This window comes from Monodelphis domestica, chromosome 8 (genome assembly GCF_027887165.1).
Source record: "Monodelphis domestica isolate mMonDom1 chromosome 8, mMonDom1.pri, whole genome shotgun sequence".
NCBI classification, from domain to species: Eukaryota; Metazoa; Chordata; class Mammalia; order Didelphimorphia; family Didelphidae; genus Monodelphis; species Monodelphis domestica.
Genome location: NC_077234.1, coordinates 64,955,413 through 65,097,310, shown reverse-complemented (window position 1 = coordinate 65,097,310; position 141,898 = coordinate 64,955,413). Strand labels below are relative to the sequence as shown.

The following is a 141,898-nucleotide window of genomic DNA, read 5'->3' as shown; positions in this document are numbered from 1 at the left end:
CCATCCACATAATTGACCATATCAACAAGCAAACCAACAAAAATCACATGATTATTTCAATAGATGCAGAAAAAGCCTTTGACAAAATACAACACTCATTCCTATTGAAAACACTAGAAAGCATAGGAAAAGAAGGTCCTTTCCTAAAAATAATAAACAGTATACATCTAAAACCATCAGCAAACATCATCTGCAATGGGAATAAACTAGAAGCCTTCCCAATAAGATCAGGAGTCAAACAAGGATGCCCATTATCACCTCTATTGTTTAACATTGTACTAGAAACACTAGCAGTAGCAATTAGAGAAGAAAAAGAAATTGAAGGTATTAAAATAGGCAATGAGGAGACCAAGCTATCACTCTTTGCAGATGACATGATGGTCTACTTAAAGAATCCTAGAGAATCAACCAAAAAGCTAGTGGAAATAATCAACAACTTTAGCAAAGTTGCAGGATACAAAAATAAACCTGCATAAGTCATTAGAATTTCTATATATCTCTAACCCATTTCAGAAGCAAGAATTAGAAAGAGATATACCTTTTAAAATCACCATAGACAATACAAAATACTTAGGAATCTATCTGCCAAGAAAAACACAGGAACTATATGAACACAACTACAAAACACTCTCCACACAATTAAAACTAGATCTAAACAATTAGAAAAGCATCAATTGCTCATGGGTAGGATAAGCTAACATAATAAAAATTACAATCCTACCCAAATTAATTTATTATTTAGTACCATACCCATTGAACTACCAAAAAACTTTTTTTACTGAAATTAGAAAAAAAAACAAACAAACATAGCAAAGTTCATTTGGGAGAACAAAAGATCAAGGATATCCAGGGAAATAATGCAAAAAAAAATGTGAAGGAAGGTGGCCTAGCACTGTCAGACCTCAAACTATACTATAAAGCAGTGGTTATCAAAACAATATGGTACTGGCTAAGAGACAGAAAGAAGGATCAGTGGAATAGATTTGGGGTAAGTGACCTCAGCCAGACAGTCTATGATGAGCCCAAAGATCCCAGCTTCTGTGACAAAAATCCACTATTTGATAAAAACTGCCAGGAAAATTGGAAGACAGTATGGGAGAGATTAGGTTTGGATCAACATCTCACACCCAACACCAAGATAAACTCAGGATGGGTGAATGACTTGAAAATAAAGAAGGAAACTATAAGTAAATTAGGTGAACACGGAATAGTATACTTGTCAGATCTTTGGGAAAGGAAATATTTTAAGACCAAGCAAGAGTTAGAAAAAAAATCACAAAATGTAAAATAAATAATTTTGACTACATCAAATTAAAAAAGGTTTTGTACAAACAAAACCAATGTAACTAAAATCAGAAGGGAAGCAACAAATGGGGAAACAATCTTCATAACAAAAACCTCTGACAGGTCTAATTACTCAAATTTATAAAGAGCTAAATCAATTGTACAAAATATCAAGCCATTCTCCAATTGATAAATGGGCAAGGGACATGAATAGGAAATTTTCTAGATAAAGAAATCAAAACTATTAATAAGTACATGAAAAAGTGTTCTAAATCTCTTTAATCAGAGAGATGCAAGTCAAAACAACTCCGAGGTATCACCTCACACCAGCAGATTGGCTAACATGACAGTGAAGGAAAGTAATGAGTGCTGGAGGGGATGTGGCAAAGTTGGGACATTAATGCATTGCTGGTGGAGTTGTGAACTGACCCAACCATTATGGAGGGCAATTTGGAACTATGCCTAAACTATCGCCAAAGGGCAATAAAGGACTGTCTGTCCTTTGATCCAGCCATAGCACTGCTGGGTTTGTACCCCAAAGAAATAATAAGGAAAAAGACCTGTACAAGAATATTCATAGCTGTGCTCTTTGTGGTGGCAAAAAATTGGAAAATGAGGGGATGCCCTTCAATTGGGGAATGTCTGACGAAATTATAGTATCTGTTGGTGATGGAATACTATTGTGCTCAAAGGAATAATGAACTGGAGGAATTCCATGGGAACTGGAACAATCTCCAGGAAGTGATGCAGAGTGAGAGGAGCAGAACCAGGAAAACATTGTATACAGAGACTGATACACTGTGGTACAATCAAATGTAATGGACTTCTCCATTAATGGTAATGCAGAGATCCAGAACAACTTGGAGAAATTTACAAGAAAAACCACTATCCACATTCAGAAGAAAAATTGTGGGAGCAGAAACTGTGAATGTCAAAAACTCTGTAAAAGTTTTGGCCAAACTGTAAGGATAAATTTTAATGTTTTGACTTAAAATCAAAAATAAGGGCTCTTGGGGCATTCCCAAAATATGAAAAATACCCAAGTCAGCTGGGATTTATGGAGATTTTAATTAATATAAATGAAGGAATTAAGGGAAGGAGAGAGAGAGACAGAGAGAGAGAGAGAGAGAGAGAGAGAGAGAGAGAGAGAGAGAGAGAGAGAGAGAGAGAGAGAATAGCCAAACAGTAGAAAAAGGGCCTAGGCCAAAATGACCTAGGCCTGAGCCTAAGGGAGAGTGAGTCAGTCTTTATCACTCACCACAAGATCGTCTCCAAGCAAGCTCCAGTCCTCACTTCAACTCCAAACTCCAATCACTAACTCCAACTAACTGACTTCCAATCCAAAAAACTGCATTACCTGAACTGACTTCTCCTTTTAAAGAAATTTTCTCTTGTGTCACCTCCCCTAAATGTTCATGTCTACCAATCACAGTAGACACTTTTTCCCAGGACTGCCCATTCTTAGTTCTCATCTTCTTTGGTTCTCACCTTCTCTGGTTAGATTAAATCCTCTGAGTACTTAACACCTCTTTTGCTAAGCTTGCCTTTTGTAAGTTGCTTGACTTTTTAGTGATTAATTTTACCTTTATAGGTACTGAGCACCCTTTTGTATATGATGTAAAAATAGCCCTAGCTTAAGGTTCTAGCTTTACTATAAGTATGAGTTAGGGACTTTTCATTGTTCAATCAGGAGTTTTCAACTTTATCTTCCCCTAAGGCACTGTCTGAGTAGGGCGGAGTAATTTTAAAAGTTCTCAATACATTCCTGATCAAGTACCTACATTGTTACAAGAGGGGAATAGCTTAACCAAATCTTCTAAAGTACAGTCTGAGTAAATTTTAAGATTCACAAAACACAGAAGAATAACAACTGCTTGATTACATGGATCGAGGGGATATGGCTAGGGATGCAGACTCTAAATGATCATCTAGTGCAAACATACACAACATGGAAATAGGTTCTGATCAAAGACATATGTAAAACCCCTTGGAATTGCATGTCAGCTAAGGGAAGGGGTTGGGGAAGGGGAGTGAGGGAAAGAATATGATTCTTGTAACCAAGGAATAATGTTCTAATTTGACTAAATAAAATTTTTTAAAAAAAGAAAGAAACTCCTCTTCCTACCCCTGGCAGAGAAAACTGCAAGTCCAGTCATCTTACTCCTTCTCTTAGACCCCTCCATAGACCAGGCAATGAGTTGTCCACAGCCACTTCTGGACTCTCTATCTGCCAATATCACTATCCATCTTCTCCTTCTTCAAAGTTCTCTTCATATGTTTATATCATCTTTTTTTATAAACTACATCTGGGTCTGTATAACCTCAGAGAATTCATCAAATTTCCCTTTTCCTCAATTTTCTTATCCAGAAAAATAGAGGTTAGACTAGCTAGCTGGTCTCTGAGGTCGCTACGGTAAATCTTGAAATTTCTCAGACTTGTGAATGTTAAAAATTTCCACATTGGGGAATCCTCCATTGGAACAAATTCCCTACTGGGAACATTCCCCATTCGGACAGTGAGAACTCTACTTGGATCAGAAATGGGAGGACGTCTACTCCACCCGTACTTAAGACTGCTTTAGGGGAGAAAACTCCTTGCTAAATAATGAGGGTACTTGGGCCCATACTTATAGTAAGGCAAAAAGTTCTTTAAGCCATGCCTATTTTTAGAATTAATATAATGGGATGCTAAGTACCTATTAAAGGTCAGGCAACTTGTAAACTTGCCAGGAGCAAAGAGGTGAAAACTTATTCAGAAGTTTTTTCTGGTACAAACTTACCAAAGGGATTAGTGGACCCAGCAGTGTTTTTAGAATGGCCTGTCCTTTGGAAAACATCTACTGTGATTGGTAGATGTAAGGACTTAGGGGAGGTGACATAGGAGAAAACCCCCTATATAAGAAAAAGCAGAATCTCTTATGAGGATCGCTTGAAAAAGATTCCTTTTGAAGATTCTCTGGAGAAGGGAAGCTCTTGGAGGACAATCTCTAAGGAGGTCTCGCTGGAGCTCCTCTGAGGGGACTCTGTCCCTCTGGAGGCTCTTGAGAGAGGCCCTTTGAAACAGTCTCTGGCTGGAAGGCTCTTTGAGGAGGACTCTGGCTGGAACTTTCTCTGAGGAGACTCTGTCACTAGAATCTTTGCTTAGACAGACCTTGTGGTGAGTGATAAAAGACTGACTGACTGATCTCTCTCTCTTAAGACTCAGGTCTAGGCCATGTTGGCTTACGGCCCTTCATACTTATTTCCTTTTTCTCTCTTTCTCTCTTTTCTTTAATTCCTCATTGTATTATTAATTAAATTCTCTATAAAACCGAGTTGACTTGGGTATATTCATAATTGGGAATATTTCCCTGGCGACCACCTTATATTTGATTTAAAACCAAGACACTGTAGTGAAACATATTTTCTGCGGTCACAAATTTACTCACCCACTCTTATATCTACTACAATTTAAGTCTTCCACTATTTTACTCACTACAGTTTACAACCTCAACCATTTTAACTCTTTTAATCACCATATTGTATGACCATAACTATTTTAATTATAACACTACCAACTCAGTCTGTAAATCTATGAAATGACACAAAGACCATTCAAGACTTAATAAAAGAACTTTATTTAATGATGTCAGGGAAAGAATATTGTGATGGCACTACACTGATTCAGTTGGTGGCATTTTCTCTGCCTTGAAGTCAGCAACACTACCACAATGACAAAAGTCTGAATGAGAAGCCTCTGACTTCTCATGTACTTCCTTTTGTATTTAGACCACCAAGAAACCACATCAATGGTTCAAACCTTAGTCCTCTGGAAAAATTAACTGTCAAGGTTTATTTCAATACCTTTTTTTTTTAACCCTTACCTTTTGTCTTAGAATCAATATTGTGAATTGGTTCCAAGGCAGAAGAGTAGTAAGGGCTAGGCAATAGGGTCACACAGGTAGGAAGATTTCAATACCTTTTAAGGAAAAATGAGCCTAGTTTGCACTGCAAAGGACCTAGGGAAAAGCTAGTCCAGCCTATATGACAGAGACCCTAGTGAATAATATTCCTACTAAATGTCTACATCTAGATCTGTGCTACCAAAATATACCAACCTCCAGGTCAGTCTCCCCTCATTCTCAGTACCTGACTCACAGTTATCTTCTATTTTCTGAGCTCAAACTGAAGTCTTCAATCTTGAACATCATTGGTTTTAACTGATGTGAGATATATCTTCACTCCTCTCTACTCCACAAGATTGATCATCCTATAGACCCCACTCTTAACAGTGTCTCTTCCAAGATCTTTAACTGTGAAATCCCTCTTTCTGATCCTATCTTTCCAGAGTCTGACTCATTCCTTCTAAACTTGTGTTTCATTCTCTAGTCTCCCTACCTTTCTCCCTCTTTTCCAGTCCTATATTGCTGCTCTGACCTCCTTTTCGGCTTTTAAAGTCTTGACATACGTTCATCCATTTTCTCCTTCTTTGTTCATCTTAAAGGAAAAGGTAGCCATTCTACTTGTCAAAACCAAATTTCCTACTTGTACCTTTATTCCCATCCCCTCTCATTTCTGCTAAAAGCTTTTCCTGGTGACCATTCATTTCCTTTCATTCCTTTTCGGTCTTTTTTCTACCAGCTGCTCTCTTGTTGCCTACAAATATCCCCCATTCTTAAAAAACAAAACAAAACCCTTAATCTGGCCATGCCATACTCTTGAACTATCATGGTATAGCTCTCTTCTTTTTCATGACCAAGCTCCTAGAAATATTAGTCTCCTATCATTGCCTCCATTTCCTCATCATCCAATCATTTCTCAACCTGTTAGGTTCAGCCTTTATTTTCATCAGGATAAAGCATTGGAATAAGGTTTTATGGATTAAAATCCCAATGAGCTCTTGGATCCTACATAATTTCAGCTCATTGTGTTACTACAAAGATAAAGTCTAGTGTCAAATCTCACTTGTAAAAATCCGCCTTATCCCTTTTATCAATATTTATGCATATTATTCTTGTAAATTTTTTCTGAAGATCAGAAATCCTAATGGGGGCCAATAGTTATTGAAAGTCCATCAATACTTTTTTCTGGTAATAATAAAGTTGATTAATTCTTCCAAGAGTTTATATCCTCTCTAGAATAATTTAGTGGATTCAAAATAGCTTTCACAATGAGGCAGATGAAAGAGTTAGCAAACTATTTCAGCCAGCAAAAATTTTATCTGTTGGCCAAACAGAAAGATATGAAAGCTGCTTTCAAAGCATAAAGGGAGAGAATGATAAATGATTGCTAGAATATCATCTCTCACAATACTGAAAAACAATTGAAGGGAAAATAAAGCTGTGAAGAGTTGCAGTGAGTCAACTAAGTCAAATTATCTCCAGAACATTTATTAAAGGAACTGGCAGGAAGATAACAAATACACATGAAAAGGAACACATCTTCTAGTATATCTATAGTGGCCTATGCATTGATTCTCTTCATATTTTATTGTAAATATTTCTGTAGCATGGTCCTAGGAACAGACTGAGCATTTTCTAAGAAACAGCCTAGCTAATCCTGAAGAGGCGCATCATCTTTATTTTAGTGACTTTGGGGGGGTATGGCAATCCATGAAACAGAGAAATGTTAAGTGATTTTTAGTCCTGTGCCACCCCTTCCACTTTTGGAAGAGTGATGAGAAAGGGGAAGAGGTTCCTAGGAAGTACTACATTTTTAAGTCATAAACAATTGTTAGTTTGACAGTTGGTACCCTAAATGTGAGACCAATGAGTGGATGCATTGTAGAAGTAACTGAATTATATTAATCTTCACACTTTTGCTATAAACAAAATCAGAAGAAAAAGGAAAATTGTAGTTCAATGGAAAGATATCTCACAAGTACCATAATAATTTCATCCAGAAACTAAATCAGTATAAGTTAATTGCTACAGCAAGGATACCAAAGAAACCCAGCACTTTAGTAAGCAAACATTTGACAATTTTTACCAAATAGTGAATTCTTATAGACCAATATTTTAGACTATTTACCAAGATAAGATCAAAATGAATACATGACCTAGACATAAAGGGAGATATCATAAGTAAATCAAAAGAACAAGGAATTTATTACCTATCAGATTTATGGATGGAAGAGTTTATGAATAAACCAAAATTAGAAAGCATTATGAGTTGTAAAATGGATACTTTTAATTACATTAAATTTTAAAAGTCTTGTAGAAGTAAAATCAATGTAGCCAGGATTAGAAGGAAAACCGAAAATTGAGGAGTGGGGAAAGATTACAGACAGTTTCTCAGAAAGAGATCTCATGTCTCAAATGTATAGAGAACTTTGTCAAATGTATAAGAATATGAGTGAGGGGCAGTAGGAGGCTCAGTGGATTGAGAATCAGACCTAGAGATGAGAAGTCCTGGGTTCAAATACTTCCTAGCTATGTGAACCTGGGCGAGTCACTTAAACCCTATTGCCTAGCCCTTAACACTTTTCCTACCAATACAAAGTATTGATTCTAAAACAGACAGTAAGGATTAAAAAAAAGAAGATGAGCCATTCTCCAATTGATAAGTGACCAATAGATGTTAACTAATAGTTTTTGGATGAAGAAATCAAAGCTATATATAAACCATAGGGAAAAAATGTCCCAATTCATTATTGATTAGAGGAGTGTAAAACAAAACAACTCTGAGATACCATCTCATACCTATCAGATTAGTTAAAACAATAAAAGAGCAAAATGACAGATGTTGGTGGGGATGTAGAAAAATGGAGACATGTAAACTGTTGGTGAAACTATGAATTGGTCTAAACTAATTTGGAGAGCAATTTGGAACTATGCCCAAAGAGTTCTAAAACTCTGTATACCTTTTGTCATGGCAAAAGTACTATTGGGTTTGTTTCCTAAGGTGATCGGGGAAAAAGGAAAAGAACCTGTTTATTCTAAAATATTTATAACAGTTTTCTTTGTGGTGTCAAAGAACTGGAAATTAAGGGATACCCATCAATTCAGAGATAGTTAGACAAGTTGTGGCATATGATTGTGATAGAATACTACTGCACCTTAAGAAATGACAAGCAGCTTATTTTTTAAAAACATGGAAAGACCAGCATGGAATTATGAAGAGTGAAATGAGCAGAATCAAGAGAACATTATATACAGCAACAGAAATTCTGTTTGAAGAATAAGTTGTATATGTTCTCCACCAGAGAAACAACTGATAAATAGAAACAACAACAGTTATGTACAGTCAAATGATGCCTTCTCTAGTGTGGGGAGGGGAGGGAGGAAGGGAAACAACTGGGAACTTTAATGGAACAAATAAATTTAAATTAAAAAAAACTAGGGCTGAAACCCAGACCTGTCACTTACTACCCTGTGTGGCCTTCAGAAAGTCATGCCACCTCTAAAGCATCAGTTTCCTTGTCTACAAAATGAAAGTGTTTGATCCTTCCAACTCAAAAACTCTAACATCCTTCTGGAGTGTTTCCTGTTGTATTCAGGAGTTTTTCTTTAGGGCAAATTCTAAAGCCATCAAAAGAATTGGATCAGACTTTCATCTTCCAGGTCTGAAGGCTACCCAATGGCATGTTTTACCCACCAAGCATAGATAAATGACTTATTCCTTCCCTACTTTAAAAGTTTCAATGGCTATCTCTTGTCTTAAGGATAAAATATACATGTCTGTTTGACATTTAAAACACTCCAAAATCTGGCTTCACTCATACATTCTAAACTGATTTTATATTCTCCCTCCTCATGCATTCCATGTCCCAATCAAACCAACTTTATTTTGGAGTTCCACATAAAAGCACTTACAGGCTATGCCATACATTTTGGCATTTATATTCTATCTTCTGCCTCCATATCTTTGCAAAGACTATTTATTACCTGGAATACTTTCATCTCTACCTCTTGGAATTCCTAGCTCCTTTCAAGGATCAGGCTGAGTTCCATCTCCTGGAAGAGTTCTTTTCTGATCTCTTCAGATGTTAAGTACTCACAATACGCCAGTCCCTTGGCTAAGCACTGGGGTTATAAGGAAAGGTTTAAAAAATAGTCTTTGCTCTCAAGAAGTTCAAGGTGATATATATAGCTTATGCTCTTCCACTTGCACTAAGTTGGGTCCCCAGAGCTCAGCTACTATGTCTATTATGGGGAAAATTTATTAGCAGAGACACCAAAAAATAAAACAAAGTTTCCAAGTCAAAAAGAAATAAGTTATTGAGAGGGCAGTCTCACAATAAAGCCAGACTCTGGTCAAGACCAAAGACCTCGAGCATTATGAGTATCCTCCTTGTATACCCCAAAAAATGTCACTCTAAGTGCATTAATGGTTTGACAGGAAAATCAAGACATAGAAAAATTATAACAGATAGGAATAGAATAATATGTGTGCTTTAAATAGGGATAAAGTAAAAATACATATATATTGCTAAATCAGCAAAAAAAAAAGGAAACAGACACAGAATTGTCATGATTTTTCCCAACAGATTTGAATTGGGTGTAACTGGTATAATAATAATAATCACATAAAATTCATCTGACTCATGTTAACCTTTCTTAATGAAAAATAATCATAAAGGAAGATACGGGGATTTCACAGTCACACTATGCCCTAGGATTAGCCCAGACTGATCATGGAATGTATTTCAAATGCTATATAGCTAACAACTCTCCACAATATGCTTCCTCCATGATAATTAGCTGATATCAATCAGTCATCCAGATTGTAGTGGTAAGTTGGTTCAAAACATCCTCCAAAAGTCTGTGACACACTCCTCACCAGTACTCACAGAGTCTAGGGTAAAGTGGGCTCAAGCTTAGAAAGGGTAATTTAAAGGGGTAATTAATATCTACAGGAATTCCTTTTGCTGAAATCCTCAAAATGTCCATCTTAGGTTTTTCATAGACCTTCTACTGTACTTTTTGTAGACTGAAACTCTTAATGGAGACAATTCCATCAGCCATTGTGTCCTGGGAATGATAGGATGCCAATAAAAAAAAGCAAATCCTCCTGTCCTCTGAAGATCTTCATGAAATAAGAGGGGGAGGGGGCAGAAGTTCTGAGTATGCACCAACTTGAGCCATATAGAATAAATGGAAAGCCCATGAATTCTGATGGACACAAGAAAGAACAAGTGAAAAAAATTTTATGATACCATGTGTTAATTAACATCTGTAAGAGTTCCTGAAAATGTCTAGTAGATTGTGTTTATGTTCAATGTTAAGTTTTTAGTGAAATATTTCATTTAAGAAATAGGCTGCCTGAGTAATTGATTCATATCTGCAAAGGTTTCACAATCCTGTTTCTTCTTTTTTCCATCATTTTTCTCCTTGACAACCTTCAACATCACTATCAAACTCATTTTATTAGTTGAAAAACTAAAGGTGAAAAGATACAGCTGGGCTAACCCAGTCTGACACACCAAGCCAGAATTATGATCTGAGTCTTCCCAAATCAAACTCCCATTTCATCCTAAGACAACTGATCCATCCTGCTTCGACTAGATCCCCTAAAACCACTGTTATTCAGGATCAAGGTTTCCAATTCATCAGATATACTGATTTCTTTCCCCACTCCAACCCCCTGCCCCCCCAAAAAAAAACCTTCTTACATCCGAAAAGAGAGAAAACAGCCTCTCAGCCTAAATCATTTACTATGCCATTAGCAAGTAAGGTCCACAAGACTTTTAGAGAAGTTTTCAGAGGAAAAAATTGGGAGTCTTACTATTTTAAAACTATAGAGGACTGGTCCTTTTTCTCTCTTTTTTTCCTCCCAAAATGACAAGCCTAACTCAGACCTAGAAACAGTTCAAAAATATTGTTAGTAGATTTAATTACTGTAGTGTGGATCATAGAGAATATTCTTCTCTCCCACTCCTAATGAGGCACCATTTTCCATTTTAAAAAGGCTGAAAAGAACTTGCTTTGAATTTGCTGGAGGCATACAACGTCACAGGTGAAGTATTTTATCTGAAACAAGAAAATCTTGAATAAAAATGTTTCTTGTTCCTGGTTCAGCCAGATAAAGCTGGATCAGAAAAGCCAGCACAATAGGGATTACCTGATATGAAAACTTGATATAGAGCAGGAGGTAAAGCCTTGACCAAGAACTCTTAACCCTTTTTGTGTTATATTCCCCTTTAGCAATCTGGTGAAGTCTATGGACCTCTTCTCAGAACCATATCTTTTTTTTTAAAGTCATAATTGAAGGAAATATCACATTTCAGTTAGAGGTTAGTGAAAATAACTATTCCTCCCCTTCTAAGTTCACAAACCCCCTGAAATCTATCCACAGATCCCTAAGAGATCTATGAACCCCAGATTAAGGACCACTGCTCCAGAGCCAAAATGAAGGCCCAATAAATAGGTCTCTATATTCACTCAAATGAGATGCTTGAAGTTCTTATTAAAAATACAAAAAATAGGGTGCAGGATGGCATCCAATAAGCAATCCTCCGGTTTTGAGGGTGTGTTCATTTATAATCTACACGTCAGTCACTTACAGTTTGAACCATTTTCTGGAAGAGACTTCTTAAAACTAAATTTCCCTTCTTTCCTAAAAGACTTTGCTCAAATAAAACCAGAGTATTGCTTTAACCATTGGTCCCTTTCCTTTTTTTATTTCTCTCCAGTGATGTGTTTGTTTCTTCTTTTAGAAAGGTGATCAGAGGCCGTACTCACCAAGGAGAAGGTGATCTATAGAAATTCTCCCTTTCATTCTGGGTCCTGTTATCTGATTGGATTACCAATTGTACCAAATAAATGCAACAGCTAAATAAGCAAGTATTTGCTTTACTTAAGTGAACTGGTGTCTTGCTTGAGGCTTCAAATTGAGAATTATTTTATGATGGGGCCAGATGGACATATCCATTTGGATCTTCTGTCAAGTCCCTCTGTTGTGCAGAGGATGGGAAGGATTAACAGTTGCCAGCTGTTATGCAAGGTCAGTATGAACACTGGAACCAGGGAATCCAGTGAGTGAGGGGGAGCCCAAACACCAGAACCAAGGAACTGGCAGGAACCAATGGCAAAAAAAGCTGGCAGTTAGGTTGACCAAAATACAGATGGAATAAGTTTGCAAGGCAGCAGCTGGAAAACAGGAAACCAAATAGGAATGCAGAAAGCTCCTGGCAATCAAGAAAAAAGTGGGTATGTGCTATGTTGTATGTGCTATGGCTTTCTTTTGGCAATAGTTTAGGATCTTCTGAAAATTTTTCACATTGCATATAGCATGCAGTGAACAGAACTGTGCAAGGTAAGAGAGATACAAAGAAATCAAGTCCTTGTCCTTTAGGAGTTTACCAAATGACACATATATGATTATAATCAAAGGTAGAATGGGGAAAAATATTCTGATAGGATCTGACTGCCCCTACGATAAAATACAAATTCCTTTGTTTGGCTTCTAAAGCCCTTCACAATCTGGCTTCAATTCACCTTTCCAGTTTTGTTGCACATCATTTTCCATCAAAAACTCAACTCCAGCAAACTAACCAGCTTGCTGCTTGATTCTAAACTTAATGATAAAGGTTATAAACAAAAAGTTTACCATCTGTTACATATTATCAGAACAGCACCTGTTACCATGTTAGAAAATTAGTTATAAATGGGTCCCAGAACTGGTAAGTGTTGATCAGGAGTGAACATGCGGAAAAAGTAAAGAACCTAGAGGAAGGCAAGCCTCAATGGAGCCAAAAGGAAGATAAAGGAAGACCAAAAAAAGGAATAGGAAGGCTCTGAAAGAAGTAAGATGACTTAGAACCAAAAATACACTTCATTTACTTCCCCAAGTTGCCTAGGACTAGCATTATTCTGCAGTAAAGTCTAGACTGCCCAACACGTAGAAGATTGAGCATTGGTCTGAGAATCAGGAAGCTAGTTCTGGTTTTGTTACCAATATACTTCATGGCTTGAGTCAAGTTACTCTCCACATCTCTGTTTCCTGTAAAATGAAATTAGACAATACTTTGGACAAAGCAAGTAAATTGTGGTGAAACTGATTATTTGTAAAATCCCCTTTAGTACAAGCATTCTATATTCTAAAAAAAGTGTTGAGCTAGATATCTCAAGCACCCAACTTGAATGGATCTCTCTCTAGATAGATAGATAGATAGATAGATAGATAGATAGATAGATAGATAGATAGATAGATAGATAGATATAGATATATACATATAGATAGATATATATATTAACCTTCACCATTTGTCTTAGAATCAGTACTGTGGATTGTTTCCAAGGCAGAAGAGTCATAAGGGCTAAGCAGTTGGATGACGTGGCTTGCCCAGAGTCATAAAGCTAAGAAGTGTCCAAACCCTTCTGGCTAAAAGCCTGGCTCTCAATCCACTGAGCCACCTAGATACCCCCTGAAGAGATTTTTAATCTCATTGTTGTGAACATTTCCTTCAGCAATGCAAATTGCAACCCACCAAGGATTGCCTGCCCATCCTGGGTGACTCTTGTCAATATGTGGCACAGATGAAAGATCACTGATTCTAGAATCAGAGGTTGTGGGTCCAAATCCTGCCTTTGATGCTTATGCCCTTGGGTAAAAGTTTCCTCATTTGTAAAATGAAAACTTTGGACTAGCTAGCCCCAGAGATCTCTTCCAGTTTTAGATCCATGATCTTCACATAAATTCACCAAAAGGAATCCATCTTGAATGCTTCCAGCCTTTTTTGTCTTCTAACATAGAGAGGATATCAGTGGTATATGATGACTATCCATTGTTTATCCTTCCATCATTCCATATGTCCAGTCTATTTTTTTTCTCACTCATACATTTCTTTGATGATAGCCTTCACTCCAGTCCTTCTTTGTTTGCTTATGCCTACTATGTGCCTTTACATAGCCTTTGGGTTGCTAGTATTCAATTCTCCTAAAATATTCTATGGTTAACAAATCAAAAACACAAATTGATTGAGAAATTTGATACAGGACACTGTAAGAGGAGAAATGAAAGGGAGTCTCTCTGAACTCCTCTCTTACTAATGGAGAGAGGCAAACAGGGTTTGACTCACTGGATGGATGTGTTTCTCCAGTGAGAGGTTAAAGGGAAATATGAAGGAAAGGGATGTGGGGGAAACTAAAGGGTTGAGGCAACATGGCAGTATCTCTCCCTTCCTCAAGGTTAGCTGATCTATGAGCTTTAGATTACTTTAGAGAGAGACAGAAGGAATCTACCTCTCTTCCCAAGGATACTCCACAAACTATATCCTTGAGTCTTGAATGTGGGCTCAACTACTGGGAAAGAAATTGTATCCCAGACAGTCCTTTCAAGCATAAGGGTTTTGTTGTTAAACTCTTCCTTCTAGAGTATGGTGACAAGCCAGATCTTTGCTTGTCACCGATGAAACAGGATTCACTCTTGATCTAGTTCACAATTTACCCAACCTCTATCTTGTCATAAAAACCCCGACCACTCTTAAATCTGACATAAATTAGAAGATTTATTTGATGGGGAATGGAAGGGTCAGAGGGATAAGGCAGAAGGATGGAGGGTGAGGAAATGCCCTAATAACTATGTTCTACAGTAGTTGGAATTCAAGAGGTCCTTTGGGCCAGAGACTTCTGTGCCTCCAGCCTTTTCCCAACAGTTTCTTATATCTCTACATTACAATAACTTAGACCTAAATCTCTATAATCTATCCAAAGAAAGGCAAAGGGGGAGACCCAAAGGGAGAGGGCAGATTGGCTCTGGCCAAAGAGTCAAACTGAACTCCCCCTCAGTCTTGGGTAGCTGCAGTCAAGTCAAGGAGGTTGTGAAGATTTCTGGGTAAAAACAGGTCCTTAGCAAGTGGGAAATCAGGTTCTTTCTCCTTCCTGTGGTTTCAGATATCCTCTGACCCTCAGGAAAAAGTTCCTTTCAGTTTCTTTCCAAAGCTGAAAGTGATCAGTTGGTCATAATCCTCTGGGCTCTCAGTTCTTTTTTTCCCAGAATCCTCTTGCTCCCTCTCCACTGCTCCTCAGCCACCTGCTCCCACCAGGCTTGATCTTCATCCCATGGTAGGATTCTATATAGGGTCTCTTTTTCTTCCTTTACAACATTCAGTATCTCAGTGAAAAAACTTCTTATCCACCCATCTTACCGTGTTGCCCAGCCAGGCTTATAGCCCCTTTAATTCATTCAAACCACCTGTGATATCATCCTGGCATTAGACCAGATCAGCTCTCAGGATTCCAAATCCAGCAATCTCTTTCTTACCTTCCTTCTCTCTGCCTGATCCTATATATCTGAGCCTGTACAATTCTCTTTGCCAGGTTCTAACATAACCTATTCTGCAAAGGCATGACTAAAGAATCTATACTTCTTCCCAGCTGTTTGTATGGCAAACTTCCTTCACCCATTTTTCATCTACCCACTCACCACCCGACTCATCTAATTATTTTCTTGCTGACAGGTATTTATGCCAAAGAAAAGCAGCTGACTTCATCAGCTCCATTTCATTCCCACAAGCACCCATGATAATAGAAATATGTTGAGGTGAGTTCTGGGCTGGAAATCAGGAGAACTGGACTGTAGCCACTAGCTTGCAATGTTACCTTGGGCAAATAACTTTACTTCCATGGGTCTCATTTTATTCTTCTGAAACAGGAGAGGAGCTAAATAGTCATAGAACGGTTCTACCATTTTATGATTCCTCTTGGAAATCAGTCCATGCTTGGAAATGTTCATTTTGGCTTGCTTTTTCTAAATTTAAGAGATAAATAAAAGAGAACTCAATCCATCTTTCTTTCTCTCTTTTTTAAATTTATTTTTTAACCCTTACCTTCCATCTTGGAGTCAATACTATGAATTCGTTCTAAGACCGAAGAGTGATAATGACTACGCAATGGGGGTTAAATGACTTGCCCAGGGTCACACAGGTGGGAAGTGTCTGAGGCCAGATTTGAACCTAGGACCTCCCGTCTCTAGGCCTAGCTCTCAATCCACTAAGCTACCCAGCTGTTCCCCAACTCTCTTTTTTAAAACAGTTGAAAATATATTTATTTATAAATTTATAATTTATATTTAGGCTTAGATCTACATATGACAAGCTTCTCTAAGTTGTTAGCCCCAATTTCTCACACTCTTCTTTATAAAATGCCACCAGACAATTCCTGAAACCCACAAAAACACATTACAATCATGCCATTTTTTTAAAAAACAAAAATACTCTTAAATTCCAAGTGTTTTGGGGCTGTTAATAAAAATCAAACCCATGTGAAAAGGACCAAGATTTGCATCCAATGAAAACAATCAAAAGAAAATGTGATAGTCTCTGAAGGCAACTCCAAAACAGAAATCTATGCTGGGTGTTAAGCAATGGCAGCATCATGGGAATAACCTTAGTTTCTCAAGGTGACTACTTTGAAGAAAGCAAAATATTTTGTACATAATATAAATTCACAGTTTCATATAAAAATCCCATTTCTGTTCTTAGTATGTAGAAATGTTTTTTTGATGTTTATCAAAGTCAAAATAACAAAAAGTAAAAATAATTAGCACCCCACCTATCCTTTTTAGATTCCTTTTTGTTTTCTATCACCCATTAGAATCCATACTTCTTGAAAGCAGGGGCTGTCCTTCTTTCTGCTTGTATGAATGTTACCAGTGTATGACACAGCGCATGATACATAATAATTGTTCATTCTTTTGAGTTGTATTTGAATCTTCATGACCCCGTTTAGGGTTTTCTTGGCAAAGATCCTGGAGGGCTTTTCCATTTCCTTCTCCAGCTCCTTTTGTTGACTTTATGCTCTGATGAGACAGCTAGATTATTCAGGGAATAGACTATAGGGTTTGAAGTCAGGAAAGCCTGAATCCAAATTCTGCTTCAGATATTTATTAGCTGTATAATCTCAGACAAGTTGCTTAACATCTATCAGCCTCAATTTCCTCACTGCAGAATAAGGTGTTTGGACTAGATGGACCTCTATGGCTTCCTCCAGCTCTAGGTCTATGATGCTATGAAATATTGCCTCTCAACTGAATGTAAACATAGTTATAAGTTGTAGTGTAAGTTCTAGCTATAGTTATAAGTTCCTCTGAGTTCTGTTCTAACCATTCTGTTAATGAGTACTATGGTTCTTTTTGTTTACCATTTCTTTTAGCTAGAAATAAATCCCTTCCCTATATTCAATTAATTAATCAACCAATAGAAATTTATTATGCCCCTACTTTCACTGTGCTAGGTGCTGAGGATACGAATACAGTGAATCAATCTTTACTTGAAATAAATTTATATTTTAATGGAGAAGACAACAAAAACATATATAGTATATACAGAATAATTGTAATTTTTCAAAAAGTAGTCAAATACAAAATAGTTTTATAGGGAAGACACTAGCAATTGAGGGAATGATCAAGAAAAGATTCATGGAGAAGGTGGTTCTTGAACTACATCTTAAAGAAAAAGAGGAATTTTATGAGGAAGAGATAGAGGGAGAATGCATTCCAGAATGGGAGAAGGAAAGAATGGAATATTCCCCCTGAATGACCTCCAACTTGTAATACTCCTAAAAATATAAGCTCCTACTAGAACATTTACTTTTTTTAGTCAGGCAGTTGACAAAGTGGAGAGAGTATGCACAGAAACAGGGCACTATAATAGAAAATGCTTGGCATTGTGCCTATACAATGCCTCTTTTTTTCAGTCTTAGAAGTAACTTTTTTAAGACAGAAGGGTAAGGGATTGTAACTTGCCCAGGAATGTCTAAGACCAGATTTGAACTTGGGTCCTTCTGACTCCATACCTGATGCTCTTATCTATTGTGCCACCTAGCTGCCCCATAGATTATTAATAAATATGCTTTTTAACTGACTTAAAATAAATAAATGTGGCCAAGGCTCCGATGCCCTGTCTCTTCTTTTGATGTTCTTGGAAAACCATACCATCCTGGAAGATGTCACCGGCAGTGAAACTCGATCTCATCACTATCCTCTATCTCCCTAATTGTGGGGTAGGACCATGAACTCCAAAGCTCCCCCTTAAGGAGGGGGCTCAGCTCTGAATCTCTCATTTCTCACTTGGCTGTATTACTTTGGGACTTTTCTGCTTCTGTTGCATTGAACAAGAGTTATATCTGAAGTACCACAATCTAACCTCAGATCAGGAGTTGAATCTGAGCTTTGTTATTTGGAACTGTACCCCAAAAGTCACTTATAGATACCTTTTGGTATATCTCCATTAGGTCTATTACCAAAGAGAGCTAAGGAAAATACCCATGTGTATGAAAAACGTATAGCAGCTCTTTTTATTATAGCAAAGATCTGAAAATGAGGGGAGCAGCTATGGACTGGGAACAATTTTTGGCATGTGAATGTAATGAAATATTACTATATCATCAAAAATGATAGAAGGGATCGTCTCAGAGAAATCTGAGATTGTATGACTTAATGCAAAGAATGAAGTGAGCAGAATCAGGAGAATGATTTCTATAACAAATCCAAAATGAAAAGCAACTTTGAAAGACATAAGAACTTAATGGAATGGGCCAACCATGACTCCAGAGCACCCAAAATGAAGCATACTACCCATTCTCCTGACAGAGAAAGGATGAACTTGAGGTGCAGAATGAGATAGACATTTTTGGATACTACCAATATGAGAATGTATTTTGTTTGATTACGTTTGTATTTCAAAGGTTTTGTTTTGCTTTGTTTTTTCCAGTGTAACAAGAGAGGTGGAAGATAGAAAGGGCCAATAATAGGATTGCTAATTAAAAAGGAAAAGGGAGAAATTGCAACATTTTTAAATGCACTAGGAAGGTCAGATAGAAAAAGAAACTGGAATTATAGCATTGAAAAATATATGTTGGATTTATTATAGTCTTAAAAGGAAAAGCAAATAGTACAAAACAAGAAACCCAGTTTGGGGCATGATCTTTTGTTGTTGTTCTTACTTCACAAGCTCAAAACTGACTATATCACTACCAACACAATAAACTCCAATGACATTCATTTTAAAGCCCTTTACACTCTTTCTGCAACTGTTCTGGCTTCACTAGGCATACTTCCCCTCCCACACTTTGTGATATTGGCAAACTTTTCTCCTATTTCTCACACATACACAACACTCCATCTCATCTCTGTGCCTTCAAAGTGACCATCTTCCATGCCTGGAATGCATTCCCTTCTCACACCCACCTCATAAGATTACCTTTCTTTCAAGATGGAGCTCAAGTACCACCTCTTACACAAAACTCTTGATTTGCCTAACTGCTAGTATTCTTTCTCTCAATGTTTACTTTAGCTATATAAATCTATATTTAACTTTGTATCTACCTACACTTATATTTTCTAATTTATTCTGGACATGCTGATAAATGTCCTTGTCTAGTCTTTCCCTCTTCCCATTAGAATTTAAGCTCCTTGTGAATAGGACTCTTTTATTCCTTTTTTTTTTATTTATTTGTGTCTCCAGTGTCTGGTACAGGGGCTAGCATAGAATGGGCACTTAATACTTGTTGACTGATTATGTATGGAACTGTTCATTTTATTTGGTGTATTTCTATTCAGAATTTTAAAATTATCAAACTTAGCAAAATATGAGCTCTCCTGCTTGCCACCTATTTGGTTTGGGGCAAATCATTTAAATTCTATTGCCTCAGTTTCCTTAAATGTAAAATAAGGTTGGAATAAAGGCTCCTCAGAGGCCCCTTAGAGCACTTGAAGTATGGCCCTAGATCTTAAGAACTTTGTATTTGTCTGCAACTCTGGACAGAGGCTAAAGACCAAAGAAACCACCTCATTTTTTTTCTACATCAAAAAATTTATCATCCTAAACAAGGTATAAAAAATAATTCTATTCCAGGGGTAATGATTCAAATACACGTGGTGATGATGAAATATCAGATTGTCCTACGTGTGGAAAAACTGGCCCGGAAGGGAAAGGCTTAGGGAGCTAAACCAATAAGTCATCAATCTTACCCATCCACAAAGGGTCTCTTTCATGAGCAAGTACTGTTCTGATTTAAAGGTCATCATCACATAATCTTCACCATCCTTTATGAAGGACACATGAATCATTCACATAAAATCCATGGTTATTTTTGGTGGCCTAGTATTGATCCTGATGATAAAGAGAATATAGTACACGCCAGAAAGACAAAGAGGAAAGAAGGAGGGCGAGAGAAAGGAGAGGGAGAGGGAGAGGGAGAGGGGGAAGGGAGAGGGGAGGGGGAGGGGAGAGGGAAAGGGAGAGGGAGAAGGAGAGGGAGAGGGAGAGGGAGAGGGAGAGGGAGAGGGAGAGGGAGAGGGAGAGGGAGAGGGAGAGGGAGAGGGAGAAGGAGAGGGAGAGGGAGAGGGAGAGGGAGAGGGAGAGGGAGAGGGAGAGGGAGGAGGGGAGAGGAGAGGAGAGGAGAGGAGAGGAGAGGAGAGGAGAGGAGAGGAGAGGAGAGGAGAGGAGAGTAGAGGAGAGGAGAGGAGAGGAGAGGAGAGGAGAGGACAGGAGAGGAGAGGAGAGGAGAGGAGAGGAGAGGAGAGGAGAGGAGAGGAGAGGAGAGGAGAGGAGAGGAGAGGAGAGGAGAGGAGAGGAGAGGAGAGGAGAGGAGAGGAGAGGAGAGGACAGGACAGGACAGGACAGGACAGGACAGGACAGGACAGAACAGGACAGGACAGGACAGAACAGGACAGGACAGGACAGGACAGGACAGGACAGGACAGGACAGGACAGGACAGGACAGGACAGGAGAGAAGTTTCAAATGTTCTAATTTCCTTCTCACACCCCTACTGAAATGATCTACAATACCTCTTTTCCACAAACAGGATATCTGGTGCCATTTTTATCTGGTCAGTATCTATACCTTCTGCTGAGTTAAAGTAATCTGTGGGCAGGAATCTTATCCAAACTCTTCCTCTCATGTCATGTAATGAATGCTCGAGCAAATTAGTCAGGCTGAAAGGAGGATTGGTTTCAACAACTAAGAATGCCCAGAAGGGGGTTATTTCTGCAAAGGGATCAATGAGACTTGAAGAGTCTCTTACCTGTCAATACAGGAACAGAGATCTAGAGCTAAAAGGGATGTCAGAAATCAATCATATTACAACATATCCATTTTATTTACTTATTTTTTTAAAAAAATAATAACTCTTACCTTCCGTCTTGGAGTCAATACTGTACATTGGCTCCAAGGCAGCAGAGTGGTAAGGGCTAGGCAATGGGGGTCAAGTGACTTGCCCAGGGTCACACAGCTGGGAAGTGTCTGAGGCCAGATTTGAACCCAGGACCTCCCATCTCTAGGCCTGGCTCTCAATCCACTGAGATACCCAGCTGTCCCCCACAACACATCCATTTTAAAGATGACAAGACATTATGCATTTACTAATAAAAAAAAGGAAAAAATTCAAAAACAGTTCTTGCTCCCAAAGACCTCACAGTCTAATAGAGAAGACAACATCAAACAACTAGGTACAAATGATACATACATTATATATATATATATATATATATATATATATATATATATATATATAAGGTTCAATTGAAAATAACCAAAGAAGAAAGGCAACAGTTAAGTAGTCAAAGGATATGAACTGCTCTGAAAAGAACTATAAAATATTCACCACCACATGAAAGAACATTTTAAATCAGAGGTGTCAAACATGCTGCCCAACAGAAGAGGCTGAATCAGATTAAAATATAATCAGGAAATACAAAATAAATAAAAATGCAACATTAGATAGATAGGTGCTAACATGTGACTTTCTGAGTCAACACGTGGTCTGCAGAGATCCTTATGTACAGGTCAGTGACTCGTTTCTATTTCATACCAATACTCTACATTTCTAATAGAGAAATGCACATTAAAACAACAGAAATTTCATCACATATCCTATGAATTGATAAAGATGACAAAAAAAAGCAATAGCAAGTATTGGAGGTGTTGTGGAATGGCAAGTAAACTAATAGTTGATGAAGCTGTTAAATATTATAACCTTTTTGGAAAGTAATTTGGAATTATGCAAATAAAGTAACTAAAAAGTCCATATGCTCTGAATTTGACTGTTACCATGATTATGCCCCAAAGAAGCCATCAATAAGGAAGTTCCCATCTACATCAAAATATTTATTACAGCACTTTTTGTAATAGCAAAGAATTAGAAACAAGTTGGTGCTCATAAATTAAATATTACTGCACTGTAAGAAATGTAAGAAACATGGAACAAACTTCATGAACTGTTGGAAAGTGAAGTAAGCAGAACCAAGAAAAGAATATATACAACAATATAAATGTAAAGAACAACCATATTAAAAAATCAAAAGTCAAGGAAACAAAATTATAAAGATTAGACATGACTCCACTGAAGAAAGATGAGAAGGCATCCTCAATACACCCTTTCACAGAGGTGGGAGGGTCACAGGAATTTCCTATTCTATGTTTTCAGATTTTTTTCAATGTAGCAACCAATTGTTCTTTTTTCCCCCATCTTTAAAAAAATGCCACTTCTTATATCTCTTTGGGAAAGGAAGAGGTAGACTACTGGTGGTGATGGTATAGAAACTGAAAACATCAATAAAAACTTGTTCTAAAGAGAGAGATAAGGAGACACTATGCCAAAATTTGGAATCTTGGCAGAAACCTGAAGGAAACCAAGAGGTATAGGAAAGAATTCAGGCATGAAGGCACAGATATAACTGGTGTCGGAGGGGGGATATGAATACAGGTTCTCTAATTCTGGAGCTTCTGTATATTCTTTCCATTGTACTGCAAAAGAATCAGTGTTGCTAAAAAATATTTGTCTGCGCCATCTTCATATAAACTTAGCTGGCATAAACATAACACAAATTAATAATCACTTGGTAGGTAATTTGATTAAAAAAGAAAACTATTTTATCAGTATCAAAAAAGAAAAAAACATCAATGGGTACCTTATTAGTGCAGGGCACAAGCAAGCCTATATTGGAATTGCTTCTCTGAATATACCTTTAATTCATTTTTACAAGTCAGATTTTGCTGAGAAAAGGAGGTAGAATAAGAGATATCTGCTATCATGATGGACATATTGAGGTATGTGGCATACAAGGTCCAAGAGCAGATACACAACTGGGAAATGGCTAGACAAGGTGTGACATATGATTGTGATGGAATACTATAATGCTATAAGAAATGACAAGCAGGATGATTTCAGAAAAATCTGGAAAGATTATATGAACTGCTGCAAAGTGAGCAGAACCAAAACATTATATACAGTGACAGCAATATTTTTTGATGAACTGTCAATGTCTCAGTCATGCAGTGACTCAAGACAATCCCAAAGACTCAGAATGAAATATGCCATCTTCCCTCTGAGAAAAAACTGGTGGGAGTCTGAATGTAAACTGAAACATATTATATTTAACTTTCTATTTCTTTAAAAAAAATTCTTTTTTCATTTGAGATCTCTTCCACAAAATGACTAAGGGGAGAATATTTTACATGACTGTACATGTAAAATCTATATCAGATTGCTTACTGTCTCAGGAAGGAGAGAGGGATGAGAACATTTGGAAAAAAGAACACTAAAAATTGTTTTTACAAAATATTTTTAAAAGAAGAGCAGATATGCTACCTTTAGGTGACTTGACAACAGAATCATCTGTAAGACTGCAGCACTTTTGTTTTTACTCACAAGAACAAGGAAGGGAAAGAGGCAAAAGTTGTCTTTCCATTTCCCTTGCTTAAGTAGAATCATTGCGTAACACAGACAAGATTAGCAAAATGAAGCCCCTTTGACTGGTCAAAAGATTATGCTGGCTGAGAGATTAATCAAATCTCATTTCTCTTCCCACTTGACAATCCTTTAAATATTTGAAGAGTGCTATCTTGTTCCCCTAAAGTCGTCTCTCTTCCAGACTAAACAAAGTCTTTCCATCTTTCCTTATATGACATAGCTCTTGACTCTTCCCAATTCTGGTCATCTTCTTTGAGCCTGCTCTGGTTTGTCTGTGTGCCTCTTAAAGACAATCCATGAAATCAAACTCAGCATTCCAACCATGGTATTGTAGCCTTCTCAGTTCTCATGCTAAACACTTTCTTGGTTTCATAGTGATTTAACACAACATTTTTAATTATGAGGGCAGGGATTATTGTCTTTTCATCTTGCTTTGCATTCAAGGGAAATTTAATATTTTTTGTTCATTAAACTCAGTACCTACCTTCTCTGTGAAGTATTCCCTAATCGTTTCCATTTCTAATAAGGCTCCTCTCCTCAATTACACTGTATTATACTTATCTACATGTTTGTATTTCTCATAGCACCTTGCTCACAAAAGGTATTTAATAAATGTTTACTATTACTTCTCCGGCTCCCCCTTCTCTCTTTCCTCCTATCTCTCTTCTTTCTCTCTCCGTGCTGCAGTGTTTTCTCAAGTAGTTTGTCAATAATGACTTTTATACCCTATCCCTTGCTTGCTCTTGTTCCTGACATAAGGGGATCCTACTACACTTCTTTGCACCTAATATATCCCCCCCAAATACCAGTAAGACTCAATAAGTAACTTTATCTAAGGGAGAAAAGGTAAGACTAAATAGATAATACTCCCCAAGAATCAGGAAGGCTGTGATGAGGTTTCTGATAAAGGACTTAGAGGGAGGCCATCTTTGCAAAATTTCATCTTTATTTTCTGTAGCTAGTAAAGCCTGGAGAGTGATTTTTTAAAACTATAAAAACTGGACAGCGACTGCTCCAAGAATACCAGGTGATCAGAACAAGCAAAATCTCAGCTTGATATGTTGAAACATGTAAGAATCAGTAAGCATTTCTAGTGCTAATGTGTATAATGTTATAAATGGTATTAATTTGGGGAGGAAAACTCAAAATGTATTAAATCACCTTACCTATCATGTTTTCTCTATATCAGTTGTAACAGTTAAAATTTAGGGGAGACTGAAGCAGGTAGAAATTAGTTTCTCTCTGCAAGGAGTATTATATTTTATGAGGTTTATTAAAGGTTGAGAATTTAAGAATATACAAGTAAGAAAAAACACGTGCCTAGGCCAGAGGCCTAGACAAGACCTCACCTACATTATGGAAAGAGCCACATCTGCCCCAAAACGGAAGTCCAAAAAAGAGAGAGAGAGCCCGCCTACGGGGAAGACCCTTTAAATAAAATTTTGTTCTCGTCCCAGGTGAGAATTCAGTGAGATTAGAGGGCATTCTGGGAGCTAGCAAGGACTCCTGGGGAATGGAGTCCAGAGTGGAAATCTCAATTTTACATAGGAATTTATGTAATAAACTCATGCACATGTCTACTAAGGCAAACCAAAAAAAAAAGTTTTTAGTGTTAGTAAATTCCTTTAGAAGTTATTCCATCCAAAATTTCCTAAAGACACCCACATAGCAGGCAGACTCATCTCCCAGGAAAACTGACCATGATTGTCCCTTCATCACTTCAATATGAGTGAACATAGACCTCCAGACTAACACTGTCTAGGTACTAAGGAAAATACTTGATGCAAATTAGCATGCAGAAAAATCCTAAGATGTTGGAAAATTGAGACCGACAATTAGAAAATATTGACTCACTGGAGACTTTCCTAGCCTTGAGTATGCGGATGTCTCATTCCCATAGACATGAATGCTCTGTGCATCCCAAGAGTTGACACTACAGTCAGCAGCAAGAATTGATTGGAGTCCCAGAGTATGTGTGCATTCGGGAAGCTGATTCAATTATTTTCTCATATCTCTTACAGGAGGTCATAGACAGCCACTCAAATTGAGTTCAAAAATGTGTTACAGAAAACATTAAATTAATAAGTTAGTAACTAGTTCATTTGAGTAGATAGATATAGGTTGGACTAGATGGCACTCAGCTAACCCTTCTAACTCTGAAGTTTATGGTTTTCGTGAAAATACAAACTGGGATATTTTAATTTATTTACATTTCTGACTGCCAAAATTTTATTAGAACAATTTCATCCTAGGTGCTGCTGAAGATTTTAGTTTTTGTTTTAAATGCCAGGTAGTTGTGTTTTTGTCATCACTGTTATTACCCCAATGTCAAGCCTAAATAAGAAAAACAAGACAAGCGATGTGTAGACGTCTTACATGTGTGTATGTGTATGTGCATAAATATGCATCTATACATACACATATTACATACCTATAGTTGTCTAATTAATATATTTACATTATTTTGACATACTACAAATTCATAATAAAAAACAAACTATGTAGTTAGAAAAAAGTATTATTTTAGTCCAAGGTAAGCAGTACATTTGTAATATTTTTGTACAAAATAGTTGCTGACTTGTTCTTTGTGAATGCTAGCAAAAATATAGCATAGGTCATTTCTCAAAAATATTTTAAAATTATTTCTTTACTGGTAAAAATCAATGTACAAACAAATATGAAGTCTACTGAATGATGGTGGTTTTAAATGCTAGTCAAAAGAATCCATGCACAGACAACAATATAGATATGCATCCGTTACAAACATACTACAGATTTTAAGTCTTTAGGTATCCAAGAAGTTTTGCACACCATCCATTTAAGTTATTTGGCATGAGACTCTGGCACAGAAAAGAACCACATCCAGTTGAAGTTTTGCAGATTTATGCCGTGCAGCATCAGTGGGTTGTCAAGTAGATTTTTCAGCTAAAATGCAGGTTTGCTCATGTATTCTTCCATTGTCTGAAAGAGAAAATGAAATTTAAAAAAAAAAATCACAACTTCCAGTTTCATATGCACCGTGCAAAAAAAAAAGCAACTTTCTATTTTTAAAAATGATGCATTCTCTTCAAATAAAGAGATGCCAGTTAGAATACAGGTAGATGGATGGATGCACGTGAGGTGAGGTGGTTTATTAGTAGCTCTAGGATGCTCCCAAAGCCTATTCTGAAGACATGCAAGAAGTAGAAGACAGATGAGCAAGATGCTAGCTGTGACCACAATTTCATTAGTAATCTATTGCCATCGTCTCCATAGAGATGTTCTTGTGGGATCCATCCAGGCATGTTGGATAGGAAGGACCCGTTCATGCAACTGTGATCACCTATATACAAAGGGTCATTCGGTGCAAGTTTCTATGGAAAATGGAATTCCTTCCAGCATTCAGGATATTGCAGCACCTTGACTTTCCCTCTCGTCACTGAGATCTCTGAACATACATGGCAGCAATAAAAGTGCACAGAGCCCAGGAGGTGACTCAGAGGAAGAACAGGAGCGGGCAGTCCTTGCTACATTGTACCTGGCCAAGAGCACTGCATTAGGGCAATGGTTTGACATAACCGACGGTCTGCACCAATAGAAAATATCAGCCATGCAATCCCCCCCCCCCCCCCGGGAATAAGTAATGGTCAGTAGCTTATAGCTTACAGGGATCTTTATAAATGGCAACACGTTCGCCTCCCTCCAGTCCCCACCACCGTGCCAGGCTTTCCAAAAGGTGGTCTAGACGTCTCTGCCTTCTTCAAATGGCAAGTGCTGAATGTACTTGAAACGTTTTTTAAGTCGCCCTCTTCACAAATGACGATTGTGAGGAGTTGGATTTGTGAGTATAAATGCAGATGGAAAAAAAATGAGGATTGGAATGGGGCACAAGTCTGAATGGATACGGACCCCAGCAACATTCCTGGAACTTGAATCCTTGAAAAAGTTCCCGGAGTCATATTAAGGTGTTTTTTCCCCCCTCATTAGCTTCTTTTTGGTTGTTTTTTTTTTTTTGAGCTGGCATAAAACATGTGCAAGTTCCTGACCTCTTGGGTCTCAGGCTGCCTCGCTGTAAAACTAAGGAGTAAATCAAAGACTGAATAAGGAGCCTTCTTCCGGGGAAAAGGGGGGGGGTTGGACCCTCAAAATATTGGCATCATCTTTGCTGCTATGATCATGGTGCTTTGATTTGTCAGAAACCTTCAAAGGCATCTGATGGTCTGTATCCACACCTCCATCTCATTTTCAGAGCTGGCTCATAGAGGGTGCAAAAATTCTTTTTTAAGAATTTATGCTAGAGTTCTGGGGAAAGAACTTACTCCAATGCTTTGACACTATTGCTCTTCATCAACATCACTTCTTTTGGGGCAGCTAGATGGCACCAGGCCTGGAGACAGGAGGTCCTGGGTTCAAATGTGGTCTCAGATGCTTCCTAGTTGTGTGACCCTGGGCAAGTCATTTAACCCCCATTGCCTAGCCCTTACCACACTCTTCTGCCTTGGAACCAATACACAGTAATGAGTCTAAAACTAAAGATAAAGTCTTTTTATCTTTTATTTATCTTTTCTTAAATCTATTTTTAATCTGAGACTGAAGATAAAGGCTTTAAAAAAAGAGTAACTGGTATGTTCAAGTTCATCAATGATTCCACAATGATCTTTCAATATATTTACAAAAATAAGATGGCAGAATCATGGGGGGAAGGGATGTCTTTGCCCAACCATAGCAAGAAAATACATAATTTTTGATGGAAAAATCTAAGATGAGGACATTTCCTAAGCACACAAGTTGGGTCAATAACTCATGAAGGGATCAGACTGTCTCTGGGACCTCCAAGGTTATGCCAGTGATGTCCAGCTGTGACAGATTCTATGGAGTGCAGAAGATGTTAAGTGACAGCGTTTTCCTGGGGGGGGGGGAGCAGCTGCATCAGTGACCACAGGCCCCCGACCCCAGTCATTGATGATGATGGGAGTGGGGGGGTCTGCACAGAAACCTATAAAAGCTTCTCCCCTAAACATGGAGAAATTATGTTCTGTGTCAGTGAAAAGGCTAATACCCAAGATAGGATCATGGCTCTTTGGAAGTACACAGCACTCTACAGTTTATACCCATTCTCTCATTTGGAATAGGAAGCCTGGGCACCATTACTCTCATTTTACACATGAGGGAACTGAATGGCTGGAGATCAGAGAAGTCAAGTGGCTTGGCTTAATTATAAATCATAATTATAATTATTTAATTATTAATTATTAACCCAGTTCCTCAAAACCCATATCCAATGCTATTTGTACTGCACTGTGCTACTTCTATTACTACTCATTATGCTTTTGGAGTCTTTTCTTTTGGGGGGGACCCACAGGCTCATCCCCCTTCATCCTTACATGAGTTCCCTCATAGCTCTTTCTTTTTATTTTAACCCCTTACCTATGAATCAATGCTGTATATTGGTTCCAAGGCAGAAGAGCAGTAAGGGGTTAAATAGCTAGGCCAGTCACCTAGCTAGGAAGTATCTGAGGACAGATTTGAACCCAGAACTTCCTGCCTATAGGCTTGGCTCTCAATCCACTGAGCCACCTAGCTGCGCCTACCCCAGCTGAATCATCTCTTAATAACATATGAATGTAGCTCATGTTCTGCAAATCACCAAAGTTACCGACACATTTCCATTTAGAGCAGCTTTATTATAAAATCCAAGAAATAGAAAAGGGAATGGTTACAAGGAGAAGCTTCACAAATGAGGACACCAATAAGACAAGTCCCAGGAGCCTAGACACGTGGCTACGGTGGGTCCAAAGGTTAGTCCGGAGTGAGCTACCTTTATTTCAGTTCCTGGTCACTGTCATGGGGCCGTTTCCCAGAGCCTCAGCCGCTTCTGATTACTCATATTGCAGCTATGGCTTCCTTCACTGTCAGTTTTTACTAAAAACCACCTCCATCTCCTCATGGTTATTCCAGCAATTCCAACTCAGTGATTTCTGGCCATTCTCCGTGGAGCCACAGGGTTAGAGTAAAGAGGGTCCTTTTTAATGCATGAATTTTCTGCCTCTTTCTTCTAACTCTTTCGGTAAGGAAGGAGAAAATAAAAAGAGAAAAGCCCAGAGAATTGCTACTGACTCTTATAAATGCTTTCTAGATGTTTGACTTTGATTAGGAACCTGAATACAAAACTTTGAAAGTAACCTCTTAAAAATAACTCATCTTTAACTGGAAATGGAAACGCCAAATATCCTGCAAGGTCATTGTTTCCTACAGGGCACAATTCAGAAAAATCTGGCCCAATTTCATCCGAGGCTTGATTCATCTTGATAAGCTCATCTCATCTTTAAAAAACACTACAGGATGGACCCCAAGAGCATCATGTTCAAGGAAGTCTATGGTCACTGGATTTCTAAATCACTGGTTCATGAAACATCTCTTGAGATTTTTTTCCTATAACGTGCAAAAATACAAAGTAGATATAAGTTTCAAACCAATTGCTAAGGTTCCTAGAAACCATTTCTGGGAAAAACAGTAGCATGTATAACACTCACTTGAAGGCTTTCAAAGCACCTAACCTATATTCATTGTCTCATCTGATCCTCACAGCAATCCTATAAGTAACAAAAGTAGGATTATTCCCATTTTACTGATGGAGATAATAAGTAAGAGGAAAGTCAAGATCAGAGAACCAGTTGATCCAAGAGCTGGGACTCCAACCCAGATTATCTGAACTTAAGTCAGATATAGTATCCACTGCCTCACAATGATTGCCCTAGGGCACACACCAGTCCTCATGGGCAACTTACAATTTAGTAACCTTCTCAACCTAAAAGAGATATGCCAAAGAAGCAGAAGGCACTGATTATAAGATTAGTTATTTATCAATTTGTTTGCTAGGAAAGCCTTGCTTAATATCAACTCCCTTCTCATCGGTCTGAAGAGGCCATTAATGAAATTGGCACTTGCTTCCAAATCAAACAATTTAATAAGCACCTACCTTGTGCTCCTCACTGTACCACACCCTGAGGATACAAATTCAAAAATTCAACAGCTCCTTCCTCAAGAAAGCAAAAGAAAAAAAGAAATAAGAAAAAGTGGGAGGAAGAATGGAGGGAGGGAGGGAAGGAGGGAAGGAGGGAAGGAGGAAGGGAGGAAGGGAGGAAGGGAGGAAGGGAGGAAGGGAGGAAGGGAGGAAGGGAGGAAGGGAGGAAGGGAGGAAGGGAGGAAGGGAGGAAGGGAGGAAGGGAGGAAGGGAGGAAGGAAGGAAGGAAGGAAGGAAGGAAGGAAGGAAGGAAGGAAGGAAGGAAGGAAGGAAGGAAGGAAGGAAGGAAGGAAGGAAGGAAGGAAGGAAGGAAGGAAGGAAGGAAGGAAGGAAGGAAGGAAGGAAGGCACAATGGTAGGCCCTGAGAATACAAATACAACCAAGACAATCCTTGCCCTTAAGAAGTTTACATTTTAATGAAGAAAGATAACACATAGAGGGAAGCTGAAGTGAGGAGGGAAAAGCAAATGCCATAGGAGAAGCCTGAAGTGCTGTGGAGGCTGGAACTGGCACAGTTAAGAACAAAGTTGGCCCAGGGGAGTTCAAGATGAGGAGTCCTAAGTTGTGGTGGAAAGGAAGGAAGGAAGGCAAAAAAATATCTGGGAAGAGTCTTAAAAAGGCACTAGTTACCTCCAAAAGGAAATCACAAAAGATGGCATCAGCTTCTGGCCTCCTTTGCCTTGACATTGTAAAATAACAGAAACTTGAACAGTTCCCATCATGCTCAGTTTCACTATACTCCATCAGAACCATTGTGGAGTTAGTGTTAGGGACAGCAATTGAAGCGTGGGCACAGATCCCAGCTTCTTTATACCTTAGAACTTAAGCCACTCCGCTTCCAATTTTTTATGAAAATAGGAACCACAAGCATACAGGCTCGCACGAGGAGGTGCTGAAAATTTTTAATTAAAATGATAAACTCCACCTTTAATAATAAAGCTCTAATACCTCTGACAAATGGCGTGGTGATTTATGATGGCTCTCCTTTCCCAGGGTAGAAGACATTTTTCTAAGATTAATTTTGCAAGCTATTAAAATAGGTTTTATTAAAAATAGTACCACAAGAATCGTTACCTTTGACAGCATTTTTCTGTAGTTTGCAGGGCCCCTCCTAATTCACAAACAAAAATCTATCTTTACACAATAGGCCCTAGGATAATTAAGCTTTTTTTCTCTTTTCCCCACCCCTCCTCAGCAGGAAGAAACCTCCTGTTTCTATGCCTTTACATACCTCCTGTAACATATCAGAGTCTTCAATAGCCTTGACAGCTGACTTCTTTGAGGTTTCTTGGATTTCTCCACCCATGATAAACTCATCAAGGATAAAATATGCCTTTTCAAAATTAAATATAATATCCAGCTCACAGACCTGGTGAAATGAAAACAAATAAATGTAAGACAAACCTGTGGTAGCATCATCAGCATTCACATGCCAGCATATGTCCACATAGCAAATCTATTCAATGGATGCACCCTTGTGGCAGACCAAGGATACGATACAGTGCAGCATTCCAAGAACAGACAAATTCAGGGCTGTGGCCTTTCAGGCCTTGGATGGACAGCAAACACAAATCCTAGGGCATCAGTCCATTTAGGTGTTATGCTATTTCTTTGAGTTCTCTCAAGAAATCATGGAATTGTTGGGGAAAGATCTGAAGGCTCTGCCATCTCAGACATTTTCCTGGCATGGAGGAAAATACCACTGAAACCCTTTCTGATGCATTTAGAGAATCAAAATTTTTTCATTTCTCAGAGAATCTACTTGTCTCACCTTATTTCCTGGACTGAGTTTCTGCTGTCCTGACTTAGGATCCCAGAGGCCTTCTAGTCCTCATTTTATGGGAAGGAGCCCAAGGACAGGGAGGTTCACTGATTTGCCAAAGGTCACCCAGGAAGTCAAAAGAATCATGGTTTTCTCTAAGAAGTAGGTCATTATTAACAATACTCTTAATTTTTTTCTTATGTTCTCTAATGGGCTGAATCAAACTTGGATTCATTTGGAAAGTTTGACATAATTTCTTGCTGAAGTACAGCAGTATAAGTAGTCATTTCCTATAACTTCAATTCTCATTTAAAATTCTATCAGACATAAAATTTTCACAGGCATCAGGCAGCTAAGTTAGAGCAAGTGAAACAAAATCTACACAGTAACAGAGAATAAATGGCTTCCAGGAAAAATGATTTCCTGGTTCCTAATGCATATTAAGTTGCATTACTGGATACAGATATTTCAGCCAATGGCTCAATATTTTAAAGATTTGAGTCCATCAACTTACAGACTCCAAGAGGAAATGTTTTTCATTGACAGATCCAATTGAATCAAAGAGCATCTAAAAAAATTAACAGAAGGGCCATGACAACAAACAGCCATTTCAGCAAAACTTGGTTGCTGGTATTATTGCCTCTTTCTTCTTCACTGACACACTGACATGAGGAGGCTTGTACAATATGCTGAGACTCTCTGCCTGTGGTCCCCAACAGTGGGAAAAGAATGTTCCAAGTTGATAGAAGTTCAAGATGAATAAAAAGAACCAGTATTTGAATACTGGAAATTTGTTTTCAGTGTTATTTTCAAGTTGTTTTTTCTTCTCTCTCTCCCTGTCTGTCTCCCTCCCTCTCCCTCTCTCCTCTCTCTCCCTCTCCCTCCTTCCCTCTTCCCTCTGTCTCTCCCTTGGTCTCTCCCTCCCTCTCTCCTCTGGCTCTCTCTCCCTCCCTGTCTCTCTCCCCCTCCCTCCTTCCCTCTTCCCTCTGTCTCTCTCTCTCTCCTCTGCCTCTCCCTCCCTCTCCCTCCCTGTCTCTCTCCCCCTCCCTCCTTCCCTCTTCCCTGTCTCTCTCTCTCTCCTCTGCCTCTCCCTCTCTCTCCCTTTCCCCTGTCTCTCTCAGTCTCTCCCTCTCTCCTCTACCTCTCTCCCTCCCTCTCCTTCTCTACTCTGTCTCTCTCCCTCTCCCTCTCCCTCCTTCCCTCTTCCCTCTGTCTCTCCCTCTCTCCCTTGGTCTCTCCCTCCCTCTCTCCTCTGTCTCTCTCTCCCTCCCTGTCTCTCTCCCCCTCCCTCCTTCCCTCTTCCCTCTGTGTCTCTCTCTCTCCTCTGCCTCTCCCTCTCTCTCCCTCCCTGTCTCTCTCCCCCTCCCTCCTTCCCTCTTCCCTCTGTCTCTCTCTCTCTCCTCTGCCTCTCCCTCTCTCTCCCTTTCCCCTGTCTCTCTCAGTCTCTCCCTCTCTCCTCTACCTCTCTACCTCCCTCTCCTTCTCTACTCTGTCTCTCTCCCCCTCCCTCCTTCCCTCTTCCCTCTGTCTCTCTCTCTCCTCTGCCTCTCCCTCTCTCTCCCTTTCCCCTGTCTCTCTCAGTCTCTCCCTCTCTCCTCTACCTCTCTCCCTCCCTTCTCCTTCTCTACTCTGTCTCTCTCCCCCTCCCTCCTTCCCTCTTCCCTCTGTCTCTCTCAGTCTCTCCCTCTCTCCTCTACCTCTCTCCCTCCCTCTCCTTCTCTACTCTGTCTCTCTCCCCCTCCCTCCTTCCCTCTTCCCTCTGTCTCTCCCTCTCTCCCTTGGTCTATTCCTCCCTCTCTCCTCTGTCTCTCTCGCCCTCCCTCCTTCCCTCTTCCCTCTGCCTCTCCCTCTCTCTCCCTTTCCCCTGTCTCTGTCTCTCCCTCTCTCCTCTGCCTCTCTCTCCCCCCCTCTCTCCTCTACTCTCACTACTTAGTTTTCCTGAGAAGTATTATTTTAATGCTACCCTCATATTTCCAAAGCATTTTTCTATTTATGAAGTGCTTTGTCAAAGGAAGCCCTGCTTGTAACCCACAAAATTAAGTGGGGCAGCAACATCTTAATTCTGAACCTTCCTTTTTCATGATCCTCTGCTAGATGAATCATCCATCAGGACTATGAATTTAGAGCTGGGAGGGAAGGGACCATCATTTAACAGAGGAGGAAGCCAGGACCCAGAGTGAAGTAGTTTGCCCAAGACCCCACAGGTAGTAAAGAGCAGTCAAAACTGGAAACCAGATCTGGTTCTTTTTCTCCCTTTGTGGCCCTTCCATTGGTCTCATGACTATGGCAGTCTTAACACTCAGCGGCAGGGTAGGGTCTCCAGGCAGATTCCAGGATGGAGCCTCCAACTATCAGATGTCAGCACAGGCAGAAGGCAGACTATAAAGGTGGCTAAGATAAAAGTCAGACTGCATCAGCACAGCCTCTCAGCTGCTCCTGGGTAGGGATCATCTCAAATTTATCTGGGCAACTCTTTCTGGTGCTCAGATCCCTCAAGGACTCAATGCCCCAGGCAATCCTTAAGACTATAAATTGCATAACAGTGACTAGGCTGTCCTTAAACCAAAAACAAAACAAAACAAACAAAAACTCAAATCTTCTCCCTCAACACAAGACAAAGGAACAAAGGAGGTGCCAAGTGACTTTCTCCTAGGGGTCAGAGTATCTATCAAGCTAAAACCAAGACAGATACACTAAGCTAGAAGAAAGTTTGTAGCCATCAAAGATCAAAATAGCTAACAAATAAATATAGACAAGATTAGGAGAGAGCCACCATGATTTGGAGAGGCGCCTCCTGACATGCAGTTAGACTTGCAGATTAAAGAATTGATGAGGTCAAGGGGTAAATGGTTCCCAGAGAAGGGAGGTCCTGGGTTCAAATCAGATCTCAGATACTTATTAGATGTGTAACCCTAGGCAAGTCACTTAACCCTGTTTGCCTCTATTTTTTCATTTACAAAATAAGCTGGAGAAAGAAACAGCAAACCATTTCAGTATCTTTGCCAGGAACCTCTCAAATGGGGGCATAAAGAGTCAGATGTGACTAAAAACATGACTTTAGTACTGCCAATCGGACCCTAGATATATCTAAAAATATACATCAAAATCTCATGTTCATGGGAACAGAGAAGATCAGATATGTAAAACTAAAAGGAACATCAAAGAATAGACCATCTAATTCAATCCCTTCAATTTTACAAATGAGGAAACTGAGACCCAGGGAGATCAAATCAACTTGCTAAGGGCATACAGGTAATAAGTGAGACAGCTAAGATTCCAAGTCAGGAGGGGCTCCAGAATCTTGACCTAGCTTCCTTCCCTGTTCCAACCTCCACTTGCTTCATTACTTTAGGGCATTTTAATTTTAACCTCTACAAAAAAGGGCCAGAATTAACTTACTGGCCACTTAGTGAAGATAGAATAATTGAATGTTTATAGAACTGCTTAGACTTTTAATATGCTAAAAGTGAGACAGAATTTACATAAAGAGCAAGATTTTTTTTTCTCAGCCAAAGAAAGGTGCTTTTTTTTACCCCTTATTAATTCTTAATAATTGAATCTTATTACTAGATATCCAAGGCTTAAAAGTTTCTGCAAAATTGTTCCTAGGGAACAAGGAGGAGATGTTTCAAAGGAACCTTCAAAGAAAAAGGCAAAGAAAAGGAATTTAGTTTTACTGATGTGGAGGAATGTTGAGAAATTCTGGAAGTCTTTACTTATTATCGATAATATTAATGAACATCTGGAGGTCATAAGTCATCAAATTAAGGAGCTTTAGATTGGGCCTCAATCACCAATAGACTGTTATCACACTGAATTCTGGTTCAGCAAAACAAAGGAAAAGAGAAGAGGAAAAAAAAGTGCTAAAATTCTTCCAAGATAAAATGGAAGATTAAAGCAAGAGAAGAGTTCACTCTTTTCTGACCCTTCTGGCACTTTCACATTCATTACTGGTAGAAAGAATGAGTCAGGTTCTCTAGAGAACCAACACATTGTCTCAAGGCCTCTGACTCAAATCTTTTCAGATAAGCAGAGACCTGAAGTCAATTCTAGTCCACATTTAGCACAGCTAGGTTAATTTAGGACAAAGTAAAGTGACAAAATAAAGTATAGAAAAGATGACAACTTTTTTTACTTTCTCCAGTTTTCTAGTATTTCATACTTTGAAAAGACTGTATTTTTCACCTCTTTACTGCACATATATTTCATACTGCAAATGTTATCAGCTACAATACAATAAAGAGTTATTAAGTGCCTTCTATGTGACAGTCACTGTACTAGAATAGGGATATAAATTTTAAAAAATGTAATAGTTAAAGAATTGTAGAGGATTGAAGAGGTACAGGGGATAAGGAAAGATTTGTAACAGGGAATGGAGGAGTTGAAGTCATAGAGGGAATATGGATGCTGGTGAAGTAAAAGGAGAGAGATACCCCCTGCTGAGAGGCTATCTTTGAAAAATGGGGTTCCTGAGAAATGGGCCAACTATGATATCATGAGGGGATGTCTTCTCTATTGATTAATGTTGAAGATACCCCAGGTAAGCACGGACCTTCCTGAGGGACAAGCCTCCCCTCCAGACCAAGGCTACCCAGCAGGGGTCTGATAAGGACCATTTATGGTTGAATGGCTGTCCTTAGGTTCTGCTCCCTCTAGGTTCCCCTGAAATGACAATCCTCTTATCTGATAGTGGGTTATTTAACTCAAGATGAATTTAATAAAAGTTTGGAAGGGATGGTATCAGGTTAGAAGGCAGAGGGGTTCCCTATGCTTTTCCCCAGATTGGGTTTGAGCCTTTCTCAGCTTTTGAGCTGGGGCCAGGCCTCAAAGGCTGGTGGAGGGTTTCTTTCATTTCTGCCTATGCTAATCTATGCTAGCTTTCTTAAGTTCAAAGTCTTAGCAGTAGATAGCAAGAGAAAGAAAAGGTTCTGACCATTAGAGCTTGTTGGACCTGTCTCTTCAGGCTGATGCCCCTAAAGACTGGCCTTACAATTCAAACCACTCCCCTTAAATCTTTTTTGTTCGATGACACGATCACAGGAATCCAGGTAGAGCACACAGTTGGGAAAAATCAGGACTAGAGGGACTTCTATTCAGAGACCAAGAGAGAGTGTTCCTTCCAGGAAAGACCTCAAGAGCAACTGTCACTCTCCCAGTCCCCCTCCCCCCACCACCAACTGTCATCGCTGTCCATCAATCTTTACTCTAACATTCCAACTGTTGTTTGCTCCACCTCAGTGGCTGAAAATCCCAAAGCTCAATTTAGTTTTCCTTTCCACAAAAGGAAGATAATCTCTACCCTCAAGAAGCTTACAATCTAATGGAGTCAAAGACAATATACAAAAGGAAATTGAAGGGTTTAGGAGGAGTATTTTTGCTCTGCTTCCAATCTTCTAATCAAAAGAAGGCACTGATGAGATGTGGGTAACAAAGTTGAAGCAATTGCATCACTGTTGAGTCATTTCAGTCCTATCTGCCCCTTTGTAATCCCATTTGGAGTTTCCTTTGCAAAAATGCTACAATGGTTTGCCATTTCCTTCTTCAGCTCATTTTAAAGATGAGGAAAATGAGACAAATGGGGTTAAAGTGATGTGAATCTTAAAATTTCTCAGACTTGTGAATATTAAAAATTCTCAGACTCTACCTTAGAACATTTGGTTAAGACCATTCCCCATTTTAAACAATTAAAGTACTTGATCAGGAATGTGAGAACTCTAACATTACTCCACCCATACTTAAGCATACTTTAGGGGAAGATAAAGCTGTAAACTCCTTACTGAACAATGAAAAAGTACTTAACCCATACTTTTAGTGAGGCCAAGCCCTTAATCTAGGTCTATTTTTAGATCTACTACAAAAAGGTGCTAAGTATCTATGAAGGTCAAACTAATCAGTAAAAGGTCAGGCAACAAGGGACAAACTTAACAAAAGAGGTGTGAATTTTTAGTCTACCCAGAGAAGTTGAGAACTAAAGAAGATGTGAATTAAGAATGGTCAGTCCTGTGAAAATGTCTACTGTGATTGGTAGATGTGAGATAGGAGAAAATTCTCTTTAAAAGGAGGTCAGAAAGGCTTCGGAAAACTTCAACTTTCCAAAGCTGAATTGGAGGGGTCAGGAGTCAGAAGAGGCTGCTGGGTCTCTGTTTCTGTCTCTCTGTCTCTGTCTCTCTCGTCAATGGATTAAAGATTGACTGATCTCTCTCTTAAGGCTTAAGCCTAGGCTGGCCTAGCCCTTTCTCATTATGTCCTCTTTCTCTCTCTTTCCCTTTCATTAATTCCTTAATTTGTATTAATTAAAATCTCCATAAAACCCAGCTGACTTGGGTATATTTAATATTTGGGAATTTTCCCATGGCGACCACTATATTTTTGATTTGAAACCATATTTCTGCAGTCACAGTTTATGCCAACCACTCTGTTAACTGTTACAATGACTTGCTCAGGGTTACACAACTATGTGAGGCCATATTTGAACTCAGGACTTTCTGACTTTCCAAATCAAGTATTCTATTCGGCATGCCAGCTAGCAGTTCTTAGAAGCAATCTCAGTTGCTGGTAATGAACTTATCCTGGTCAGGGAATGATGATGGTGGTGATATCAAGCTATATAGTTTGTAGGAAATGATTTTTTTTCTGAAACTTTACCCTCCTACTACTAGACTATAAGTTCCATGAGGGCAGGGAAGGTACCCAAATAAAATCAAGTAAAATTTTCTTCAACATTTTCAGTTCTTTTATAAGAAAATATTGAGAATTATTAGTGAAGCTCTATGGTTTGAGATATGTCCTAGCTTAACTCTCTATCTCACCTACAGTCTAGAAGTATTCTATATTAGAGCAAGTAATTAAGTAAATTAGAGCAAATAATTTAAGTAAAAAGTCTGACAAATGAGCCAATAAATGAATTATTGATCAAAAGATGGGGATGAAAAAGAATAGTTTGGGAATGAAACCAGGAAAAGGTTTTAAACAATATGGTCCTAGAATAACACAGTTAAGCCTATATGTAAAATGCATTGTTAGTCAGCAAAATTATTAACATGTTGGTATTGTGGAGTGGGGCAGGGAGGAAGGAATGGCACAAAATTAAACCTCCCTAAGAAAAGAACTTAATAGATTTTTTTTTCCTTGTTGGGAAAACCAAGGAAAAATGTCCCAATGAGTCATAGTTCAAATTCAAGTGCAGGTGTTCTTAATCATTTTTGTGTCATGAATCCTTTTTTGGCAGTCTTGTAATGCCAATGGATTCTTCCTCAGAATATTTTTGAATGCATAAAGTTAATTCAAATTTAATATACATATATAGAGGATTACAAAGAAACTAATTATGTTGAATATAATTATCAAAATAATTTTAAAAATAAGTTAATAAATTCCCCTGTCCTAGAGGTTTCCTTTTTTAATTCACAATAGTTCCCTGACAAATAATAGCAACATGGGGAAAATTTTTGCTTAAGTGCATTTTAGTTATATTTGAATATGTAAAAAATAAAAATATAACAGTACTTTAATTGTAAAATAAGACTTTTGGGTGAGAAAGGAAAATAATTGGTACTGCAATTAAAAATGTTAAAGCAAAAATTTGATTCTTAAGATGGTTCCCAATTAAATTCTTATTTTTTTTTAAAAAGACTTTATTTAGAATTATGCATGTCAAGATCTGAAAGATTTTTTTGAAAAAATCTAACAACTGAGATAACTATTCAATAACGCTTTGTTTAACTACATCAAACAAGGGTTAAAATGAGGAGGCATATTAACAAAGATGTTTGCCATGAAAGAAAGCCCAGTGTGAGTCACAAGAGGACTTTTTCAGACAACATGGAGCTAACTGTCTTGAGCTCCAGAGTATTACAGAGCCCCCTAAATGAGCTCTATGTTCACACAAAAAAAGGCTGGTCTAACTACTCACATTGGAAAAAATCAAATGGAGGAAAATTGTCTAATGTTCCAAGTAGGAAATGAAGTTGTGTGGATAGCCTCCACACAGTCTATTAGTCTCTGAGTTTTTCTTCATTTATACCTTGGACAGTGAAGATAAAGAATAAAATGACACCAGTATTGAATTGGAAGGAAAGAGAAAGATGTTACTTTTTGAAAATTAGACATTGCTTTTAATGATCCCAACCTTTTCTTGAAAAGACTATCTTTTTAATATCAATATTCATTTAGTGAGGCTTCAAATCTTTCAGAAATTAAAATTGCAAATCAATGGAAAAGACAAGAAGAGTGTGGTGGGAATAGTCTACAATATATTAAAGTTGACAAAGGAGAACAGGCAATTTAAGAGATACAGATTGGAAACAGTCATATTGAGAGAGTGAGTAATAACTGATGGAGACCACTGGTAGGTTCCAATGTCAGAAGCAATGGTCTGGAGGAACCTCCAGGAAGTATCCATGAAGTATTTGGGATAATACTAAGCACCCAGATGGTAAGAAGCCACAGATGGGTTGCCCTCTACCCCACTGTAGGGAGGAACCACATCGATGAGCTCATGGGACGGCTGTCAGGATTAAATAAAATAGTGCATGTCAAAAACTATATAAATAGGAGTTATTATTTAGAGACAACCAACAAAAAGCATGGTGGAATCTTATAACTTCTTTATTCTTCCATCAAATGTGGTTTACACTGAGATATCATATCAGTACTTTGAGTACAAGACAACTAGGGCAGGAGAGCTGGAACCACTGTTCTAGTGGCTTTAGGGGAGAGAAGAGAGACCAAATCTGCAAGCATGAATGGGATAGGAGAAAGGAGGAATGTCTCTAATGGAGAAGAAATCTTCTACTTCCGAGAGAAGATGGCACCTAATTATGTTGTCCACACTACAAAGTTCTTCCTTTATAACTTTTACTTACAGCTACCTAGGCCAATCAATGTATTATCTAAATGGAAGCTTAGCCTATATTACTCTCCAACTTTCCAAAAGTCACAAAGTAGAAGAGTGGGAAAGTCCTAACACATTCATCTTCTATCAGAAAAGGAAATAAATTTTGTGTAATCTATGACCTTGCTATAATATTTTAGAGTTAGTCTTTCTTCACACATTTTTGAGAGGTTGAGTATTTTGATGCTAAAATGCTAAGGCACAAAGTATGAGCTGCAAAGGTATAAGGAAATCTGGGTCTATAGCAGGGGTTAAGTCGATAAACATTTATTAAGCTCCTACTATGTGCCAGACACTGTGCTAAACATTCATAATAGCAGCTAAAAATCAGGAAAAAACATAGGATGGTCTCCTTTCCAGTAGTTCTAGTAATAAATATGTGGTTTTGTTTTGTGACTAGCATTAGGGAGACAGTATTTATTTACATAATATTCCCTTTTGGAAACAGGTATACAGGGATTCTATGACCACTTCCCCAAAGATTGTACTATGGTTACTATCAATCAAATTATAACAGCACCTATTTCCCAGGAATATTGTGAGGATCAAATGACATAATAATTGTAAAGTGTTTAGTACAGTCCTGGGCACACAGGAAGGGCCATTTAAATGATAGCTATCGTTATTATGATGGCAACTGTTGGGATAATGCAGGGTGAGGAGGGGTAGAGAAAAACACTGAGGTTGTAAACCTAATTAACTGGAAGAATGGAAGTGCATTTAATAGCATTAAGGAAGTTAAAAAAAGAGCAGACTTAGGGGGAAAATATCAAATTCCAAAATACTTATGGAACCTGTGCAGGGGCAGCTGGGTGGCACCACACTGGGAGTATCAAGCCAGAACTCAGGAAAACTCATCTCTGTGAGTTCAAATCCAGCCTCAGACACTTTCCAGTCATGCGACACCCTAGCAAGTCACTTCACCCTGTTTGCCTCACTTTCTTCATCTGTAAATTGAGCTGGCAAAAGAAAGGGCAAAGCGTTCCAGTATTTTTGTAAGAAAACTCCAAATGAGGTTACTTAAGAATTGGACCAGACTGAAAATGACCAGACTAGAACAATTTGTGCATAAAGCTATAATGGCGGCAATGACGTCTCAAGTTATCAGCTTAAATATAAGCTCGAATATATGACCCCCCTGGAAAAATGTGACTTTTCATGTGCAGACTCAAAGATGAAGAAATAATGATAAAAATAGGATGCTAAGAATTTTATTTAAAAGATTCTGCTAATTTTCATGCATATACCAAAGTAAGACTCACATTTCCAAAATACTTGTCTAGTAATTCCACATAACGATGTACAATCTCTAGTGTCAACAGTTCATTGTCTTGATTTTCTACTGCACAGCAAAAATATAAGCTAGCATATCTAGAATAGAGAAAAAAAAATTTAAATTAATTGAAATACTAAACAACTTGGAGTTATTTTCTCACAATAAAACTGGGTAAGTCTTATGTTTTTACTTCCTTTCCACGATAATAAAATAATGATTTGTTTGCCAACTGTCCTGTCATAATCAAAATGATTATGATGCAAAATGATGCAAAAACTGATTCATGTAGCTAGGTATCCTAGTGGATACCATATGTGAATTCGAATTCTAGTTGTGTGACTCTGGACAAGTCACCTCATCCTTTCTGGTCTTCCATCTTTATCTCTAAAATGAAGGGGTTGTACCAGTTGGTCTTTAAGTTCCCCATAAATCTATGACCCTATGATGTGTTGAAATGTACACCAACAGTGTTTCCCTGCTTCCTATAGTATATTTCTATTTGACACATGTGTTTCCATCATAAATGAACCCAAAGTTACAGGTAAATCACAAGTCTCCCACTGCTAAGTGTTCCTCTGGGTGTACTTTTCTGCTCCAGGAGCCCAATTCTACAACAGACTCAACTTCATCTTGCAGTACATAACCCGAGCTTAACCTTTCTAAGCCTTCTATGTCATATCTGTAAAAATAAAGTAGTTCAAATTAGATAAACTCTAAGGTCATGCCCAGCACTGATATTTTAGGGATTTTCCACTGGGTTGGCACACAGAATGTAAGAATCTGTTAAGAGTCGTGGGGAACTACAGATAGGTAAAATGCTACTTTTTACTGGGTAAACAAAATAGAAGCAGAAAAGAGAATATGATTTATTGTTTTTCATTTTCTCCCCAAGAAGGAATCTGCCAAAGAACAAATGGACTATAAACATAACCTTAACAAGACAGCTATAAAAGAGTGAAGTCAAATTCTGCTTTAAGGTGTTTTGTTTTGTTTTTTAAATGGGCAAAAGTTGTAGAGGGGCAAATTTTGGTTCAATATAAGGAAAATCTTCCTAACAATTGAAGCTCTCCCCAAAGTGTTATGGATTGTCTTGATATTCAGTTTTTCAGGCAAAGGCTACATATCCCACTTGCTGAATATGTTCTAATGCCAATTTTTGTTCAGGTGTGGAGTGGACTTAGATTTCTCTATTACTAGATTTCCTTAATTATTACTCTGACAGTCTGGAATTTTTTCAACTTCAGACCTTAAACTTATAGGCCTTTCCTGATAATTGTTTTCTTGCAGAGTTAACTCTTATCACCCACTCCATCTCTCCTCAATCATCTCAGATATCCTTAGTTCATTTTAGAATTTTTCATGGCTATTTGCAAATAACTGGACCATCCTTCCTTATTACAGTAGAAGGAAGTTCTGTGAAATAGTGTAATATAAGAAAAACAGAATTGAATTGGGCAAAAGGAGATGTAGGTTTGACTCTTATTTCTGCCACTGTCCAGCTATGTTACCTGGAGTAAATTAACTTCTCTGTGTCTCATTTTCCTTTTCTGTAAAATGCGGGGCACAAACCTGATCTTTGGCATTCCTCCTAACTCTAAATTGTACAATTCTATTCATAGCATGACTATCTCACTCCTGTTTTACAGGTAAGACTGGTTTAGAAAATGCAATAATTTTCAAGTTTACAATAAATCATTAAAATCATGACCAAAACCCAAAAGTTCTCATTAAGTTACTCACACCTTTTATAAACAAGTTTTAGATCCTTCCAGTCAACAAAACTGCTTGTCCTTTGACCACGAGACAGAATCATTTGTACAATTTCTCGGATGATCTTTTTTCTCTCCTTATCAGGTAGTGTGGTATACCACTTCTGCAATCTTAATTTCCCTTGTCGACTGAACAGCAATATAAAATGGATCTAAAAAAAATAAAGCACAGGAGTAATATCAATTCTCAACAGCATCCAATCTATAAGAAAGTAGAGTTCACATGAAATTCTTCACCAATCAAAAATCTAGAGAAAAAAAAGTATATAATCTTCTGTCAATTCATCTGCAATTCATCATGCATCTTTATTTGAAATAAAAAAAAAAATCCCTTGAGAAGAGAGAGATTTCTTTTATCCAGAGGGGGTCAGGGAAGGCTTCACAGAATAAGTGGCAAGTCAAGGTAAATGGAACAATTAAGATTCTGATAAAGCAAATGGATAGAGTGGACTGGTAAGTGGGACTAAACTGATGAAATGATAGGAAGTTGGCCCAAGACTAAAACAGAGTAAATAGAACTGATGAATTGTTGAAACAACTTTGAAATACTTGAAAACTCTGATCAATACAATAACCAATCACAATTCCAGAGGATCAAAGATGAATCTTTTGTTGTTGTTCAGTTATTTCAGTCAAATCTGACTTTATGACCTATTTTGGTTTGTTTGTTTCAGAGCGATTTGCCATTTTCTTCTCTGCCTGGCCACATAATAAGTATTAATAAATGCTTTGTCTTTCTTTCTGATGAAACCACTCCATGTGAACAATATTTCCCCCTTCTAAGGTTATGTGACCCCCCCCCCCCCCCCGCCAATAAATCTGACTTGGTTCTTGAAAAAAAAAGAAAAAGAAAAAAATCCCAAGGCCATAGTGGACAGTGTTTATTTGTATGCTTGTTTACATCCAAAGGCCTACAAGGAGAAACAAGTTAATTAATGCAACTTACAAATAAAAAGCACTCCCCTTATATCTTGAGGAATAAGAAAGTAGGATGAGAAGAGATAGAGAAAAAAGAAGAGAAAAAAGGTAGAGAAGAAATCAAACATAAAGAGGAAGAAAGGAGGAAAAAAGGCCTATTAAAAGTCTTTACTTGGATTGAAGGTGTCAAGATCAATTATCATCATATTATCATGTTGAACTTTTTTCAAGTAAGTTTAAAATAGCAGAAGTATAAAGTGAAAAAGAAAAGAAAATATACGTTTAAGTAAGCTAAAAGATGTGGTCATACTTCTCTATCACCATTCCTAAGGGATTTTTAAAAACCTCTAGATTTGCTTTTGAAAATTCTTCCCCAAAATTTTTTTAAATGAATGTTGAAATTTAAGGTAACTGAAGAAAAACAAATCATTTTATAATTTTTAAAAAGAAAGCACAGACAAGAACAGTTTTGAAAGTAACATAGAATTTAGTCTTTTTTTTTAAGCAAAAAAGATTCAATTTCATATAGAATCTTCTGTGTTCTACCGTGTGTGTGTGTGTGTGTGTGTGTGTGTGTGTGTGTGTGTGTGTTTTCAAGGTTCAAAATAAGGTCAGATACTCATCCTGAATCCATATCCTGAGTCCATTTTGCTTCCCTCAGGGATAGTAATGAAAATCTAAATACTAAAATAATATGGGAATATTAAAGTCCAGCGCTAAAGATTTAAAAACAAAAATGAGGAAATGGAAGTGTAACTGAAAAAATGTTTCAAATTATGACATTTTTTCTCAAACAATGCTTGCTATGTTTTACCAGGTGGGAAGGAGGGAGGGAGGGGGCGGAAGAGGGAGGGAAGAAATAGGTTCTTAACCAAAGATCTCGTTGGCAATCTGGTAGAGAAGCCTTAGAATAACATTTATTACTTACATTCATAATTGAAAGAAATATTAAGTTAGTGAAAATAAAGATTATTTTTTTTCTTATCCAAGTTCATGGACTACCTGATATCTATCCATGGACTCCAAATTAAGAATCCTGATTAAGAACTAAAGTTTTCAAGATGTAGATCAAATGTATTTACCTTCTTGGTCTATAAAAATACCTTTTTATACAAAAGCTGCTTTGTATAAAACTTAAGTGCTACTTAATTATAGATGTTAGTATGTGTATATATATGTATATGAAAATGCAAAAGAAAGCAAAGAGTATGCGAGTTTTAATATCATAGTTTTATACAGTTAATGTACAGTACCCCACCCTCCCTGCCATTAACATAGCCTTATGCATACAACATTTAACTTCTACATGGATTCAAATCTTGCCTCAGATTCTAGTTTCTTTCTCGATTAAATGAGTTAGATTGAGTGATTTTTGAGACCTGCTATCTCTAAATGTATGGTTCTACAATTTCATTTTAGGAGTCTGATCTTTCAAATTCTTAAAGTCACTAAATATTTGTAAATTGTTTATCAAAGATCTAAAGGGGATTTACTAGTTTAAGTGAATTGACTACATAGTATTTTACTCTACATGATCATCTGCTTTAAAGGAATCAAACAGAATTTGTTCATAGTAAGATTAAATTTTGGCAACAAATTCTTAAGATTTCACTTGTGCTCTGATGAAAAAGTTTTATTTAACTGAATTTTAATTTAGTAAGAAATATTCTGTTGTCATCGTCTGTAAAATGAACAAGTTTATTACTGAGGAAAATAAAACTTTAGGGAAGTTCTGAGTAGGATTGGGAGAAGATATTATTATTCTTTAGGAAACAGTTCTACCATGGCATTAATTTTAAGATTTGGCAAAAATGCCTAGACATGGCAAGATATTGAGAATGAAATTTATCTTTATTCATTCATTAGCTTTAGAGATTCTGAACCTTTTGTGTTTCAGATGCTTTTGGCAGTCTGAAGAAACCAATGGGAATAGAATATTTTAAAATACAAAAAGAGAAATCCAATCATATTGAAAATATAATAACCAAACTATTTTTTTTAAGTTCAAAAAACCCAGGTTAGGAATCCCTGCTCTAAAAAAGAGGAAAAGGTTGGTAAGGAATGTATTTCATAAACATTTGGGAATATACCATTGTACTAAAGAAAAAGGAAAATAAAATTATTATCCAACTTTTCTACTGAATATCTGTTTGATTTTGGATAAATCATTTCAGCTGTAGGCTCTGGATGTTTTATTGTTAAAAGTAAGAGATTTGGATGAGAAAATCTAAAAGAGCGCTTTGCTTTGAGCAAACAGCCCAAAGTCTCTTTTCCTTCCTTTGAATATCAACTATTTAGTCACCAATTCTCCATGGGTCCTCTTCAACAAATTAGCACCAATCCCAAATTCTGGATCTTGTACATTCCAGGATCCCTGCTCTATTCCTCACCAACAATCCCTAATTCTGCTTGATATAAAGAATCCAAAGAAAAATCTACTCTCTTTATTCTCCTCTTCCAATGGTCTCCCAACAGACATGACTATTGTGAACCTCCTGGATTACCTTTATTTGGGGCATATTTCCCCTCAATAAAGCCAGCTTGCTTTACTTTTTCTCTTTCCTCACTCCTGCCTGCCTTGTATGCCATTTTGTGGTTCTGTCACTTCTTGTATTGTGCCTCAGCATCCTGAATCTCAAAGTGATATAAGACAAATGTTCTCTAGCCCCCCTATACCACCACAAGGAAGGGAAGGGGATACATTTTTCTCAGCCCTTCTCCAGGACCAAACTTGGCAACTGCACAGGGTTCAATGACTACCCCCACCTTTTTTTTTTTGTCTTTCCATTTAGTTTAAGGTGGGACAGGAATAGAAATTTTATAGAGGGCCTATTATGTGCCAGGAAGTGCACACTTTTACAAAAAACAAATGAGTATACTGTTTTCCTGGTTCAGCTTCATTGTCTTTGTATCATATCAGTCTAAGTTTTTCTATGCTGTTCTGAATAATTTATCAAATCTTATGGTACTACATTCAGGTACCACACCTCACTTTGGACATTCCCCTAATTAATAAGCATTGACTTTATTCCCAATATCTGGGCATCCAAACTTATGCTGATGGCATTCTTTTTAATCACAGCAACTCAGAACACATGTTATTAAGGAGAGATAGGAATGTGTGTAAAACAGCATTCACAGAGGCATCATAAAAAGGTATGAAATCCAGCTTACAAGTCTATATTAAAGGAACCAAGTATAATTATTTTTCTAGAATTCACTTAATAAGTTTGTTATAGTTGATTTAACATTTTTAAAAACTATATTAAATCCACACTAAATAAAAAATTCCTTTTAATTTATAGAAATAATTTAGAAAGTAAATTTAATGAGATCTCACAAAAGGCAATAAATATCCTTATGGATGGCATCATAGCTAGTGAATTTCTATGCAGTAATTGGACATATTCCTTAGGATAGTCTACTTCTGCCCAAATCCTCTGAGTGTATGGTTGAGCCAAAATGTCTCTAGAGGAAGTCATTCCTATTATCAGTGACTTATTAAGGCATAGATGAAAACTGGATGATTCACAAACTTAAGTACCCTCAAGGATCCTATCTTAGAATTGTTTTGGTCTCAAGGGTCTCCATTAGTTCTTGGACCAAATTAAACCCTAATCCTGGTTGCACAATGGCACCCCAAACCAAAACTATTCCTGTGGCCCTCAGAATTAAGTATTTTTTTAGAACATTGACTCTATGGCCACCACTGACAGAAATGAAATTTCAGGAAAAGTCAGAGACTAGATCAACACCAATATGGACCCCACAGTATTAAAATAAAAGTTGAGCTACCTTTCAGAATGCAGAGCTTACTAAATTTAACTGATTTTGACACTTTAAATTGAAGATAACTAGTTTTTCTCCAATCACACTGGACTAATGTTGACCTCACCTACAGAAAATTAGACCCAAAAATGATAGTCATGAATAGGAGTGAGCTTAAGGACAATAATCACCTATCAATAATTACCTGACTCTAATTATTTCACATTGTGAATCCTACCTTTAAAAACTAGTGGGGGGGCAGCAGTTGGGTGGCTCAGTGGATTGAGAGACAAGCCTAAAGACAGGAGGTCATGGATTCAAATTTGACTTCAGACACTTCCTAGCTGTGTGACCCCAGGCAAGTCACTTACCCCATTGCCTAGCCCTTCCCGCTCCTCTGCCTTGGAACCAATACATAGTATTGATTCTAAGATAGATGTAAAGGTTTAAAAAAAAAAACCTGATATTAAGATGAAAGGTCAGGGTTTTATATTAAAAAGAAAAAATTAGTAGTCCTCAGCAGCCATACTGGCAGGTTAAATGCATTACAATCTTCTTTAGTACAAGAATAATCAACAATTCATTAAAACACATAAACAAATGTACATGTTTTCTAAGTGCTATTCCTAGTAAGGGATAAAAGAGCATCCTCTGTACTAAAGACTGATTAAAGAGACCAACAGAAAACTATTAAAGAAATCAAACAAGTCAACAATAAATGAGATGATAGAAGACCTGTTAAGTACCAAATGAGCAGGATTTTTAAGGGTTTGAGAGCTTCAAGTTCAAAATTATAGATGAGAATGGCAGGCAGGAGATGGCATCTGATGACAATGACTATAAAATGAATTCCTTTAAACACAATCCCATGGTACGATTTACTTCTAATTTCAAAATCAAAAGCTTATTTCCTATGAAAAAGTCCTTCCATTGCATGAATTTAAACCTTTGACAAAGAAGGCATGATTCCTGGAAACCATCTTTTTCTTTTTCTTTTTTTTTGGGGGGGGGGGATTCCCAAGTTCGGAATACCCCATTACTAGACTGTCTCTTTTAATGTATAAGGATGTCAATGTGTAAACACGGGCTGGGAGATCATCTGACCCTGCAGTCACATCTCCCAGATCTTGGCTGCCCATCCATTTCCTTTGGTCTGGATGTAAGATCCAAGAGTTTCCCTGTAAGAGTTCTCTCCTTACATACATTGGTTAAGTGGTCCCCTCCTGGATTAGTGCTTTCAATCAGACATTCTGTATATTAACTTAATTTAGGACAAATGACTTTTCTTGAAAACAGCCAATTTACAGATAGTTTTCTTTCATTTGAAGGGTGCTTTTTAAAAACACATCTTTGACATAATTTTGGTAATATGAGTACTGTGGGTTCTGGGAGCTCTCCAGTTCTCATCTAACAGTCTTTTTTCCCCATTTGTCACTCACTTTCCTACCTCTTTTGTTTGCTCTATCTAGAAGGTTCTCAGATTTCAGGCAGTCCACGAACTTGGACATGGGGGGGAAATACATGTTTCTTTTCACTAATCTAAAGCTGAACCCGAGCATTTCCTTCACTTACGAATGCAGGCAACAAACATTCTTCTAGAAAGGCTTCACCAGGTTGCCATAGAGGTCTAAGGAACAAAGAAGGCTTCAGAGCCCCCCTGTTCTGGAGTCACTAGGACTCAGGAAGTTAGCAAGCCTTTAGGGATCATCCAGTTCCATCTTCTTTATTTACACATGAAGAAACGAGGCTCTGATTTGTACTATCATCAAGATCCCAGCCTATACCTGGTACAGAGCATGTATTTAATAAATGTATTATATTTATTATATTAACACATAGTGATGTAATATATTGATACTATATTCAATATCTACCGTATTAATATACTAATATAGAATATAATATTTATAGATGTATAAATTGTATTGAAGCAGTTGGGTGGGTCAGTGGATAGAGAACCAGGTCTGGAATTGGGAGATCCTGGGTTCAAAGCTGACCTCAGACACCTGTGTAGCTTCACCTCAATTGTCAAGCAACTCATTTAACCCCAATTGCCTCGCCCCAAGTATTGATTCCAAGACAGAAGATAAGGGTTTTTAAATAAATAAATGCTTGTATTGACTGGCTGGCTTCCAGAAGAAAAAAAAAGTGTTATTCACTCTTATTATCCAACGCATTTAATAGAGATCTCCACATCTTCAAGTACTTGATAAACTGACATTTGCTGTATGAATAAACAAATGCTGACCCAAGATTCTTTCCCGGCCTCCCCATATACACACTGAGGAACACTGTTTTTTAGGGCAGCCATAGGCTTAGAAAATGAATTCTAAATACATGAATCCTGGCTGTCACTTGCGTTCTGTTGTAGTTTAATTAAAGTGGAACACAGGTGAGTCACCCAAAGATAGTAACCACTAAGCCAGGAAAAGCGCAAAACCAGGTTAGCCAGTGTAAGGAAAAGGAAAATATTCAGAAACCACAACAGTAACATTGTGTTTCGTGTTAATGTTTAATCTCTCAGGGAGTGTTTGGTATCAGGAAGAAGTTTTGATTTAGGTGGTTCAGGGCTCAGCCCAGAGCAGGACTGGGGTGGGTCCCACTTGGCAAGGTTTTGTGAATTGCCAAAGAACAATCAGCATTAGCTGGGAAAGAACCCAAAACACTGCCCGATCAGATAAGACAGCAATTTAACTTACATTTATGCTACATTTAATGGTTTTCAAAATATTTTCTGCTTCTGCATCTTATTTGACCTTGGGCAAAATTACTTAATTTCCCTGGGACTCAGCTTTCTCCCCTTTCAAAGTAAAAGGGGTGGATTAGATGACCAACTCTAGGCCTACAACCTGTAGAAAAACTTTTATTTTCCCCGGTTATTCAGTTTTCTCCCTCACTAAAGTGTATGCCCTTTGAGGGGAGGGATGGTAGAAACTATCTCAACAAATACAGAATATAAATTCAGCCAGGTGATTCCAATTAATTAGAGGCAATTAGGAAAGGCAGACATGGGCCAAGAGTCAAGATTTGTAACCCCTCCCAGCTTTCCAGCATTCCTGCCATCACTTATTCTCCTATCCTGTGACGAACATGGCGCTCCATCTCTCCGCACCTGGCATTTTCTCTGCTTGTCCCCCATGCTGGATTGCTCTGACTCCTCATCTCTGGCTTCCTTCAAGTCTACATTAAATCCCATCTTTTACAAGAAGTCATTCTCAACCCATCTTAATTCTACTGCTTCAGTTTTTTCCCCTAATTGAACTCCTTCAGGGCAGGGCCTGACTCTTGCCACTTCGTGAATCCCAAACACTTCGCATAGTAGCTGGCACATAGTAGGCCCTTAAAAGTTTATCAGTGGACAGGATGAAGTGCATCTAGTTTCAAATCCAGTCTCAGACACTTACCAGCTGTGTGACCCTGAGCAAGTCTCTTGAACTACCAGTCCCACAAAAGCAAGATAAGAATAGCAGCTGCCTCCTAGGGTTTGTTTATAAAGCATTTTTATAAACCTTAAAGCACAATGTAAATGATAGCTATTATTACTCATTCAATAAGCATTTATTAAACTTTTCTATGTAGAAGGTACCATGCTAGGCTAGGGATAGAGATACAAAGACAAAAATAGAAGCAACTCCAACCCTCAAAGAGTTCACATGCTTCTTGGCAGAGATGATCACAACACGTCCACAAAGAAAGAAATACAAAATATAGGGAAAATATCTAAAAGGGGGAAGAGTGCCAATAAACAGCAGCATCAAGAAAGGTCTCATATAAGGGATGGCACCTGAGGTGGGTTTTGAAGAAAACTAGGAATTCTATGAATTGCAGGTGAACAGGAAATATATCCCCCACATGTAAGACTACTTGTACAAAGCCCAGGAGTCTTTGGGAAATGGTGGCCTGTCATGTATAGGAAATATCTAAGAAAATGCAGAATAATATGAAATTACTGTGGAATTATAAAATTAGAGTAATATATAATTTGAGATTTGGCAATTTTTACCCTTAAATAGTTGCCCAGAACACTAAAAGATTACAGTGATAGCCATTATCACATGGGTGGTTTGTTTCAGAAATAAGACTTGTTAACCCATGCCTTCCTCAATTTCAAATCTTAGCTATTCTTAATGCCACACTGCTGTTCTATCTTGATTTTAAAGACTAAAAAAACAAGGCTCAGAGATGCAATAACTTGTCCAAGGTTGCCCATATAAAAAATTGAGATAAGACCAGAGTCAAGATCTTCTGGCTTAAGTCCAGTGCTCTTTCCACTTAAAATAACTCATTACACAGTAAAAATCAAGGTGAAAAAGTTTCATTGAGTTATCAGCTTATATGACATCCCCATCCTCTATGCTCCTCCCTCCATCAATTGTAACCAAGATTCACTCTAGAATTTCCAGAAGTGATCAGAGGGAGGCTCCATTAGAATCTAAAACATTTTAACTTTCTGGATAGTCCTAAAAATGGAAGAACCCTGGTACTCTAGGAACCCATGTCCATCACCATTAAATTAGAAAAACAATTAACTACCCTTTCCCCTACAGAATCTAATAGAATAGAAGGGCCTACTAAAGAAATGAGAGATCTTAAAGAATCACACATTGCCTATGAAGAAATTACTGTCTCCAATTGAGTACTAGGGTTGTGGACAACTCCCTGAAATCATCGATCTATGGATATCCATAGATCTTTGGCTACAGTACACCAACAACCTAAGGTCTAGTACACCAGAAATCTATGGGAATTCATAGATCTTAGGAAGATCTGAAAGTAGACTAGGAAGAGTCTAGCAAAATCCCTGGGTCATCTTTGGGGATTACTTGTTGGAGCACCAAAGATTATTTAGCAATCCTAAATTGACCATATAGATCCTTCTGTAATGAAGAAATGAGAATTTCTGAAGTAGAAAGGTGAGTATGGCAATCAGGGCATAGATAATCCAAATTCAAATTCTGTCTCTGTGTGACCTTGTTCAAATCCTTGAATTTCTAAATGTCCCAGATGACTTGCAGAACTGTAAGTTACAGATGAACTGTTGATTTGCATTGGTGGCAAGTTTCTACATTGTGTATTTTCTAATGAAATCACAGCCTCAGGCCAAAAAATGAAAATAAAAATAAAAATAAATAATAAAGTGAAACTCCTGAGATACATTTCAATGGATAAGTGGTCCACAAATTAGAGGCAAAATAAGTCTTTTTCACTTGACATAGTTAGTTGTTTATGTTGTCTTTTTTTCAATCGTGTCCTACTCTTCAAGAGCCCATTTGGGGTATTGGCAAAGATACTGGAATGGTTTGCCATTTCCTTCTCCAACTCATTTTCTAAATGAGGAACTGAAACCAACACGGTTAAGTGACTTGCCCAGAGTCAAATAAATGCTAAGTGTCTGAGATCAGATTAGTATTCATGAACATAAATAAGTCTTCCCAGTTCCAGGTTTACTGTACCATCTACCTGCCCAAAATATTTAGAGGCAACACGCTCTGTTTCATGATTTCCACTGCTCACTGAAATTAGGCTTTTCATGGAACTACCCATCACTTCTGATAAGGGACCAATTTTTACATTTCCATGGAAAATGGCAGCCAAGAACAATGGGTAGAAATCACAAAGAGGCAAAAATTTGTTTTAGATTTTAGGAAAAAAAAAAAACTTCCTAACAATTAAAGCTGTCCCCAAATGCAACAGCCTGAGCCAAACACAGTCTGGACAGTCATTTATCCAATGTTATAGGATTCCTTTAATGTATAAATTGGCTAGACTGGTGACTAAACTCCCTTCCAAATCTCAAAAGCCTATAATTGGGCAATTCTGCAAAGCAAAAGACACTTACTATAAACGAAATTAATTTTTTATCTTTTTCTTCCTTAGAGTTAAATGGTCACACACAGCTCCTTAGAACTTCTATGATCTAAGTACAATCAATTCTAAGATTTTCCCTGCCATCAGAAGAATAACCATGGTACATCCTGTCCAGGATTCTGCCTCCAACAAAGGCACCAAAGTCTATATTATGGGAAGGTTTTGCTGTCTTCCCTAATATCACCTTCCAAAAATTTAAGATTATCTCCTGAACCACAGAAGCAAAGGGGGCCACAAAGGACTGGGGCCATTTTGTGCTTTTGTTCTGAGTATCTCTCAGACAAAAAATATATATGTCATCACATGGTAGATTACATTCTGGTAGGTGAGCTTCCTGGAGTGGCTGGTTGATCCTCAAAAGACCCACATACGGTCCATTATTGGGCCTATAACTGAAGCCTTCTGATCTATCTAAAACTTGCCAGAACCTGTCATCCTTTAAGAGTTTAAGGTCATTTGTGTATGTTGAGGAAGAAGATACAAAAGATGAAAGAGGAGAACCAAGTTCACCTGTAGCTTCAGAAAATGTATTTATTTTTAAACCCGTATCACCTCTTATAGAGAATGAGCTTGATTACCTATTGTCAGATTTCTTTTTCTGTGTTCTGTTCCAATTTTCTCATACTTCAAGGGATACTGCCAACAGCTAAGATTTGGAGATTTCAAAAATGCCTGTGTTCAACTTACCCACAGATATTATGATGTGCTGAATTTCAATCAATCAGTAAACAGTTATTAAGTTCCTACTATGTACTAGGCACATGCTAAGTGCTAGGGATTAAAAAAAGTGGGGGGTGGCACAAAAGACAGTCCCTGTCCCCAAGGAATTTATAATCCAGTGGGGGAAACACTGTAGACCAATATAAAGAATAAATAGAAAGTAATTAAAAGGATTGCCAAGTAAGAATAAGGGATAACAGTTTATATGGATAATTCTTTTTTTTTTTAATGGCATTTATATAGGCAACTAGGTGGCACAGCAGATAAGAGTTCAAACCTAGTCAGAAGGACCTGAATTCAAATCCAGCCTCAGATCCCTACCGTTTATATAACCTCAGGCAAATCACTTAATTTTGGTCGGCCTCAGTTTCCTCATCTGCAAAATCTGGATAATAATAGCGTCTACCTCCCAGGTTGTTATAAATTAAGATAATTTTATTCATAAAGCTCTGGGTAAAACTCAAAGCACTATGTAAAAGACAGTTGTTATCATTAATGCTTAAAGCTTACAAAAAACTCTACACTATTTCATCTGATCCCCCAAACAACCCTATTATTACCTCTACTGCTCAGATGAGGAAAATGAGGTTCAGAGGTTAAGTGACTTTCCCATATAGCTAATAAGTATCTGACACAGCGCCTGATCTCAGACTGATTCTCTCTCTGTCCAACACTGCCACCCACTAAACTGCCTAAAAATCATGCAAGGTGCTCTTCTCTACCAATGCAGATCAGCAACCACTCTGCAAACTCCTGGGTTAGAGGCTTACCAGGGATCACAAAGCAAGCATGTCAGAGGGGGGATTTTTATCCAAGTCAGTCTGACCCCACGGCTGGTGCTCTAGCCATTATAACAGCCTCTCCAAAGAAAATGTATCCATAATTCAAAATTCCCAGCTAGCCAACAGCTTCAATTTTCCCTTTAGCACAGCTCTGACTCAAAGCTCTACAGAGTAGCCACACAGACCAATGGTTTGCCCGTTTCTTCCCACACATGCATAGTGGGATAGAGTAGTTGCAAAATTTTTAAATATTAAGAGGGTTGGAAGAATGACTAGAATGGGAAAAGGCTACAAGAGGAGAGAAACAAGAGATCCAAATAACAAACTAATAACAATCACAATAGCAGAGGGTTAACCACAAAGCATCTTATTTGACCAGTTATTACATACCTTTTAAGAAATATAGGTTCAGGGGGCAGCTGGGTAGCTCAGTGGATTGAGAGCCAGTCCTAGAGATGAGAGGGCCTAGGTTCAAATCTGGCCTCAGACACTTCCCAGCTGTGTGACCCTGGGCAAGTCACTTGACCCCCATTGCCTAGCCCTTACTACTCTTCTGCCTTGGAGCCAATACACAGTATTGACTCCAAGACGGAAGGTGAGGGTTTAAAAAAAAAAAAGAAATATAGGTTAAAATCTGGCCTCAGACACTTCCTAGCTATGGAACCCTGGGAAAGTCACTGAACCCCCATTCCCTAGCCCTTACTGCTCTGTCGCCATGGAACTGATACAGAAGGTTATGGGTTAAAAAAAAAAAGAAAATGAAAAACAGCAACCACAGGCAGTTTGGATTGTCTCATACTCCCTAACTGTTGTGGGCATTGCGACATATGCAATTACCATAATGAATGCTCAATAAAACGAGGACCGTACTTAAGAAGGGGCCTGCCAACATGTGATGTTTTAAAATTTGCAAATGGTATAATAAACCATGAAAGTTAAAATCCAGAAGGATTCCACTGACGGAATTATAAAATATACTTAAGGGTCAGAAATGTATTTATATAAATCCATACATATCCTCCTAGTTAATGAAGCCAAAGTTTTACCACTGTTCAAGAATCATTATAAAGAACATAATCCCAATTAAAATCTCTGCAAACAAGGAAAGGAGGAATTTACTACAGCATCTCTCAATCTATTCCCTTATACTTTTATACCACAACCACCCAAATGAGCATCTTCATCACAGCCAGACCAGCCACGGCTTTCTAATTGGTCTCTCTGCATCCTGTCTCTCTCCACACTCTCATCTTTCTTTTAGCTGCCAAAATGATATTCCTATAGCACAGGTCTGCACATGCCAGTCCCCTTCTCAAGAAGCCCGAGTGGCTCCCCACTGCCTGAAAGAAAAAAATACAAACTTGGTTTTTGAAAAAGCTCTTCACAATTTCTCTTTCCAGACTAATTACTTATTACACACACACTCCACACTCCAACCAAAGGGAACTGCTTGCTATTCCTAGTATGAGACACTTCATCTCCTATCTAAGCCTTTGTACAAGTTGTCTTTCAATGTATGAAATAACTTTACCCTTCTCTCCTCCATCTGGGAATTCTTATCTTCTTTCAAGGCTTAATCCAAGTGCCATCTTCTAACAGTTTTTCAGCATTCTCCCCCATATTAGTCTTCCCTTTACTCTATCTCCTCCCCCAAGCAAAAGACTTTGGATTTTCTTTGCCTCAATTTTATCAGTGTACATGTAATAATCTGCCCTACTTCCCAGTGGAAAATGACCCCCTGGAAGACAGGCTCCATCTAGATATTTGGTACAAACAGATGTAACTCTAAGTAAATCTTCACTTTAAGCAATTAAGAGTATATGGAAATTCAGATTTATCAGGTCAGATAAAAGCTATGATACCATCCACTTTGCAAAAAGATTTTACTGTATTTTTATTATCATGTAAAACCCACTTCCATATTGGTCACTGTTGTAAGAGCACACCCCATACTTAACCAAAACCCCAAAATAAAACCAAAGCTACACTGATGTGAAAGACAGCTCTGGAGGTGGAGAGCATTCCCTGACATAAGTCTTTCAGGACTGTCCCAGATCGTTGCACTATTGAGAGAGCCCAGTTTCCACAGATAACCATGATCTAATATTGCTGTTATTGGGTACAATGTTCTCCCAGTTCTGCTTCTTTTGCTCTGCATCAGTTCCTGCAGATCTTTCCAGCTATTTCTGAAATATCTTGCTTATCATTTCTTATAGCACAATAGAATTTACCCACCAACATGTGCAATTTGTTCAACCATTCCCCAACTGATAGATATCCCCTCAATTTCCAATGCTTTACCACCACAAAAAGGGCTGCTATAAATATTTTTGTACAAGTAGGGTGGGCCTGAAAAAGCAGGAAGTGGATGAGCTGAGCCTTGAAAGAAATTGGGGGTTCAAAGAGGAGATTGGGAAGGCCAGCATGCCAGACATAGGACAAGCCATGCAAAGGCAAGGAGAAAAGAGATGGGGGCTCCATGTACAACTAGCAACAGTCAGAAATGGCACGTTGTTGAGTTGTTGTAGATGAAAATAATGATCACCCTGCGGCAGGGTGATGAAATCTCTGAATTTACCTAAAATAGGAGCTGGCATCATCCACATTGCCTTGTATTCTGAATCTTTCTGGCATTTTAGGACCTGACTAAAGAGGGATCACTACATTTATATAGCCACTGAAAATGGGGGAAAGGGGGCACTAGGTGACTCAGTGGATAGAGCACCAGGTGTGGAGACAGAAGGTCAGGAGGTTCAAATCTGGCCTCTGTGTGACCCAGAGCAAGTCACTTCTGGTAATCCCAAATGCCTACATTTTGTTCCTCTTCTGCCTCAGAACTGATATATTTAGTATCAGTTTTTGAACAGAAAGTAAGTGTTTAAAAAAAAAGGAAGAAAGAAAAAGAAATAAAAATCCAGAGGGCGCCATGAGATGAGGAATTTTGAGATCCTTTTGCCTGTTCTTGTGAGGAATCTCATTCCTTTCTCAGCTTCTGGCATATCTTCCTCCCATCTTTCTGTTGCTGGCCCAAGGCTCTACTATCTTACTTGAAATGAATCAGTTTCAACAACAGTCAAATAATTGACAATTTCAATCAAATGTCACTTTACTTTTTTCAGTCAAATTTTCATTTACTCCAAATTTTGGACTCCTCTATTCCATTCTCCACTAAAGCGATGGCTCCTATTCGTGTCATCATAATATTATAATGAGGATTTGAAAAACGGACCAGCACTGTGGAATCTGTGGTTCAGAGGAATATATATAATGCTCTATATTGTAACAATTAAAATAGTTAAAGCCATAAACTGTGGCAGTTAAAGGAGTTGGGGTCATAAACTGTAAGAGTTAAAATAGTTGAAGATATAAATTATAGTAGATATAAGAGTGGGTGAGTAAATTGTGATCGTGGAAAATATGTTTTCACTAGTGTCTTGGTTTTAAATCAAATATAAGGTGGTCGCCAGGGAAATATTCCCAATTATGAATATACCCAAGTCAACTCGGTTTTATAGAGAATTTAATTAATAATACAATGAGGAATTAAAGAAAAGAAAGAGAGAAAAAGGAAATAAGTATGAAGGGCCTTAAGCCAACATGGCCTAGACCTGAGTCTTAAGAGAGATCAGTCAGTCAGTCTTTTATCACTCACCACAAGGTCTGTCTAAGCAAGGATTCTAGTGACAGAGTCTCCTCAGAGAGAGTTCCAGCCAGAGTCCTCCTCAAAGAGCCTTCCAGCCAGAGACTGTTTCAAAGGGCCTCTCTCAAGAGCCTCCAGAGGGACAGAGTCCCCTCAGAGGAGCTCCAGCGAGACCTCCTTAGAGATTGTCCTCCAAGAGCTTCCCTTCTCCAGAGCCTTTCCTCAAGAGCTCTTCCAAAAGGATCTTATAAGAGATTTCTGCTTTTTCTTATATAGGGGGTTTTCTCCTATGTCACCTCCCCTAAGTCCTTACATCTACCAATCACAGTAGACGTTTTTCCAAAGGACAACCTACTCTAAAAACACTGCTGGGTCAACTAATCCCTTTAGTAAGTTTGAATCAGAAAAAACACTGCTGGGTCGACTAATCCCTTTAGTAAGTTTGAATCAGAAAAAAAAAACTGAATAAGTTTTCACCTCTTTGCTCCTGGCAAGTTTACAAGTTGCCTGACCTTTAATAGGTACTTAGCACCCCTTTGTATTACTTCTAAAACTAGGCATGGCTTAAAGAACTTTTTGCCTCACTATAACTATGGGCCCAAGTACCCTCATTGTTTAGCAAGGAGTTTTTTCCCCTAAAGCAGTCCTTAAGTATGGGTGGAGTAGAGGTCCTCCCATTGCCAGCTGCACAAAATTGAACTTTGGGTGTGGTTGATTGAACATTTATTTGTATGTATACTTTCATGCCAAAGGGGACTGCCCCCTAACTGGCTTTCTGTCAATGCGTCCAGCAATTATTGGTTTTGTTCTTTTTTTTTCTCTTATCCTCAAATTATTGTAAACTTTAAATTGATTATGCTTTTATGATCCTTTAGGGAAGGACTTCTTCCCAGAGGATCAAACGGGGGAAATGTAAAATTGAGATTTGAACTCTGGACTCCATTCCCCAGGAGTCCTTGCTAGCTCCCAGAATGCCCTCTAATCTCACTGAATTCTCACCTGGGACGAGAACAAAATTTTATTTAAAGGGTCTTCCCCGTAGGTGGGCTCTCTCTTGGACTTCTGCTTTGGAGCAGACGTGGCTCTTTCCATAATGTAGGTGAGGTCTTGTCTAGGCCTCTGGCCTAGGCATGTGTTTTTTCTTACTTGTATATTCTTAAATTCTCAACCTTTAATAAACTTCATAAAATATAATACTCCTTGCAGAGAGAAACTAATTCCTACCTGCCTCAGTCTCCCCTAAATTTTAATCTTTACAATAAAGGCCTAATGAGAGATCTGGGACTATCAGAGTCTCTAAGACAAAAGGCAGAATGAAGCCACTGCCTAGAGTCAGAAACCAAGAGGACTTCAAAAGTGGAACTGCAAAGAATCATTGGCAGACGGGCAGCAGGAAAAAGGGAAAGCAGGAGTGAGCTACTGTAGAAAAGGCAGAATTTAAGGAAGCCCTTGGGTCCCTTTAAGGGTTTTAGAACCCAAGATTCAAACTGAAGCTACCCATTGCATTGGCCACATCTTCCCAGGCTGAGGGAAAGCCAAGAAAGCTCTGCTGCTGCCCCAACTTCTCCTCCTGCTTCATTTATAGTGTACTCTAAGCAGTGAGGTGTCAAAGTAGATAGAGTGCTGGGCCTGGTGTCAAGAAGACTCATCTTCCCAAGTTCAAATCTGGCTTTGAACACTTACTAGCTGGGTGACCCTGGGCAAGTCATTTAATCCTGTTGGCCTTGGTTTCCTCATCTGTCAAATGAGTTGGAAAAGGAAATGCCAAATCACTCTAGTATCTTTACTAAGAAAATGCCAAATGGGATAATTTTCAAGTGGATACAATTGAAAAATGATTGATAGCATACTTTAAATTCATTTCTTTACTTCAGTGTTCCCAGTACCCTAAAATTTTGTTTCAGTCATAAAGAGGCCAAGGATTATAAGGGAGAAATAAACATGAATTTAAATTAAGATAGCCAGCCAAGCCTCTGCCTAAAATATGAGGAACATTCCTACCTGGGGGCTCTATACTATTTTAATGGTACTCCTAACTTTATGTTTAATATAAACTCTATAAAACAAAAAAGAAAGGGACCACACAGACCTCCATTATATTGTCCCCTAAGCTTTAAAAAAAAAAGAGCTAATTGCAAAAATGAATAATATGGAAATAGGTATCAAGTGATAACATTTGTATAACCCAGTGGAATTGCTTGTGGGATCTGAGAGGGGAGAGGGAAAGAAAATAAAACATGTAAATGTGGAGAAATATTTTAAAATTTAAAAATTAAAATCAAATTAAAAAGGGCTAGTTTTTGTAACAGGGGGTAGCTGATTAAAATCCCCATAGATAAAGGAGTAAAGGAGGAAATGATGAGATGACCTGCTATACTCTCCAAAATATTCAATGCTAAAATAATAATTACAACAGCTGAAATGTAAATACCACTTTAAAGTTTACAAAATATTATATATTTTTATAAATTATATAATACACACACATCCAAACACATATATATAGGTCTAAAGGACTTTGGCCTTCTTTATGCAAGAACTTTGTTTCCCTTGCATTTCCCTTGGCTGTTCCTCTGAGGGATAGGCAAGCACCTGCTATGGGGCTGGGGTCCCAAGGGCTCATGTTCTACCCACCCTCCATGTTCTGTGCAGCTCCATAGAAGTAAGAAAACTAATAGACACAGAAGTCCTGAGACAGATGTGGATTCATATTAAAAATATCCATTAATGAGAGCTGTCCAAAACCAGAGTTTCCTCATGGAATAGGGAGTTTGTCACTGGAACATGTTCAAGGAGCAAATGGCCACTTGGCAGGAATTTTGTAAAGGAGGTAAAGTATGTGTGATAGGGAGTTGGAGTATAATCATGAGCATTTTGAGCTGAAAAAAAAAAAGACCTTAGAGAGCATCCATTCCAAACACCTTATGGCAGATGAATAAACTGAGGTCCAAAGAGAAAAAAAGTGGCTTGCCTAATGCCTTGAAGTTTATTAGCATCAAAATATTTTTTGTTATTCAGTTTTTTCAATCATGTCTAACTCTTTGTGATCCCATTTGGGCAAAGACAGTAGAGTGGTTTGCTATTTCTTTCTCCAGCTCCTTTGACAGATGAGGAAACTGAAGGCAAACTGGGTGAAGTGACTTGTCCAGAGTCACACAGCTACTAAGTGTCTGAGACCAGATTTGAACTAAGGAACATGATTCCGGGCCTGGATCCTATCCACTGCGCCATTAGCTAAATATAGGTGCTCTATTTCAAAGCTGAGTCCTCTTTCCCCTAAAGTACATGAAATAACCACCAAGATCCCTTTCAATTATAAGTTTATGATTCTAACAACATTTCAATTTGTCTTTTCCCCTTTTTACAACTTCAAGTACCCTCAAGAAGGAAACTTCAGCCTTTTTCAGAGAAGGAAGACCAAGCTAAGATGCCACTGCTATAAAGAACCTTTCAGGCAGCTGGCCCTCTCTACCTGGATTGGGATATCATTCATCTCGAAAGAGACCAGAACAATCCTCCCAGCCCTGAGTTCCTGAAGTGGGTAGGGAAGATGACAAAAATATACAAAAAAAAAAATACAAAAAGATTTCACAATCAAAGCCCAGAAAATTGGGTGGGAATAAGCAAGCCAGAAATGCTTGGTTCCTGTTGTTGTTCAGTGAAACCATTTGGGAAAACAATGTGGAATAAGGCAAATAAAGTGATTAAAATACCTACACCAATTAGGCGAACACAGAATACAATACATGTCAGACCTTTGGGAAGGGAAAGACTTCAAAACCAAGCAAGACTTAAAAAGAGTTACAAAATGCAAAATAAATAATCTGGATTACATCAAATTAAAAAGTTTTTGTACAAACAAAACCAATGTAACCAAAATCAGAAGGTAGCAACAAATTGGGAAACAATCTTCATAGAAACCTCTGACAAAGGTTTAATTACTCAAATTTACAAAGAGCTAAATCAATTGTAGAAAAAAATCAAGCCATTCTCCAATTGATAAATGGGCAAGGGACATGAACAGGCAGTTCTCAGCCAAAGAAATCAAAACTATTAATAAGCACATGAAGAAGTGTTCTAAATCTCTTATAATCAGAGAGATGCAAATCAAAACAACTCTGAGGTATCACCTCACACCTAGCAGATTGGCTAACAAGACAGCAAAAGAAAGTAATGAATGCTGGAGGGGATGTGGCAAAGTGGGGACATTAATTCATTGCTGGTGGCGTTGTGAACTGATCCAACCATTCTGGAGGGCAATTTGGAACTATGCCCAAAGGGCGACAAAAGACTGTCTGCCCTTTGATCCAGCCATAGCACTGCTGGGTTTGCACCCCAAGGAGATAAGGAAAAAGATTTGTACAAAAATATTCATAGCTGCGCTCTTTGTGGTGGCCAAAAAATTGGAAAACGAGGGGATGCCCATCAATTGGGGAATGGCTGAACAAACTGTGATATCTGTTGGTGATGGAATACTATTGTGCTAAAAGGAATAATAAAGTAGAGGAATTCCATGGAGACAGGAACAACCTCCAGGAAGTGATGCAGAGCGAAAGGAGCAGAACCAGGAAAACAATGTACACAGAGACTGATACACTGTGGTACAATCGAAGGTGATGGACTTCTCCATTAGTGGCAATGCAATGTCCCTGAACAATCTGCAGGGATCTAAAAAATACTATCCACAAGCAGAGGATAAACTGTGGGAGTAAAAACACCGATGAAAAGCAACTGCTTGACTACAGGGGTGGAGGGGATATGACTGAGGAGAGACTCTAAATGAACACTCTAATGCAAATACCAACAACAGGGAAATGGGTTTGAGTCAAAAACACATGTGATAACCAGTGGAATCCTGCGTCGGCTATGGGAGAGGGAAAGGTGGTGGGAGGGGGGACGGGGAGGAAAAGAAAATGATCTTTGTTTCCAGTGAATAATGTTTGGAAATGACCAAATAAAATAATGTTTAAAATTTAAAAATAAATAAATAAAGACACTGAAATCCAAAAAAAAAATACCTATACCTTTGACAAGGAGATTTTACTACCAGGCAAATCCCCATATACACCAAAATATTCATAGAAGCACTTTTTGTTGTATCAAATAATTGGAAATAAGATAAATGCCCATTGATAGGGAAACAGCTAAATAAACTGTGTTACATAAATATAATAGAATACATACATAAATTTAATAAATTACATAATGGGCACCTAGCTAGCACAGAGGATAGAATGCCTGGCCTCATTTCATGAGTTCAAATCTGGTCTTGAACTCTTATTAGCTGTGTGATCCTGGGCAAGTCACTTAACCCTTTTTGGCTCAGTTTCCTCATCTGTAAAAGACAAGGAATTGGCAAACTACTCCAGTTTTTCTGCCAAGAAAACTTCAGATAAGGTCATAAAGAGTTGGGTATGACTGATATGACTCAATAACTCTGATGTAAAAAACACAAATGTGATGTCAGAGAAAAAGCATGGAAAGATTTATTCTTTGATGCAGAATGAAGTAAGCAGAAACAGGAAAACAATGTATTCAGTGACTCCAACAATGTAAATGGAAAGAACTACAAAACAATCAAAACATTGGAATGGTGCAAACTTATAAAGAGCAAGCATGGCTTCAAAAAAAGAGATAGAAAACACCTCTCCCTCCACTCCTTTGCAGAGGTGAGAGGTCCACAGGTAGAGAACAGGGATTATATTTTCAGCTTTTCTTCAAATAGAGCAATAGGTTTTGCTGATTTTTGTCTCTTCTTTTTTTATTTTTTAATTCTTTTCTTTAAAAACATTATTTGTTATATGAGATAGCTCCCTGGGAGGAAAGAATTGGAGAGATACAAGGGAGACCAGTGATACATACACATACACACACACACACACACACACACACACACACATATACATAGATACACACACATATATTTTTTAAACAATTTTTAAAAATAAAAAAATTTTTAACTCTTACCTTCCATCTTAGAATCAGTATTATGTATTGGTTCCAAGGCAGAAGCTAGGCAATGGGGATTAAGTGACTTGCCCAGGGTCACACATATAGGAAGTGTCTGAGGCACTGTATTGCCATGATGTGCCAGAGAACTCTACTAAAAAGCTCCCTTTTAGCTTTTTTTTTTAATTTCACTTTCCCCATACTTGAATTGAATGTCACCTTTACTATAAATAAAATTAGAACTTTTCATAAGATGTTTAGTTATTTCAGTTCTGTCCAACTCTTCATAAACTCCATTTGGGGTTTTCTGGGCAAAGATCCTGGAGCAGTTTGCCATTTCTTTCTCTAATTCATTTTATACGTGAGGAAACCAAGGTAAACAGGGTTAAGTGACTTGCTTAAGATCACACAGCTATGAAGTGTATGAGGTCAGATTTGAATTCAGGAAGATGGGTGTTCCTGACTCCAGGTCCACTGGAAGATGTATTAATTCCATTATGCACCCTGAGATCCAAACCTATAATATGTTTTACAGTGAGCATTTTGGGGACCCAGCCAAGGAGAGCAGCAAGGTGACTCAGTGGATCAAGCTCTGGCCCTGGAGTCAAGAAATCCTGAGTTCAAAGCTGGTCTCAAATACTCATTTATCTGTGTGACCTGGAATAAGTCATTTAAGCTCTGTCTACTTCAGCTTCTCCACATGGAAAACAGCACCATCTCCAGGGATGTCTGAGGGATTAAATGAGATCTTTGTACAGCCCTTAGCCCAGTTCTTGGCCCATTGTAGTGTTTTAATAAATGCTTTTGTCCTCCTTTCCTCTCCCTCAGCAGCTTAGACCGTGGATCCTCTAGTAGAGATGCTTGCTACTATGAATATGAACTTGGTGGGACCACTTGCTATCTAAAAATTACTCTAAACCTAGAGAGATCAAGGTGGCACAGGGGAGAGGGTGCCCCAAAAAAGTGAGGGATGGGAAGGGCTGTATGTGTCTGCTCTTGCTACTTCAAAATAAATATTTTTTTCAAAAGTTAATTGACATTAATTGGTTAAATGGAACTGGGACACTAGTCCCTGAAGGTTAAAAACAGGGAAATCATAGGAGGATTAGGGGCTAAGCCAAAAAGCATTAGAGAAAAATATCCTTAAACCTTCATGATCTAACAGAAAGCCCTAAGTGGGAGCTAGAGGAGGCTGCATTCTGGGATGGTGAGGCCAGGCTGTCCTCTATACTTAAGTATGTCTCCTTGCTTAAATAAAATAGAAGACTCTTATACAGGTTGCTTTATTCATTACAGCTGTATCCATACCTAGAAAGCTTAATAAATGTTTGTTGATTGATAATTGAGTAATCATTACAATAAATGAATGAATGCATAAATAAATAAATAAGAAAACCCATTGGGATTGCCTCTTAACTCCGGGAGTGGGAATGGAAGAGGAGAGGGAGAGAAAATGAATCATGTAACCATGGAAAAAATGTTTAATAATAAATAAAATTTGAAATAAATAAGTAAATAAAGATAATTGACTAATCCAAGCAGCAAAAAATAAAAATCTTCCAGCTAAGTCACAAAAGGTCAGAAGACAATGACTTCAATGCCCAGAGTTAATAACAATCATTCATAACCTATAGGAGGGACCCTGAGATCTAGGTCCCAATGGAGTACTATTAGGAAACCACCACCACCACTATCTTAAGTAATACTGTTAACATAACTGCTATTTACAGAGTTAACTTCTAAAGTTGAAATACTTTTAAAAGCTCTGAACGACCTTCCTCTCAAGACAGATCTACGGGAAGTCTGACATGTTTATCTGATGGTTCCCCTCCCCTCCCTGTTACATTTTTTGCATTCCATTTTTTCTTGCTGATATTACAGACTAATGATTGCTCTTGAAAATGTATCTTCCTACTGTGTGATTGGAATCTGAACATCAGAACTACAATTCCCAGCACCCCATGCTCCTTCTCCCGTTATGTGCTGATGTAGGCAGGATATAAATTTTATGTAGCCCCACCTCTTGCTCGCTCTTCTTGTGATCACAGGCAGCTGTGGATGCCGGCTTTTAGAGAGTCAGGAGAACTTATTTATTAGGTTTACTTTTGTTAAATAATTAAGTTTTTTACTTCTATTTCCTTTTTATTGCATCTACTTCAAGTGATTATTAATAAACTATAAAAGATAATTCCTGGAGTGTTGGATAATAATTTAAATCCTATACTACTTTGACTTTAAAGACACAAAACTTCTACAGAAAGGATAAGAGGTTCAGAGGATAATATTCAGAGCTCAATGTGCAATGAATAGTAAAAAATCAAATATGATGTGGTTAACAGAAAATCAGACAGGTGACTTTCTTTTAAAATTTTTTTTAATATAAAACCCTTAACTTCCATCTTGGAATCAATACTGTGTATTGGTTCCAAGGCAGAAGAGTGGTAAGGTCTAGGCAATGGGGGTCAAGTGACTTGCCCAGGGGCACACAGCTGGGAAGTGTCTGAGGTAAGGTTTGAACCTAGGACTTCCCATCTCTAGGCCTGGCTCTCAATCCACTGAGCTTCACAGCTGCCCCCAGACAGGTGACTTTCTACAGAAACAGAAAAAGAGTAAAATGAGATCCAGTTCATGCTTTTTTTATAATTAAAAAGCGCCTTTTAAGAATTCTTTTATCTAGACTAAAATCATTGGATAATTTTTTTCAATCATATGAAAAGACAGATATATATATGTAGATAGATATATGCAGCACTTTGAGAAAATCCAAAATATAATAAATGCCTTCTACTGTAATGTGTGATGGAGAGATCTGGAAAAGCAACGACTCCAGAACTGTCAATCAAGATGGACATTCTATTTAGAATGGGGACCAGGAAGGACCATTGAAAAGGGAGGTGGCAAACTGAAAAACAGTCTCTTTGCCTTGGGACAGAAAGGAGGAAGGACAAAAGTCCTACTCTCTGGTTTCTCTCTGATATACTACAGTGACTGAATCTTCAAGACCTGTTGACCATTTTCCCAAATCTGAGCTCTATTCAACTATCCCCAATTTAGGAATTGATTTAAGATTAGGAAAACCCCAAATCCTCTCTCTCCTCAACTTCTTTTCCTTTCCCCTTCTTTGAAATAAAACCCTTACTTAATCTTAGAGAAGAGAAAGAGTGATTTATCTAATATGCCAAAATACTCATTCTGAGGTGATTTCAGTGAGACCAACAGAAGAACTGGGAGGAGGAAGGGGGGGGGGGGGGAAGGAGGAGGGACAAGGAGGGAGGGAACAGGGAAGAGGGAGGAGATTGGCAGATTTGACCTTGAAATTATCATCTCTCACTTAAAATAATCCCCTAATACACTACAGAGTATTTAAAACTTGAGCAAAGATTTTTTTTTAAACTTATAAATTAGAATTCTTTATAAAGAAATTCCCCCACAGCATTCCTTTAAACAGTAGCTTCTACTAATACACTTAAATAAGAAAATGTTTTGATCCAAACTTGTGATTTCATTCAAATAATAAAACATTTATTAAACATTTACTATGTTATGGCAGGGGGTTAAATGTCAAAAATTCCCAACATGTAGAAACTCCCTCTACAATACAGATCAATGATTCATCTGTAATTTGTAGTTTTAGAAAATTATGAGCCACTGAGTGGTTATGTGACTTTCTCAGGTTACACAGAACTAATATTTGTAAAGGTCAGTACTTGCTTACAGTCCTTCCGATAGTTCTAAGGCCATCACTCTATCCACAGTTGACCCTGCCTCCTCATTCTACTTATAACCATTAAATTTATACACAACCCTTCAAAAAGATGGTGGGTAAAGGAGACTTACTATGTGTGTTAGAGTGAGCGAATCACTTAGAATCCATTGGAGTTGGGGGAATTCTTAGAAGTCTCATGTTTTGCAACTCCCTCGTTTATGTAAACAAATAAGAAAATTGAAACCAAAAGAAGTAACCTGCTGGCCCAAGGTCAGACCTGGGAAGAGATGGAATTCCAACCCCGGTCAGTCTCCTAGTCTGAAACCTGGTCTGCTTTCCACTCATGTACTATAAGAATCTGAACTTCAGCAGGTCTCAGTTTCTAGATATGTCAAGTAAAGGGAATGTATTAGGTGACTTATAAGATATTCTGGCTCTAAGACATATGTGTGATATAAGATGACCCTATATAATTCAACTTTTTATTCTATTACTTATTTTTAAAATATAATAAGAATTTCTTTATCAGATCAATGTTCTTAGAACATCTTAATTTTTTTTTTTAAACCCTTACCTTCTGTCTTGGAGTCAATACTGTGTATTGGCAATTTTCTCTCATTTTAACTAATCTCTCTGGTCTTCCATTTCCTCAACTATAAAATGTGTGAGGTTTGGCTCAATAAAAAATTCCTCACAGCTATTATCCTAGTCAGTTCTTCAGTGTCCAAAGATATATGATTTCACTTGTATGTGATAACCCCTGTTTCTTAGTAGACCATAAAAGGGTGGTGGCCATAACCTTTCCCAAACTGCTACATTTCTAGGCTGATATAAACACCCTGCCCATCTCCAGCCTCCAACCTTTGTACAGGATATTCCCATGCTTGGCATGTTCTCTGTCAATTCTCCTACTGGGCATTCCTCACTCCCAGCTTCAGTGCCAGCTTCAGTGCCATCTCTTGTAAGAATCCTTTCCAAATTACTCTTTGTCAAAATTTATATTTGTGTTTATTTAAACTTATTCATTTGAATTTATTTAAATTTATATTTATTTTTCCTATCTTGCTATTTATCTGTGTAAGAATTTAAATTTAGGTTTTATGTTAAATATGAGAATTCTAAAGTAATATTGTGGTCACCAATTTAAAATTATTATACCTTAAGCCAAAATGACTTTTAGTAGCTTTATTTACAAAGAGGTGGAAAGAGTGAAAGTGGAAAAAATATAGTGTTAGGGTCCGAGTTGTGGCCCACCAAGGAAGACCACCAGACAATGCAATGAAGCAGAAAGGGTAGTTTATTAACTGACACGCATCAGGGGAGCTCAATACAAGAGTTCCACTGAGATTTGCAAGTGTAGGGTTTTTATACAGTCCCTGCTAGCATCAGTAGCCCTTCCTGGAACATTTTGTAGTTTTCGTGTTCCATTTTAGGGCTCACTGACAGGTGTTTGTGACTTGGGGACCTAGCGGTGTGTGGTTTGTACTAGAGATGAGGGGCTGTCCCTTCAGTAGATAAAGAGACAGAAAGTATTGCCCAACTACAAATACCCTAAATTTAATCCTAATGTCTCCAGCCCACAAATGCAAATCTGAAAGTGAATCTCACTAGAATACAAAATCCTAATTAGAAAGCCAAAATCTTTGGATATACTGAGGAATCTTCAGAGAACCTTCAGTGCACATGAAACTAAGACTGCTGAGAATCTCACCAAAACACCCTGAAGGGAATGTCCTACTGAAGGTGCCAACAATGAAGAACCAAGGAAGGAAATGACTCCATTCACCACCCCAAGCCAAGGCAGGGAAAAGCTCTCCTTCAAGCCAGGAAAGGAATCTCCAGAACCATTCTCTCCAAATGCCAGGAAAGGAATCAATCTAGATCATGCTGGTCTATTTCTTTTATACTCCTATTTTCCATGTCACTTCCTGTCATTCCCCTTCTTCACAGAAACCAATGGCAGTCTTTCAATTTGCCTAGCACTGCCTGGGGGGAGGGGTGGTTTGGGGCACACTAGCCTTTGGAGGTGTGAGCTTACTCTAGTGACTCCTGAATTCTCTTAGTGTTCATTAGGGGTGCTTTGAGTTCTTGATTTGTTTAGCTAAAAATAGACAAGAGGAGAGTTAATCCTGTCTTCACATCTATATTCATATTGGTTCTCCACCACCACCACCACACACATAGAATCATAAGCTCTTTGCAAGGAAGGACTTTTGTTTTCTTCTTGGTGTCCTAGAATCTAACAACAATAAGAATGAACCATGATATGGGCACCTAGGTGGCACAGTGGATAGAGCATTGGGTTTGGAATCTGGAAGGCTCTTCTTTCTGAATTCAAATCCAGCCTCAGACACTTACTAGCTGTGTGATCCTAGGCAAGTCACCTCCTGTCTCTGGATCTGACAATTCACTGAGCCATCCAGCTATTGCCTATAGAACAGCTTCTTTATAAATGTTCTTTGAACAGAACTGAATTTTCGGCCACAGCATATACCATTGGTAATACCTAAGGAGTAGAAAAGATGTGTTCTCCAGTGACAGCAACAGGACTATCCATGCTGACAACATAACATCACACTAAGAGGGAAGAGGAAATAATATTATGCAGAGTATTACATGTGACATGTACAAATGATATATTGTTTTTGGAAGGGGAGTCAATCAATAACAATTAGAGGAGGGAATTGTGGGATGTGACACTTGGGGAGCATTTTGCTGGAATGGAGGGGTCATTGAGGAGGAGGGACATTCCAGGCATAGGAATTAGCCTTAACAAAAACAATGAGAGAAAAGATGGAATTTCTTGTATGAGGCACACCAAGAATGCCATTTGGACTGGAATGTCTAGTGTATCACGGGGGAGTAATTCAGAATCTGTTTGGATAGTCTGGAGCCAGACCGTGAAGAGTTTTAAATACCAAACAGAGAAGCTTTCGCATTTAAGAGATTTGGGGAGAGAACCATTAGGAGGGACATGGTCACCAGGGTTTCATTTAGGAATACCAATTGTGTTTAATCTGAAATCCAAATAAATAAATAAATAAAATGCAACAATTTAAGTTTATAAACCAAAATCCAGGAATAGGTATTGATTTACCTACTATTGAGTACACAAAATTATTGGAACTTTTAACTTCTCTTGCAAAAACTGATGAAATTAGAAACATTATACCTTCATCAAATTCACTCCCTGAAATAATACCAGTGAAATATTATTCCTTTCCCCCCCCCATGCAATTTTTCTTTCTCTTAAATATGATTAGTGATGAGGGAAACATTTTTTGAGTAAAGAGATCATAGTTCATGAAAATGAAGGGATTCAGAGAGCAAAAGTCTGCAGTCCTTGGATTAAATAACGTCTTCATAAGTCTGTCATCTGGAAAGGAACGCGAGGTAATGCCACCCCAGCCTCTTCAGTCACACCAACATGTGGATAACAGTATTGTTAAGAACTCCACCTCCAAGGACAAAGGGCTTGAAATAGTCTTTTTTTTAAGTATAAAATATTTTTAAAGTGTTTTTGTTTGTTTACTAAGTATAAGAACCAAGGCAGAAGAGCTATAAGGGTTAAGCAATTGGGGTTAAATGACATGGCCAGGGTCACAAAGCTAGAGAGCATCTGAGACCAGATTTGAACCCATGATCTCCTGTCTCCATCCAGATCTGGCTCTCTTATCCACTGAGTCACCTAGTTGCCACACACACACACCAGGAATATTCTTTAAATTACCCTTGATGATGCCTAATGTGATTGTCTCAAGAGGATAAAAAATAAACAATAAAATAATAAATAATAATAAAGGGGAGAGTTCCCATTTTTCTCTTCTGATCTTTTCAACAGGCTAGAGAGCTGATTCCCTTCAGCCTTGACTGGCAAGTCCCTCTTCCTCCTCCTCCTGCTTTCACATGATGGGACTAAAGAACACAGCAAGTGCTCAGTTTCACAGGGCACATCTGCACATGTGGCTCCTAATTGTGTAGACAAGAGCAGGGTAGATTCCAGTCTAAGCCAGCTAAGATTTTTAAATGTTATGACATTTTCTGTTTATATAAACACAAAGCTGGCTGAGTAAATAATGGTTTTAAGATTTTGTCATTTTTAACACTTGCTCTGAACATATATATATATATAAATATTATATATATATATATGTGTGTGTGTGTGTGTGTGTGTGTGTGTGTGTGTGTATCCACCCCACACACACACACACAAATATATACACACATACTTCAAAAGAACCATTGGGAAATTCACAAATATATGTAGGAGAAAGGGATGGACTTTTAAAGTATTCCAGTAGAATGCACTCCCTTCTCTGACCCTCACCCCTTTCTGGGAAGGGGCACCATGTTTGTCTTTGGTCTAATTCTGTGCCTGGCAGAGAATAAGCTTAGTTAGTAAGTCTTTGTAAATTGAAATGAATTTTATTGTTTTTTAGTGGCAATTTTGGCACAGAGGAAAGGTGGTTGGATGAAGTTCATATCAGGGATTTCTTTGGCATAAGGAATTCCTGATAAAGAAACTGAGGATTTAACACTAGTCTGTACCCCTTTTCCTTTCCTTGGTACCCTAAAATCAGTCTTGGGCTTTAAAGGGGAGTGTTTCATAGTGAGTTTGAAAGTAACCCATTCTCTGAGGTTCCAATTCAATCCGGTCTTCTGACTGAATTAAGAATAAGACCTGGAGCTTAGCTGTATAAGGGGGAGACTCATAGGCACTAGGGAAGAAGATGCTTGCCTCTTGTCCCCCACGACTCCTGGTATCCAGAAGACCAGCCTCTGATCTGGAGTGAGGTCAAGTCCACCAAATTTGAAAAGTGGCATCACCAAAAGATAGAAGTTTGGGTCAGAAAAGGAAAGAGGTTTCTTTTTTTTTTTTTGGCCTCGGAATCATGTTGAAGGAAATAGCTTGGTGAACACTGGTGCACCCATAAAAGGACCAAGCTCAGGGAAGGTGGCTAGGAGAGGGTGGAGCTGGGGCAAGCACTGCCTAGGGAAGGAGACTTGAGAAGGAAACAGCCAGCCACACATGGTTGGTGCCATTTCTTTCTCTGACCAACTCAATTTATTTAATAAATAATTATAAATTAATCATAAGAGAATTTTATATAAAATATATATAAATATAATTATAAGAGAATTTTAATCTTAATAGAAATTCCCTTTACCTATGCAGTGTTCTGCTAATTATAGTCCTAGGACAGTTGCTGTGGTCACAAAGAGAATATGTGTTAAAGGTGAATCTTGAACCAAGATTTCCTGACTCTTAAGGTTGGTTCTTCATCCACTACACCATGTTACTCCACAAATGGCTACAGGCATACTTTGCTTTATTGCACTTCAACTTACTGCACTTTGCAGAGACTACAGGGTTTTTGTATTTTGGGGAGGTGTGGTTTTCTTTGGTTTGTTGTATTTTTTTTTTAAACAAATTGAAGGTTTGTTCCAAACCTGCATCAAGCAAGTCTATGGGCACCATTTTTCCAACAGCATGTGCTCACATCATGTCACTGTGTCACCCTATGGTAATTCTTGCAATAGTTCAAATTTTTTCATTAGTATATCATAATATTTCAAACTTTGTCATTTTACCTGTGATCAATTATCTTTGTTGTTATTGCTGTCATTGTTTTGGAGGACTATAATTGGCATCCATATAAGAAAGCAAATTTAATTGAGAAACGTGTGTTCTGACTCTCCATAGACCAGCTGATCCCCGAGACACAATGCTGAAGAATATTACAAAAACTTCATTGATAAAGCAGCAGCAAGATTGGAGAGGACTGATTCCAGTGGGTAAAATGCTTTCAAGCAAAATCCCACGCAACAGAGAAATCTTTCCATAAAAGGAAAAGACCATCAATGCAACAAACTTTATTAGTGCCTTATTTTAAGAAATCACCACAGCCATCTCAGACATCAGCAACCACCACCCTGATCAGTCAGCAACCATCAACGTTGGAGGCAAGACAACCAGGCAAGAGATTACAAATCACCAAAGGATCAGATGATGGTTAGCATTTTTTATCAACAAAGTATTTTTAGATTAAGGTATGTATATTGTTTTTAGATGTACTGGGAAACTGAAAAATTCATTTGACTTGCTTTATTGTGACAATCTAGAATCAAACCTGCAGTATCTTTAAGGTATGCCTGTACTGCTGTGAGAATGGTATACAACCTCTTTTCTCACCATCCAATTGGTTGATCCAATAAAATGAGACCGAGGCTCTCAGGTAAGGCCGTCATGGTGCCCCAGACTCTGGCCTCATGTTGAAGACCACTGACCTAGATTATTGCAACAGCACTCAAACTGCTCTCCCTCCTTCTTGTAACTCCCGTTTCCAATGTGTTCCCCAAATAGGACAACCAATACTGTTATAACTCCACAACATGCTCTCTCTTTGATTTTGGACAAATTACTTAACTTCTTTGGGCCTCAGTTTCCTCATCTATAAAATAAGGATTGGGGGAGGATTAGATGATCTCTACTTCCTAAATCTAGTATGCTAAACATAGGTCTCATGATGTCACTCCTCCACAGAAAAATCTCCAATGTTTCCCTAATAACTCAAGGACAAAATACAAAACCCTCAGTCTGACACTTAAAGCCTTACAAAATATAGACCCTATATATTTTCCCAACAGCCATTTCATATTATTTCCCTCCCCACTCACTCAGTTCCTGTCAAATTGGCCTAAAAGCTGTCCCCTGCATGAGAAATTGTTTCCCTTAAATTCAAAGACTAGCACTATTCTGGAAATCCTCTCTTCCTCAAACTAGAAGGCTAAAATTTGGGGAAGTACATCAATCAGAATTCCATCTCAGGCCACTGAAATACAATGTCTACCTCTAACACAAATACTTGTCTACTTCTAACACAATGATGTACTAGGGGAGCAGGGAGAGAAATTACTGTACCCTTAGGATCTCTTCAGAAGAAGGAAAAAGCAAAAAAAGATCTGAGTAGGTCTAGCTGATCACTTTCATGGATCAGTACAAGAGGGATGGCTACTCCCACAAAAGTAAATCCACCCCAGTACATGCCAACTGTTTTAGCTTGCAGAAAGCTGCCATTGGGGAAAGTCATCCTCTAGTATGTGAACTTTAGATTACTCCACCCTACTTAGTCTAACAAAAATTAGGAAATTGTGAACTTTAGGTTACTCCACCCTACTTAGTCTAACAAAATCAGGAATGTCTATACTCATACTTAAGGATTAAGTGTTTTAGAGGATGGCCTATGACAGACATGTGCTAGCAAATGACAAATCAGAAACAACTTGACAGACCTCTGGGCTGTCCTAAGTCAAGCCTAAGATATCATTGGTACATGTGAGATGCAGGAAAGTGATGTAAAATCATCTATATATTTTGTGTCACTTCCTCTCTCTGGCCCCTTGGACGGCAGAGAGGTGGCTCGCAGCAGCTGGCTGAGCGTGTTGGCATTTTGGCGTGGTGGTTGCTATTATCCGGTTTTTAGTGGTGAGTTTTCCTTGATACCATACTGGAGGAAGCCTAGTAACCTAGTTTGGTGAGGCATCTTTTCTGAGATCTCTTGGAGTTTTAGGCTGATTCTTTCTCTTTTACCTTCCAAACACTATCCACTTAGAAGTTTCTAATCTTTTTTCAGAAGCCTTGTGGAGGAGGATTTTGAACTCCCCCTGGCACAGGCCAGGCAGGAGAAATCCTATACCCTCTCCCTCTCTCTTCTCTTTGATTTCTTCCCTATATATTGATTAAACCACCATATATTTCCAAACTGACTTGGGTATTTTTATTTGGGATATTCCTTGGTGACCAAAAATTAAATTTAGATTAGGTCACAACCTTAACTTATCTTTACAAGTAAGCCTCAAAGGAAGGCTCCAAACCAACTAATTCATTTTGAGAGCAGCCTAAATGGCTGTAGAAATGGTCTTCCTTCCTTTCAACAAGGCACCAATGGAGATATCTACAACATCTACACAGAAATGATTTTTGACCTCCTGAATAGAAGCTTGGTGCCCTCATCAAGCTGATTAGGTGATCATGCAAGATCTCACTGATTTCTTTTATATCCATATTCTACACAAAAGAAGTACTTAACAAATGTTTTACCCTGACAAGATAATACATTATAGTCTTTTACATCTTTGGTGAGTTCTACACTAAGAGCTCAATCATTATGGTGCCTAGATAAGCAGAGACAATATGTGTGCTCTAGTTAACATTTCCAAAGGGGAGAAGGGGGCAAGAGACAAGTACATCTCAGTCTGAATTTACAAATACAGGATTCCCTTCACCTTAAAATAATTTGAGCATTAGATTCTGCTTCAATTCAATTCAAAAAAATCAATGAGAATTTATAAAATGAAAATGAACCTTCATTCCTAAGACTTCATTTAATCAATAATTTTTTTCTCATAAAATTAGATTTAGTTTTAAGCTACCAGCAGCTCAAGGATCAATTGAATCATCAGGGGGAGAGGACTCTCAGAGCTCTCAGCCCTCAGTCCATCACATCATCCCACAAATCTACCTATAATTAGATAGGTAAGTAAAATGAGCAAACAACTTAAAAAGCACCTAACTCTATAAAGAATTTTATGGAGACTAGAGCAAAGTACAGACACAGAAGAGGACAGTGAAAGCAAAGGAAAGACATTCAAAGTCCAAAAGAAAAATATGGATTGGACACAGATTCTGAAAGAATTCAAAAAAGACTTAAAAAAAAACAATTAAGAGAGGCAGAGGAAAAGTGGGGGGGGGGGGGGGAATGAAAGTGATGCAATAAGAAATGGACCAATTAAAAAGGAGAACCAAAAACTGACAAGAGGAAAATTAGGCTTTAAAAATCAGAGCTGATCATCTAAAAACTAATGATTTCATGAGAAACCAAGAAACAATAAAGCAGCATCAAAGGAATGAAAGAGGAAAACATGAAATATCTTTTTGAAAAAACAAGTGATAGAAAATAGATCTAGGAGAGACAATTTGAGAATTATTGAACTACTAAAGCCATGAACAAGAAAAATCCTTAGACATCACATTACAAGAAATTATCAAAGAGGGGGAAGCTGGGTAGCTCAGTGAATTGAGAACCAGGCCTAGAGACGGGAGGTCCTAGGTTCAAATCTGGCCTCAGCCACCTCCTAGCTGTGTGATCCTGGACAAGTCACTTGACCCCCATTGCCTAGCCCTTACCACTCTTCTGCCTTAGAACCAATACACAGTATTGACTCCAAGATGGAAGGTAAGGGTTTAAAAAAAAAAGAAAAAGAAAGAAAAGAAATTATCAAAGGAAACTGCCCAGAGATCTTCAAACAAGAAAATTAAATTGAAATTGAAAGAATTCACAGATCATCTCCAGAAAGAAATCCTCAAATCACAACATCCAGGAATATAATAGCTAAATTCAAGAGCCACCAAGCTAAGAAGAAAATTCTTCAAACAGCCAGAAAAAAACAATTCAAATACCACAGATCTACAATCAGGATCACACAGGGCCTAGTGGCTTCTACATTAAAGGATCAAAAGACATGGAATATGATATTCAGGAAGGGAAAAGATTTGGATTTACAACCCAGAGTCATCTATCCAACAAAACTGAGTATATTCTTTCAAGGGAAAAAACGGGCATTCAATAAGATAGAAGATTTCTAAGCATTCTTGAGGAATAAGCCAGATCTAAACAAAAAATGTGAAATCCAAACACAAGATACAAGAGAAGCCCAAAAAGTTATAATGAACTGGAGGGATCCCATGTGAACTGGAAAGACCTCCAGGAATTGATACAGACTGAAAGGAGCTAAACCAGGAGAACACTGTACACAGAGATTGATATACTGTGGTACAATTGAATGTAATGGACTTTTCTACTAGCAGCAATGCAATGATCCGGGACAATTCAGAGGGACTTATGAGAAAGATGCTATCCACATCCAGATAAAGAACTGTGGGAGCAGAAATGCAGAAGAAAAACATGATTGATCATATGGTTCAAAGGTTATATGATTGGGGTTTTGATGTTAAAGGATCATTCTACTCCAAGTATGAACATGGAAATAAGTTTTGAACAATGATACACATATAACCCAGTGGAACTGCTTGTTAGCTCCGGGAGGAGGGAAGGAAAGATCATGAATCATGTAGCAATAGAAAAATATTCTAAATAAATTTAAAAAATATATTTATAAGAAGTAGGTAGGTAGGCTTGAAATCAGGATGACCCAAGTTAAAATCTAGCCTCAGCTAATTACTAGTTGTGTGACTCTTGGTTAAGTCACTTAAATGCCCTCAGCCTCAGTTTCCTCATTTATAAAAAGAGGATAATAAAAGCACCAACCTTCTATTGTCATTGTAAAGATAAAGTTAAGTCATATTTGCAGAACTTAAAATACTTATTAAAATATTGTAACCAAAGGAAGAAACTCCTTCTTCACCCATAATTGGTATCAAGGAGTTTTCATAAACTTTTGTCCATGCTCAAGCAATGCTACTATAGGTATAATGCCAGTGGGCTATTTGACACAGAGAATGGAGATCAAAGACAATGGTCGGTTAGCCATTCCATGACAAGCATGATAGATAAGAACCAGAAAGGAAGTTCTCCATCACTGACTGCCTCTTACAGTTATCAAAGCCAGAATAATACAGGTCATATTTTTCATCTTTAAAAGCCTGACTTTTTATCATTCTCCTTTCTTCTCTGTCTGATCATTTCTTTCAGGTCATGTACCTGCTGTCCTACATAAATTTTCACGATCAACCACTAAGGTGTTTTTTTAAATCCTCAGATAGTTTCTTGACATCTTCATTTTTCATTTTTAAAAAGTGGAAAATGTATTTATTTGACAAATATTTTTTGAGAGCTTACTCTGTGTGAAGTACAGTAAAGAATGCAAAGATGCCTAAAGAATAGTCCCCAATCCTCATGGAAAATAAACTATTCTTTTGGAAGTTTGGCAACAAAATGAAGGAGAGAAAAAAAGAAAACACAAAAATCTAGAGAAATTAGGAAACATAAGCATATTTGTAGAGTAAATGTGACTGAAAAGTGAAACATTAAAGATTATAGAAGGAAAGGTGATATTTAATGAACAAAATCCAAAAAGAGGATAGATCAAGTCCATAGACCAGGAGATAAAAGGCAAGTCTGGAACTTGGCAACACACTGGACCCAAAAAGTGATGATTTAATGAATCTATATTAACCAGAAGTGAAATTTTATAACAAGAGTTTTACAGGGCTCTTATCTTTCCACATTACTATCAATGGGATAGGCAAAAAAACAGAGATGGACTATTGATCTAATTTATGAGAAACTTGGGGGAATGGGGGATGGACAACACATTAAAGAACATAAGGAGGTGGCAACTAGGTTGCTCAGTGGATAGAGAGCCAGGCCTATAGTTGGAAAGTCCTGGGTTTGAATCTGGTCTCAGACACTTTCTAGCTGTGTGACCCTGGGCAGGTCACTTGACCCCCATTGCACTCTTCTGCCTTGGAAACCAATACACAGTATTGATTCTAAGATGGAAGGTAAAGAAATGAAAAAAGAACAATCCTGCCACAAAGAGGATTCAGGCTTCTGGTAAGAGACCCAGATGATCCCTGAGGTCTCTTTTAGCTGTAATATTCTATAATTCTATTATTCCATTGGATGGTGAGCCTGGGAAAGTAAGATATTTTTGAAAACAAGGAAGATTAATGAGAAAATGGGTAAAAATGCAGCTAAATTATTAGGTGGGAAGGAAAGCTTGGAAACAGATGCTTTGAGGATGAGACAAGGACTGAGATCACCTGATATATAAGCTCCCTCAATATTCTCAGTTAAAAAAAAAAGTTGATTCACATTTGGAGAATGTGAGAAACAAAGGTTCAATTAAGAGACATGGGCATAGTTTATAGCAAATGCCATGAGGAATTTTATTTTAAAGCAATATTTTAAAGAAAAGATGAGCAGAAAGCAGTCAAGAAAAATAACTACTATTGATAGAATTATCACAAAGCATTTTGCTTGTTTGAACCTCAAAACAATCCTGAAAAGCAGATACCCAAATGTCATTATGGCCATTTTACAGTCAAGAAAACTGTAACCCGGAGATTATATGATTTGTCCATAGTAACATGATTATCAAGGGTCAGAAGCAGGAATGGAATCTCTTCTGAATGCAAGTTTGCTGATCTTTTTTAGCCATGCCACATGACCTTTAAGATTAAACACAATTTTATAGAGAAACAGAAAGATGAAAAAAGATGGCCAGAACAAAGCATTTGTTGTCCCTTTTGAAAAGGCGGCAGTTCATTGGAAAGAGTCTTGGCTCTGACCAGAAAGGGCCTTGGTCCAAATCACCCTGGACATTATTTGTGTGGGGGTGGAAGATGATGGAATAACTAGAAGAGATACAAGCTAAGCTCCACCTCTCCCCTTCCCTAACTCCTCCAAATGGAAGATATGCAGACCAAATGCTGATTGGGAAAGTGAAGGGGGAAAAAAAATTCACAGTGGGTTATTTTTTTTTTCAAGCCCAGGCATCATAGGGAGTTGGACAGAGATGTCTTTGGGCACAAGGGATGAAGTTTGGCCAAGAATACCTGCAGAGTACTCCACACTCAGGGAGAAGCAGAGCAAGGAGATGTCTAGATGATAATAATAATAAATATAAATATTTATATTTATTAAATATATATTAAATATGTATTTATATATAAATATATATTAAATATAAATAAATGTATATTTAAAAAATAAATATAATAATGTATAATTATGTCCATTCTACGTAGGGCTTAGTAAATGAAGGGTCAGTGAGGTTACATAACATGTCCAAGTCTCTCATATAGTGTTAGAGCTGCTCTTTAAACTCCTGAATCCCTGGATTCCAAGCCCAGAGTTCTAATCACTATTCCCTAATGCCTTTATTTAACAACAGAAATTAATAGCAGGAAAAAAACAAAAACAGCTGCATAAGAATAGATGGCTATAATTTATAATTAGCTATAATTAATCCATGGCTATAACAAACTGCTGGGAGGGGGGGAATTTGTTTTCTGTGCAAGTGTTGATCTTACCTAATGTGACCCATGGAAAGAAGAAAAGGACCAAGTGTGAATTTTAGATTTACTCCACCCTGCTTAGTCTTTAGAATTTTAGCAACCAAGGAATGTATACACCCCCAGTTAAGGATTAACTGAGGAGGATGTCCTATGACCGACATGTGCTAGCAAGTGACAAATCAGAAACAACTGACTGACCCCCTGGGCTGTCCTAAGCCAAGCTTAAGCTACCATTGGTACATGTGAGATGCAGGAAGTGATGTAAAGAACTGCCTATTTCTTTTGCATCACTTCCTCTTTCTGAGTCTCTCTCTCAGAGACTTGGGCTCTAGTGGTTCGGCACTGGGAGCTTGTGGCAGCATTCTTGGCATGCTTGCAGGGTTTGGTTCTGTACCATGGTTTAGGTGAGGCATTTTCCCTGAACAACCTTGGTGAGTGGCTGCTGATTCCTCCTTTCCTTTACCTCTTAAAGCACTATCCTCCTAGGAGGCCCCTCATCTTGGAGGAGACCTCATGGCTGGAAGCCGAGCTAGATTTAATCTTCTGAGGAGGCCTCCTGGCTGAGGCCTCTGAACTTCCCTTGGCTTAGGCTAGGCCAGAGAAATGTTATACCCTTTCCTCTCTCTTCTTCTCAATTTCTACCTACTATTGTAATAAAACCACCATAAAAATCCCAAACTGACCTGAGTATTTTATTGGGATTGAATTTAAATCCCTGGAGACCACTAATATATATTCAGTCAACAACCCTAATTTTCCGCTTAACACAACTGAGATGATTTCATAGGAACACAGATTTGAAATTTGAAGAGGCTTTAGGGATAGTCTCATTCAACTTCCCTCCCCAATTTTACAGATGAAGAAACTGAGACCCAAAATGAAACAAAATGACTTGTCAAGGTCACACAGTTAATAAATGACAGGCCAGGAATTTGAACTCTGTTTCATAGATCCCAAATCAAGCCCTAAAGCCACTACACACCCCTGGAGGGCTCAGGTGTGATCCTTTGGGGGAAATTGCTACCTTTGGTTCTAAGTAGGTTTAAAAAGACAACTCAGGTCAAAAAAAAAAACATAGATTACCTTAATTAATTAGGGTCAGAGTTCTAGTCAACAATAAAACAGAACCTTCAATGAAGACTATTGTTTGGCCTAGGGTAGCCAAAGAAGCTGTTACAGGGTGAGTTGATATCAGAAGTGTACATGAGAAATAAATGTGGACTGAGAGGATTGGGGGGATGGGGACGTTCCAGAACTTTGAGTTCATCTGTATATAAAGCTCCTAGTCTGGGGACTCTTTTCACCATTTTAATTCACCTGAAGTCTGATGGTTGCCTGTGGTTTCAGAGTTTAAGGTGATTTGTTGGTAGTCACATAGCTAGCAGGTGTTAGACCAAAGCTCTCTCTCCACTGAAGACATACTAGATGAGCCTTAATGAAAGGAAATCTCTAGTCTGACACAACTTGATACCAGAGCTCTGCACCCAAAGATCTCTCTATAGCCAACAAAGAAGAGAATTCAGACTTTGCTGGTCAGGTGTCTCTAGTACCCAAGAAGTGTTATGGGTGACTGAATCTCAGAGAAAGGCTGCTAACTAGAAGAAAATGCCAGCCAAGAAAGAAGGAATGGGAAGCAGGCAACAGAAAGGCAAGCTGACTTCATTAAGCATGGCACAACGATCCCAAGAACATAGCACCTAGTAGGACATCTGGTGATACTGGCAAAGAGAACATCTTTGGGACTATTAGCCTTTCTGAGTTCCTTGCAGATGCTGTCCTTAAAAAAAATCAATTATCGAATTATAATAAAGAGCCTCTAATCAGGGTCTGAAAGATTGCAATCTGGGTTCTCCCAAAGCACTATGTACCATCCTACTTGTATTTTCCAATGAGATACTGAGAAGGGGGATTAAATAAATCTTTTGGAAGCAGGGAGGGACCAAAGCAAGGTTAATAGGGAGCTTGGGAGGGGGTCCAGCAATATCCAGAAACTAAGGTAGGTGCCACTAGACCTTCCTTCCTTCCTTTCTTTTTTAAAATCCTTACCTTCCATCTTAGAGTCAATACTGTGTATTGGTTCTAAGGCAGGAGAGGTAAGATTTATGTGTAATTGGAATCTGAACCCCAGAACTACATTTCCCAGCACCCTACTCTCCTCACATTATGTGCTGATGTAGGCAGGATATAAATTTTGTGTAGCCCCGCCTCTCACTCTCTCTTCCTGTGATCCAGTTTGGTGAAGGTGGCATGAGGTCTTAATTTTGTTAGATAATTAGGGCTTTTTATTTCTATTTCCTTTTTTTCCCTTCTATTTCAAGTGATTATTAATAAACTCTATAAAAATATAATACTTGGAGCATTGGATATTAATTTAAATCTTACATTTATGATGACCAGAAGTCTAGAATTTAGAGCAGTTTTATAGACATATTAATTTAAAAAGCCTCCTCCTGTCCCACCCCTGCTACTACTGTTGCTGTTGCTGTGTCTAATAAAGTATAACCACCCCCCTTTCCCTTACATTGCTAATAGCTGAGTGCTTGCTCACCACTGTGACCTGGTAAGCCAGGTATGTTTGTTTTTTGTTTGTTTGGGGGTTTTTTAGCAACAGTTAGCCTCTAACCTTCCTGACTCCTTTCATCTGGGGGAAACTACCATCTCACAGCCCAGAATCCTGGAGTATTGGAGGAAGTTAATAGTTTTGTTGTTGTTGTTGTTGTTAGAAGGTATTAATTATTGGACTAAATTAAGAAAGTTTAGCCTTATCTTACACCTAGAAGTTTGCTCTCTCTTTAAGGTCTTTCGTAAAACACCATATGTCTAAAGCACTGGGGTCTAGGTACCCCTCAGCTAGAGCCCCAGCACTCCCACTTGCTGTTGCTGTTTCCCTTACATTACTAACAGCTGAGTGCTTGCTGTTGCCCTGGAAGCCTTTTTAGACAACTTTTTAGGCAATTTTAGGCAACAATTAGCCTCCTAAAGGCTTATACTTGAGAAGACACTTCCACCCTCTTAACTCCCCTGTCCACATGGGTCTTAAGTGTGCAGTAGCTTAGGGCCAAGAGAGCCTGTTAGACTAGCAATAGCCTAACAGCATAGCATAGATGCTGACTACCTCATTTACCCCCCAGGTCGATTTTAAACTGATCCTGAGGGTTTTCACGATCCTGGCTGAGAGGGTGATAACTGAGGGTTTAGCCCACACAGAGGCCTCCCGTGCCACCCTCTAGACCCTAAAACCCAGCACAGCAAGGGTGAAGCTAGGAGCTCAGTGGATTGAAAGCCAAATTTTTGGAAATTAGTCTCTGGTTTCCTGACCCAAACATCAGGTGCAGCCTGTATTCTATACTCAAACACTCTTTGTCTCTCCCAGACCAGTTCAGCTAAGTGGCTCTGAAGAGTTTTTAATTTGACTGTGCCTAAAATAGAAAGCCTCACTAACTTAGCCTCAGGCTAAAGCCTTCCAGTTGACCTCCATTCAAAGGTCTCCATCTGCTAGCCTTGTGAGGTCTTTACTCCTAGCCAGTACATACTAGGCTAGCACCACCTACTAAAAGGAAGTAGATTTGCAACCAAATTTAATAAGAATTGGAAGCATGGCCCAGTTTCCTGCCTATCTCAAATAGTTCCCATCCCAGGAAAGCATTACAGAGCTCACCCAGCTCAAAGTTTTGGGGTTTCTTTTCTTACTACTGTTCCTGGGTAAACTTGTCCTTGCAACTAGCCTGAGTAATTCTGAGATTCAGGGAGGAGATTCATATCCCTATACACCCCCTTGCCATTTTGGCCTGCCCAATATCTGCAACACACCCAATATGGGGTTTGTCCACACGATGCCCAGTGCAGTTATGGGGAGCCCCAGAGGTGTGACCAAAGGAATCTAGATGAATGATGATACTGGGGAGAAGGAACCATAAAGAGTGTAGAGATGAATTTTTAGCTTTTCAGACTCCATTGATAACTGTTTTAGTTTGTTTCCCTCCAAACAGTGAAGAAATCTCTGTAATGCAGCTATTGGAATGGAAGAAAAGGACTCTTTAATTCAGTGCCTGTATTCTATCATAATATACTGTATTTGCTGATTGTTTTAAAATTTAATTTTGGGGGGGTTTTTGTCCACATATTGATGTAATCTAAATATATTCTATTATACTGTCACTTTTTGTTACTGTATTTTGGCCATTAGCTATATGTACTGTTATACTGTCTTTATTTGTACTTCCCCCTATGACTGGACTGGAGAAAATACCATTGTAAAAGCCCACAGTCAACTTGCACAAACTCTTTTCTGTGGCAAAAGTATAGGTCCATATGGATGCTGGGTTTGTCACCAGACCCATCAAGGCCACATGTTGCTTAAATAGCCTTTTGTTCCTTTTTGCCTTTGTTAATGATGACGGATAGACTCCATCAAACTGGTTACAACTTGTATACAACCTTTGGAGAATTTAATGACCTAAAATTTTTAATTGATTTTTAAGGGGTCTTCATAAGTGTTTTTTCAGAATATCTAGGAGCACCATTACCTCTGACTGAACATTTACCTACCTTTGAGTTGTTTGTAACAAAAGGTAAGGGTTCGTTTAGTAGAGGAAGTGCAGTCCAATAGCACTATTGTATTCCCCACCTCCACATTTATTAAAAAATGTAATGGATGAGACATCAGAAGTGATTTTCACTATTGTAGTCCTCGCCTCCACATTACACTGAATGGGACATATAATGACATGCCTTTTATGGCTGTTACAGTCCCATCCCAGAGGGGGGAGGTTTCCCAAGAGGTTTGATTACCCCATGATGAGTTATAATACCATCTGGGAGGTGGGAAGGTTTTCCCAGCGGGTGTTTGTAACCACTAGATTTTTTTTTTTAGATTTTTAACTCTTCAGCTTACTCTATCCTTCCACCAGAATGATCTAGATCAATGGGTCTCAACCTGTGGGTCGTGACCCCAGCGGGGGTCGAACGACCAAAACACAGGGGTCTCCTAAAGCCATCTGAAAATACATATTTCTGATGGCTTTAGCCATTGAGAAATCGCGCTACTTTACAGCAAGATCTCAGAAAGAACGGGGACCCTGCTGCCCACACATTGTACTAATATTAGTTACCTATCAGCAGCCCTCCCCCTATGAGGGGCAATGGATTTACACTGTTGCCTGGAGACCGGACTCAAACAGGGACCCAGAGAGAGCACCCGGGCACTGGCTCCAGAGGGGTTAAGAACAAGTCCTAGAGCAGATAACTCCTGCAGCAGATAATGGAGCCGAGTAACCCCAGCAAAGTGAAGCCTCAGCTCGAGCTGGAGGGAGACGACAGGAAGAAGAAGGCAGCGTCTGCAGACCCCCTCCCCAGGCAGAACTCACCTCCCACCCCAGTGCTCAGGCTGCCTCCTGCTGGATTAAAATTTCTCAACATATAATTGAATATTGTTTTTGTGATTAATCACTATGTTTAAGTTATGTTTGATTTGTAGCAATGAGAATACATAATGCATATCAGGTATATACATTCCAAATCATAACTGTAGCAAAATTACAGTTTTGAAGTAGCCACCAAAATAATTTTTTGATTTGGGGTCACCGCAACATGAGGAACTATATTGCAGGGTCACGGCATTAGAAAGGTTGAGAACCACTGATCTAGATTCTTGGTGACATTTTAGAACCAAAACTTTTTCATCAGCAGTACAGAAGTTTGTGTTTTTCTGGGCTCCTCTGTCACATTTTGGAATGACGGCAATAATAAACTTTGTTAAAAATATCTCAGCCAAGGTTGAAAGATTGACTAGATCTGGAGAACTTGTGACAAGTATCCATGAGCTTCTAAGGTTGGGTTTTTTTTTTTTTTTAATATCACATAGCTCTCTTGTGAATCCTATATGATAGTGGGTTTATTTGCTATTGCCATTAAATGGGCTCTTTTGATTTGGGTGATTTTGGTACTTCTTTGAATGTGCATTACCTGTTATACTACTGTTTTAAAAAGCTGTTACCTGGTAAAAAATTATGTACATTCACACTGTGGATCATGGCCAAATTAAAAAGGAAATGGATCTCATTTTGAGGTGAGAAACCTTTATATTGCACCTCTACTTGGCAAACACAGTGTTTCACTGATTGTGAACTATTTATTTTTGACTTTTTAAAAAATTTTATTATTTTGCCTTGTATGTGCAATAGAATATGAGTTTTCTTTTTTCTCTCATTTTTTGTGCTTGAAGCACACATCACTAGTATTAATAGTTTTTTTTTTTTGCACTAAGTTTACAATATCCATTAGCCCTAATATTAATGCATACCCAAAAGCTTTAGTCTATGGAAACCTGTCATTTATTATTAAATATTATGGGACTTTGATTAATGATTATGTCTAATTCCAGGAGAAGGAATCACAAAAGAGCCATTATTCAGTACCAAGAAGCACAAGGTCAAGGAGATCAACCAATCCCAGTGGATTGATGAGAATTTGTGCCAAGACAGAGAACTTGTTTTGAGGTTTGAGGAAGTGACTTTTGACATCAGATGCAAGATTTCCCCATGCCAGGTTCAGACAAAGTACCTCAGCTTAGCTATAATTCTGACTCCCTGATCTATAATTCTGTCTGAAGGTAAAATCAGACCAGGGAATGATATTTTCCATTTGCTGCAAAAATCTAGTCCCTTTTCTGTCTTTCACAGTGTGGCAATTTTCTGTAGTCCTGGCTACTGATTGAGTGAATCCATATTGCTGCAATGGTCCTACAGGCTTGTGGGACATATATCACTTTATTGGGCCCTCGTTCTGCTATGGGCTTATTTTGCTTATTCAGAATTTTTATATATTTGGTTCTTTTTCTTTTCTTCTATTTAGTTTTTTTACCTTTTTTTTTACTTCCTTTTAACAATTTATTCACATATCTCATAACTCAGCCATGTATCCCTGAGTGATCCATGTGTCTGTCAATACCCTCCTCAGGAGGGATTGTATAATTGTCATAAAATTCTAGATTTATAAAAATGTTTTCTTGTTCAAGATTAATTTTAGGATAAGAAACTTGCTACCTCCTTGAATCAAGAAAGTCAACTGTTTGGAAATGCCTTCAGAAACTACACACTGCACCAAAAGATCCAGAATGAACTTTGGGATGGAGTGAAATTGAATTATGGGAGTTGAATGCGTTTATTTTGAATGCAAACTCTTATGCCAAAGGGGACTGCCTCCAATTGGCCTTCTGTTAACACACCTAGCAATCATTAGTTTTGTTCTCTCTTTTATTTCCCCCTTATCCCCAAATTATTGTCATTTCCCTATAGAAAGTAAAATATTGTATGTATCTCTAGTTGAAGATCTTTAGAGATGTAAGTTGGCTATGTGTACTGATTCCATAGGAAAACTAGGCATGTAAATCTGGGAGATTTCTACATGCTTGTTTTCCATGAAATCACAGGGGGGATTGTGGAATTGGAATCTGAACTCCAGAACTACAATTCCCAGCACCCCACTCTCCTCACATTACTGCTGACGTAGGCAGGATATAAATTTTGTGCAGCCCCACCTCTCACTCTCTCTTCCTGTGATCGAGGTTGGTGGAGGTGGTATGAAGTGAAAGCCAGGAGAGTTTTTGTTCACATGGTCTTAATTTTGTTAGACAATTGGGTTTTTTTACTTCTATTTCCTTTTTATTCCTTCTACTTCAAGTGATTATTAATAAATTTTATAAAATATAATTCTTGGAGTGTTGAATATTAATTTATATTCTACATTTAATCAATAGGGGGTTAAGTGACTTAATTCAGTCCCCTGGATAGTGTAAAAATTATAATCAAATCTCAATAATAAAAATATTATATTTTATGAGGTTTATTAAATGATCATAGAAGTCAAGGAATAAAGAGGATACAAAATAAAACCATGTGTCCATGGCTGATCAGTGTAAAGATAATTTTAGTGTTGTGACTTGAAATCTAGATTTAAATGATCGCCAAATAAAATTCACAAGTCAGTCTGGAAATTATGGAGATTTTAATTAATATAGAAAAATGGAATTAAGGAAAGGAAAAAAAGGAAAGAGAGAGAGAGAAAGAATTAATTAATTAACTTAAACTGCTCTGGCTCAGGCTGAGCCAGGCAGGAGTTAAAGTCCTTGGCCAAAGTGGCCTCCCTGAGCCTAAGGGTAAGGGAGTCAGTCTTATCACTCACCATGAGACTGACTCCAAACTGGGTTCCAGTCCTCCACTGAACTCAATCTCCTGAACTGAGTTCAGAATCTTCTCTTGAACTGACTTTTAGCCTTCTTTTAAAGAGGATTTTCTCTTATGTCACCTCCCCTAAATTTTTATGTCTACCAATCATAGTAGACTCTTTTTTCCAGGACTGCCCATTCTAGTTCTCACCACTCTTTAGTTCTTACCTTCTCTGGTAAGATTATATCTTCTGAGATACTTCACACTTCTTTGTTAAGTTCACGCTTTGTGAGTTACTTGACCTTTTTGTGACTAATTTAACCTTTACAGGTACTTAACACCTTTTTGTATTAGATCTAAAAATAGACCTAGTTTAATGTTCTAGCTTCACTATAAGGTATGAGTTAAGTACCTTTATTGTTCAATCAGGAGTTTACAACTTTATCTTCCCCTAAAGTATGTCTAATTAGGATGGAGTAATTTTAAAAGTTCCCAATACATTCTTGATTCTTGTTAGACCAAGAAGCTCCATTGTTACAATAAGGAAATAGCTAAATAAAATCTTCTAAAGTATAGTCTGAGTAGTTTTTAAGATTCACATCAGCCAGTTAAAACATCCACCTTACCACCACCAAGCTCAGGACAGGAAGTAAAGAGGTGGGACCTTCCACGTCCCCACCTAATATCCCCTATCTACAGGAAGTACATAATGACAGGAAGTCAGTGGGCTCCTGGGAAATGTAGATCTTTTTTCAAGGTAACAGATTTTCAATTATACAGTAGGCAAGACCAATTCGTAACCAATTTAGTCATTATTTGACTTTTGAATTCTTGGTGGAGTTCCTGTCTGGGAAAAATCAGTAAAAGGGATTATTGAGATTATCTGAATATGTTGTCTCCACAGGCTACTCTATTTGCAGGTTCTTCTAATAAAACTGCCAATGGGAAATGTCAAACCGAATATCCCAGAGGCATTTCAAACTCACCATGTCCAAAACAAGACTCAAGTCTTACCCCTCACCCCGCCCCCCCTCCTCTCTTCTGAGCATCAACATTCTGCTAGTCACCCAGGTTTGCAACTATGATATCATCCTCGATCTCCTCACTCAAACTCATCCCATAAACCCAATCAGTTGACCAATCTTGTTATTTCTAATTTCACAACATCTCTCAAATGTCACCTCCTATCCATTCAGTCACCATGCTAGTTGAAGTCCTCATCCTCAATTATTGCAACACTCTCCTTGCTTCAAATTTCTCCATACTCCAATCTACCTTCCACATCGAAAACAATTATTTTCCTTAAAAACAATTCTGATCAAGTTTTTCTCCCCAACCTCTACTCAATAAACATCAGCAATTTCCCTATTGCCTCCAGGACCAATAAAATATTCTTCTTTTTTTGGCATATAAAGTTCTTCATAACTGGGTCCCTCCCTAACCGTTGTGGTCTTCTTACACTCTTTGCCTCCTCAAAATCTGAATTCCAGCCATACTGACTTACTCACTATGGAACACATTAAACAGTCAATTTCTGGTCTCCCAAGCCTCTAAAGTGTCTTTCCTTCCTGGGATGGCCTGTGATGCATCCTCTTTTCAACTCTACCTCTCAGGATCCCTGTTTTCCTTCAAGACTGGGCTCAAGCACCACTTACAAGAATCCTTACTGAGGGCAATGCTTCCCAAAATTACTTTGCATGCATTCCATATCATATGAGGACCTGTGAGTTCCTCCTTTAGAATAGAAGTCCCTTGAGGGTATAGATGGCTTGGTTTTTATCTTTATATCATCAGTATTTAGTCCAGAGCCTCACATACAGTAAATACTTAATAAATGCCAATTGGCCAACACGTAATATCCTTGAAACATTCATGAAGATCACTGCCATTCCTCTGGTATATCCACGCAAGAGTTATTTCTAGGATTCTGGGTAGCATCCCAAGCTAAGCAAACAGTACCCAAACATGCCTAAAAGTATAGGAATGTTTATTGTTCTTCAGTCATTTCAGTCTGATCCTTCATGATCCTATTTTGGGTGTCCTTGCAGAGATGCGAGACTGGTTTGCATTTCCTTCTCAGAGGCTCATTTTACAGAGGAGGAACTCGGGCAAATTGAGTTAAGTGATTTGCCCAGGGTCAACTGGCTAGTAAGCATCTGGAAGCTAAACTTGAATTCAAGAAGCTAAGTCCTCCAGAGGACAACATCTTTTTAATTAATCCCATTACTAATACTCAAAAGAGGTTAAAACAAAGAAACTTAAAAGACTGAATTGATTGAATAGTTTCCCTAGCTCCTGGAATTACCTCTTAGCCCTGCATAAATAAAGTAATAAAATACTTAACTATATTACCCTTCCATCACCCTAGACAGGATTAGCTAAAACAACAAAATTAAGTATTTTTCTCCTTCGTCTCTCCTATTGGACTAGCCCACCACTCTAGCCTCAGATTACATAAGCAATTTGTTACCCAGCCTCTTGCACTCCCTAAATGTATAAGGATCCCTGAGTTCTGCAGTTAAGTGGAAATCCACAGTAATTATAGAACTGTATGTCTTTCCTGAGACTGTAGTCATCACAAGGCAGTGGTCCTAGGTGGTGTTTTCAATTACATTAGTCTCCCTCACCTGACTAAGAAACCTGTTTTTAAATGACTACTCTGGGAGTTGTCTGTTTTTTCAAGATTGACATAAGTATCTTGAGGCTGGATTGGAATTCATGAAGACAAGTCTTCCTGATTCCAAGCTCAATGTTCTATCTATGCCTAGGAATACTTGGCTGAAGGCTTAATAAATAAATATACTGGCTTATAGAGAAGCTGAAATGGTAAAAGGGGTAACTGTGCAAGTATCTGAGCCTGTTAATAACAAGAATACTCCAGCAGTGTAGACCATCAGGAGACTACATCCTAAAAAAAAAAGAAGAGTAAGAGTAAGCAGAATTCTTCCCAGTCCCTAGAGAGTCTTACTTTTCTAAGTGCTTCTTCCAGAGAAATGGAATGAGAATAGCACCTTGGGGTAGAGTATCAGATCCAATTCAACAAGCCTTTAATGAGCTCCCAGTTTGTGTCAGGCACTAAACTAAGGGAAAAATGAAGAAAACAAAAATGAAGAGCCCCTGGTCAAGGAGCTTACGTTTTACTGACATGTGGCTACTGAGAAGACATACAAATGGAGTAGGTAGATAAGAAGCTATGTTCTTGTCCTTTGAAGACAGCCTTTCCTCTTAAGGTATTTTTAGGAATGTCAGTTCCTTATCTTTTCTCTCTCATCCCTTAGCAGGCTTCCATTATTTTGTGGGTTCAATTGTAATGTCATTCTATATAATATCTTTTCTTTGCTAATAATATTGCATGAGATATTTGTTTATTTTTTCCAATTAATTTTAATTTAACAAATATTTATTAAACACATGCATTAAGTTCAAGGTTCATAATATAAGGCTATTCAATGACCTTAATTAATAAAGATATTCTCCATCCAAGGTGAAATAAATGGGAATAATCAATCAGTCATGCAACCAAATGGATCAGGCTGATTAGTCAAATGACCCAAGTGGATATGAATGAGAAACTGTCAAAAGAAAAATGTAGTATGAAAACCATCTGAAAATGATCAAAATTACTAAAAATCTTATAAGGGGACACTGAGGTTATCAGCTTGCACCATATGATGCCCACTCAGGCCATGCTTTTGTGTCTTCTAACCTGATAAAGACAGCAAACGACTAAATTACTCTATGTTGTTGAGGCTGTGGGACAATAAGCATGTAATTCATGGGTGGCAGCGCTATGAAAGGTCCAATCATCTTACTAAGCAATGTGGAATTATACAACAAGATTTACAACATTCCTCATACTTTTATCCAGTGATCCCCATGTGAGGCTTATCTCTCCCTCCCGGCAGTTTATAGATGAGTGAAAAAGAAAAATGTACAAAACTATGTGTAACTGCACTCTTTTTGATAACTTAGAAACCATGTATCCACTGCTTAAGGTCACTGAATCAATTGTGATATATGAATGAAATAGAATATTAAATGTACTACAAATGATGAATATGAAGAATTCAAAGAAAAATGGGAAGACAAAGTAACACTGGATTATAAAATTTCAAAGGAAGAGGCTTCAGAGGACATGTTGTCCAACCCCTAATGAACATAAATCTCACCTACAACATTCCAGGCAAGTAGTATTGAAGACACACAATGGGAGGAAACCAGCTTTCTCTTTGAAGCAGTTCATTCTAATTCTAGAGAGCTCTAATTGTTAAGAAGTTTTTCCTAATGAAGTTGCCTTCCACCTATAGCTTCTAGGGGCATCCCCTGGGGCCCAAAAGACCAATTTTCCTATATGACAACTCCTTTAAATAATAAAAGAAAACTTCTCTGAACTTCCTAAGTCCTCCCTTCTCCAGGGTAAAGGTTCTCATTTCTTGCTTTCTTTTACAAAACAAAACAAAAACCACCTTACTTTCTATCTTAGAAAAGATACAAGTATCAGGAATTAAGTGACCTGCCCAGAATCACACAGCAAGAAATGTCTGGGGTCTTATTTGAACTGGGTCCTCCTGACACCAGGTGTGGCTCTGTATCCACTGTGCCATCTACCTTTCCCCATTCCCCCATTTCTTTCTATTGATCCTCAAATGGCATGAACTCAAACCACTCTCCCAAACTGGTTACCAACTAAAGATGCTGTATAGTTTATCAAAATCTTTCCTAAAAATTTGGCACCCATAACTGAACACAACGCTACTAAGAGTCTTAATCAATAAACATTTTTTAAGCTCCTACTATATGCCAGGCACTCAGCTAAGCACTGAGGATAAAAATAAGAAAAAAAATAAGAAAAGGCAGTCTCTCCCCTTAAGGAGCTTACCATCCACAAGAATATACAAAAGAAAGCTGAAAGGGAGAGGGGGATCACCAAATGGTACCTAGTACAGGGCACCATGGTCCTGATGTCAAAACCCAGCAGAGCTGCTGCCGGGAAACGAAGAGTCAGCTGGAGAATTCTGAGCCCTCCACAAAGAAAGGCTTTACAGTTCTGACTTCCAGCCTCCAGTCAGAGGGGAACTGAGGATGATCAGGTATTGGGTACTCTTATTCTCAATGAATCAGTCTCCATGAGAATAAGATTTCAGATGATGAGCTTTTCCCATCATCACTTTATTCCGGAAACGATGTTTATCTCCATACAAGCTATATTTATCTTGATACAACCTCAGGTGGTATTAGGGATAAAAAATACAATCAGCCAGCATTTATTGAGCACCTCCTACATTTCAGGTGTTGTGCTAATTGCTGGAGACACAAAGATGAAAATCAAACAGTACCTACTCCCAAGGAACTTATATTATTCTCTCAGAGGAGATAACATGTACATAAATAAATATACAAAGTACCTGGAGATACGGAGGCAGGCAAAAAAAAAAATAAAATAAAATAAAGGCTTCATGCAGAAGCTGATGCTTGACCTGATCCTTTATGGAAACTTGATGTTCTAAGAGGTTGAGATGAGGAGGGTTAATATTCCAGGCATGAGGAGTTGCCAACACAAAGGCATGGAGAACAGAAATAGTGGCACATGAAAAACAATAAAACCATTTTGGCTGGGCTATGGAGAACATAAAGAAATGTAATGCTGGAAAATTAAGTTAAGACTAGGTTGTAGGGGCCAGCTAGGAGGCTAAGTGAATTGAGAACCATACCTAGAGATGGGAGGTCCTGAGTTCAAATGTGACCTCAGATAATTCCTAGCTATGTGACCCTGGGCAAGTCACTTAACCCCCATTGCCTAGTCCTTACCACTCTTCTGCCTTATAACCAATACCCAGTATTGATTCTAAGACAGAAGGTAAAGGGGATTGTGTGTGTGTTTGTGTGTGTGTGTGTGTGTGTGTGTGTGTGTGTGTGTGTTTAAAGATTAGGTTGTGAAGAATTCAAATATCAAAGGAGTTTGTATTGAGTCCTAGAAGTAATAGGGAGCCACTGTTACTTATGAGGTTGGGGAATGATATCCATCTGATCTCTGATTAGGACAATCACCCTGACTGGTATATGGATCAAGCAGAGAGTAAGAAACAAGGAGGCCAATTAGAAGTTTTGTGGTGATAAGAGTGTGAACTAGGGTGGTGGTCCTGTGAATGGAAAGAAGAGAATTGATGTAATATGTAATAGATGCTTAATAAATCTTCACTGACTGTGACTGAATTTAACGAAGAAAAGACTCATCAAGTTGTATTTCCTAATCTGGTGGTAAGCACTCCTGCCATACCTGCTCTTAAAATGAAAATTATTATACTTCAGAATGCTGGGCTGCCATTTGATCCTTATCATGAAAATAGCCTGCCTGAGGGAGCCCAGGACAGCAGCAAGAGATCCAGAATTTTAAATACCTTCTTTTAAGTAATCTAAGGAACTTGGAGAACCAGAGCTAACCAGTTCACAAAAGCATTCTACTATTAATTTTTTCAAGTTGGTGATTTCCTTGTACTCTGGTGGGATTCTATTATTACTTATGACTTTGGCTTATAAACAAATGGCCCAAATAGAGTCAAGTTATTAGATCTGGACACAGAAGATCTGAGTGTGAATGTGCTACCAAGAAAAGAAACTTCTTGTACTTATTTATTGACCAATTGATCCCCAGCTTTGTCACTTTTCACCAGAAGGATTTTCAGTAAGTTCTTTAGCTTGTAAAATGAGAGGTCAAAGCTATGCCTCTAGAGACATTTCCAATAATCTACCTGGGCAGAAAAGGAGAAGCAAGGTCAATCCCACAGGTGGGCAATAATAATACAGAATACTGTTGTTCTGGTACCTATTTAATTTTCTATGCTGCAGCTTCCACCTACTCCAGAAAAAAAAGAATAGTGGGAGGCAGCTGGGTGGCTCAGTGGATTGGGAGCACCTGGAGTCAGTAAGATCTGAGTTTAAATCTGGCCTCAGACATTCCTAGCCCTGTGACCCTGGGGAAATAATTTATTGCCTACACCTTACCACTCTTCCACCTTGAAACCAGTACACAGTATGGATTCTAAGGTGGAAAAAAGGGATTTAAAAAAGAAAAGAAAAATGGGTAGCAACTACAGAGACAAATTTAGGATTGATCTAAGCAAAAGATTTCCAAGCAATTGGGGTTATCCCAAAATGGAATGGGCTGCCTCAGAAGGTGGGGTCCTCCCAATCTGAAGTTTTCAAGCCAATGCTGGATCACTACTTGTTGGGTATCACAGGATCATAGATTTTGAGCTAGAATTGAGCTGTGAGTTCATTCAGTCTAACTCTCTCATTTTATAGATGAGGAAACTGAGGCTCAGAAGTGAGCAAAATGCCTACAGTCACAGAGCAAGCACCTAAGGCAAACTTTGAATTCAGGTCTTCTTGACTCCCAAGTACAATGCTGTATTTGATACTATGTCACCTGCCTGCTAAGCTCTGTTTTATGTATGGATGAAATACTCTATATCCACTTTTCAGGTATTTCAGTTTGAAAGCAACTGAGGCCCCTTCCAACTCAAATTTAGGGAAGTGCTAAGAGGTTTTTAGGAAAGGCTTTAAGGAAGAAAAGGGAAAAGAATCTCACCTGACAAGAAAAGCAATGGATGGGTCAGTAAAGGGACTGATGAGATCAGAGATCCAAGTAGAGAAATAGAAAAGCTCTAAGAATGCTTTGAGAAGCAAAGTGGGTGAATAATCATCCTATCACATGCTTACTAATCCACTGATGGCTGCAGAGGATTCTAATTCCGGAAGGAAATTCAACTGTAGAACTTTCTTTGTATCCAGGCTGATTTCAGCCTGAAGACTAATGAAGACTATGAAATAAAGCCAGGGATTGAAATTATCATCCATTTTTCTCCCTCTACTCTTGATTCTTCTTTGACTTAAGAAGATGGAAAAAAAGAAATAAAAATACTTTTACTATTTCTTCTCCCCAACCCAATCCCAAAAACAGAGAAGAAATAAAGCAGGTGGGGGGAGGTAGGAGGAGTACTTCTGGAGTGAACTTCATAACTTCAGACGGAATGGAAAAATAAAAGCCAAGAAAAAGACATTAGACTGTAGTTTCATCAACCTTGAGATGTTTATCAAATAACTTAAACAAGGAAAAAAGTCACTACAAAATCCCTTTGTGTAATTAATTTATGAAGCAATAACATTTGAATTTGTTGCTTTTTAATAAGTATATCTGTTTCCTCAACTGTAAAATGGGGACCCTGAAGAAGGAAATGGCAAACTACACCAATATCTTTGCCAAGAAAACCCCATAAAAATGGGGTCACAAAGTATTTGACACAAAACAACAATAGGTATATGTAATTTGACATTTACTAAAAACATACTCTGATTACACAACTGTTACTTTTTCATTTCAGAGAAAATTATCTTTAAGAATGTCTCTGTCACTACTTGTGTGGCCTTGGGCAAGTTATTTTAACTCTGGGTTTGTTTCTCATCTATAAAATAAACTGGACTAAATAGCCTCTAAAAAGCCCCTCAAGGCCTAAACCTGTTTGTTAGCTCTAATTATAATCCTACAGTTTCTGCCTTCTCCAAGTTTACATTCTACCAAATGGGACTATGACATGCATAAATCAGTATAATGCAAGGTTATGTGTGATGGGGGGCAGGTGGAGAGAGGCAGAGACACAGAGATAGAAAGAGATTGTGTGTGAGAGAGAGAGATGGGGGGACGGAAGAGAGTGGCAGGAGGGAGAGGGAGAGGGAGGGAGAATGAGGATCAAAGTGTTGTGGGAAAATTTAATGAGAGACAGTAAGGGAACCTGAGTAAGAGGTTTCCCAGAGGAGAAGGCTGAGACTGCAAGTCAGGGTTCTTTCTAAAAGGCAGAATCAAAGAGGGAATGGGTACAAGAGGCAGGAAGGAGAAGGGAGGGAAAGAAAGGAGCTATAATTTATATAGTGGGATGGCTAGATAATTGAGTGGATGGAAAGCCAAATTTAGAAATAGAAAGTCTTGAGTTCAAAGTTTGCCTCAGATACTTCCTAGCCATATGACTGAGCCAACCATCCACTTGGCCATATTGTAACTAGCACATTCAATCTCTTGAATTCAGTTCAGGAGATGGTTCTCTTGAAGTCACAGTGGAGTATCTGCTTCTAGCTAATTCTGCTTCCAGACTATAGGAAGGGCTCTAAGATGGGTAAATGTTAAGTAATTTTTACAAATGTCATTTGATCCTTGCAACAACCCTGCAAGGCAGGTGCTCTTATTATACTCTCATTTTGTAGTTAAGGAAATGTAAACTCTATGTTGCTGAGGTTAAGGGAAACAAGTTAATTTTTATAGCTGAAGATACTGAAGCAGAGATTAAGCCACTTGTTCAAGGTCCCAAGGTGTCTAGCAAATGTCTGAAGCTATATTTGAACTCAGGTTTGTTTCCTGATTCCAAGCCCAGTATTCTATCCACCATGCTACCTTCCATACAGAAAGCAGGTGGCAGTCCAATTTGGCTGGATTGGAGAGTAGAAGAGTGCTAGGAGCCAACAGACCACGACACCTTGACAGAGTCACGTGTGGTAGTTGGGGAGACCACAGAGTGGTCCTTGGTGAGATGTGACTGTGTGACTGCCCACATCTATCCCCTTTACATGACCTCTTTCATCAGTGCCCCTTACCTATGAATTGGCATGATTATTATTCCCCCTAGTCTCAAAAGAAATAATGCAAGAGCAAAACACCTATACCGTAATTCCCCAAAACAATCACCAAAAGATCAGACCCTTAAACCCAATCCCAAAAAAACTATCATGGGTTAACTTTTACTTAGGTACATAATTCCCAGAAAAACTGCAGCTACAGGCCAAGACCAAAACTTTCCCACTCACAGAAGCCTATTCTCATGAAGCCAGCAGACAAATAAATCATAGAGGCCCATACAATATGTACAGGTACAGTACAAGTACACTAAGCTTCAATATGCCTCGTGACTCAATTTCACAAACCAGTAACTTGGCAGTGGGAAACTCCCTAGTAAGAACCCTGAGAAATGACCAGTGTTCCCAGACCCCTCAGCTTCAATGGTATGATTGTTGAATTGTCTTCTAAGAACTGCTGATTAATTATTCCATTTTATTAAAAGCAATACGTAATTTTCCTTGATTGTTTGTAAGCTTAAAACTTCTCACAGGGTAATGAGAAAATCAAGCTACCTGTGACAAAATCATTTATCTTGTGTGCAACCTTTATTCTGTCTTTAATCACAATACAAAAATATAGAATGTTAATCAAGTGATTTGTTAAAAGTTAATGTATCACTTTTCCATTTCTCTCTCTTTGATTTTGTATACCCCTTAAGAAAATTGGTTTAGAAACAAATCCCAGGCCTGGGAATGTCAGAGCAGCTGTTAGATGCAAAGCAGTCCCATGACCATAATGATTAAGCTGTCTTCCGTTTATTATTTATTTTATTTTATTTATTTTGACTGATCATTCTCCACCTGTCGGGAACCCTGGAGTCGAGTGTGAGGCTGGACCCTGACCAAGGCAGAAGAGAAGTTACTATATATGAAAAAAGTCAGAAAAGGGAGGTTGCAGCCAGATGCTTTAACTCTAAGGTAAAGAAGGTGAATTTCATCCTCCAGGCCCCAGGGAGCTGATGATCCTGAATAGAAAAAACTCATTACTTTTTTTTTATTAGAAAGAGAATTTAAGTTAACTTTCACAATTACATCTAAAGGAAAAATGCTTCACCTAACAGGGGATATGGATCCTAGATTAAAACACAATTAGACTATGAAATAAAAAAAAAAGATTTTACATGAATAAAATCAATGAAAATAGGATTTGATGCAAAGTTTAAAAGGGAGTGGAATGGGATTCCTTCAAGTATCAATGAGAAATTTTACATCTAAAACAGTGATTCTCAGATGTTTGACTTCAGGACTCTTTTATGCTCTTAAAATTTATCAATAATTACAATATTAGGAATAAACCTTCAAAACAGATCTTAATTCGTTTAAAATAATAAACTCCTTACATGCTAATAATTTTTAATAAAAATATTCTAAAACAAAAAAAAAATTAGTGACTATAATGGCAGTGTTTTACTTATTTTTGCAAATTTCTTTATAATGTTTGGCTTAATGGAAGACTGCTGGATCCTTGTATCTGCCTTTGCATTTTATTCATTGTGATGTTTTGGTTTAAACATACAAAGAAAATTCAATCTCGCACAGATTATTGTTGTTCAGTCACTTCAATAGAGTCTGACTTTTCATGGCCCCATTTGGGGTTTTCTTGGCAAAGATACAGGAGTGGTTTGCCATTTCCTTCTCCAGCTCCTTTGACAGATGAAGAAACTAAGGTAAACATGGTTAAATGGCTTGCCCAGGGTCACATACTTATTAAGTGTCCAAGGCCAAATTTGAACTCAGGGCTACCTGGCTCAGTCGTAGCACTCTTATCCATATAGATGTGTAACTGGAAAAGGGAATATTTTAGTAGGCAAATAAAATCTTAGTAAGATTATGAAAATCATTTTGACTTTGTGGACCCTATAAAAAGATCTTGGTGGCTCTTATCAGACGACACTTTAAGAACTGTTGCTAAAACATATATAAAATTGGGGGGCAACTGGATAGCTCAGTGGATTGAGATCCAGGTCTAGAGATGGGAAGTCATAGGTTAAAATCTGGCCTCAGACACTTCCTATCTGTGTGAGGGCAAGTCACTTAACTGCCATTGCCTAGCCCTTACCACTCTTCGGCCTTGGAGCCAATACCCAGTATTGATTCCAACACAGAAGGTAAGGGTTTAAAAAATATATATTTAAAAAATTGATGCAAATATATAGCACCAAATTGAGTGATAATATATGTATAACCTAGTGGAATTGATTGTCAGCTCTGGGAGAGGTGAAGTAAAGAATACGAATCATGTAACCATGGAAAAACTTTTAGATAAAAAAAAATTTAAAAAAACACATATATAGCACCAAATGCCATTTTTCAATAAATAGTCAAAACACATGAAATTTGCAAAAAGATAAATTCCAACTACAAATGACTATGAGAAACATGTTCCAACATATTAAACATAAAGAACACATAGGTTAAAAAGAGCTCCATGCAAAGCTTCAGAGATGGAGGGGGAAAAAAAGATGAATGTAGTCAATGTTGGAAACAGGTACATGGATGCAATGATTGTTGGTGGAGCTGTGAAAGAGTATAACCATTCCAGATTTCAATTCTCTACTTTGAGAGAAAAGTAATTAAACCATCTATCTATCCATTCATCCTTTTGACTCATTAATCAACAGTGAGGCCAAAGACAGAAATAAAAGTCTAACAGAACATGGTATTCCAAATAAACACTTTGTGAAAACACAAGAAACAAAGTGGTTATCTACTGCCTGAGGAAGCACTACTTTAAGAAGGTCCCATGGAACAGGGAGGTGGCTCAATGGATTGAGAGCCAGGTTTAGAGGTGGGAGGACCTGGGTCCAAATGTGGCCTCAGACACTTCCTTGCTGGGTGACCCTGGACAAGCCACTTAATGCCCACTGCCCAGCTATTATACCTTGGAACTGATACTTAATATCAACTATAAGAAGGAAGGTTAAGAGTTTGGGGGGGGGGGGAAGTATTATTGTGAAGTAATGATGAATGAAAGCGATTTAGAAAAATATAGAGCAAATCCAATGAACTGATACAGTTAAGTAAGCAGAATCAAGAGAATACAATATACTGATTGGCTACTACAATGAAATTAACATCATAAGAGAGAAATTAACTTGGAGTAATAAACAAAGACTGGAAGAAAAAAAGAATTCTACCTTCTCCCTCATGTTGAGAGGTGTGTAGGTTACCATTATGGCAAAGTATTTCCCATAGCTACACATATAAACATTATAACAACTCTATTATAATATTATTTCTTAATAATATTATTTCTTAATAATATTATATAAGTCAACCAATGTAGAACCTTTGTTGAATACAACAAAGGTTCTACATTGAATGATTTTTTTCTCTTTTACTTTTTCACAATGGAAAGTTGGTGGTGTGGAAATAACTATATAAAGACAAAAGACAAGAATAAAATGATTTTTTTTTAAATCAGGAACTACTGAAAATTTTTTTGCTCAGTGAGTGGAGCAGTTAGACATATACATAAGAAAGATTAATCTGGCAGCTGTGTGAACAATATATTGGAAAGGGAATAGTTGAGATTGAAAAATTAACAACTCTCTCAGTGTGCTTCAACAGTTTGGGAAAGATATACTGTCCTTTAGAGTGCTATCTTTGTGATTTCTTTAGTAATCAGCCCATAGTAAAACTTTGAGAGAAGGATCGAATCTCAATGTAACATAAATTTTACTCTAAACCTAAACAGTCAGTTCTTCTGCTGAATACAAATAACCATGAGATCTGAAACAAAAAATTAAAATGATGCTTCATCCCCAACACAAACTTAGAAAGATTTGTACTGACTATATCCAATTTTAAGTTTATCTTTGGAAAGGTAAATAATGTGATCATACTTCTTTCTACCATCTTCTCCAAGCTTCATAGACCACTAGAGGATGCTATTTCAGAATACAGGGAAATCTTTGGAATTAGAAAAAATGGAAGTAACATTTCAATAGTCTCAAAGAAAATAATGTCCATTTATTAACCAAAATGTATTACATCTAGCTGATCTTAATTTACCTTAGTACTAACAAAATTGCACAACAATTAAGTTTCACTAACCCTGAAATGTAAATGGGATTATTTGGAAGAAGTCTGTCATTTTATATATGATTTAAGAGAAACTTCTATGAGTGTTAATGAGATCTGGAGACACCAAGTTTGTCCTTGTCCCAAGAGATCTCACATTGAGGGAAGTCCCAGATTCACTCATTTCAGACTGAAGAACAGACCTTAAAAGTACTTGATGATCCCAGCTTAGGTGGGGCTAGTAGACCTAATCAAATATATTAAGAACCCTTTTAGTCTTAGAAGTTTCTTGTATCAGAGATCCCTTCCCAAGACCAACACCTGTGCAGGAACCATCCTTTTAGTATCCAATGTAGTAGACCACTCCCAGATATCCCAGCCTCTGGTTACAGCCTCTTTCCCAAGCCTCCTTACAACCACTTAGTGTAGTTTTGATGTCCTGACTTCCCCAAAAGGTATATAGGATCCCCAAGTTCTATTATTCTTTGGAGAATCTTCTAGCCCGTTGATTTTCCTAAAGATACTGTCCCCAGAGCCTCATGGTTTTGACTGTAGTTTTTAGTGCTTGGCTCTGTGATAGTGGCAGATTATACTGGACCTATCTCTTTCCTGATTAAAGACTTGGTTTTTCTGACTACTGTAGTAGTTCTGTTTTTCCAAGTTGACATGAGGTAAATAAATGCATAGGCTGATTGAAAAAAAAAACAGAGAACACCATGGAAAGGCCATGTCAAAAAAAAAAAAAACTAGATTAGGAATACATAAAACTATGAGAAAAAGGAAAAAAGGATGCACCCCCAGCAACATTCACCACCACTGCTGCCACCACGCAAGGTAAGATGCAACCTATAAAAAAGTTTATTGAGTTTATGGGGTAGCTTCTTGCAACAAGACAAACAAAATAAAACTGAAAGATTGATTAGTGTGTAGAAATATGTCAAAAGATGGGAAAATCCTTTGGAAAAATTCAAAGGATTTTGTTTACTTATTTATCTGTCAGTGGGAAGATGGAGGTGATAAGTTCATTTCTTTCCATCTACTTATACAGTAAAAGAATTTATACGGCCAGACAAAAATGAACATCATAACTACCATATAGACATATTCCATTTTTAGAACATTTCCTAGTTCCTAGGAATTCCCTAAAGAATGCTCCCCGCTGTTACTAAGATACCATATACAAATTGTTAACATTGCAGAGCCCTGTACATAGAAATGAACAGAGTAACATGATCTCAGATGTGGATATCAAGACAGAGGGGATACACAAATCAATCAATCAATCATGTGTTGGTGTTTTTACACCTGTGGGAAATGAATGCTGAAGGCCAAACTTCCCCTCACATCAGCCGAATACCTCCAAGAGCAGAGGTCACCTCCCTTCCCTGCCTCCCCTCTTCTGTATCACATTGCATTTCCTGGCAAACAGCCATTACCAGATATCAGAGAAAGAAGGAACTCATTATACTACTATATTAATATTGCCTTGACCTTAGTTTAAACCATAATCTACAAGTCAGTTAGGCCACTGGATGGAGCCACAGAAGGTTAGAACTAACCTTCTAGGATGCCGTGAGTGCCAGAAAGGATTTGCTGACAACCATTAAAAAATTTTTCAGAGAACCAGCTCTTAAATAAGTCACATTATTAGCATCCCAGGTATACCCAAAAAGCAGCCAGCATAATCATTCAAGATTATCTGTACATGAAAAAACCATTTGGAGAGCAATATCTTAGAATTTCATATATTCTGATCAAAACTCACATTTCCCTAATAAAGTAAAAATAAACCCTCTCCACATTTTGGTAATGTACACTACAGTTTCAGATTTTGAAAATAAACTAAAGTAGGAAAATATCCACAGATTGATAGTCTGGTTTCCCCTGGCAACTCTAATAGTATTTTCGTGGAAGGTGGTGATTTTCCTACCTCAGAAACATTTTTGGAATAAAACTGAATTACTGTCAATGTGGGAAATACAACTGCGAATTACCTAGAGCAGTGCATGAACACTGCTTAAAGTGAATATGAGTTCTTATAAATAAATGCATTCATGTTTAAATATGGGGATTTATATTTCATTAGATTCGAGCCTTAAATGCCTTAAAAGAAATAATTCTCTCTCCTTTTTAACATAGAGGTACCTTATTTTACATAAATCATATGCAATATGAAAACTGGATTTCTAAAACTGAAGGGTTTTCACTTTAAAAAGGACTCTTCCAATTGGATTTTCTTCTGTTTATAAAACAAGTCTTTAAAAATTAATTTTCCCTCAAAGTTTCCCAAAGCATACCTAATGCGTTTGTACTAAGCTAAGAATTGTTGGGGGTAGCTAGGTGGCACAATGGATGGATAGAGTGCCAGGCCTGGAATCAAGAAGACTCATCTTCCAGAGTTCAATTGTCTAGCCTCAGGCAATTAGGTGACCTTGGCCAAATCACTTAATCATATCATTTGCCTTATTTTCCTCATCTGTAAAATGAACTGGAAAAGGAAATGGCAAAGCACTCCAGCATCTCTGTCAAGAAAACCCCAAATGGACATTGATGCATTGTTGGTGGATCTAACCATTCTGGAGGGCAATTTGGAACTATGCCCAAAGGGCGCTAAAAGACTGTCAGCCCTTTGATCCAGCCATAGCACTGTTGGGTTTGTACCCCAAAGACATAATAAGTAAAAAGACCTGTACAAGAATATTCATAGCTGCACTCTTTGTGGTGGCCAAAAATTGGAAAATGAGGGGATGCCCTTCCATTGGGGAATGGATGAACAAATTGTGTATATGTTGGTGATGGAATACTATTGTGCTCAAAGTAATAATGAACTGGAAGAATTCCATGGAGCCTGGAACAACCTCCAGGAATTGAAGCAGAGTGAAAGGAGCAGAACCAGGAGAACATTATACAAAGAAACTGATACACTGTGGTACAATTGAATGTAATGGACTTCTCTACTAGCAGCAATGCAATGATCCAGGACAATTCTGAGGGATCTAGTAGGAAGGGCACTATCCACATTCAGAGGAAGAACTGTGGGAGTAGAAACACAGAAGAAAAACAACTGCTTGATCACATGGGTTGATGGGGATATGATTGGGGATGTAGACTCTAAATGATCACCTTAATGTGAATATTAATTATATGGAAATAGGTCTTGATCCATGACACATGTAAAACCCAGTGGAATTGGGTGTTGGTTACAGGGGAGGGAGGAGGAAGGGAGAGAAAGAACATGAATTATGTAACCAAGGAAAAATATTCTTAATTAATTAAAAATTTTCAATTAAAAAAGCCAAATGGGAAGGTGGTACAGTAAATAAGTGTTGGGCTTGGGATTGAGAGGAGCTGGGTGCAAATATGACTTCAAATACTTCCTAACTATGCGACAAGTCACTTAACCCTGTTTGCCCTTTTTCAAAAAAGGAATAAAAGAAAACCCCAGATGGGGTCACAGAGTTGGACTCAGCTGAACAACAATAATTGTTGCCCAGATTTATCCAAGCTTCCAAACTTTCTGCATTCCTTAAGGAGAAAGTGTGATACAGTGAAGTCTCCCATATGTGGAGGCAGAAGACTTGAGTGCCAATTTCTGCTCTGCTTCTTATTACTTTTATGATCTTGAGCAAGTCATTGAAATGTCAATAGGCTCCAGTTTCTGTCAAATGAGGAGCTAGATAACCTCTAAGATCACCACCTCAATAGCCTATCAAAAGCAAAGGTTTTCAGGAAGGTTTTAAGGACTAATGCCCAGAACGAGGGTGACTCTCCACCTAGAGTTTATCATTGGAAAACCAAAGAAATCCCTGAACTAGCTTCAAACTTGCTTCCATCCACAGGATCCAGGAGCACATAAAAAAGTTCTTAGGCTACTTGTGCCATTAGAAATCAATGATTAAATGTTTGTTTAAAAACAAGGAACTATGGATAAGTACATCCTGGATACTCTTTGGACTGTCTAAAGGAGAAAAGGAATGGGACAGAATTGAGAATTCTGAAGACAGGAGCAAACTAGTCAACAGACAAAAGAAACTGACCCTTCAGGAGACTCCCTGGGATTGAAGGACCTCTTGGGCCACGAGGGACTCCTATGACCATTTCTGGCCCACTTCTTTTGAACTCAGCCCTTTCCAATCCTTCCTGGCCCCATAAACCCTAACAGACAATGTTGGCCATAGAATTTTTTCTCGGCAAAGATACTCGCGTGGTTTGCCATTTTCTTCTCCAGGGAATGAAGGCAAACCGAGGTTCGGTGACTTGCCCAGAGTCTCAGAGCTACTAAAGACAAGAGGCTGGCATAGAAATTCCCTCCCTTCAGATTCCAGGCCCGGCAGGGGGGACTCCCCGGGGCCATCGAGCCAGGCCTCTCGAAGCTACCCCTAATTAAAAGTCAAGAAAGACAATAACTTGTCTTTATGGAAGCATTTTTTTTTTCAAATCAGCATAAATCCATTCAAGATCTCCCTCCACTCACAAAAAGCTGTGCTTTAAATTCAGCCTAGGTCCAGACAGGAGGCAGACAGCCCAATTATCAGGGAAATTTAAGGCAGGGGATTATTTATTATTCACATTCTAAATGTGAGGGGGGTGGGCAGAGCTGATCCATAAGCAGGAAGCGCAGTGGTGACACAAAGCTTCAGGAAGCCTGCAGCCAGGTGATTTTCCTAGGTGCAGACCAAACTTTGCTCCTTGGGGAGTCAAAGTTCTCTCTCATCAGAGGAGAAATTCGGGCGCCCGGTCATTCTTTCAGTACCCTGTACCGTGATAGAACTCGCCCCAGCTTCTTCCTAAACCAGCTCTCCAGGAAGCCTACTCAGTGATGGAGAAAGTGAGTGTGGTGCTGCGCAGGCCATCCACCTCTCACTAATTTCTCCATAGCTGTAAACTCTTACAAGCCATACAGTCCAACTCTCGTTTTACAGATCCAAAAAAGTTGGGCAAGTCGTCCGATGTCCCCCAGGTGGTGAAGGGCAGGATTTGAACCCAAATCCGTTGCCGCTTTACCTGCCGGGCTCCAGCTCACTACTCACAGCATGGTGTTTTGTGCCCAGTTCCCCTGACCTCTGGGCTGGGGCACATCTCCCCTGGAGGCAGCCGCGGGGAAGCATACGCGCCTGCTTCCCTCCCTGAGGGACTCCAGGAGCGCAGCCTCCCGGCCCAGGTGTCCCCGGTGCAGGTGCGCCTCGCGGAGCGGGGATCCGCGACTCCCGCTGGCCTGGGTGCGCCTGCTTTCCAACGCAGCGAGCCGCAGGTGGCTGGGGAGGGAGAGTGTGAAGAGCGCCGGGCGCGGAGCGCGTCCCCCTCTCTCCCAGTCGCGCTCCGCCTGTCTCGTCACTTACCATGTTGGCAAGGGCCGAGGCCGCCGCCCACCGCCTCGCGAGGCTCGGGCGCCCGAGCTGCCGGACCGGACGGGCTAGAAGCGGAACGCGCCGCCGCCCCTCCAGGAGCCACGGGCTGCAGAGGTGACAGGTGAAGCCTTCTCAGACCATAGTTGTTTCCCACAATGCCCTTAAACTGAAAGTTCGCAAACTCCTCCCCGCGATACCTCTTCCCTTCCTCCGCCTCCTCCGCCTCCTCCCCCACCTCCACCATCACCACCTCCACCTCCTCGCCTCGGTCCTGCCCAGGTACCTGGGCGACGGGAGTCCGAGGCTCCCGGCCGGCCGGCCCCTGCTCGCGGGGTACTCCTGGACGGCCGGGGAGGAATCCCACAGGTGGGAGTCGGAAAGAGACGGCCCCCTTTGGCTTCCTGGGGACCCAGGCTGAGAGAACGGAGGGGGATTCCCTGGCTGCATCTGGGAGTCCGTGAACAAACATTTACTGTCCCAGGCCTTGGGCGAAGCGCTGGAGTTTGGACGAACACACACATACACAAACACACACGCGCGCGCGAAGATCTTTAGAAGTAGGTCAGTCTGGGAGGCAGGAGGGGGTGAGGAGGGGCTGCACGCCAGGGTAAAGGTCGGAAGTAGGGGGTATTCGGAAAAGCCGGCGAGTCTGGGTGCCTGGATCCCAGAGGACCGTGGGGGAGGGGAGGGAAGAGGAAGGTGCTAGGAGAGGGAAGGAACGGGAGGGGGAAGGGCTGCAAAGAGCCCAGAGGCTTTTACATTTAAATGGTGATGGGGCAGTACTACATCCCGGCGGCGCCAGTCCTGGGTTCAAACTTGGCCCAGATAACTTGTTCGCTGGCCACTTAGCCTCCCGTTGCCCAGCCCTTACCATTCTTGTGCCTTGGAACCAGTACCCAGTAATATTGATTCTAAGATGGGAGAGTTTTGGTTTTTTTTAATTAAACAGGGGGCCAGCAGAGTTTTCTGAGTTAGAAGAGTTCCGTGGTCAGCATCACTGTAAAATTCACTTTAGAGTGTGGGCTTGGGGGGGAGGGGGGGGAGGGGGCTGGGAGGTCGGCTAGTGGAAATGACTTTAAAGGGTCCTTTAATATTTATGGGATAGGGGAAGCTGGGTTGCCCAGTGCATAGAGAGCCAGGCTTAGAGACAGGAGGTCTTGGGTTCAAATATGACCTCAAATACTTCCTACCTGGGCAAGTCACTTAACCATTATTGCCTAGCCCTTACTGGCTTCAAACAAATACACAGTAGTGATTCCAAGATGGAAGGTGAGAGTTTAAAAAAAAAAACAAAAGCTGAAGACTTTGGGGATACTCCATATAAAATCATAACAATCCTGAGATTCAGGTGCCACTATTATACCCATTTGACAGTTGAGAAAACTAAGGCAGAGAGCGAAAGGTTAAGGGTCAAGTAAGAAGTCTCTGAAGTTCTTGATGTGTGTGTGTGTGTGTGATGGACCCCCTTCTCAGAATCGTGTTTTTCAATAACCAAAGGAAATGCCTTAATCTGTGGGGAGTGAAAATAAATGGGAAATTTTAAATTTACCTTTTTAAATTTTTAATTAATTTAATTTTTATTCATTCATTTTTCATTAAATTTTCATTTCAATCCAGGTTTAAAAATCCTTTGGGGGGGTGGTCCATGGACCCCAAGTTATGAGCCTCTGATTCTGGTTCAATCCATTAATTTAGCAGAGGAAGAAATTAAAGCCCAGAGACGGTTCTCCCTTGAATTTTCAGATGATCTACTATGGAACCTTGAGCAAATGACTTACCTAAGGATAATAATAATGCCCACTCTGCCTCCCCCAAGGTGGCTCTGAGACTCTTCAGGGTTAATAAAATAATAAACAGGAAGAAGGCCCTTCCAAAAACAAGCACTGTGTAAATAAGCGGATGTCTCATCACTTTCCGTGTTCAAGTATAGTTAATTAACACTTGCAGGGCATTCACCAAAACAAACAGGTCATGAAAGTGGCTTCAGAGACTCCTGTGGGAGGGTGGCAGGAGAAATTTAGTTTATGTTAAGATGGGTTAAAGAAATCAGCCCACACAGAAGATATGGATATTCCCAGGCCTTGGTGTCATCATTTAATGGGCAGCTTGGCCCCAGAGCTCCCTCAGCTCAGTGTAAGAGCTGCTGAAGAGAATGAAACTATCAGATAGTCCAAAGAAGAGGGGAGAGATTGATCTTTAAGTGGTCAAAAATTGAGGTGGTACAAGATGTGTCTGGCTGCATGAGTGAATAGACAAATACCAATTTTTATGTTTAAAGATGACCAGGACTTAACGAAGACAGGAGGCTTAAAGGATTCTTTGTGTTCATATTTATTTTTTCCCCCACTGGATATTTTTTAAATCTATTCAGTGTGGAGCAGTACAGGGTCTGGAATTTTGGAAGGACCTGGGTTCAAGTTTGGATGCAAATATTTCCTAGTGTGTGACCCTGAGCAAGTCACTTATCCCCAATTACCTAGCCTTTGCCATTCTTCTTTCTTAGAATTGATACTAAAGGAGGCAGCTAGGTTGCCCACTGAATTGAGAACCAAGCCTAGAGATGGGAGGTTCTGGGTTCAAATACGGCCTTAGATACTTCCAATAGTTGTATGATGTTAGGTAAGTCACTTAACCTCCACTGTGTAGTCCTAAGCACTTTTCTGCCTTGGAACCAATACACAGTATTGATTCTAAGGTTGAAAGGTCAGGATTAAAAAAAAAAATTGATACTAAGACAGTTTAAGAGTTTGTTTTTAATCTAATTCAGTGTGCTAAGATTCCCAAACGAAGCCCAGTCAATAAATGGGGACATCTTAACCTTTTGTGTGTGGAACCCTTGCACCCCTTCTCAGAATAAGGATTTCAAATGCATAAAATAAAATGCATAGGATTACAAGGGAAAACAATAAATCAAGCTATTTTTTTTAAAGTTCACAAACCTGAGATTAAAAACCCCTGTGATCGAAAATGGAGGTATAATCTAATTCTGGTAATTGATTTCTTTCCCTCCATTGATACTGAATTTTTTTATTCATCAAGGAATAATTATTTTAGTTGTTAAATTTACTTATCGTTTAATTAAACTGCTGGTCATAAATCCTAACCCAAATACATTTCAGTATTTCAAAAATACATTTTATCTGAGTGGTATATCCAACATATTTGAGGAAAGGGGAGAGGGGAAGAAGCATTTATTAAGCATCCACTATGTGCTAATAAGCACATCACCTTTATCTCATTTGATCCTCAGCTTTAGATCCCATAACTTAGTGCATTTTCTTCAAAAGTTGCTGTGGTGAAAACTTGTCACCCTGAGAATGGGCTAGAATAGACCTCTCTCTCTCTACATTTAGACAGAACCTCAGACCACAGACAGAGACGCCAAAACCAGGCTCATATTCAGAGCCTTTAAAGCCTAATAATTGTTGTTCAGACATTTCAGCTGTGGCCAAATCTTCATGATCTCCTTTGAGGTTTTCTTGGCAGAGACACTGGAGTGGTTGGCTATTTCCTTCTCCAGTTCATTTAACAGATGGAGAAACTGAGGCAAATGGGGTGAAGTGACTTGCCCTGGGGTCAAAGCATGGTAGAGCATGCTAAAGCTTGAACTCTGCTGACATTGAAGCAACGATGTTTAGGGCTTTGGTGGAGGACACAGATGAGTCTGCAGTTCCTCTGACCTCTTTGGATTTTTGGTTTCTAAAAATTTTATGGTGGATGATATTAGAATTTTGTTATCAACCTAACAAGATCATTTCTTAAGTACTTGCTCTGGGGCCAGGCATTATGTTAAACAGTATTGAAATAAATAGAAAAGTGAAATGGTCTTTGCCCTCCTTGAACTTACATTCTGATAGTGGTGTCATGTACATATATAAGTAGATACAGAATATGCATATTATATGACATCACATATAACGATATTGTATATATGTGTGTCTACACGTATATGTAATGTGTATTATATACTATGAATGTATTCATAATGGATTATGAAATGAATTAAATGTAATTTGGGGAGGCAAGTCAGTCAGTAAGCATTTACTAAACTCTTGCCAGTTAGAAGTTAGGGGAAGCAGAAGAGGCTTCATGAAGAAGAAACTGAATTTGTTTTAAAGGAAAGAACAGATTTCATGAGGTGCAGGGGAGGGAATGAGGAAGAAATCTTAAAAGTACCTGGTTCAGAATATTTTCTTAGGTTGCAAAAATCTTTACCACATAATGTTGCTCTCCTTAGCACACAGATCTGGTAGTGTGAAGAACAGTGATACTGTTGTTGCTGTGTTTACGAAATATTTCTTACAGAAAATAAAACTATTTCCAGCTCCCAATCCATGGACTTCTTTGCTGTGTTAAATAAATAGAGAATCTGTCCAGTGATGCGATTCCTTCTTTTCTTGACCCTATGTCTCAATTCACAAGGTAAGGAAAAGTCCGTTACAGAAGATTGCCACTAGTGTACGTTTCCCTGGCATTTCTGGATGTAAACAGAGTGGGGACTCAGTATTTCTGCACCTGAGATAACATATTACTTCTCTTCTTACCCTAAACCTAACCAGAGCTTTATGTATTCAAGTTCAGTTCAACAAACATGCATTAAGTAGACATCTGCTGTGTTAAGGACTCCGTTTATACAAAGACTAAGTTGAAACAGTTTTTGCCTTCAAGGAATTTGTCTTCTGCTTGGGGCCATGACATGTACAAAAATAAGAAAATGCAAGTTCATTTGAGGAATTAGTGAAAATTAACAAACAGAAGAATCTGAAAGACTTCCCAGACAAGGTAGCACCTGAGCCTGGAAAGAAAATAAGAATTCTGAGAAGCAAATTTGAAGCAGGTATATTTTTAGGCTTGAGGGACATTTTTGTCAATGTACAAAGGCTAATTTGGGGAAACAGATAATAATCCAGTTTTCCAGGATGGTGAGTGTACGAGGGAAAGGTCTAAGAGCTGAAAAGGTAGGCTGAGGGGGCAGCTGGGTAGCTCAGTGGATTGAGAGTCAGACCTAGAGATGGGAGGTCCTAGGTTCAAATCTGGCCTCAACACTTCCCAGCTGTGTGACCCTGGGCAAGTCACTTGACCCCCATTGCCTAGCCCTTACCACTCTTCTGCCTTGGAGCCAATACACAGTATTGACTCCAAGATGGAAGGTAAGGAATTTAAAAAAAAAAAGGTAGGCTGAAACCATATTGTAGAGGATAGGTATCTTTATATATTTATATTTAGTATATGTTTACCTACTAAACTGAACTAAAAAGGTAGGTTGAAACCAGATTGTAGAGGATATATATTTATGTATATATTTGTATTTAGTATGTTTATATACTAAACTGAGCTAAAAGTGTAGATTGAAACCAGATTGTAGAGGACATGTATATATTTATATTTGGTATATGTTTATACACCAAACTGAAGAGTTCCTATTTTATCCTAGGGACAGTAGGGAGCCACTGAAAAACTTTTTTAGCAGGGAAATGACTTGACCAAACCTTAGGGAGATTATTTTGGCAGCTCTGTGAAGGGTGGAATAGAAGTGGAAGAGACTGTTAACCCAGTAGGTGGTACTACCTGGCAAGGTTTGGATGCTTAAGTGGAAAATCTGGTCCCTTCCTTTAATCAGGTGGGCAGAAGGAATTGCCTCCAGACCACACTCTGCCCTCCTTCTGGGAAGAACTACTCTTGTCAGATCCTTGGATGTAGAAGGCCAGGCAGCATGACTGTCTAGCATCCTCCCTTTTACCAAACCACACTAGCTACCAACCTGAGGGACATAGAACTTGATCCCAGTTTAAATTTAGCTAAAGGGAAATTTATCAAAAGTTATGTAGCAAAAATAAAATTCTTTCACAATAACAACTCAAAGCCCCTAAGCTAGGAACCCTAGATATTTTAGCCTGAGTTTTACACATCTGTCTTGTTTAAAACCATACTACGAGCTGTTCACTAGTTCCCTCTGCTTTTCCTCTGTGGGCAATTAAGAAGATAGATATGAATCACAAAGCAATTAGGACAGGTCATGGTTTTATATAAAAATTTTCAGTAAGTAGAAACTACTTACAGATAGAAATGTAGAAGTAAATCTCTGCCATCCAAAAGTAGGAAGAAGAGGGGAAGCTTTAACTTTATTGACTTTTTTGCAGATTCCAGTCTATTCCAGCCCTCCACCCCAGGATAATTCTTTAAGCAAAAGCTAAGTGGCCCATTGGGGCTCAGGGCAGGTGTTGAGAAGGGGATTCGTCTTCAGAGATGAATTGGGCCAGATGTCCTCGAGTATCCTGTCCAGCTTTGAGATTTTGTGAGAAGGTGATAGCAGTCAGATGCTATGAAGGCATTGAGTGAATTGCCCAGGAGTGAATGGCAGAGCCCAAATGGGGTCTTCTGACTCCCAAGTTCATTGGGCTTTCCGCCATTCTCTTTCTCATCAACCTTTCCTGATTGTTTCCCCAGAATGCATAAGCTACAGGTCACATTCCTACCTAGAAACTTACAATTCTAACTTACCAGCAACAGTAGAGTAGAAAGAACCCTGGACCAGCTTCAGGATATCTGTCAGTGCTTAGCCCAGGGTTTGGCAGAGGAAGAATTCTTAATAAATGCTTGTTTTCTGATGGGTGACTAAAGACACAGGTTTTGGTCTCAATTATGCCCTTAATGATCTAAGCGAGTTTGAACAAATTACTTTGCCCTCTGAGTGAGGATTAGATGATTTAAAACATTCCTTCCAGCTCCAAAATGTATACTCATTTGGCATTCAATCATTTGTTGCCTTAAGGCTTCTCATGCATTATTTATATTTTCAAAGGTATCCTGGCTTGTACTCTTATCCCTCCCACAACTAGATTGTAAGCTTCTGCAGGACAATATTTTGTGGAATGGTGCCTGGAATTCCAACAGTATTTTCTTCCTGCTAAAATGCAATGACAACTTGGGAGCTTATTAGAGTGGGGAGAGAAGGAGGAGTCAGAAGACCCGAGTTCATTTTCTGGACTTAGTATTCACTCTTTGTGACTTTGAAGTTTTCTGGATGCTAGTTTCTTTATATATAAAATAAAGGAGTTGAATGAGGTCATTCTTAGGTTCCTTCCACAAAACTAAACCCTATTCCTGTTAAGCCTTATGAACTATTTTCACCTTTCAAGGAATTAGCTTATAAAACCCTTGTCAATTGGAAATTGGAAGAGAGGAGAGATCACAAGGGTACAGAGTACCCAAAAGAGGTAGGATAAGGAGAAAGAAGAGTACATGAAAGAAGTACCCCTAAGAAAACATTTTTCTCCTTTACAATTTTGTCCAGTGGGGCTGCTTAGCCTCGAGATGTGGAGGTGATGGGGAGTGGACATACTAAAGTAAGTGTGCCATAGTCAATCCCAGACTAAAAGCACAAACACTGATATGTATGTCTCTTCTATCATGGAGAAATGTGGAAATAAATATTGCATGAATACACTGGTATTACCTTTATCAAACTACTTACTTTCTGGGGGGGCTGAGAAAGAGGAAGATGTCAGAATGTCAGAAAACAATTGTCAAAAATTGTTTCTTCATGTAATTGAGGGGAAAAGGCACATCCACACTTAGAACCTGCAAAATAATAATGACAGCTTCTATGAGTTTTAGGAACCATAAGACACAAGATATCTTGCACCTTTCCTGTACAAGGTTTCATAAATACTTCCTGACTAAATTCGAGAAATCTCCAAGTAGCCAACAGGCTAAATAAACTGAAGCAGTTATATCTAAACATTAGGAAATTAAGCAGGATTTGGAAACTGAGACAGTCTTTGGAAGCTAAATATTTTATTATTGTTTCCGTCATAAACCTGAAGCCTTGTCGGGTGCTCTGGAGACAAATAGATCCCTTATCTTGATTCCGTAGTCTTTCCCAGAGTGCGCACACATGTGTATGTGTTGTATGTGTGTATACGCAAGCATGCCCACCTATACTTCTGGTTTTTGCTCACATGAATTTTTCTGATATTTGATTAGCCAAGTATGAGTTACATTCCTTAGTCCATTATACAGAAATGTCATACCAGTTGAAAGGGAGCTAGCATAGTGAAGGCAGGGGTGGTGGGAACAAGGACATGAGGGCTATGAATAGGTAAAAGAAGAATTACAGAAGCAATAAAGAAGTCCAAAAGAACCAGGAAAAACTTTCCAGAAATTAGGGAAAGGACCAATAAAGAAAATTCGATGCAACTGCTTCTTGGTCATATTTGACTGAAACAGTTTTATATTGCTCATGACTTCCTTCCTGTTAATGTCAAAATCAGGCAGCAATCCTAGCAGCTTTCTATTATTCCTTTTATAATACTTATAATATCTTTATTTTTATAAAATATGTAAAATGTATAATATCTTTCACAGTGAGAAGTTGTGAATTTTGGCAAACCATATAAATTGTGTAGGGCAGGTGGGTGGTACAGTGGATAGTGTCAGAGTCCAGAAGACTCATCTTCCTGAGTTCAAATCCAGCCTCAGACAGTTAAACCCTGTGTTTCAGCTCCTTAGCTGGAGCAGGAAATGGCAAACCACTTAAGTATCTTTGCCAAGAAAACTCCAAATGGGGTCACAAAGAGTCAGTTGTGTCTGAAATGACTGAAGAACAATGTAAACTACCACTCTCCTCCATCCTACCCCCAACTCTGCCCTCAACCCACCACTTCAGTATTTTGGAAAATTTCTACTTCCAAAAACAAAACAAAATGGTAATTTATTTTATTCTTTGTGGAAAAACTGTGCACAAAAGAATGTCTAGTGGTTCCTGAAACTGCTTTTTGTTTTTTTAAACCCTTACCTTCTATCTTGGAATCAGTACTTTGTATTGGTTCCAAGGCAGAGAGAGATAAGGGCTAGGCAATGGGGGTCAAGTGACTTGCCCAGGGTCACACAGCTAGGAAGTATCTGAGGCCCCATTTGAACCCAGGACCTCCCCTCTCTGGGCCTGGCTCTCAATCCACTGAGCCACCCAGCTGCCCCAGTTTGAAACTGCTTTTGAGTAAAAATATTGTAAAAAAAAAATCAACTATGACAGAAAATACTTCATAAAATAGATTTCCTATAAATGAATGTCTCTAATTCTTGAGCAAGAAACTAAACCTCAGTCCTACAAGCAACTCTCTAAGATATATATGTATGTGTATTTTATATATATATATATATATATATATATATATATATATATATACACAACATATAAATAATTCTAGATTTTGTGATTTTTATTTCCATAGAGGTTAGCATTGTCTCTATATGAATGTGTGTGACATGAGAGTCACAAAATCTAGAATTTTGGTTTTTCACTGAAGTGCCAAGTAGCCTATTTTGGGGACTTCAAAAATGTTGCATAGGGGGCAGCTGGGTAGCTCAGTGGATTGAGAGTTAGGCCTAGAGATGGGAGGTCCTAGGTTCAAATCTGGCCTCAGCCACTTCCCAGCTGTGTGACCCTGGGCAAGTCACTTGACCCCCATTGCCTAGCCCTTACTACTCTTCTGCCTTGGAGCCAATACACAGTATTGACTCCAAGACAGAAGGTAAGGGTTTAAAAAAAAAATGTTGCATGACGTGCCCATAATGTTATACACAACCAGTTGGAAAGAGGGAGGCATCATGATGTAATGGAAGGGTTCTCAAACTTTTTTGGGTCATGTGTCCCTGTTTCATCTGTGAAACTGATGTACCCCTTTTTCACAATTTTTAAAAACTGCATAATTGAAGAAAATGCTAAATTTCAGTTACAGGGGCTAGTTGGATAGCACAGAGGATAAAGCACCCAGCCTGGCATTGGGAGAGTCTGGGTTCAAATCAAGTTTTCTAGCTGTGTGACCCTGGGCAAGTCTCTTAATCCCAACTGCCTAGCCCTTACTGCTTTTTTATCTTAGAACTGAGACCAAGACAAAGGTAATAAGAGTTCTTAAAAAAATAAATTTCAGAGGTTAGTGAAGGATGTCATTTTTCCCTGGTCCAAGTTCATGGACTCTCTCTGAAAAATACCCTGGAGTATGGTGGTTCTAGAACAGCCTAAAAGTCATGAAGGCCTGGGTTCAAGACCCACCTCTGACACATCCCAGCTGTGTGAGCAGTAAAAGCAGCTAAACCTCTCCGTGCTAGAAGCAAGTTCCTAAGGCTGAAGTTGCACGTGTTGTACAGAATTGAGTCCAGATCCATCCAGTAATATGGTACCCACATGCCTCCCAGCTTGATCCTGAGCCTCAGTCCTGTATCCCTAAATGCTCAGACATTTCAGATTAGAGAGGCATCTCCAACTCAATGTGTCCAAAACCCAACTCTTTCCCCCCAAACCTACACATCTTCTGAGACTCCTTATTTCTGCCAGGAATAGCCACTTTCTATTTGGAATATTTCTGTATTCCTGCCTTCCCCCCATATATCACCTTCTATCTGGTTATATATTTAGATTTGTGAAATATACAAACATATATATTTCTTATATGTCAAATTATTGTGTATCTATATGTACGTACATAGATACAGATACATAGCCAGCCAGATGGCACAATGGATACTCATCTTCGCAAGTTCAAATCTAGCCTCCAACACTATCTGTGTGACCCTGGGCAAGTCACTGAACCTCATCTGCCTCAGCTTCCTCATCTGTAAAATGAGCTATAGAAAGAAAAGGCAAACCACTCCAGGATCTTTGCTAAGAAAACTCAAATGGAATCACAAAGGATCAAATACATTGGAAAAACAACAGAACCCACAAACACTACTGTATGTGCATGTTTAAAAACCATTTAATTTTGTGTTCCCAAGGCCTAACATTATCTGGCCCATTAAAGCAGGTCCTTAATAAAGCTTGATAATTGGTTGAACAAAGTCATAAAGATGGAAAAATTAATATAAATTCAAAGAATGGCCAATCATCTGGTTTCCATGTAAAATGCTAGAGGAATGTGCCACATTATGAAAACACTTTGACTTCTAGGTGAAGGAGTCTCAGTTTCATTCTGTAAGCCAACAGTTCCCAAATTGTGGTTCAGGGATCCCTGGGAGTTGCCAAGACCCTTTCAGGGATTCTGCAAAGTTGAATTATTTTCACAATAATAAGATGTTAAATTTCTAATTTGGTAAAGAACCCATCTAAACAAAAACTCTTTGGAAGGGGATGGTCGTCAATATTTTTTTAAACCCTTAGCTTCCATCTTGGAATCAATACTGTGTATTGGTTCCAAGGCAGAAGTGTGGTAAGGGCTGGGCAATGAGGGTTAAGTGACTTGCCCAGGGTCACACAGCTGGGAAGTGTCTGAGGCCAGATTTGAACCTAGGACCTCTCATCTCTATTCTGGCTCTCCATCCACTGAGTTACTCAGCTGCCCCTGGTCTTCAATATTTTTAAGAGTAGAAAAGAGTCCTGTTTCTAAAGTTTGAGAACCATTGCTCTAGGCAACTATAACTTATTGAGGGTTTTTGAGCCAGGAGCTGACTGGAACAAGAGCTAAAATAATTCAGTGCTCAACAAGGTAAAGATTTGGCTTTACTCTCAGAGTAGGAAGGGAAAAGACCATCAGGCCAAAGCTCCAAAGCACCCTATTAGAGATCATCTACCCCAACCCTCTCGTTTTAAAGAGGAAGAAGAATGGATGTAGACTGCATATGGGGATGTAGGGCTGCCCTTACTCTGATTTCAAGGTCTGAAAAGGTGGATACCTAAACACACATATCCTTCTTTATCCCAAGTCATTTGTAGCTTAGATGGCACATGGCTTAATTTATCCTGCCCTTTTCTTAGAGCACACCTTGACAGGGAGAATAGGGGAGGAATGAGAATAACTTGCAAGCCATAGTGGGCTCCCCTTGCAAAAGAAAAGGTGGAAGAAGCTGTTTCCCAGTTTCACCTGATTATCTTGTGCCACTAGTAACATTTCCCCCCACAAATTTTTTATTAATGAAATTAAAACTATGATGATAATAACCGTATTTTTTTGTAATACAAGTCTACTAATGAGAAAAATGAAATTGTGTCAGGGGGTGGGAATAACGTCATTTAACTGGGATTCAAAGTCAGTGTTTCCTATCATCAAAATCAATTGCAAACGTTCATCTATTGATGCTTAGCTATAGTAAGATTTTACATATTTCATTTTTGAAAATGTCTTTTCACACAGATATGTACTGCCAAATAATGATAGCGATCCATGAGTATGTGATTTTAATTGAGCCTCAGGACTAATAGTCTTAAACAAGTTTATTTTCTCAGGACACATTTCTTCATTTGCTGCATTCAAACTTGATTTAATGAAGGCACCATCAGTATACAGCTTTCTTTGCTTGGTTAACAAATGCGCTGCTCAGAAACTCATTTAGGTTGCAGCCTCATTTTCATTTTTTATTGTTGTCAAGAAATCCTGCTGTGATGATTTTGTTTTACATTTTCTAATTTTTCTAACTGTTGCTTTCCCATGAGTTAGGAATATGGTGATGAGTGTTTCATCTGGTAATGGTGATATATATTGCATTCATTTAGGAAAGATATGGTGTCATAGTAAACACAATGTTTTATCATCTAATTAAATGACAAAATAATTCATATTCTACTGTTCCTGAAAAGAGTGACATGTGAAGCCTACCCTTCCTTTCTTGTTTTGATGTGGGGGCGGGCATTTTTATGGTTCTCTTAACTGCTTTAACCTCAAAGTTTCTCTGATGCTCTGATCTTTTCAGCAGGAATGCTTGGGAGTCCTCTTTTTCCCTCTATAACATTAATATCAGTTTTGTTAGTCAAGTTTTTCTTGGCTGTAAGTTGGATTTTTTTTGCCTTCTAGAATATCATATTCAGAATTATCTGTTCTTTTACAATGATAGTTACTGAATCAGGTGTGATCCTGACTATGACTTCTTAATACTTGAACTTGAAGAAAATTAGATGTAGAAGATATAAGAACAGTTTACCTTGTAAAGATTTCAAGGACAGTGAGTAAGCAGGGCCATGGACCTAGCCTCCAGAATAGTTCAAGGCCTTTTCCACCAGGGAGGAAAAAGAATTCTTACTGATGTAGCAACTTCACTGCCAAGTTAATTGGCATTTAATCACCTGAGCACTGTTTGGTCAAACCACTAAAGAGAAAAAAACTTTCCAGCCAAGAGTCTAATACGGTGAAGTGCCAAGACTTCCTTATTCTGATATGATGGAAGTTAATTAATACTACTAAAGGAATGACTACTTTTAAATTAATACCATTAATGTGTTAATTAGTACTAATTAATACTATTAAAAGCTAGGAGGCCCAGTGAATGGAGAGCCAGGTCTAGAGAGAAGAGACAACCTGGGTTCAAATCTGGCCTCCAACACTTGCTAACTGGGTGACCCTGGGCAAGTCACTGGATCCCTATTGCCCAGCCCTTACTGCTCTTCTGCCTTGGAACCAATACACAGTATTGATTCTAAGATTAATGATAAGAGCTTTTTTAAAGAATACTTTAAAAAGTTTACAGTACCACTCTTCAAATCCATACTGTCTTTGAGAAAGGAAATAAAAGACTGGTAAAGATAAATAAGAATAATTTTGAATGGGTGTGCAAAACCAACCCAGCAGGCTGTCAAAAGCCTTCAGGCCAGTCTCAGTGGTTGGCAGAGTTAGGTCTCCTGCCTTTATTAAATAAGATTTTGCAGCAAGTGAACAACAACAACAAAAAAAACAACCTTCCAGGTCAGTGATTCTCAAACAACAACAACAACAAAATCTACCAATAATAAAGGTCTGGTTATAAGTTAACTAGAGACTAGTCCAGTTTGGCAGGAGAGCATCAACAAAAGCTGCTGATGGTTATCTGCATTTCACACACACATAAAAAGAAAGAAAGAAACAATAGCATTTAGCTGTACCCCACACAGGTAAGCAATTATGTTGACAATGAGAAAATGTGGTTGTACTTGAAAAGTAACAAGCTCTGTCTGGTCTTGGACTGGGCTAATTTTGAGGGCTGCTTCCACTAGCAAAAAAATATAATTCCTGTTGGTAGAGCCCTAGTTTTCAACTTCAGAAATGCCAGAAGATATTTGAGGGTGCTGAACGTGAAACTAAAACAGGACAAAGGCAATGATCACTTTCTGGGGTTTTGATCCCTGAAACCACATCTCTTGGCCCCAAGAAATGGCTTCCGTTGAAGATTTGCTTACTCATGATGTATGTTCTCTGTCAGGTTGGCCATAAATCAAAGAATGCCTCCACATCTTCATCTTTATGTGTTTCACTTCATCTCCTAGATCGGCGTCCCCACCTCATCCCTTCTCTCAAGGAATTGTTGTTCAGTTGTGTCTCCATTTGGGGTTTTCTTGGCAGAGATTCTGACATAGTTTGTCATTTCCTTCTCCAGCTTATTTTATAGATGAGGAAACTCATCAAAGTCACAGATCTAGTAACTGAGGCAGGATTTGAACTCTGGAACTCAGATCTAGACACCATCCAGTGCACCACCTGGCTGCCTCACATATGCCCCTAGTATACAAGGAACGACCCCATCTTTGATTACTGCACAATCATCTAATTGAACCACTGCTTCCTATTCCCCAATAACTCATATTATTCTAAAGCATGGATTCTTTTTTTTTTTAATGTTGCTTCCTATCTCAGAATCAATATGACGTATCGATTCTAAAGAGCAGCGACTGGAGTCACGGGGCTTGCCCAGGTCACACAGCTAGAATGTATCTGAGGCTCCCCGGGAACCCCCGACGTCCCGTCTCAACCCCCGCTGCCCCCACACCAAGCATTCTTCCAGGCCCCTGGTGCCGTGCTGCTGCTGGCCGTCATCCTGTCCAGCATCACCAGAGGACAGCTTCCCTCTGAGACTCTTCGCACTCCTCGTCCAGCAGAGGCTGTGCAGCTGGCTCAGAACTGAACCTTGAAAATCCTTTCCCAATTTATCATCATCAGAAATTTGCTTCCTTTGACTCCATTTAAAAAAACAAAAAAACACCACTTTAATGTGGCAGCGAAGACTCAGGACCTTGACTAGGAGCCAAGTACCGGTCCCTAAAGAGCAAACAGGATGGATTTAGAAGAGCCCCTGACGCAGGCTCCTGGACGTCCCAGGAGAGGGACTGCTAAGTAAATGAGGGAAGAGGGACTCCCAAGGAGCTCGGTCCCTCTCGGAGGGGAAGCCCTTCCCCCCTGATGGAGGTGAGTCCATCAGTCAACAGCTCACCGTTTGCTTAAGCTACGAACGGGGACACAGCAGAGGAGGAGCTCAGGGTGAAAGTTCTGTCCTGCCCCAAGGATAAAATGTGTTATTGTCCGGTGGAAGGTTTCAGTCTTTACTGAAAAACATGCAATTTAAGCTTGTAGGAATAGGACTAGAGCTGGAAAGGGCCCCAGGACGCTGACCTCCTCGTTTTTTTAAGTCCCTTATCTTTTGTCTTGGAATCAAAACTGTGTATTGGTTCCAGAGCAGGAGGCGGGGGACTTGCTCAGGATCACATAGCTAGGAAGTATATGAGATCAGATTTGACTGCAGGGCTTGGATCCCATTGGCCTTTCGCAGGCTTTGGCCACTTCCATTTCACAGTGAAACACCAAAGATAAATGTGAGTTAGGTGTTCTTATTACCCCCATTTTACAGATGAGGAAAAGAAAGGAAAAGAGACTCACCAAAAACTGCTGGTCAGTATTTGTGGCAGGAGTCAGTCAGGTCTTGTTGATTCCAAAGCCTGAAGAGTATCATTGCCTTGGTTGCTTGGTGATGAATTCTTTCATCCTGGAAAGGCATTAAATAAAGAAGAAAAAACAGAATGGTCCTCAGTCCCCCAGGGTCTCCTGATTCTACAGGGAGTGGAAAGGGGGGCAGTGGATGCTGGGAACCAGAGTTTTTAGACCATCTATAAACGATCATTTAATCCCAGTTTGGGGGGTAAGAACTCACTATTTGGCAAAAAAGCCTGGGAAAACTGGAAAACCGTATGACAGAAACTAGGTATAGACCAGCATCTCATACCCCATACCAAGATGCTGTCAGATTGGGTATATGATTTAGACATAGAGTGCTACCATAAGTAAATTGGGGGAACATAGAAGAGTTTAACTGTCAGATCTATGGAAAAGGGAAGGATTTATGACCAAACAAGAATAGAGAACATTAGAAGATATAAAATGAATAATTTTGACTTTATTAAATTACCCAATGGTTCGAATCAAGAACACATGTGAAACCCAGTGAAATCACGCATTGGCTATGGGGGGGGGGGGAAGAAAATGATCTTTGTCTCTAATGAATAATGCTTGGAAATGATCAAATAAAAAATTATTTTAAATAAATAGATTACCCAATGGGCAAATAGTCAAAGGAGATAAACAAGCAGTTTTCAGATAAAGAAATCAAAGCTATCAATAATCATATGAAAAACATGTTCTAAATCACTTGATTAAAGAAATTAATGCAAATAACTCTGAGGTACCACCAGATTGGTCAATATGATAGTAAAGGAAAGTGATAAATGTTGGAGAACATGGGGCAAAATTGAGACACTAATGTATTGCTGACAGAGTTGGGAACTCTAGATCAATTGATCTGGAGGGCAATTTGGAACTATGTCCAAAGGGCTACAAAACTGTGTATACCCTTTGATCCAGTTATAGCACTACCAGGTCTGTATCCCAAAGAGATGTTTTAAAAAGGAGGGGCAAAGAACCAACTTGTACAAAAATATTTATAGCAGCCCTTCTTGTGGTAGCAAAAAATTGGAAATTGAGGGGATGTCCATCAATTGGGGAATGGCTGAACAAGTTGTGGTACATGATGGTGATATAATAGTATTGTGCTGTAAGAAACGATGAACAGGAACCAGGAAAACATTGTATACGATAAAAACAATATTGTGGAAACTGGGGTAGACTTAGCTACTCTCAGCAAAACAACAATTCAGGACAATTCTGAAAGATTTATGACAAAGAATGCTCTCCACCTCCAGAGAAAGAACTGTTGGCAAAACAATGCAAATCAAAGCATACAATTTTTCACTTTAGTTTATCTGGGTTCTTATTTTGGGGTTTTGGTTTTATAGGAGTATTCCCTTACCAATATGGATGCAAGATCATACATGTATAACAGATCAAATTGCTTGCCATCCTTGAGAGAGGGGAGGAAAGGGAAGAAGGGAGACAATTTAGATCTTATAAATTCAGAAAATTTATGTGGAGAATGATGTCGTGTAATTGGTAAAATCTTTTTTAAAAAGTCAAACATTTAATTGTTGTTAAAACAATAGTATATGGAATGCTGTGCTTAGAGTCAGAAGACCTGGGTTCAAATCTCACCTTGGACACACACTAGCTGTGTAGCCAAAGACAAGTCACATATCTCCCCAACCTCAGTTTCTCCATCAGCAGAGGATAAGAAAACTTCCTTCCACATTGGGTTGTTGTGTGGCTCAAATGATATAATTTAAGGAAAGTATTTTAAAGCACATCAGTGATTATTATTACTTTAAATGTGAGATCCTTACTCAGTGACCACCAAGTCCACAAATTATTGGACAAATTGTATCATATATGTGTTCTTATTTTAGATGAAACCAAAAAAATCTGAGGATGCTGTATCTAAATGTGGATAGTTCACAGATTTTCATTAGGAAGGCAAATAAGGAATTGGTTTCACTGTGTGCCTGAAAACAACATAAAACATTTCACAGGATACTTGGCCATCTTCCTTTACAGTACTAAGGATAGACGTGAGCAAAAAAACAAATATATAAGAAACCCCAAAACCATTGGAGTCTATATACTATATATACTAAATACTGTAAGCATTGCAGAGAATAAGGAAGTAGTAGGGGAAAATTTTTTTTTAAACACCTTCCCTTCTGTCTTAGAATCAATACTGTATATTGGAGTGGTAAGGACTAGGCAATGGGGGTTAAATGACATACCCAGGGTCACACAGCTAGGAGATGTCTGAGGCCAGATTTAAACCCAGGACGTCTCATCTCTAGGCCTGGCTCTTGATCCATTGAGCCACCCAGCTGCCCTGATGTAAAGAAATCCTACAAAGGGGGTTAATAATGCCTTCCAAATTAAATCAGCATATACTTTGACACCCAATGATTTTGATGCATGGATAAGAAAACAAAAAAACATGATGGAAAATATAACTCTGAATAAAGAAATAAAAGAGGTAAAAAGGCTTATAGACTGGACAGAAACTTCAACTTCACCAATAGGTTGGGTTTTTTCCAGTCATTAGAGATGGCAAGCACTGAATCACTTCACAAAAAATGAAGTTAACACTAACAATATGCAGGAAATGACTGGTTACTGCTGTGGGAGTCATTTCTAAATCTACTGTCTCTGTACAACCAGACCATCAACTTGTGAGAGCAAAGATCAAAAAAGAGAAAACAAATTAAAGGATATGCCCTGCAATCAAAAGAGTTCCAGTCTGACCCACTTACACAAGTGAAGAATGGCAAGAAGTCTGCCACCATAAAGACATCACAATAAGGAGCAGTCATCTCAGTCCATAAACACTTGATCTCCTTGCCAGCTATAGAAATATGGCAGCCACACCAGTTTCTAAAATAAACTCATTAATGAAACGTCCTGAGGGAAGGTGTTGGAAGACTGTGAGCAGGATTGCCTCATAAAATAAAGGTAAATGTCTTAGAAAAACAAACCTACAACAAACTTTGTCATTGGTTCCCTTTACACAGTGTACTGTTCAATTAAACAAAATTGCTTGAACTTGGACATTTCAGTCTGCTTTCTTGGGCCTCAGTTTCCTCATTCATAAAATTAGATTGTACTAGATGGCTTCTAAGGGCTCCTTCTAGCTCTAAATCTATAATCCCAAGAAATTTAAGAATGATGACCAAAGAGATAATAGCAGGAAAAAAGGATGTGTCGAGATTTCTAGGATTCATGGTCTTCTCCGTCAATGAAAGAGGAATTTCTGGACTTGGGCTTTAACGTTATATTACTTGATGGACACCATGAAGTAGAAATGATACTAATGAAATTAAAAATGGGAGCCTCAAGTCCAGACCCAGCGAACTCAGAGGCAACACAATCTTGAGGGCATTGAAGTGTTGATTCTAAGGAAGGGGAAGTGCCCCGTGAAATTCAAGTATGTATACAGTGGGTTAGTGCCTACAGATGGACAATGAATGGGTCTCAGAATTGAACTAAAGGAACTGATCTAGCTAGATTGCACTAGGAAATTGTACAAAACTTTTATTAACCCTAAGTTTCTCCGGTTATCCTTTTCTCCCCCCTAAATCCCTCATCTTCTGTCTTAGAATCAAACCTAACACAGAAAAGCAGTAAGAGCTCACATTTGGGGCTGAATGAGTTGTCCAGGGACACACAGCTAGGAAGTGTCTGTCTGAGACCAGATTTAAACCCAGGAGCTCCTTCCCATCTCCAGGGCTGATGCTCTATCCACTATGCTACTTAGCTACCCCTCAAATCCTATTCTTTTAATGCTTGTTAAATGCCTGATCAATTAAATATTCTTCAAGCAATGTTACAGGGCTTTGAACCATATGATACCCCAATGTCTGAAGAATCAAATGGAGAGTCACACAAAGGGAAATGAAGATCCAAGCAGTAAGCAATGACTGAGTTGTGAGGACAAAAGATATTAACAGAGAGAGGAAGAACTGGAAGAAGGATGGGGGGGGGGGGGGGCCGGCATATGAGCAAGTAAGAGAGGTAACAGTTTACCTGCCTCACTGGGGCGCACATAAGTTTAAGGGGGTGAGGGGAAGGCACCCGGCACACTGGGTGGAGAACTGAGGGAGAACAAAGACAAAGAGGCCCACAGAATAAAAAGAAACAGATACATTGAATTCTGCACTACTGCTGAGAGTACCCACATTAATAAGAGCAGAAATGTTTATTTTTAATAATAATTTTAATTTAATTATAAATAAAATTATAATAATTTTATTATGTAAAATAAAAATAAAAAACAAATAAATACTTCTTAATGACAAATAAACTTAAATGTTTATTTCTTCAAAATGTTTGTTTTTCATCCTCCACCTGTTAGATTTAAAATAGTTTTGAGCATTAAATAGTTGTAGATAAGAGAGTGGGAGCCATAAAATGTGATAATTAAAATGTTTGGGAGCAAAGGAAATATATAACAATTATGACTGCTGAAATATGTTTTCTACTGTGTCTTGGTTTTATATAAATATAAGATGGTTGCCAGGGAATATATTCCCAATTTATGAATATGCCCAAACCAACTGGGTTTTATAGAGAAATTTAATTTATAATACACTGATTAATCAATAGAAAAAGAGAGAAAGTAAGAAAGGAATAAGAATGAAGGGTCTCAAGCCAATAAGGCCTAGACCTCAGTCCTAAGAGATAAATCAGTCAGTTGGTTTTATCACTCACCCAAGATCTCTCTAGGTAAGGCTTCTCATGCCAACCTCAGGCTCCACCTTCAAGAGAGCCTCCTTTCAAGAAATGTTTCCAGAGAATTCTCCTCCTGACTCCTCCTGAGTTCTCCTTCCACAGCCTCCTTCAAGACCTCTCCAGGAGCTCTTCCTCCAGGACCTCTCTCCTCTCAGACCTCCTTCAGAGCATCAACCTCCTCAGTCCTCCTTCAGAGCCACCACCCTCCTCCATCCTCAGACCCTGCTATCTTTAAGCCAAAAATCTAAGTTCCCTCCCCTCAGTTCTCACATCTACCAATCACTGTGGATGTCTCCCCTGTGCCAATGGTGGCTCTAGCTTAACCCAGGACTGCCCAGAGGTCTGACCCCTTTGCACATGTCTGTTGAAGGTCATATTCTCAAATAATTAAATCTTGATCTTTGCTGCAGCCCTTCCTAAATCCTGTTAGTCTGAGTAGGGTGGAGATTGTAGTTTCCAAGACCTGGTTCTGTCATTCCAAGTATCTCTATTGTATCAATTCTAAAATCAATCATGACTCAAAGAACTTCCTGTTCTATGCTTAAGCATAGGTCAAAGCCCTTTCCATTGTTTAGCCAAAGGTTTCTGTCCTAAAGTAGTCTTAAGTAGGGAGGAGAAGGATCCTCCCATGCCAAGGAGTTTCATATTCCAATAGAGTTCTTACTATCAGTAGGAGAATTTTTTTAAGTATGAAATTTCCCAATGGGGAAATTTCCAACATTCATAAGTCTAAGAAATTTTAAGGTTTACAACCTTGGCATTCTATTCCCAAAATGATTACTCACCCTGCCTCTGACTGGGTCCATATTTTTTGGAGTAGAGAATGGGAAAGAAGAAAATGAATTATATAAGTAGTTGTGTCTATGGAAACTTGCCATGAGTGTTATGTATGAGTCTTATGGAGCTAATTCTATCAATAAGTTTTATGCAGCAGGACTCTACAGAAAAATCAATCAATCACTACTCAATAAACATTTATTAAGTTACTCCTGTGTGCCAGGTACTATGCCGAGGACTTTCCCTAAAACACTAGGGTACCTTTTTCAAATTATGTTCAAATATGCCCTATTAAAAGAATGACAAAAGTACAGAGTAAGCTAGAACGCTATGTGAGATGGAACAGTGGCTTTTTGTTAGCAAGCTTTGTGGCTAGAGTTTAAAAATTCAGTGATATTGAAATTATATTCTTTCATGTGAAACTCAAGTAAGTACATTTTGGGGAATAAATTGAGCAATAATAATAAACTAGATACTAGAGTAATACCTATAATTAAATCATCTCAACGTAGCTTACCTTTACATTATCCATTAACTCACTGTTATACTGCTGAGTCTAAGGTTCATTAAGCTCAATTTTTCTCCCCCTACCTCTGCTTAAAGAGATGGCTTTTCCCTTCATTTCTGAATATGGTCAAATAAATCATAAAAATTTGGTATTTTAAATATTCAGTTACCCACTTGCTATTTTTCCAGTATGAAAAAGAATGTTGTTAGGTAAAGTTCTTGTCAATTAATCTTATCTTTAAAAGAAATGACTTGCCATTCTTTATAGTTTAACAAGATTTTGTTTGATTGCATAGTTGCTAAGGAATCATAGAGCAATGGAATTGTTTTTTCATTCAGACCTTTCCCTTAATCCACTTTTCTAAGCATTTTCCATTATTTGGGTTACACTTCACCTCTCCTCAGTCATACTTCCCATTAGGTCTTTCCTCCATTCTTTCCCATCTCATTTCTGTTCAGATGTTTTGTACTACAGATCTTTTCCAAACTGACAACAGTGGAAGTCAGTGCTAAAAGGGTTCATTTCATTAGAACTCTATAGAACTTCTGGAGCCATCTCAGGAGTGCAGTGGATAGAGACTCAGAAGACCAGCTTCCTAAGTTCAAATCTGACTTCAGACATTTACTAGCTGGGGTACTCTGGGTAATGTGCCTCAGTTTCCTCATCTGTCAAATGAGCTAGAGAAGGAAATGGAAAAACATTACAGTACCTTTGCCAAGAAAACCCCAAAAAGAGCTATCATGAGTTGGACATGGCTAAAAACAACAGATAATAAGGAAAAAGACTTGTACAAGAATATAGCCGTGCTCTTGAACATTGCACACAGAGATGGATACACTGTGCTACAATCAAATTCGATTGTACTGTTATTCAATTCGTGCTATTATTATTCCCATTTTAGTCAAGGAGAGTGAGGCAAACAATGACTCATCATGGCTCACATAGACTTCCATCCTACCTCAAGCAAATGAATCCGTTGCTGATGGAGCTGTAAATTGCTCCAATCATTCTGAAAAAACAGATTGGAATTAGACTTTTCTTAAAGTCAATAATAATCTGTACATACCTTTTAATCAAGGGATACTTACATAAGGCATAAGAATTCAGAGGTGGAGAGGAGGGTCTAATATAGACAATAATATTTATTCTTTTTTTAAGTCCTTATCTTTTGTCTTACAATCAATACTGAGTATCAGTTCTAAGGCAAAAGAGTAGTAGAGGGAAGGCACTTGGGGTTAAGTGACTTGCCCAGGGTCATACTACAAAAATATTGATAACATTTTTATGATAGCAAAGAACTGTTAGAATATTCTTTAGTTATCATTTGGGGAGTTCAACAATTGTGGTAGATATATGTAATGGGAATGATAAAAATTCAAAGATGCTTGAGGAGACTTTTATGAACAGAAGCAATATGAAATAAGTAGAATTGAGATAACAACCTACCTGCTGATCATGGTAATGTAAAGGAAAACAATATCAAAAGACTTTGGAATTCTGATCATTGCAGTGTCTAATGACATCAGAAGACTGAAAGCAAAACATGCCTTTGTAAATTCTTGGTAGAGAGTTGGTAGATTACAGGTGTAGAATGGGCATCTATCTGCAGACATGCCATTGGGTTGATTTGTTTGGCTTGCCTGTAACTGTTAAAATGGAGGATTCTACACAGAATAGTATACATGTCAGACCTTTGGGAGGGGAAAGGCTTTAAAACCAAGCAAGATATAGAAAGAATCACAAAATGTAAAATAAATAATTTTGACTACATCAAACTAAAAAGCTTTTGTACAAACAAAACCAATATAACTAAAATCAGAAGGGAAACAACAAATTGGGAAAAAATCTTCATAGAAACCTCTGACAAAGGTTTAATTACTCATATTTATAATGAGCTAAATCAATTGTACAAAAAATCAAGCCATTCTCCAATTGATAAATGGGCAAGGGACATGGATAGGCAGTTCTCAGATAAAGAAATCAAAACTATTAACAAGCACATGAAGAAGTGTTCCACATCTCTTATAATCAGAGAGATGCAAATCAAAACAACTCTGAGGTATCACCTCACACCTAGCAGATTGGCTAACATAACAGCAGAGGAAAGTAATGAATGCTGGAGGGGATGTGGCAAAGTAGGGACATTAATTCATTGCTGGTGGAGTTGTGAACTGATCCAACCATTCTGGAGGGCAATTTGGAACTATGCCCAAAGGGCGACAAAAGAATATCTACCCTTTGACCCAGCCATAGCACTGCTGGGTCTGTACCCCAAAGAGATAATGGACACAAAGACTTGTACAAAAATATTCATAGCTGCGCTCTTTGTGGTGGCCCAAAACTGGAAAACGAGGGGATGCCCATCAATTGGGGAATGGCTGAACAAACTGTGGTATATGTTGGTGATGGAATACTATTGTGCTCAAAGGAATAATAAAGTGGAGAAGTTCCATGGAGACTGGAACAACCTCCAGGAAGTGATGCAGAGCGAGAGAAGCAGAACCAGGAGAACATTGTACACAGAGACTAATACACTGTGGTATAATCGAACGTAATGGACTTCTCCATTAGGGGCGGTGTAATGTCCCTGAACAACTTTCAGGGATCCAGGAGAAAAAAAAAACACCATTCATAAGCAAAGGATAAACTATGGGAGTGGAAACACCGAGAAAAAGCAACTGCCTGAATACAGAGGTTGAGGGGACATGACAGAGGATAGACTTTAAATGAACACTCTAATGCAAATACTATCAACAAAGCAATGGGTTCAAATCAAGAAAACATCTAATGCCCAGTGGACTTACGCGTCGGCTATGGGGGGTGGGGGGGAGGAAAAGAAAATGATCTATGTCTTTAACGAATAATGCTTGGAAATGATCAAATAAAATATATTAAAAAAAAAAAGGAGGATTCTATTGCAACAAATTAAAAGTCAACACTAACTAAAATAATAAAATATTTTTTTTAAAAGGCAGAAATGCAGCTGAGTGAAAACAATGAGAAATATGGCCAGTTGTCTTGCATATTGAAATAAAATTCAGGGCTAGGTTGGACAGAGGAAGTAAATATTTGCATGCACCCAGAAATCTAAGGCAAGAGCTCTGTGAATTAAGCCCTAAATTCTTTGCCTTTGATAGTTAAATTATGCCTGATTTAAACCCAGTTATTTTCCAACTCATTGTTGGAAATTCCCAAAGAAACTCATTGTTAGAAGTTCCCAGAGAAACAAAAAGCAAATTCCTGAATTTATTCACCTGGAAATTCAAATAGTCAAAGCAAGCCAGAGTAAAGGGAAGGTGTGTTACTCTATTTCTTTAATAAATAGTGACCCAGAAGTACAAGAAAGAAGAAAATTCCTGAAGCAACTTATCTTGTTGTAAAGTGCTACCATCTGAATCATGGAAACATGAAAAAAAAATTTAAAAATAAAATAAAATAAAGGGTTACCATCCATCAAACCTTTTGACATGTGTTTATTGAAAGAGGGTTTATTTTTCAATGAACTGTACAAATGGCATCAAGATCTCAGATCCCGTGACTAAATAATTCATAACAAAAACCAGTTCTTCTCCAGATCAGTCATCTCCTCATATCCTCTTTTAATTGCTGTAACCTATCTCCACAGCTGCTGATCAACTAGGACTTTGTAGCTCCCATCTCCATGAAAGATACTGAATTCAAAGTCTAGTTCTTGAATGGGATACTATTTTATCAATTTATAGTCACTCAAACAAAATCATCAAAACCTAAAATACCCAACAAACTTGGAGCCTGAATGTTAACTTTACAATTACTTGGCATCCATGCTTGTGGCATCTATGTGCTTCTTCAGGCAAAAATAAAATATAGGTTTATAAAGACTAGCTTGAAACAGCATTATTAGCATCACGTTATACATACATACAGCTTTCAAGCAAAAGCTCTATATTTTATTCAACCAAAATATGGTACTGCAGCCCTCTTGTGTTCATTTTGAATAATAACTTCTGGCCAGAATCTTTTTTTTTTTCCTGGAATGAAAACAAAAGACAGGGGGAAACAACACATTTGGGCCTCACTGCAATCAGTTAGGCAGACTGCAAACTTGTAGTGGCTGTCTTTTACTAGTCTAGGCCAGGGTACCACGATAAAGAATTTCCTATGTGTAATTACCAGAAATCTTAAAGAAAGGAAAGTGCCCAGAAGATACATAAAATTCTCCTCCGCTCAGTAGATCTAGCCCTGGGAGATCAGATCAGAACTTGAAAGGTAATGGTGTCGTCCATGGAGAGGGGACCCTGAAAAAGTGCTGCTATCAAATATCTAGGTAATGATAAAAATCTCGTGGGCCTAGTTCAGATAGAAAAATACCCATCCAAACTGAGCTGCTGAGTGGTAAAATGAAAAGAATGGACTTGGGTTCAGATCCCAGGCTCTGCAGGGTAGAGGAACTCTGAGTAAATTCCCCAAGCTTTCTTTTCCTTATACGTAAAATAGGGAATGACTGAATGATCTCTGAGGTCTGGATCTATGAACCTAACACCATTACTTCATTGGGATACTTGCTATTTCCCGTGTCAGTCCCCTTAGTCATCAAGAGTGCAGTTGGTCGGTCTTGGGTAATTATCAGGGTTATAGTGGAGAAGTGTTGAATTATTGCCTCAATCCCCCCTAGTAGAAAATACAGCCTCCTCTGGCATTTAAAGTCCTTTGCAATTTGGTTCCATTCTATTTGGGGGGTGGGGGTGGGGGGCTGATATGATGTAATTTCAACCAAACTCTCCCACTTGCTCTTTATCATGTCTAACTTTCTATCTGCTACATTTCGACCTTTGTAGGCTTCCCCCATGTCTCGTGTCATCTTTTTTTTTAACCTTTTTCAACTTTAAAAATCCCTCCAGTTTCCATCAAGTGTTGTATCCCACATGAGGCCTTTTCTGATGCCCCCTACACACAGTTGCTATGCTCCCAACTACCCCCAAATTACTTTATGTACTGTGGATTGCACAACAATTAGAGCTGTCTAAAATGTGATGCGCGACCACAATCTCCTCGCGAGATTAAATGTGATGCGCGACCATAAAATCTCCTCTTTTACTCTCTTACTGGAGGCCTTCTTGGAAACACTGGATGACCACTATGTAGGAGTGTAAAAGAGGAGATTTTCATTCAAATAGAGGGGTCCTTTGAGATCCCTTCTAAATCTGAGGTTCTGTTACCTAAAGGCACATTTTGGCAGACTGTTTCGGTGAAACATGATAGATGAAGAATATGGTATTTACTTTTTTCTTAGGAAATATCTAACATTAAATACATTTGCAAAGTTTAAAAGATGGGAGGCCACCTCATGAGTAGATTATCAGTCACTTCGCTGTGCAGGTCAGATGACTCTTCCTTTCTGAAGGCCTCAGGTATTGGCTGGCCAACCCAGGTCTTCTGACTGCTTCTATTCATTATTTCACCCAATTCCCTCCCCTCAGGGGAGTAATGCCATTTCACAGTTTCTTCCCCTCTTCTTTAATCCTAAAGCCAGCATGCAAACCTCTTGAGGTTCTCAAAGGGTTTTTCCAACTGGTCAGACTGACTATAGAGAAACAATTAAAATATGAGAGGAGTTTCAAGAACTCTTAAAAAATCTTGAAGTAATAAATACCTGCAGGGTTTATAAAAATGCAAATTAAGCTTTATTTTAGCTCTTGTCTGGGTTCTTTCACTAACTTATTATTTCCCTTCTTGTCATCCAGGCCTAAACCATCTCCCTAACCTCTTTTCAAAAACTCTACTTTCACAAGGACTACCCTTCTTTCACATAAATGAGAGAGGGGAACAGAAGTCTATGTAGGAGCTGAGGGCAAATCTCAGCAATTGAAGGGGAAATTATTTATATCTGGAAAGAAATATCTTCCAGCTTCAACCTTAAAGAGTCATTTTCTGTTGTGAAGATTGGATTTAGCTATCTCCTGATTGTAACAATGAAGATACTTAGCTCTTTCTTTATTGTGAAGATAAAACTGTAATCTTCTGATTGTAACAATGAAGGTACTTGGATCTTCCTTTATGGTGAAACTAGAACTGTAAGCTACAATCTATTTTTAGATTTTAACTACAAATAGGTGTTAAGTAACTACAAAAGGTGAACTTAACAAAAGAGGTGTTAAGTAAGCCAAAAAGAATAATCTAACCAAAGAAGGTGAGAACTAAAGAATGGGCAGTCCTGCAGAAAAGCGTCTGCTGTGATTGGTAGAAGTGAAAATTTAGAGGAGGTGACACAAGAGAAAAAGATCTTTAAAAAGAGGACCAAAAAGGCAGAAGATTCATTCATTCGGATGAGTTCAGACACAGTCAATCACAGTCAGTCACCCGGGCTTGGAGTGAAGGATCAGTCTCTCAGAGCTGAAGGGAAGACGGACATTCGGACACAAGGACATCGGAGGAGCAATCGGGAGTCAGACACCCAGGCTTCTTTAAGACTATCACCATTGGGAGTTGTGAATTAATCCAAACATTCTGGAGGGCAATTTGGAACTATGCCCAAAGGGTGATAAAAGACTGTCTGTCATTTGATCCAGCCATAGCGCTGCTGGGTTTGTACCCCAAAGAGACAATAAGTAAAAAGACTTGTACAAAAATATTCATAGCTGCGCTCTTTGTGGTGGCAAAAAACTGGAAAATGAGGGGATGCCCTTCAATTGGGGAATGTCTAACCAAATTGTGGTATATGTTGGTGATGGAATACTATTGTGCTCAAAGGAATAATAAAGTGGAGGAATTCCATGGGGACTGGAACGACCTCCAGGAATTGATGCAGAGCAAAAGGAGGAGAACCAAGAGAACATTGTACACAGAGACTGATACACTGTGGTACAATCGAATGTAATGGACTTTTCCATTAATGGCTGGCAATGCAGTGATTCAGAACAACTTGGAGGAATCTACGAGAAAAACCACTATCCACATTCAGAGGAAAAACTATGGGAGTAGAAACACAAAAGAAAAACAACTGCTTCAATACATGGGTCGAGGGGACATGGTTGGGGATATAGACTCTTAATGATCACCCTAGTGCAAACATCAACAGCATGGAAATAGGTTTTGATCAAGGACACATGTAATACCCAATGAAATTGCATGTCGGCTGTGGGAATGGTGAGGTAAGGGGAGGGAGGAAAATAATATAATTCTTGTAACTAAGGAATAATGTTCTAAATTGGCTAAATAAATTAATTTAAATTAAAAAAAAACATTCTGTCAAAAAAAAAAAGACAATCACCATTGATGAGTGAAAAGCTGACTTAGTGACCCCGCATTTCTGTAGGCGTGAAGCCTCCAGGTAAGGCCCATAGTTCTTGAGACTCTTTTCCCCTGGCTGGGACTTAGAAATTCTAACTAATATAAGCAGCCAGAGTTTTTCTCTCTCTCATTCCTTAATATCTTCCTTCTATTGTAAATATTGTAAATAAACTACCATAAATTCCATTTACTTTAGTAATTGATTTTGGGATTTAGAAATTAAATCCCTGTGGACCACCTAATTAATATATTCAGAGTCCAACCACAATTTAAATTTAACACTGTCCAGGCACAAATTCTCAGTCAAGAGCAAAAAGGTCCAATACTATAAAAACCATGAAGTTGACAAAAGTGAAAATTCTGTGGATGCTTCACAAAATATTCACCCTTAAGTTAAAATACTTGTCAGATGGTGAGAGAGTATTTCACATCACAAAGCTGAAAGGGATCCATCCCTCCCACTCCCCAGCCATCCAGTCTGCTCTGTAACAAACCAGCAATTGTCTCCGAGTATCCTCAGCAAGTGGAGGCTGAGCCTGATATCTCTATAAAGAGAAGCCACCAGGTAGCCCATTCTCCTTCTGGATGGGAGCAGAGGTAGTCCCATCTCAGACCTTATCCCTGAGCTCTGGTATTCCCTGCTCTGATCATGTTCTTCTATCCTTCCCTGTAACTCACTCCAACTCAATCCATTTTTCCTCTTTCCTTGGACCTTCAATCTCTTTCTACCCCTCTGTTCTCTCAGGCCATCACTTGTTTTGTTTTTTAAACCCTTCCCTTTCCTCTTAGAATCATTATTATTGGGGATTGGTTCCAAGGCAGAAGAACGGTAAGGGCTAGGCAATGGGCATCAAATGAACTGTCCAGGATCCATAGCTAGGAAAGCTAAGGACCTGCCATCTCTAGGTCTGGCTCTCATTCCAATGAGCCACCTGGCTGCCCCCAGGCCATCACTCTTTTTTCGGACTTCTTCCTCCCTTCCTTCCATCTTGTTCCACTTCCAGCATAGACCATCTTCTACCTAGAATCCCTTGTGTCCCTATTGTGTTGACATTAATACCTTGCTGAGCCCCAATCTTGTGTTACCCCATATTCTGTCTCCTATACTCCTGCTTATATGCTAACGAACATTCTAGAAGAAAGTTAGGCAACCGAGCCACAGGGTCCATTATTGTCCACATTCTCTAGTCTACACTGGGCTTCCTGGCTTCCTAAAAAACTTGTACTCTCTCTTGACCACCCGTCAGTGTGAATCTGAAATGGAAATGAAACGAGCTTCATTCAGAAGTCTGGCTTCTGACCATCACCTCCAGGTCCCCTCACCTCTGGGTCTCTGGACAGACGCCTGTCTGGCCACACTAAGCAGTGCGCCCTTGACTGCCTTTATCTTCTTTTCTTGGTCTCCATCATCGAGCTTTGCAGCCACCCTGACTTTGGGGATGCTCTGTCCTCTCCCAGCTCCTCTACATCAGACTGTTGCCTCTCAGCATCCTTGGCTGAATCGTGGTCCATCTCCTGCCCTGGCATCTCTCAGACTCGCTTGGGGGCTCTCCTCTGTCCCCAAGGGTTTCGTTGTCATCTCAGTGCAGAAGCCTCAAGTTTCTACGCTGAAGCCCAGGGCCTCGAGTCTCAGGTGACCAACTTTCTAACTGGCATTTCTATCCAGATGGCCTGCAGGAATCTCGAGCTCAACATTTCCAAAATGGTTGGGACTGTCGGTCTAACAGAACACTTCTCCGTGTCTATTCCTCAAAGAGAGTTTGGCAGAAGCCTTCACCTGAAACCAAGGCTCTAGGAAGCAACGAGAATCACAGTCAAAGCTGGGCTTTTTATATTTTATGAGAGCTTTCCATTGATTCAGTAAGATCAGAGAGAATATGGCCTGGAGGAGTATAACAAACTTAGTGTGTAAGCTCCTGGAGAGAAGAAACCATTTCTTTTATTTAGTTATTAATGTGGAACACTGTTCTAGGCAGCGTCTCCTTTTAGATGGAGGGTTCTGGAAGGTCTGACTCGAGGCTCCATAGCGGGAGTGTGTGGGAAAGCATGTAAAGGAGCCACAGGACAGAAGCTGAACTTACTTCTCTTCTCCGAGGATCCGGTGATGCTTGGCTCTCTGACCCAGACTGTAATCCTGCTGCCTTGTGCTGGGCCTTCACAGGCTTAGCCGAACCAGAGGACGAGCCTTAGGGTCCACCTCTGGGTCTTACTAACAACAGTACCTGTGAAAAAAGCAAAGGTTCAGAGATTTGGATTTAAAAAAAAAAAAAGAGAGAGAAAGCAGGAGGCTCCTGGGGCAATTTGATGATTTTCAGATATATCATAATATCATTTATATATACCTTTATTAATAACTAACATTTGTAAATGGCTTTCGTTTGCAAAGCACATTACGCATATTCCCCAGGTGATGAGCCTGTGAAGTAAATGCTCTCATTATTTCCATGTTGCAGATAAAGGAACTGAGGCTAAGCCAGATGAAATTACTCAGCTGGCAACAACTAGGTCAATAAGTGCCCAAGGCAGCATTTGAATTGGGGCTTTCCTGATTCTGGATCCAGTGCTATATGTATGCACATACACATGCATGTGTGTATAGGGGTATGCGTAGGGTCATGCCATGGCACAGATACACACACGTATACAGATATATACACACTCCCCTAATCTCAAATCCTGCCTAGCTGCCTCTGAGAGGACCATGAGGGTAAGTATGTGTCATTCTTCCCTGAGAATAAGGAAAGCGGGTTTAAGTGGCAGCAGAAGCAC

At 38.7% G+C, this 141,898-nt stretch overlaps 1 protein-coding gene across 3 annotated transcripts; it reads right to left on the bottom strand.

Moving 5' to 3' along the window:
- Positions 1 to 26,399: 26,399 nt before the first annotated feature.
- Positions 26,400 to 110,711, bottom strand: AP1S3 (adaptor related protein complex 1 subunit sigma 3). Of its 3 annotated transcripts, none has more exons than XM_007502197.3 (5): positions 110,478 to 110,711; positions 44,576 to 44,754; positions 42,820 to 42,928; positions 32,134 to 32,271; positions 26,400 to 26,860 (listed from the first exon to the last, which is right to left on the bottom strand). In XM_007502197.3, the coding sequence occupies exons 1-5, from the start codon at positions 110,661 to 110,663 to the stop codon at positions 26,825 to 26,827; spliced, it is 648 nt and encodes a 215-aa protein (XP_007502259.1). In that variant the 5' UTR covers positions 110,664 to 110,711; the 3' UTR covers positions 26,400 to 26,824. The 3 variants fall into 3 exon arrangements, with proteins under 3 accessions (XP_007502259.1, XP_016280772.1, XP_016280771.1); XM_016425286.2 differs by lacking the exon at positions 110,478 to 110,711 and adding an exon at positions 110,186 to 110,376; XM_016425285.2 differs by lacking the exon at positions 110,478 to 110,711 and adding an exon at positions 109,877 to 110,179.
- Positions 110,712 to 141,898: the final 31,187 nt, after the last annotated feature.

Coding starts and splice junctions, on each gene's coding strand:
- AP1S3 (XM_007502197.3), bottom strand. CDS start 110,663: ATGTTTGTTCACGGACTCCCAGATGCAGCCAGGGAATCCCCCTCCGTT. Junction 42,929..44,575: donor CTAAAACTTGTTTATAAAAG/GTGTGAGTAACT, acceptor TCTCTATTCTAG/ATATGCTAGCTTATATTTTT. Junction 32,272..42,819: donor TAGACAAGTATTTTGGAAAT/GTGAGTCTTACT, acceptor TCATTTCACCAG/GTCTGTGAGCTGGATATTAT.